Source organism: Silene latifolia, chromosome X (genome assembly GCF_048544455.1).
Source record: "Silene latifolia isolate original U9 population chromosome X, ASM4854445v1, whole genome shotgun sequence".
Lineage (NCBI taxonomy): Eukaryota > Viridiplantae > Streptophyta > Magnoliopsida > Caryophyllales > Caryophyllaceae > Silene > Silene latifolia.
Genome location: NC_133537.1, coordinates 344,050,857 through 344,195,035, shown reverse-complemented (window position 1 = coordinate 344,195,035; position 144,179 = coordinate 344,050,857). Strand labels below are relative to the sequence as shown.

Here is a 144,179-nt window from a genome sequence, read left to right as displayed (position 1 = left end):
GTGCCACAAACCAAAGATTCGCGAAACTCGGATTATCGTGAAAAATGTGTTAAAGCTCGTTATTTGAGGCTGAAATCGAACAGGTTGATTCCTGAAATAGAACAGGTTGATTCCTTAAATGAGCTCGGACGCATGATTTAAAAACAGGTAGAAAAAGAAACAGGTTCTGGTACGACCTTCCGAACGGCTGAAATTGAAGTGTATAATACACGGTTTTTCGGGATTCCGGGGTCCCAGAATAAAATTCTCCGGAAATCACGTAGAATGTTCCTCGGGTCTGATAAATCGGCCACGAAAAGTTTGAGCACCAACGGAAGACAGTTGGGGGTGCCGGTGTGCCACAAACCAGCATTCGCCGAAACTCGGATTATCGTGAAAAATGTGTTAATGCTCGTTATTTGAGGCTGAAATCGAACAGGTTGATTCCTGAAATGAGCTCTGACGCGTTATTGAAAAACAGGGAGAAAAAAAAACAGGTTCCGGTACGACCTTACGAACGGCTGAAATTGAAGTGTATAATACACGGTTTTTCCGGATTCCGAGGTCCCGGAACAAAATTCTCTGGAAATCACATAAGAAGTTTCTCGGGTCAGATAAAGCGGCCACGCAAAGTTTGTGCACCAACGGAAGACATTTGTGGGTGCCGGTGTGCCAAAAAACAGCATTCGCCGAAACTCGGATTATCGTGAAAAATGTGTTAAAGCTCGTTATTTGAGGCAGAAATCGAACAAGTTGATTCCTTAAATCGAACAGGTTGATTCCTAAAATGAGCTCTGACGCGTGATTGAAAAAAAAGGAGAGAAAGAAACAGGTTCCGGTACGACCTTCCGAACGGCTGAAATTGAAGTGTATAATACACGGTTTTTCGGAATTCTGGGGTCCCGGAATAAAATTCTCCGGAAATCACATAGAAAGTTCCTCGGGTCAGATGAAGCGGCCACGCAAAGTTTGAGCACCAACGGAATATCTTTGGGGGTGCCGCTGTGCCACAAACCAGCATTCGCCGAAACTCGGATTATCGTGAAAAATGTGTTAAAGCTCGTTATTTGAGGCTGAAATCGATCGGGTTGATTCCTGAAATCGTACAGGTTTATTCGTAAAATGAGCTTGGACGCGTGATTGAAAAATAGGGAGAAAAAGAAACAGGTTCCGGTACAACCTTCCGAACGGCTGAAATTGAAGTGTATAATACACGGTTTTTCGGTATTCCGGGCTCCCGGAATAAAATTCTCTGGGAATCACATAGAAATTTCCTCGGGTCAGATAAAGCGGCCACGCAATGTTTGAGCACCAACGGAAGACATTTGGGTGTGCCGGTGTGCCACAAACCAGCATTCGCCGAAACTCGGATTATCGTGAAAAATGTGTTAAAGCTCGTTATTTGAGGCTGAAATCGAACAAAGGTTGATTCTCGAAATCGAAACAGTTGATTCTGAAATCGAACAGGTTGATTCCTGAAATGAGCTCCGACGCGTGATTGAAAAACAGGGAAAAAAAAACAGGTTAGTCACGACCTTCCGAACGGCTGAAATTGAAGTGTATAATACACGGTTTTTCGGGATTCCGGGGTCCCGGAATAAAATTCTCCGGAAATCACATAGAAAGTTCCTCGGGTCAGATAAAGCGGCCACGCAAAGTTTGAGCACCAACGGAAGACATTTGGGGGTGCCGGTGTGCCACAAACCAGCATTCGCCGAAAATCGGATTATCGTGAAAATATGTTAAAGCTCGTTATTTGAGGCTGAAATCGAACAGGTTGATTCCTGAAATCGAACAGGTTGATTTCTGAAATGAGCTCGAACGCGTGATTGAAAAACAGGGAGAAAAAGAAACAGGTTCCGGTACGACCTTCCGAACGGCTGAAACTGAAGTGTATAATACACGGTTTTTCGGGATTCCGGGGTCCTGGAATAAAATTCTCCGGAAATCACATAGAAAGTTCCTCGGGTCAGATAAAGCGGCCACGCAAAGTTTGAGCACCAACGGAAGACATTTGGGGATGCCGGTGTGCCACAAACCCGCATTCGCCGAAACTCGGATTATCGTGAAAAATGTGTTAAAGCTCGTTATTTGAGGCTGAAATCGATCAGGTTGATTCCTTAAATCGTACAGGTTGAGCCTGTTCGATTTAAGGAACCAGGTTGATTCCTGAAATCGATCAGGTTGATTCCTGAAATGAGCTGTGACGCGTTATTGAAAAACAGGGAGAAAAAAAAACAAGTTACGGTACGACCTTCCGAACGGCTGAAATTGAAGTAATACACGGTTTTTCGGGATTCCGAGGTCCCGGAATAAAATTCTCCGGAAATCACATAGAAAGTTCCTCGGGTCAGATAAAGCGGCCACGCAAAGTTTGAGCACCAACGGAAGACATTTGGGAGTGCCGGTGTGCCACAAACCAGCATTCGCCGAAAATCGGATTATCGTGAAAATATGTTAAAGCTCGTTATTTGAGGCTGAAATCGAACAGATTGATTCCTGAAATCAAATAGGTTGATTCCTGAAATGAGCTCGAACGCGTGATTGAAAAACAGGGAGAAAAAGAAACAGGTTCCGTTACGACCTTCCGAACGGCTGAAATTGAAGTGTATAATACACGGTTTTTCGGGATTCCGGGGTCCCGGAATAAAATTCTCCGGAAATCACATAGAACGTTCCTCGGGTCAGATAAAGCGGCCACGCAAAGTTTGAGCACCAACGGAAGACATTTGGGGGTGCCGGTGTGCCAAAAAACAGCATTCGCCGAAACTCGGATTATCGTGAAAAATGTGTTAAAGCTCGTTATTTGAGGCAGAAATCGAACAGGTTGATTCCTTAAATCGAACAGGTTGATTCGTAAAATGAGCTTGGACGCGTGATTGAAAAATAGGGAGAAAAAGAAACAGGTTCCGGTACAACCTTCCGAACGGGTGAAATTGAAGTGTATAATACACGGTTTTTCGGGATTCCGGGGTCCCGGAATAAAATACACGGTTTTTCGGGATTCTGGGGGCCCGAAATAAAATTCTCCGGAAATCACTTAGAAAGTTCATCGGGACAGATGAAGCGGACACGCAAAGTTTGAGCACCAACGGAAGACATTTAGGGGTGCCGGTGTGCCACAAACCAGCATTCGCCGAAACTCGGATTATTGTGAAAAATGTGTTAAAGCTCGTTATTTGAAGCTGAAATCGAACAGGTTGATTCCTGAAATTGAACAGGTTGATTCCTGAAATGAACTCGGATGCATGATTGAAAAACAGGGAGAAAAAGAAACAGGTTCCGGTACGACCTTCCGAACGGCTGAAATTGAAGTGTATAATACACGGTTTTTCGGGATTCCGGGGTCCCGAAATAAAATTCTCCGGAAATCACATAGAAAGTTCATCGGGTCAGATGAAGCGGCAACGCAAAGTTTGAGCACCAACGGAAGATATTTAGGTGTGCCGGTGTGCCACAAACCAACATTCGCCGAAACTCGGATTATCGTGAAAAATGTGTTAAAGCTCGTTATTTGAAGCTGAAATCGAATAGGTTGATTCCTGAAATCGAACGGGTTGATTCCTGAAATGAGCTCGGACGCATGATTGAAAAACAGGGAGAAAAAGAAATAGGTTCCGGTACGACCTTCTGAACGGCTGAAATTGAAGTGTATACACGGTTTTTCGGGATTCCGGGGTCCCGAAATAAAGTTCTCCGGAAATCACATAGAAAGTTCATCGGGTCAGATGAAGCGGCCACGCCAAGTTTGAGCACCAACGGAAGACATTTAGGGGTGCCGGTGTGCCACAAACCAGAATTCGCCAAAACTCCGATTATCGTGAAAAATGTGTTAAAGCTCGTTATTTGAAGCTGAAATCGAATAGGTTGATTCCTGAAATCGAAAGGGATGATTCCTGAAATGAGCTCGGACGCATTACTGAAAAACAGGGAGAAAAAGAAATAGGTTCTGGTACGACCTTCCGAACGGCTGAAATTGAAGTGTATAATACACGGTTTTTCGGGATTCCGGGGTCCCGGAATAAAATTCTCCGAAAATCACATAGAAAGTTCCTCGGGTTAGATAAAGCGGCCACGCAAAGTTTGAGCACCAACGGAAGATATTTGGGTGTGCCGGTGTGCCACAAACCAGCATTCGCCGAAACTCGGATTATCGTGAAAAATGTGTTAAAGCTCGTTATTTGAGGCTGAAATCGAACAGGTTGATTCCTGAAATCGAACAGGTTGATTCCTGAAATGAACTCGGACGCGTGATTGAAAAACAGGGAGAAAAAGAAACAGGTTCCGGTACGACCTTCCGAACGGCTGAAATTGAAGTGTATAATACACGGTTTTTCGGGATTCCGGGGTCCCGGAATAAAATTATCCGGAAATCACATAGAAAGTCCATCGGGTCAGATAAAACGGCCACGCAAAGTTTGAGCACCAACGGAAGACATTTGGGGGTGCCGGTGTGCCACAAACCAGCATTCGCCGAAACTCGGATTATCGTGAAAAATGTAGTAAAGCTCGTTATTTGAGGCTGAAATCGAACAAGTTGATTCCTGAAATCGAACAGGTTGAGTCCTGAAATCGAACAGGTTGATTCCTGAAATTAGCTCGGACGCGTGATTGAAAAACAGGGTGAAAAAGAAACAGGTTCCGGTACGACCTTCCGAACGGCTGAAATTGAAGTGTATATATAATACACGGTTTTTCGGGATTCCGAGGTCCCGGAATAAAATTCTCCGGAAATCACATAAAAATTTCCTCGGGTCAGATAAAGCGGCCACGCAAAGTTTGAGCACCAACGGAAGACATTTGGGGTGCCGGTGTGCCACAAACCAGCATTCGCCGAAACTCGGATTATCGTGAAAAATGTGTTAAAGCTCGTTATTTGAGGCTGAAATCGAACAGGTTGATTCCTGAAATCGAACAGGTTGATTCGTGAAATTAGCTCGGACGCGTGATTGAAAAACAGGGAGAAAAAGAAACAGGTTCCGGTACGACCTTCCGAACGGCTGAAATTGAAGTGTATAATACACGGTTTTTCGGGATTCCGGTCCCGGAATAAAATTCTCCGGAAATCACATAGAAAGTTACTCGGGTCAGATAAAGCGGCCACGCAAAGTTTGAGCACCAACGGAAGACATTTGGGGGTGCCGGTGTGCCACCGACCAGCATTCGCCGAAACTCGGATTATCGTGAAAAATGTGTTAAAGCTCGTTATTTGAGGCTGAAATCGAACAGGATAATTCCAGAAATTGAACAGGTTGATTCCTTAAATGAGCTCGGACGCGTGATTGAAAAACAGGGAGAAAAAGGAACAGGTTCTGGTACGACCTTCCGAACGGCTGAAATTAAAGTGTATAATACACGGTTTTTCGGCATTCTGGGGTCCCGGAATAAAATTCTCCGGAAATCACATAGAAAGTTCCTCGGGTCAGATGAAGCGGCCACGCAAAGTTTGAGCACCAACGGAAGACATTTGGGGGTGCCACAAACCAGCATTCGCCGAAACTCGGATTATCGTGAAAAATGTGTTAAAGCTCGTTATTTGAGGCTGAAATCGATCGGGTTGATTCCTGAAATCGTATAGGTTGATTCGTAAAATGAGCTTGGACGCGTGATTGAAAAATAGGGAGAAAAAGAAACAGGTTCCGGTACAACCTTCCGAACGGCTGAAATTGAAGTGTATAATACACGGTTTTTCGGGATTCCGGGGTCGCGGAATAAAATTCTCCGGAAATCACATAGAAAGTTACTCGGGTCAGATAAAGCGGCCACGCAAAGTTTGAGCACCAACGGAAGACATTTGGGGGTGCCGGTGTGCCACCGACCAGCATTCGCCGAAACTCGGATTATCGTGAAAAATGTGTTAAAGCTCGTTATTTGAGGTGAAATCGAACAGATAATTCGAAATCGAACAGTTGATTCCTTAAATGAGCTCGGACGCGTGATTGAAAAACAGGAAGAAAAAGGAACAGGTTCAGTACGACCTTCCGAACAGTATTTGAAATTGAAGTGTATAATACACGGTTTTTCGGGATTCCGGGATCCCGGAATAAAATTCTCCGGAAATCACATAGAAAGTTACTCGGGTCAGACAAAGCGGCCACGCAAAGTTTGAGCACCAACGGAAGACATTTGGGGGTTTCGGTGTGCCACAAACCAGCATTCGCCGAAACTCGGATTATCGTGAAAAATGTGTTAAAGCTCGTTATTTGAGGCTGAAATCGAACAGGATAATTCCAGAAATCGAACAGGTTGATTCCTTAAATGAGCTCGGACGCGTGATTGAAAAACAGGGAGAAAAAGGAACAGGTTCTGGTACGACCTTCCGAACGGCTGAAATTGAAGTGTATAATACACGGTTTTTCGGGATTCCGGGGTCCCGGAATAAAATTCTCCGGAAATCACATTGAAAGTTGCTCTAGTAAGATAAAGCGGTCACGCAAAGTTTGAGCACCAACGGAAGACATTTGGGGGTGCCGCTGTGCCACAAACCAGCATTCGCCGAAACTCGGATTATCGTGAAAAATGTGTTAAAGCTCGTTATTTGAGGCTGAAATCAAACAGGTTGATTCCTGAAATAGAACAGGTTGATTCCTGAAATGAACTCGGATGCATGATTGAAAAACAGGGAGAAAAAGAAACAGGTTCCGGTACGACCTTCTGAACGACTGAAATTGAAGTGTATAATACACGGTTTTTCAGATTCTGGGGTCCCGGAACAAAATTCTCCGGAAATCGCATAGAAAGTTCCTCGGTCGGATGAAACGCCACGCAAAGTTTGAGCACCAACGGAAGACATTTGGGGGTGCCACCGTACCCAAACCAGCATTCGCCGAAACTCGGATTATCGTGAAAAATGTGTTAAAGCTCGTTATTTGAGGCTGAAATCGATCGGGTTGATTCCTGAAATCGTATAGGTTGATTCGTAAAATGAGCTTGGACGCGTGATTGAAAAATAGGGAGAAAAAGAAACAGGTTCAGACAACCTTCCGAACGGTGAACAAATTGAAGTGTATAATACACGGTTTCGGGATTCGAGGGGTCCCGGAATAAAATTCTCCGGAAATCACATAGAAAGTTCCTCGGGTCGGATAAAGCGGCCACGCAAAGTTTGAGCACCAACGGAAGACATTTGGGGGTGCCGGTGTGTCACAAACCAAAGATTCGCCGAAACTCGGATTATCGTGAAAAATGTGTTAAAGCTCGTTATTTGAGGTGAAATCGAACAGGTTGATTCCTGAAATCGAACAGGTTGATTCCCGAAATGAGCTCGACGCGCGTGATTGAAAAAAGAGAGAAAAAAACAGGTTCAGTCACGACCTTCCGAACTATTTGAAATTGAAGTGTAATACACGGTTTTCGGGATTTGGGGTCCGGAATAAAATTCTCCGGAAATCACGTAGAATGTTCCTCGGGTCAGATAAAGCGGCCACGCAAAGTTTGAGCACCAACGGAAGACATTTGGGGGTGCGGTGTGCCACAAACCAAGATTCGCCGAAACTCGGATTATCGTGAAAAATGTGTTAAAGCTCGTTATTTGAGGCTGAAATCGAATAGGTTGATTCTGAAATGAGCTCGACGCGTTATTGAAAAACAGGAGAAAAAAACAGGTTCGATTTACGACCTTCCGAACGGCTGAAATTGAAGTGTATAATACACGGTTTTTCGGGATTCCGGGGTCCCGGAATAAAATTCTCCGGAAATCACATTGAAAGTTGCTCTAGTAAAATAAAGCGGTCACGCAAAGTTTGAGCACCAACGGAAGACATTTGGGGGTTTTATTGTGCCACAAACCAAAGATTCGCGAAACTCGGATTATCGTGAAAAATGTGTTAAAGCTCGTTATTTGAGGCTGAAATCAAACAAGTTGATTCCTGAAATAGAACAGGTTGATTCCTTAAATGAGCTCGGACGCGTGATTGAAAAACAGGGAGAAAAAAAAACAGGTTCCGGTACGACCTTCCGAACGGCCGAAATTGAAGTGTATAATACACGGTTTTTCAAGATTCCGGGGTCCCGGAATAAAATTCTCTGGAAATCACATTGAAAGTTCCTCAGGTCAGATAAAGCGGCCACGCAAATTTTGAGCACCAACGGAAGACATTTGTGGGTGCCGTTGTGCCGTAAACCAGCATTCGCCGAAACTCGGATTATCGTGAAAAATGTGTTAAAGCTCGTTATTTGAGGCTGAAATCGAACAGGTTGATTCCTGAAATCGAACAGGTTGATTCCTGAAATGAACTCGGATGCATGATTGAAAAACAGGGAGAAAAAGAAACAGGTTCCGGTACGACCTTCCGAACGGCTGAAATTGAAGTGTATAATACACGGTTTTTCAGGATTCCGGGGGCCCGAAATAAAATTCTCCGGAAATCACATAGAAAGTTCATCGGGACAGATGAAGCGGACACGCAAAGTTTGAGCACCAACGGAAGACATTTAGGGGTGCCGGTGTGCCACAAACCAGCATTTGCCGAAACTCGGATTATTGTGAAAAATGTGTTAAAGCTCGTTATTTGAAGCTGAAATCGAACAGGTTGATTCCTGTAATCGAACAGGTTGATTCCTGAAATGAACTCGGATGCATGATTGAAAAACAGGGAGAAAAAGAAACAGGTTCCGGTACGACCTTCCGAACGGCTGAAATTAAAGTGTATAATACACGGTTTTTCGGGATTCCGGGGTCCCGAAATAAAATTCTCCGGAAATCACATAGAAAGTTCATCGGGTCAGATGAAGCGGCCACGCAAAGTTTGAGCACCAACGGAAGACATTTAGGGGTGCCGGTGTGCCACAAACCAACATTCGCCGAAACTCGGATTATCGTGAAAAATGTGTTAAAGCTCGTTATTTGAAGCTGAAATCGAATAGGTTGATTCCTGAAATCGAACGGGTTGATTCCTGAAATGAGCTCGGACGCATGATTGAAAAACAGGGAGAAAAAGAAATAGGTTCCGGTACGACCTTCCGAACGGCTGAAATTGAAGTGTATATAATACACGGTTTTTCGGGATTCCAGGGTCCCGAAATAAAATTCTCCAGAAATCACATAGAAAGTTCATCGGGTCAGATGAAGCGGCCACGCAGAGTTTGAGCACCAACAGAAGACATTTAGGGGTGTCGGTGTGCCACAAACCAGCATTCGCCGAAACTCGGATTATCGTGAAAAATGTGTTAAAGCTCGTTATTTGAAGCTGAAATCGAATAGGTTGATTCCTGAAATCGAACGGGTTGAGTCCTGAAATGAGCTCGGACGCATGATTGAAATACAGGGAGAAAAAGAAATAGGTTCCGGTACGACCTTCCGAACGGCTGAAATTGAAGTGTATAATACACGGTTTTTCGGGATTCCGGGGTCCCGGAATAAAATTCTCCGGAAATCACATAGAAAGTTCCTCGGGTTAGATAAAGCGGCCACGCAAAGTTTGAGCACCAACGGAAGATATTTGGGTGTGCCGGTGTGCCACAAACCAGCATTCGCCGAAACTCGGATTATCGTGAAAAATGTGTTAAAGCTCGTTATTTGAGGCTGAAATCGAACAGGTTGATTCCTGAAATTAGCTCGGACGCGTGATTGAAAAACAGGGAGAAAAATAAACAGGTTCCGGTACGACCTTCCGAACGGCTGAAATTGAAGTGTATAATACACGGTTTTTCGGGATTCCGGGGTCCCGGAATAAAATTCTCCGGAAATCACATAGAAAGTTCATCGGGTCAGATAAAGTGGCCACGCAAAGTTTGAGCACCAACGGAAGACATTTGGGGGTGCCGGTGTGCCACAAACCAGCATTCGCCGAAACTCGGATTATCGTGAAAAATGTAGTAAAGCTCGTTATTTGAGGCTCAAATCGAACAGGTTGATTCCTGAAATCGAACAGGTTGAGTCCTAAAATCGAACAGGGTTATTCCTGAAATTAGCTCGGACGCGTGATTGAAAAACAGAAAGAAAAAGAAACAGGTTCCGGTACGACCTTCCGAACGGCTGAAATTGAAGTGTATATATAATACACGGTTTTTCGGGATTCCGGGGTCCCGGAATAAAATTATCCGGAAATCACATAGAAAGTCCATCAGGTCAGATAAAGCGGCCACGCAAAGTTTGAGCACCAACGGAAGACATTTGGGGGTGCCGGTGTGCCACAAACCAGCATTCGCCGAAACTCGGATTATCGTGAAAAATGTGTTAAAGCTCGTTATTTGAGGCTGAAATCGAACAGGTTGATTCCTGAAATCGAACAGGTTGATTCCTGAAATGAGCTCGGACGCGTGATTGAAAAACGGGAGAAAAAAAACAGGTTAAGTACGACCTTCCGAACTATTTGAAATTGAAGTATATCATACACGGTTTTTCGGGATTCCGGGGTCCCGGAATAAAATTTTCCGAAAATCACATAGAAAGTTCCTCGGGTCAGATAAAGCGGCCACACGCAAAGTTTGAGCACCAACGGAAGATATTTGGGTGTGCCGGTGTGCCAAAAACCAGCATTCGCCGAAACTCGGATTATCGTGAAAAATGTGTTAAAGCTCGTTATTTGAGGCTGAAATCGAACAGGTTGATTCCTGAAATCGAACAGGTTGATTCCTGAAATGAGCTCGGACGCGTGATTGAAAAACAGGGAGAAAAAGAAACAGGTTCGATGACGACCTTCCGAACTAATTTGAAATTGAAGTGTATAATACACGGTTTTTCGGGATTCCGGGGTCCCGGAATAAAATTCTCCGGAAATCACATAGAAAGTTACTAGGGTCAGATAAAGCGGCCACGCAAAGTTTGAGCACCAACGGAAGACATTTGGGGGTGCCGGTGTGCCACCGACTAGCATTCGCCGAAACTCGGATTATCGTGAAAAATGTGTTAAAGCTCGTTATTTGAGGCTGAAATCGAACAGGATAATTCCAGAAATCGAACAGGTTGATTCCTTAAATGAGCTCGGACGCGTGATTGAAAAACAGGGAGAAAAAGGAACAGGTTCTGGTACGACCTTCCGAACGGCTGAAATTAAAGTGTATAATACACGGTGTTTCGGGATTCCGGGGTCCCTGAATAAAATTCTCCGGAAATCACATAGAAAGTTCCTCGGGTCAGATAAAGTGGCCACGCAAAGTTTGAGCACCAACGGAAGACATTTGGGGTGCGGTGTACCAAACCAAGATTCGCCGAAACTCGGAATATCGTGAAAAATATGTTAAAGCTCGTTATTTGAGGCTGAAATCGAACAGGTTGATTCCTGAAATGAGCTCGGACGCATGATTGAAAAAAAGGGAGAAAAAGAAACAGGTTCCGGTACGACCTTCCGAACGACTGAAATTGAAGTGTATAATACACGGTTTTTCGGGATTCCGGGGTCCCGGAATAAAATTCTCCGGAAATCACATAGAAAGTCCCTCGGGTCAGATAAAGCGGCGACGCAAAGTTTGAGCACCAACGGAAGACATTTGGGTGTGCCGGTGTGCCACAAACCAGCATTCGCCGAAACTCGGATTATCGTGAAAAATGTGTTAAAGCTCGTTATTTGAAGCTGAAATCGAACAGGTTGATTCCTGAAATCGAACAGGTTGATTCTTGAAATGAGCTCGGACGCGTGATTGAAAAACAGGGAGAAAAAGAAACAGGTTCCGGTACGACCTTCCGAACGGCTGAAATTGAAGTGTATAATACACGGTTTTTCGGGATTCCGGGTTCGCGAAATAAAATTCTCCGGAAATCACATAGAAAGTTACTCGGGTCAGATAAAGCGGCCACGCAAAGTTTGAGCACCAACGGAAGACATTTGGGGGTGCCGGTGTGCCACCGACCAGCATTCGCCGAAACTCGGATTATCGTGAAAAATGTGTTAAAGCTCGTTATTTGAGGCTGAAATCGAACAGGATAATTCCAGAAATCGAACAGGTTGATTCCTGAAATGAGCTCGGACGCGTGATTGAAAAACAGGGAGAAAAAGGAACAGGTTCCGGTACGACCTTCCGAACGGCTGAAATTAAAGTGTATAATACACGGTTTTTCGGGATTCCGGGGTCCCGGAATAAAATTCTCCGGAAATCACATAGAAAGTTCCTCGGGTCAGATAAAGCGGCCACGCAAAGTTTGAGCACCAACGGAAGATATTTGGGGGTGCCGGTGTGCCACAAACCAGCATTCGCCGAAACTCGGAATATCGTGAAAAATATGTTAAAGCTCGTTATTTGAGGCTGAAATCGAACAGGTTGATTCCTGAAATGAGCTCGGACGCATGATTGAAAAAAAGGGAGAAAAAGAAACAGGTTCCGGTACGACCTTCCGAACGACTGAAATTGAAGTGTATAAATACACGGTTTTTCGGGATTCCGGGGTCCCGGAATAAAATTCTCCGGAAATCACATAGAAAGTCCCTCGGGTCAGATAAAGCGGCCACGCAAAGTTTGAGCACCAACGGAAGACATTTGGGGGTGCCGGTGTGCCACAAACCAGCATTCGCCGAAACTCGGATTATCGTGAAAAATGTGTTAAAGCTCGTTATTTGAGGCTGAAATCGAACAGGTTGATTCCTGAAATCGAACAGGTTGATTCATATATTGAGCTCGGATGCGTGATTGAAAAACAGGTAGAAAAAGAAACAGGTTCTGGTACGACCTTCCGAACGGCTGAAATTGAAGTGTATAATACACGGTTTTTCAGGATTCCGAGGTCCCGGAATAAAATTCTCCGGAAATCACATAGATATTTCCATCAGGTCAGATAAAGCGGCCACGCAAAGTTTGAGCACCAACGGAAGACATTTGGGGGTGCCGGTGTGCCAAAAACCAGCATTCGCCGAAAATGGGATTATCGTGAAAATATGTTAAAGCTCGTTATTTGAGGCTGAAATCGAACAGGTTGATTCTTGAAATCGAACAGGTTGATTTCTGAAATGAGCTCGAACGCGTGATTGAAGAACAGGGAGAAAAAGAAACAGGTTCCGGTACGACCTTCCGAACGGCTGAAACTGAAGTGTAATACACGGTTTTTCGGGATTCAGGGGTCCCGGAATAAAATTCTCCGGAAATCACATAGAAAGTTCCTCGGGTCAGATAAAGCGGCCACGCAAAGTTTGAGCACCAACGGAAGACATTTGGGGGTGCCGGTGTGCCACAAACCAGCATTCGCCGAAACTCGGATTATCGTGAAAAATGTGTTAAAGCTCGTTATTTGAGGCTGAAATCGAACAGGTTGATTCCTGAAATCGAACTGGTTGATTCCTGAATTGAGCTCTGACGCGTGATTGAAAAACAGGGAGAAAAAAAAACAGGTTCCGGTACGACCTTCCGAACGGCTGAAATTGAAGTGTATAATACACGGTTTTCGGGTTTAGGGATCCCGGAATAAAATTCTCCGGAAATCACATAGAAAGTTCCTCGGGTCAGATAAAGCGGCCACGCAAAGTTTGAGCACCAACGGAAGACATTTGGGGGTGCCGGTGTGCCACAAACCAGCATTCGCCGAAACTCGGATTATCGTGAAAAATGTGTTAAAGCTCGTTATTTGAGGCTGAAATCGAACAGGTTGATTCCTTAAATCGAACAGGTTGATTCCTGAAATGAGCTCTGACGCGTGATTGAAAAACAGGGAGAAAAAAAACAATCACATAGAAAGTTCCTCGGGTCAGATAAAGCGGCCACGCAAAGTTTGAGCACCAACGGAAGACATTTGGGGGTGCCGGTGTGCCACAAACCAGCATTCGCCGAAACTCGGATTATCGTGAAAAAAGTGTTAAAACTCGTTATTTGAGGCTGAAATCGAACAGGTTGATTCCTGAAATAGAACATGTTGATACCTTAAATGAGCTCGGACGCATGATTTAAAAACAGGTAGAAATAGAAACAGGTTCTGGTACGACTTTCCGAACGGCTGAAATTGAAGTGTATAATACACGGTTTTTCGGGATTCCGGAGTCCCGGAATAAAATTCTCCGGAAATCACGTAAAATGTTCCTCGGGTCAGATAAAGCGGCCACGCAAAGTTTGAGCACCAACGGAAGACATTTGGGGGTGCCGGTGTGCCACAAAACAGCATTCGCCGAAACTCGGATTATCGTGAAAAATGTGTTAAAGCTCGTTATTTGAGGCAGAAATCGAACAGGTTGATTCCTTAAATCGAACAGGTTGATTCCTGAAATGAGCTCTGACGCGTGATTGAAAAACAGGGAGAGAAAGAAACAGGTTCCGGTACGACCTTCCGAACGGCTGAAATTGAAGTGTATAATACTCGGTTTTTCGGGATTCCGGGGTCCCGGAATAAAATTGTCCGGAAATCACATAGAAAGTTCCTCGGGTCAGATAAAGCGGCCACGCAAAGTTTGAGCACCAACAGAAGACATTTGGGGGTGCCGGTGTGCCAAAAAACAGCATTCGCCGAAACTCGGATTATCGTGAAAAATGTGTTAAAGCTCGTTATTTGAGGCAGAAATCGAACAGGTTGATTCCTTAAATCGAACAGGTTGATTCCTAAAATGAGCTCTGACGCGTGATTGAAAAACAGGGAGAGAAAGAAACAGGTTCCGGTACGACCTTCCGAACGGCTGAAATTGAAGTGTATAATACACGGTTTTTCGGCATTCTCGGGTCCCGGAATAAAATTATCCGGAAATCACATAGAAAGTTCCTCGGGTCAGATGAAGCGGCCACGCAAAGTTTGAGCACCAACGGAAGACATTTGGGGGTGCCACTGTGCAAGAAACCAGCATTCGCCGAAACTCGGATTATCGTGAAAAATGTGTTAAAGCTCGTTATTTGAGGCTGTAATCGATCGGGTTGATTCCTGAAATCGTACAGGTTGATTCATAAAATGAGCTTGGACGCGTGATTGAAAAATAGGGAGAAAAAGAAACAGGTTCCGGTACGACCTTCCGAACGGCTGAAATTGAAGTGTATAATACACGGTTTTTCGGGATTCCGGGGTCCCGGAATAAAATTCTCCGGAAATCACATAGAAAGTTCCTCGGGTCAGATGAAGCGGCCGTGCAAAGTTTGAGCACCAACGGAAGACATTTGGGGGTGCCGGTGTGCCATAAACCACCATTCGCCGAAACTCGGATTATCGTGAAAAATGTGTTAAAGCTCGTTATTTGAGGCTGAAATCGAACAGGTTGATTCCTGAAATGAGCTCGGACGCATGATTGAAAAACAGGGAGAAAAACAAACAGGTTCCGGTACGACCTTCCGAACGACCTAAATTGAAGTGTATAATACACGGTTTTTCGGGATTCCGGGGTCCCGGAATAAAATTCTCCGGAAATCACATAGAAAATCCTCGGGTCAGATGAAGCGGCCACGAAAAGTTTGAGCACCAACGGAAGACATTTGGGGGTGCCGGTGTGCCACAAACCAGCATTCGCCGAAACTCGGATTATCGTGAAAAATGTGTTAAAGCTCGTTATTTATTTGAAATCGAAATCAAAGTTGATTCTGAAATAGAACATGTTGATTCCTTAAATGAGCTCGGACGCATGATTTAAAAACAGGTAGAAAAAGAAACAAGTTCTGGTACGACCTTCCGAACGGCTGAAATTGAAGTGTATAATACACGGTTTTTCGGGATTCAGGGGTCCCGAAATAAAATTCTCCGAAATCACATAGAAAGTTCATCGGGTCGATGAAGCGGCCACGCAAAGTTTGAGCACCAACGGAAGACATTTTAGGGCGGCCGGTGTGCCACAAACCAAAGATTCGCCGAAACTCGGATTATCGTGAAAAATGTGTTAAAGCTCGTTATTTGAGGCTGAAATCGAACAGGTTGATTCTGAAATGAGCTACGATGCGTTATTGAAAAACAGGAGAAAAAAAAGGTTCGATACGACCTTCCGAACGGTGAAATTAAAGTGTATAAAACACGGTTTTTCGGGATTAGGGGTCCCTGAATAAAATTCTCCTGAAATCACATAGAAATTCCTCGGTGGATAAAGCGGCCACGCAAAGTTTGAGCACCAACGGAAGACATTTGGGGGTGCGGTGTGCCACAAACCAAAGATTCATTCGCCGAAAATCGGATTATCGTGAAAATATGTTAAAGCTCGTTATTTGAGGCTGAAATCGAACAGATTGATTCCTGAAATCGAACAGGTTGATTCCTGAAATGAGCTCGAACGCGTGATTGAAAAACAGGGAGAAAAAGAAACAGGTTCCGGTACGACCTTCCGAACGGCTGAAATTGAAGTGTATAATACACGGTTTTTGGGATTTGGGGTCCGGAATAAAATTCTCCGCAAATCACATAGAAAGTTCCTCGGGTCAGATAAAGCGGCCACGCAAAGTTTGAGCACCAACGGAAGACATTTGGGGGTGCCGGTGTGCCACAAACCAGCATTCGCCGAAACTCGGATTATCGTGAAAAATATGTTAAAACTCGTTATTTGAGACTGAAATCGAATAGGTTGATTCCTGAAATCGTACGGGTTGATTCTGAAATGAGCTTGGACGCGTGATTCAAAAACGGAGAAAAAAAACAGGTTCGGTGCGACGACCTTCCGAACGGCTGACATTGAAGTGTATAATACACGGTTTTTCGGGATTCCGGGGTCCCAGAATAAAATTCTCCGGAAATCACATTGAAAGTTCCTCGAGTAAGATAAAGCGGCCACGCAAAGTTTGAGCACCAACGGAAGACATTTGGGGTTGCCAGTGTGCCACAAACCAGCATTCGCCGAAACTCGGATTATCGTGAAAAATGTGTTAAAGCTCGTTATTTGAGGCTGAAATCGATCGGGTTGATTCCTGAAATCGTACAGGTTGATTCATAAAATGAGCTTGGACGCGTGATTGAAAAATAGGGAGAAAAAGAAACAGGTTCCGGTACGACCTTCCGAACGGCTGAAATTGAAGTGTATAATACACGGTTTTTCGGGATTCCGGGGTCCCGGAATAAAATTCTCCGGAAATCACATAGAAAGTTCCTCGGGTCAGATGAAGCGGCCGTGCAAAGTTTGAGCACCAACGGAAGACATTTGGGGGTGCCGGTGTGCCATAAACCACCATTCGCCGAAACTCGGATTATCGTGAAAAATGTGTTAAAGCTCGTTATTTGAGGTGAAATCGAACAAGGTTGATTCTGAAATGAGCTCGGACGCATGATTGAAAAACAGGAGAAAAACAAACAGGTTCGATGTAGACGACCTTCCGAACGATCGAAATTGAAGTGTATAATACACGGTTTTCGGGATTAGGGGTCCCGGAATAAAATTCTCCGAAATCACATAGAAAATCCTCGGGTCAGATGAAGCGGCCACGAAAAGTTTGAGCACCAACGGAAGACATTTGGGGGTGCCGGTGTGCCACAAACCAGCATTCGCCGAAACTCGGATTATCGTGAAAAATGTGTTAAAGCTCGTTATTTGAGGCTGAAATCGAACAGGTTGATTCCTGAAATAGAACATGTTGATTCCTTAAATGAGCTCGGACGCATGATTTAAAAACAGGTAGAAAAAGAAACAAGTTCTGGTACGACCTTCCGAACGGCTGAAATTGAAGTGTATAATACACGGTTTTTCGGGATTCCGGGGTCCCGAAATAAAATTCTCCGGAAATCACATAGAAAGTTCATCGGGTCAGATGAAGCGGCCACGCAAAGTTTGAGCACCAACGGAAGACATTTAGGGCGGCCGGTGTGCCACAAACCAGCATTCGCCGAAACTCGGATTATCGTGAAAAATGTGTTAAAGCTCGTTATTTGAGGCTGAAATCGAACAGGTTGATTCCTGAAATGAGCTCTGATGCGTTATTGAAAAACAGGGAGAAAAAAAAACAGGTTCCGGTACGACCTTCCGAACGGCTGAAATTAAAGTGTATAAAACACGGTTTTTCGGGATTCCGGGGTCCCTGAATAAAATTCTCCTGAAATCACATAGAAATTCCTCGGGTCAGATAAAGCGGCCACGCAAAGTTTGAGCACCAACGGAAGACATTTGGGGGTGCCGGTGTGCCACAAACCAGCATTCGCCGAAAATCGGATTATCGTGAAAATATGTTAAAGCTCGTTATTTGAGGCTGAAATCGAACAGATTGATTCCTGAAATCGAACAGGTTGATTCCTGAAATGAGCTCGAACGCGTGATTGAAAAACAGGGAGAAAAAGAAACAGGTTCCGGTACGACCTTCCGAACGGCTGAAATTGAAGTGTATAATACACGGTTTTTCGGGATTTCGGGGTCCCGGAATAAAATTCTCCGGAAATCACATAGAAAGTTCCTCGGGTCAGATAAAGCGGCCACGCAAAGTTTGAGCACCAACGGAAGACATTTGGGGGTGCCGGTGTGCCACAAACCAGCATTCGCCGAAACTCGGATTATCGTGAAAAATATGTTAAAACTCGTTATTTGAGACTGAAATCGAATAGGTTGATTCCTGAAATCGTACAGGTTGATTCCTGAAATGAGCTTGGACGCGTGATTCAAAAACAGGGAGAAAAAAAACAGGTTCCGGTACGACCTTCCGAACGGCTGACATTGAAGTGTATAATACACGGTTTTTCGGGATTCCGGGGTCCCAGAATAAAATTCTCCGGAAATCACATTGAAAGTTCCTCTAGTAATATAAAGCGGCCACGCAAAGTTTGAGCACCAACGGAAGACATTTGGGGGTGCCGCTGTGCCACAAACCAGCATTCGCCGAAACTCGGATTATCGTGAAAAATGTGTTAAAGCTCGTTATTTGAGGCTGAAATCGATCGGGTTGATTCCTGAAATCGTACAGGTTGATTCATAAAATGAGCTTGGACGCGTGATTGAAAAATAGGGAGAAAAAGAAACAGGTTCCGGTACAACCTTCCGAACGGCTGAAATTGAAGTGTATAATACACGGTTTTTCGGGATTCCGGGGTCCCGGAATAAAATTCTCCGGAAATCACATAGAAAGTTCCTCGGGTCAGATGAAGCGGCCGTGCAAAGTTTGAGCACCAACGGAAGACATTTGGGGGTGCCGGTGTGCCATAAACCACCATTCGCCGAAACTCGGATTATCGTGAAAAATGTGTTAAAGCTCGTTATTTGAGGCTGAAATCGAACAGGTTGATTCCTGAAATGAGCTCGGACGCATGATTGAAAAACAGGGAGAAAAACAAACAGGTTCCGGTACGACCTTCCGAACGACTGAAATTGAAGTGTATAATACACGGTTTTTCGGGATTCCGGGGTCCCGGAATAAAATTCTCCGGAAATCACATAGAAAATCCTCGGGTCAGATGAAGCGGCCACGAAAAGTTTGAGCACCAACGGAAGACATTTGGGGGTGCCGGTGTGCCACAAACCAGCATTCGCCGAAACTCATATTATCGTGAAAAATGTGTTAAAGCTCGTTATTTGAGGCTGAAATCGAACAGGTTGATTCCTGAAATAGAACATGTTGATTCCTTAAATGAGCTCGGACGCATGATTTAAAAACAGGTAGAAAAAGAAACAAGTTCTGGTACGACCTTCCGAACGGCTGAAATTGAAGTGTATAATACACGGTTTTTCGGGATTCCGGGGTCCCGAAATAAAATTCTCCGGAAATCACATAGAAAGTTCATCGGGTCAGATGAAGCGGCCACGCAAAGTTTGAGCACCAACGGAAGACATTTAGGGCGGCCGGTGTGCCACAAACCAGCATTCGCCGAAACTCGGATTATCGTGAAAAATGTGTTAAAGCTCGTTATTTGAGGTGAAATCGAACAGGTTGATTCCTGAAATGAGCTCGGACGCGTTATTGAAAACAGGGAGAGAAAAAAAAAGGTTCAGTACGACCTTCCGAACGAGTGAAATTAAAGTGTATAAAACACGGTTTTCGGGATTAAAGGGGTCCCTGAATAAAATTCTCCTGAAATCACATAGAAATTCCTCGGGTCAGATAAAGCGGCCACGCAAAGTTTGAGCACCAACGGAAGACATTTGGGGGTGCCGGTGTGCCACAAACCAGCATTCGCCGAAACTCGGATTATCGTGAAAAATGTGTTAAAGCTCGTTATTTGAGGCTGAAATCGAACAGATTGATTCCTGAAATCGAACAGGTTGATTCCTGAAATGAGCTCGGACGCGTGATTCAAAACAGGGAGAAAAAGAAACAGGTTCCGTTACGACCTTCCGAACGGCTGAAATTGAAGTGTATAATACACGGTTTTTCGGGATTTCGGGGTCCCGGAATAAAATTCTCCGGAAATCACGTAGAATAATCCTCGGGTCAGATAAAGCGGCCACGCAAAGTTTGAGCACCAACGGAAGACAGTTGGGGGTGCCGGTGTGCCACAAACCAGCATTCGCCGAAACTCGGATTATCGTGAAAAATGTGTTAAAGCTCGTTATTTGAGGCTGAAATCGAATAGGTTGATTCCTGAAATAGAACAGGTTGATTCCTTAAATGAGCTCGGACGCGTGATTGAAAAACAGGGAGAAAAAAAAAACAGGTTCCGGTACGACCTTCGAACGGCTGAAATTGAAGTGTATAATACACGGTTTTTCAAGATTTCGGGTTCCCGGAATAAAAAATTCCGGAAATCACATAGAAAGTTCCTCGGGTCAGATAAAGCGGCCACGCAAATTTTGAGCACCAACGGAAGACATTTGTGGGTGCCGTGGTGCCGTAAACCAGTATTCGCCGAAACTCGGATTATTGTTCCGGTACGACCTTCCGAACGGCTGAAATTGAAGTGTATAATACACGGTTTTTCGGGATTCCGGGGTCCCGAAATAAAATTCTACGGAAATCACATAGAAAGTTCATCGGGTCAGATGAAGCGGCCACGCAAAGTTTGAGCACCAACGGAAGACATTTAGGGGTGCCGGTGTGCCACAAACCAGCATTCGCCGAAACTCGGATTATTGTGAAAAATGTGTTAAAGCTCGTTATTTGATGCTGAAATCGAACAGGTTGATTCCTGAAATGAACTCGGATGCATGATTGAAAAACAGGGAGAAAAAGAAACAGGTTCCGGTACGACCTTCCGAACGGCTGAAATTGAAGTGTATAATACACGGTTTTCGGGATTAGGGGTCCCGAAATAAAATTCTCCGGACATCACATAGAAAGTTCATCGGGTCAGATGAAGCGGCCACGCAAAGTTTGAGCACCAACGGAAGACATTTAGGGGTGCCGGTGTGCCACAAACCAGCATTCGCCGAAACTCGGATTATCGTGAAAAATGTGTTAAAGCTCGTTATTTGAATCTGAAATCGAATAGGTTGATTCCTGAAATCGAACGGGTTGATTCCTGAAATGAGCTCGGACGCATGATTGAAAAACAGGGAGAAAAAGAAATAGGTTCGCATGACGACCTTCCGAACGGCTGAAATTGAAGTGTATAATACACGGTTTTTCGGGATTCCGGGGTCCCGAAATAAAATTCTTCGGAAATCACATAGAAAGTTCATCGGGTCAGATGAAGCGGCCACGCAAATTTTGAGCACCAACGGAAGACATTTAAGGGTGCCGGTGTGCCACAAACCGAAGATTCGCGAAACTCGGATTATCGTGAAAAATGTGTTAAAGCTCGTTATTTGAAACTGAAATCGAATAGGTTGATTCCTCAAATCGAACGGGTTGATTCCTGAAATGAGCTCGGACGGATGATTGAAAAACAGGGAGAAAAAGAAATAGGTTCCGGTACGACCTTCCGAACGGCTGAAATTGAAGTGTATAATACACGGTTTTTCGGGATTCCGGGGTCCCGAAATAAAATTCTCCGGACATCACATAGAAAGTTCATCGGGTCAGATGAAGCGGCCACGCAAAGTTTGAGCACCAACGGAAGACATTTAGGGGTGCCGGTGTGCCACAAACCAAAATTCGCCGAAACTCGGATTATCGTGAAAAATGTGTTAAAGCTCGTTATTTGGTGAAATCAAACGGGTTGATTCTGAAATAGAACAGGTTGATTCCTTAAATGAGCTCGGACGCGTGATTGAAAAACAGGGAGAAAAAAAAAACAGGTTCCGGTACGACCTTCGAACGGCTGAAATTGAAGTGTATAATACACGGTTTTTCAAGATTTCGGGTTCCCGGAATAAAATTTTCCGGAAATCACATAGAAAGTTCCTCGGGTCAGATAAAGCGGCCACGCAAATTTTGAGCACCAACGGAAGACATTTGTGGGTGCCGTGGTGCCGTAAACCAGTATTCGCCGAAACTCAGATTTTTGTTCCGGTACGACCTTCCGAACGGCTGAAATTGAAGTGTATAATACACGGTTTTTCGAGATTCCGGGGTCCCGAAATAAAATTCTACGGAAATCACATAGAAAGTTCATCGGGTCAGATGAAGCGGTCACGCAAAGTTTGAGCACCAACGGAAGACATTTAGGGGTGCCGGTGTGCCACAAACCAGCATTCGCCGAAACTCGGATTATTGTGAAAAATGTGTTAAAGCTCGTTATTTGAAGCTGAAATCGAACAGGTTGATTCCTGAAATCGAACAGGTTGATTTCTGAAATGAACTCGGATGCATGATTGAAAAACAGGGAGAAAAAGAAACAGGTTCCGGTACGACCTTCCGAACGGCTGAAATTGAAGTGTATAATACACGGTTTTTCGGGATTCCGGGGTCCCGAAATAAAATTCTCCGGACATCACATAGAAAGTTCATCGGGTCAGATGAAGCGGCCACGCAAAGTTTGAGCACCAACGGAAGACATTTAGGGGTGCCGGTGTGCCACAAACCAGCATTCGCCGAAACTCGGATTATCGTGAAAAATGTGTTAAAGCTCGTTATTTGAATCTGAACTCGAATAGGTTGATTCCTGAAATCGAACGGGTTGATTCCTGAAATGAGCTCGGACGCATGATTGAAAAACAGGGAGAAAAAGAAATAGGTTCCGGTACGACCTTCCGAACGGCTGAAATTGAAGTGTATAATACACGGTTTTTCGGGATTCCGGGGTCCCGAAATAAAATTCTTCGGAAATCACATAGAAAGTTCATCGGGTCAGATGAAGCGGCCACGCAAATTTTGAGCACCAACGGAAGACATTTAAGGGTGCCGGTGTGCCACAAACCAGCATTCGCCGAAACTCGGATTATCGTGAAAAATGTGTTAAAGCTCGTTATTTGAAACTGAAATCGAATAGGTTGATTCCTGAAATCGAACGGGTTGATTCCTGAAATGAGCTCGGACGGATGATTGAAAAACAGGGAGAAAAAGAAATAGGTTCCGGTACGACCTTCCGAACGGCTGAAATTGAAGTGTATAATACACGGTTTTTCGGGATTCCGGGGTCCTGAAATAAAATTCTCCGGACATCACATAGAAAGTTCATCGGGTCAGATGAAGCGGCCACGCAAAGTTTGAGCACCAACGGAAGACATTTAGGGGTGCCGGTGTGCCACAAACCAGCATTCGCCGAAACTCGGATTATCGTGAAAAATGTGTTAAAGCTCGTTATTTGAGGCTGAAATCGAACAGGTTGATTCCTGAAATCGAACAGGTTGATTCCTGAAATGAGCTCGGACGCGTGATTGAAAAACAGGGAGAAAAAAAACAGGTTCGGCACGACCTTCCGAACATTTGAAATTGAAGTGTATAATACACGGTTTTGGGATTCAGGGATCCGGAATAAAATTCTCGGAAATCACATAGAAAGTTCCTCGGGTGAGATAAAGCGGCCACGCAAAGTTTGAGCACCAACGGAAGACATTTGGGGGTGCCGGTGTGCCACAAACAAGCATTCGCCGAAACTCGGATTATCGTGAAAAATGTGTTAAAACTCGTTATTTGAGGCTGAAATCGAACAGGTTGATTCCTTAAATCGAACAGGTTGATTCCTGAAATGAGCTCTGACGCGTGATTGAAAAACAGGGAGAAAAAAAACAATCACATAGAAAGTTCCTCGGGTCAGATAAAGCGGCCACGTAAAGTTTGAGCACCAACGGAAGACATTTGGGGGTGCCGATGTGCCACAAACCAGCATTCGCCGAAACTCGGATTATCGTGAAAAATGTGTTAAAGCTCGTTATTTGAGGCTGAAATCGAACAGGTTGATTCCTGAAATAGAACATGTTGATTCCTTAAATGAGCTCGGACGCATGATTTAAAAACAGGTAGAAATAGAAACAGGTTCTGGTACGACCTTCCGAACGGCTGAAATTGAAGTGTATAATACACGGTTTTTAGGGATTCCGGGGTCCCGGAATAAAATTCTCCGGAAATCACGTAAAATGTTCCTCGGGTCAGATAAAGCGGCCACGCAAAGTTTGAGCACCAACGGAAGACATTTGGGGGTGCCGGTTTGCCACAAACCAGCATTCGCCGAAAATCGGATTATCGTGAAAAATGTGTTAAAGCTCGTTATTTGAGGCAGAAATCGAACAGGTTGATTCCTAAAATGAGCTCTGACGCGTGATTGAAAAACAGGGAGAGAAAGAAACAGGTTCCGGTACGACCTTCCGAACGGTGAAATTGAAGTGTATAATACTCGGTTTTCGGGATTCGGGGTCCGGAATAAAATTGTCCGGAAATCACATAGAAAGTTCCTCGGGTCAGATAAAGCGGCCACGCAAAGTTTGAGCACCAACGGAAGACATTTGGGTGTGCCGGTGTGCCAAAAATGAAGTCGCAGAAACTCGGATTATCGTGAAAAATGTGTTAAAGCTCGTTATTTGAGGCGAAATCGAACAGGTTGATTCCTGAAATCGAACAGGTTGATTCCTGAAATGAGCTCGACGCGTGATTGAAAAACAGGAGAGAAAGAAACAGGTTCGACGACCTTCCGAACGGTGAAATTGAAGTGTATAATACACGGTTTTTCGGCATTCTCGGGTCCCGGAATAAAATTATCCGGAAATCACATAGAAAGTTCCTCGGGTCAGATGAAGCGGCCACGCAAAGTTTGAGCACCAACGGAAGACATTTGGGGGTGCCACTGTGCAAGAAACCAGCATTCGCCGAAACTCGGATTATCGTGAAAAATGTGTTAAAGCTCGTTATTTGAGGCTGAAATCGATCGGGTTGATTCCTGAAATCGTACAGGTTGATTCATAAAATGAGCTTGGACGCGTGATTGAAAAACAGGGAGAAAAAGAAACAGGTTCAGATACGACCTTCCGAACATTTAAACCGAAGTGTATAATACACGGTTTTTCGGGATTCCGGGGTCCCGGAATAAAATTCTCCGGAAATCACATATAAAGTTCCTCGGGTCAGATGAAGCGGCCGTGCAAAGTTTGAGCACCAACGGAAGACATTTGGGGGTGCCGGTGTGCCATAAACCACCATTCGCCGAAACTCGGATTATCGTGAAAAATGTGTTAAAGCTCGTTATTTGAGGCTGAAATCGAACAGGTTGATTCTGAAATGAGCTCGGACGCGTGATTGAAAAACAGGGAGAAAAACAAAACAGGGTCCGGTACGACCTTCCGAACGACCGAAATTGAAGTGTATAATACACGGTTTTTTGGGATTCCGGGGTCCCGGAATAAAATTCTCCGGAAATCACATAGAAAATCCTCGGGTCAGATGAAGCGGCCACGAAAATTTTGAGCACCAACGGAAGACATTTGGGGGTGCCGGTGTGCCACAAACCAAAGATTCGCGAAACTCGGATTATCGTGAAAAATGTGTTAAAGCTCGTTATTTGGTCGAAATCGAACGGGTTGATTCACGAAATAGAACATGTTGATTCCTTAAATGAGCTCGGACGCATGATTTAAAAACAGGTAGAAAAAGAAACAAGTTCTGGTACGACCTTCCGAGCATTTGAAATTGAAGTGTATAATACACGGTTTTCGGGATTAGGGGTCCCGAAATAAAATTCTCGGAAATCACATAGAAAGTTCATCGGGTCGAGATGAAGCGGCCACGCAAAGTTTGAGCACCAACGGAAGACATTTAGGGGTGCCGGTGTGCCACAAACCAAAGATTTCGAAAATCGGATTATCGTGAAAATATGTTAAAGCTCGTTATTTGAGGCTGAAATCGAACAGATTGATTCTGAAATAGAACAGAGTTGATTCTGAAATGAGCTCGAACGCGTGATTGAAAAACAAGGAGAAAAAGAAACAGGTTCCGTTACGACCTTCCGAACAGTGAAATTGAAGTGTATAATACACGGTTTTCGGGATTTCGGGGTCCCGGAAAAAATTCTCCGGAAATCACATAGAAAGTTCCTCGGGTCGATAAAGCGGCCACGCAAAGTTTGAGCACCAACGGAAGACATTTGGGTGTGCGGTGTGCCAAAAAAAAGATTCGCGAAACTCGGATTATCGTGAAAAATGTGTTAAAGCTCGTTATTTGAGGCGTAAATCGAACAGGTTCATTCCTGAAATCGAACAGGTTGATTCCTAAAATGAGCTCTGACGCGTGATTGAAAAACAGGGAGAGAAAGAAACAGGTTCCGGTACGACCTTCCGAACGGCTGAAATTGAAGTGTATAATACACGGTTTTTCGGCATTCTCGGGTCCCGGAATAAAATTATCCGGAAATCACATAGAAAGTTCCTCGGGTCAGATGAAGCGGCCACGCAAAGTTTGAGCACCAACGGAAGACATTTGGGGGTGCCACTGTGCAAGAAACGCAAGATTCGCGAAACTCGGATTATCGTGAAAAATGTGTTAAAGCTCGTTATTTGAGGTGAAATCGATCGGGTTGATTCTGAAATCGTGCTGAGGTTGATTCATAAAATGAGCTTGGACGCGTGATTGAAAAATAGGGAGAAAAAAAACAGTTCGGTACAACCTTCCGAACGGCAATTTGAAATTGAAGTGTATAATACACGGTTTTTCGGGATTCCGGGGTCCCGGAATAAAATTCTCCGGAAATCACAAAGAAAGTTCCTCGGGTCAGATGAAGCGGCCGTGCAAAGTTTGAGCACCAACGGAAGACATTTGGGGGTGCCGGTGTGCCACAAACCAGCATTCGCCGAAACTCGGATTATCGTGAAAAATGTGTTAAAGCTCGTTATTTGAGGCTGAAATCGAACAGGTTGATTCCTGAAATGAGCTCTGACGCGTGATTGAAAAACAGGGAGAAAAAAAAACAGGTTCGTGACGACCTTCCGAACGGTGAAATTGAAGTGTATAATACACGGTTTTTCGGGATTCGGGGTCCCGGAATAAAATTCTCCGGAAATCACATAGAAAGTTCCTCGGGTCGGATAAAGCGGCCACGCAAAGTTTGAGCACCAACGGAAGACATTTGGGGTGCCGGTGTGCCACAAACCGCATTCATTCGAAAATCGGATTATCGTGAAAATATGTTAAAGCTCGTTATTTGAGGCTGAAATCAAACAGATTGATTCCTGAAATCGAACAGGTTGATTTCTGAAATGAGCTCGAACGCGTGATTGAAAAACAGGGAGAAAAAGAAACAGGTTCCGGTACGACCTTCCGAACGGCTGAAACTGAAGTGTATATAATACACGGTTTTTCGGGATTCCGGGGTCCCGGAATAAAATTCTCCGGAAATCACATATAAAGTTCCTCGGGTCAGATGAAGCGGCCGTGCAAAGTTTGAGCACCAACGGAAGACATTTGGGGGTGCCGGTGTGCCATAAACCACCATTCGCCGAAACTCGGATTATCGTGAAAAATGTGTTAAAACTCGTTATTTGAGGCTGAAATCGAACAGGTTGATTCCTGAAATGAGCTCGGACGCATGATTGAAAAACAGGGAGAAAAACAAACAGGTTCCGGTACGACCTTCCGAACGACTGAAATTGAAGTGTATAATACACGGTTTTTCGGGATTCCGGGGTCCCGGAATAAAATTCTCCGGAAATCACATAGAAAATCCTCGGGTCAGATGAAGCGGCCACGAAAATTTTGAGCACCAACGGAAGACATTTGGGGGTGCCGGTGTGCCACAAACCAGCATTCGCCGAAACTCGGATTATCGTGAAAAATGTGTTAAAACTCGCTATTTGAGGCTGAAATCGAACAGGTTGATTCCTGAAATAGAACATGTTGATTCCTTAAATGAGCTCGGACGCATGATTTAAAAACAGGTAGAAAAAGAAACAAGTTCTGGTACGACCTTCCGAACGGCTGAAATTGAAGTGTATAATACACGGTTTTTCGGGATTCCGGGGTCCCGGAATAAAATTCTCCGGAAATCACATAGAAAGTTCATCGGGTCAGATGAAGCGGCCACGCAAAGTTTGAGCACCAACGGAAGACATTTAGGGGTGCCGGTGTGCCACAAACCAGCATTCGCCGAAAATCGGATTATCGTGAAAATATGTTAAAGCTCGTTATTTGAGGCTGAAATCGAACAGATTGATTCCTGAAATAGAACAGGTTGATTCCTGAAATGAGCTCGAACGCGTGATTGAAAAACAGGAGAAAAAGAAACAGGTTCCGTTACGACCTTCCGAACGGCTGAAATTGAAGTGTATAATACACGGTTTTTCGGGATTTCGGGGTCCCGGAATAAAATTCTCCGGAAATCACATAGAAAGTTCCTCGGGTCAGATAAAGCGGCCACGCAAAGTTTGAGCACCAACAGAAGACATTTGGGTGTGCCGGTGTGCCAAAAAACAGCATTCGCCGAAACTCGGATTATCGTGAAAAATGTGTTAAAGCTCGTTATTTGAGGCAGAAATCGAACAGGTTGATTCCTTAAATCGAACAGGTTGATTCCTAAAATGAGCTCTGACGCGTGATTGAAAAACAGGAGAGAAAGAAACGGGTTCGGTCGACCTTAGAACTTTGAAATTGAAGTGTATAATACACGGTTTTTCGGCATTCTCGGGTCCCGGAATAAAATTATCCGGAAATCACATAGAAAGTTCCTCGGGTCAGATGAAGCGGCCACGCAAAGTTTGAGCACCAACGGAAGACATTTGGGGGTGCCACTGTGCAAGAAACCAGCATTCGCCGAAACTCGGATTATCGTGAAAAATGTGTTAAAGCTCGTTATTTGAGGCTGAAATCGATCGGGTTGATTCCTGAAATCGTACAGGTTGATTCATAAAATGAGCTTGGACGCGTGATTGAAAAATAGGGAGAAAAAGAAACAGGTTCCGGTACAACCTTCCGAACAATTTGAAATTGAAGTGTATAATACACGGTTTTCGGGATTAGGGGTCCCGGAATAAAATTCTCCGGAAATCACATAGAAAGTTCCTCGGGTCAGATGAAGCGGCCGTGCAAAGTTTGAGCACCAACGGAAGACATTTGGGGGTGCCGGTGTGCCACAAACCAGCATTCGCCGAAACTCGGATTATCGTGAAAAATGTGTTAAAGCTCGTTATTTGAGGCTGAAATCGAACAGGTTGATTCCTGAAATGAGCTCGGACGCGTGATTGAAAAACAGGGAGAAAAAAAACAGGTTCCAGCACGACCTTCCGAACTAACCTTTGAAATTGAAGTGTATAATACACGGTTTCGGGATCCTGGTCCGGAATAAAATTCTCCGGAAATCACATAGAAAGTTCCTCGGGTCAGATAAAGCGGCCACGCAAAGTTTGAGCACCAACGGAAGACATTTGGGGGTGCCGGTGTGCCACAAACCAGCATTCGCCGAAAATCGGATTATCGTGAAAATATGTTAAAGCTCGTTATTTGAGGCTGAAATCGAACAGATTGATTCCTGAAATCGAACAGGTTGATTTCTGAAATGAGCTCGAACGCGTGATTGAAAAACAGGGAGAAAAAGAAACAGGTTCCGGTACGACCTTCCGAACGGCTGAAACTGAAGTGTATATAATACACGGTTTTTCGGGATTCGGGTCCCGGAATAAAATTCTCGGAAATCACATATAAAGTTCCTCGGGTCGATGAAGCGGCCGTGCAAAGTTTGAGCACCAACGGAAGACATTTGGGGGTGCCGGTGTGCCATAAACCACCATTCGCCGAAACTCGGATTATCGTGAAAAATGTGTTAAAACTCGTTATTTGAGGCTGAAATCGAACAGGTTGATTCCTGAAATGAGCTCGGACGCATGATTGAAAAACAGGGAGAAAAACAAACAGGTTCCGGTACGACCTTCCGAACGATCGAAATTGAAGTGTATAATACACGGTTTTTGGATTAGGGGTCCCGGAATAAAATTCTCGGAAATCACATAGAAAATCCTCGGGTCGAGATGAAGCGGCCACGAAAAGTTTGAGCACCAACGGAAGACATTTGGGGGTGCCGGTGTGCCACAAACCAAAATTCGCCGAAACTCGGATTATCGTGAAAAATGTGTTAAAGCTCGTTATTTGAGGTGAAATCGAACAGGTTGATTCCGAAATAGAACAGGTTGATTCTGAAATGAGCTCGAACGCGTGATTGAAAAACAGGGAGAAAAAAGAAACAGGTTCCGTTACGACCTTCCGAACGGCTGAAATTGAAGTGTATAATACACGGTTTTTCGGGATTTCGGGGTCCCGGAATAAAATTCTCCGGAAATCACATAGAAAGTTCCTCGGGTCAAATAAAGCGGCCACGCAAAGTTTGAGCACCAACGGAAGACATTTGGGGTGCCGGTGTGCCACAAACCAGCATTCGCCGAAACTCGGATTATCGTGAAAAATGTGTTAAAACTCGTTATTTGAGACTGAAATCGAATAGGTTGATTCCTGAAATCGTACAGGTTGATTCCTGAAATGAGCTTGGACGCGTGATTCAAAAACAGGGAGAAAAAAAACAGGTTCCGGTACGACCTTCCGAACGGCTGACAATGAAGTGTATAATACACGGTTTTTCGGGATTCCGGGGTCCCAGAATAAAATTCTCCGGAAATCACGTTGAAAGTTCCTCTAGTAAGATAAAGCGGCCACGCAAAGTTTGAGCACCAACGGAAGACATTTGGGGGTGCCGCTGTGCCACAAACCAGCATTCGCCGAAACTCGGATTATCGTGAAAAATGTATTAAAGCTCGTTATTTGAGGCTGAAATCAAACAGGTTGATTCCTGAAATAGAACAGGTTGATTCCTTAAATGAGCTCGGACGCGTGATTGAAAAACAGGGAGAAAAAAAAACAGGTTCCGGTACGACCTTCCGAACGGCTGAAATTGAAGTGTATAATACACGGTTTTTCAAGATTTCGGGTTCCCGTAATAAAATTCTCCGGAAATCACATAGAAAGTTCCTCGGGTCAGATAAAGCGGCCACGCAAAGTTTGAGCACCAACGGAAGACATTTAGGGGTGCCGGTGTGCCACAAACTAGCATTCGCCGAAACTCGGATTATTGTGAAAAATGTGTTAAAGCTCGTTATTTGAAGCTGAAATCGAACAGGTTGATTCCTGAAATCGAACAGGTTGATTCCTGAAATGAACTCGGATGCATGATTGAAAAACAGGGAGAAAAAGAAACGAGGTTCGTCGACCTTCCGAACTAGGTGAAATTGAAGTGTATAATACACGGTTTCGGGATTCGGGGTCCCGAAATAAAATTCTCCGGACATCACATAGAAAGTTCATCGAGTCAGATGAAGCGGCCACGCAAAGTTTGAGCACCAACGGAAGACATTTAGGGGTGCCGGTGTGCCACAAACCAGCATTCGCCGAAACTCGGATTATCGTGAAAAATGTGTTAAAGCTCGTTATTTGAAGCTGAAATCGAATAGGTTGATTCCTGAAATCGAACGGGTTGATTCCTGAAACTAGCTCGGACGCATGATTGAAAAACGGGGAGAAAAAGAAATAGGTTCCGGTACGACCTTCCGAACGGCTGAAATTGAAGTGTATAATACACGGTTTTTCGGGATTCCGGGGTCCCAAAATAAAATTCTTCGGAAATCACATAGAAAGTTCATCGGGTCAGATGAAGCGGCCACGCAAATTTTGAGCACCAACGGAAGACATTTAGGGGTGCCGGTGTGCCACAAACCAGCATTCGCCGAAACTCGGATTATCGTGAAAAATGTGTTAAAGCTCGTTATTTGAAACTGAAATCGAATAGGTTGATTCCTGAAATCGAACGGGTTGATTCCTGAGATGAGCTCGGACGGATGATTGAAAAACAGGGAGAAAAAGAAATAGGTTTCGGTACGACCTTCCGAACGGCTGAAATTGAAGTGTATAATAATACACGGTTTTTCGGGATTCCGGGGTCACGGAATAAAATTCTCCGGAAATCACATAGAAAGTTCCTCGGGTCAGATAAAGCGGCCACGCAAAGTTTGAGCACCAACGGAAGATATTTGGGTGTGCCGGTGTGCCACAAACCAGCATTCGCCGAAACTCGGATTATCGTGAAAAATGTGTTAAAGCTCGTTATTTGAGGCTGAAATCGAACAGGTTGATTCCTGAAATCGAACAGGTTGATTCCTGAAATGAGCTCGGACGCGTGATTGAAAAACAGGGAGAAAAAGAAACAGGTTCCGAGTCGACCTTCCAACTTTGGAATTGAAGTGTATAATACACGGTTTTTCGAGATTCCAGGGTTCGGAATAAAATTCTTCGGAAATCACATAGAAAGTCCATCGGGTCAGATAAAGCGGCCACGCAAACTTTGAGCACCAACGGAAGACATTTGGGGGTGCCGGTGTGCCACAAACCAGCATTCGCCGAAACTCGGATTATCGTGAAAAATGTAGTAAAGCTCGTTATTTGAGGCTGAAATCGAACAGGTTGATTCCTGAAATCGAACAGGTTGATTCCTGAAATTAGCTCGTACGCGTGATTGAAAAACAGGGAGAAAAAGAAATAGGTTCCGGTACGACCTTCCGAACGGCTGAAATTGAAGTGTATATATATAATACACGGTTTTTCGGGATTCCGGGGTCCCGGAATAAAATTCTCCGAAAATCACATAGAAAGTCCATCGGGTCAGATAAAGCGGCCACGCAAAGTTTGAGCACCAACGGAAGACATTTGGGGGTGCCGGTGTGCCACAAACGAGCATTCGCCGAAACTCGGATTATCGTGAAAAATGTGTTAAAGCTCGTTATTTGAGGCTGAAATCGAACAGGTTGATTCCTGAAATCGAACAGGTTGATTCATAAAATGAGCTCGGACGCGTGATTGAAAAACAAGGAGAAAAAGAAACAGGTTCTGGTACGACCTTCCGAACGGCTGAAATTGAAGTATATATATAATACACGGTTTTTCGGAATTCCGGGGTCCCGGAATAAAATTCTCCGAAAATCACATAGAAAGTTCCTCGGGTCAAATAAAGCGGCCACGCAAAGTTTGAGCACCAACGGAAGATATTTGTGTGTGCCGGTGTGCCACAAACCAGCATTCGCCGAAACTCGGATTATCGTGAAAAATGTGTTAAAGCTCGTTATTTGAGGCTGAAATCGAACAGGTTGATTCCTGAAATCGAACAGGTTGATTCCTGAAATGAGCTCGGACGCGTGATTGTAAAACAGGGAGAAAAAGAAACAGGTTCCGGTACGACCTTCCGAACGGCTGAAATTGAAGTGTATAATACACGGTTTTTCGGGATTCCGGGGTCGCGGAATAAAATTCTCCGGAAATCACATAGAAAGTTACTCGGATCAGATAAAGCGGCCACGCAAAGTTTGAGCACCAACGGATCACATTTGGGGGTGCCGGTGTGCCACCGACCAGCATTCGCCGAAACTCGGATTATCGTGAAAAATGTGTTAAAGCTCGTTATTTAAGGCTGAAATCGAACATGATAATTCCAGAAATCGAACAGGTTGATTCCTTAAATGAGCTCGGACGCGTGATTGAAAAACAGGGAGAAAAAGGAACAGGTTCTGGTACGACCTTCCGAACGGCTGAAATTAAAGTGTATAATAATACACGGTTTTTCAGGATTCCGGGGTCCCTGAATAAAATTCTCCGGAAATCACATAGAAAGTTTCTCGGGTCAGATAAAGCGGCCACGCAAAGTTTGAGCACCAACGGAAGACATTTGGGGGTGCCGGTGTGCCACAAACCAGCATTCGCCGAAACTCGGATTATCGTGAAAAATGTGTTAAAACTCGTTATTTGAGGCTGAAATCGAACAGGTTGATTCCTGAAATCGTACAGGTTGATTCCTGAAATGAGCTTGGACACGTGAGTGAAAAACAGGGAGAAAAAGAAACAGGTTCCGGTACGACCTTCCGAACGGCTGACATTGAAGTGTATAATACACGGTTTTTCGGGATTCCGGGATCCCGGAATAAAATTCTCCGGAAATCACATTGAAAGTTCCTCTAGTAAGATAAAGCGGCCACGCAAAGTTTGAGCACCAACGGAAGACATTTGGGGGTGCTGGTGTGCCACAAACTAGCATTCGCCGAAACTCGGATTACCGTGAAAAATGTGTTAAAGCTCGTTATTTAAGACTGAAATCAAACAGGTTGATTCCTGAAATAGAACAGGTTGATTCCTTAAATAAGGTCGGACGCATGATTGAAAAACAGGTAGAAAAAGAAACAGGTTCTGGTACGACCTTCCGAACGGCTGAAATTGAAGTGTATAATACACGGTTTTTCGGGATTCTGGGGTCCCGGAATAAAATTCTCCGGAAATCACATAGAATTTTCCTCGGGTCAGATAAAGCGGCCACGCAAAGTTTGAGCACCAACGGAAGACATTTGGGGGTGCCGGTGTGCCACAAACCAGCATTCGCCGAAACTCGGATTATCGTGAAAAATGTGTTAAAGCTCGTTATTTGAGGCTGAAATCGAACAGGTTGATTCCTGAAATCGAACAGGTTAATTCCTGAAATTAGCTCTGACGCGTGATTGAAAAACAGGGAGAAAAAAAACAGGTTCCGGTACGACCTTCCGAACGGCTGAAATTGAAGTGTATAATACACGGTTTTTCAAGATTCCGGGGTCCCGGAATAAAATTCTCCGGAAATCACATAGAAAGTTCCTCGGGTCAGATAAAGCGGCCACGCAAAGTTTGAGCCCCAACGGAATACATTTGGGGGTGCCGGTGTGCCACAAACCAGCATTCGCCGATACTCGGATTATTGTGAAAAATGTGTTAAAGCTCGTTATTTGAAGCTGAAATCGAACAGGTTGATTCCTGAAATCGAACAGGTTGATTCCTGAAAAGAACTCGGATGCATGATTGAAAAACAGGGAGAAAAAGAAACAGGTTCCGGTACGACCTTCCGAACGGCTCAAATTGAAGTGTATAATACGCGGTTTTTCGGGATTCCGGGGTCCCGAAATAAAATTCTCCGGAAATCACATAGAAAGTTCATCGTGTCAGATGAAGCGGCCACGCAAAGTTTGAGCACCAACGGAAGACATTTAGGGGTGCCGGTGTTCCACAAACTAGCATTCGCCGAAACTCGGATTATCGTTAAAAATGTGTTAAAGCTCGTTATTTGAAGCTGAAATCGATAGGTTGATTCCTGAAATCGAACGGGTTGATTCCTGAAATGAATTCGGACGCATGATTGAAAAACAGGGAGAAAAAGAAATAGGTTCCGGTACGACCTTCCGAACGGCTGAAATTGAAGTGTAATAATACACGGTTTTTCGGGATTCCGGGGTCCCGGAATAAAATTCTCCGGAAATCACATAGAAAGTTCCTCGGGTCAGATAAAGCTCCCACACAAAGTTTGAGCACCAACGGAAGACATTTAGGGGTGCCATTTGTGCCACAAACCAAAGATTCAAAAACTCGGATTATCGTGAAAAATGTGTTAAAGCTCGTTATTTGAGGCTGAAATCGAACAGGTTGATTCCTTAAATCGTACAGGTTGATTCCTGAAATGAGCTTGGACGCGTGATTGAAAAATAGGGAGAAAAAGAAACAGGTTCCGGTACGACCTTCCGAACGGCTGAAACTGAAGTGTAAAATACACGGTTTTTCGGGATTCAGGGGTCCCGGAATAAAATTCTCCGGAAATCACATAGAAAGTTCCTCGGGTCAGATAAAGCGGCCACGCAATGTTTGAGCACCAACGGAAGAGATTTGGGGGTGCCGGTGTGCCACAAACCACCATTCGTCGAAACTCGAATTATCGTGAAAAATGTGTTAAAACTCGTTATTTGAGGCTGAAATCGAACAAGTTGATTCCTGAAATCGTACAGGTTGATTCGTGAAATGAGCTTGGACGCGTGATAGAAAAACAGGGAGAAAAAGAAACAGGTTCCGGTACGACCTTCCGAACGGCTGACATTGAAGTGTATAATACACGGTTTTTCGGGATTCCGGGGTCCCGGAGTAAAATTCTCCGGAAATCACATAGAAAGATCCTCGGGTCAGATAAAGCGGCCACGCAAAGTTTGAGCACCAACGGAAGACATTTGGGGGTGCCGGTGTGCCACAAACCAAAAAGATTCGTAAAAATCGGATTATCGTGAAAATATGTTAAAGCTCGTTATTTGAGGCACAAATCGAACAGGTTGATTCCTGAAATCGAACAGGTTGATTCCTGAAATGAGCTCGAACGCGTGATTGAAAAACAGGGAGAAAAAAAAACAGGTTCCGGTACGAGCTTCCGAACGGCTGAAATTGAAGTGTATAATACACGGTTTTTCGGGATTCCGAGGTCCCGGAATAAAATTCTCCGGAAATCACATAGAAAGTTTCTCAGGTCATATAAAGCTCCCACGCAAAGTTTGAGCACCAACGGAAGACATTTGGGGGTGCCGGTGTGCCACAAACCAGCATTCGCCGAAACTCGGATTATCGTGAAAAATGTGTTAAAACTCGTTATTTGAGGCTGAAATCGAACAGGTTGATTCCTGAAATCGTACAGATTAATTTCTGAAATGAGCTTGGACGCGTGATTGAAAAACAGGGAGAAAAAGAAACAGGTTCTGGTACGACCTTCCGAACGGCTGAAATTGAAGTGTATAATACACGGTTTTTCGGGATTCTGGGGTCCCGAAATAAAATTCTCCGGAAATCACATAGAAAGTTCATCGGGTCAGATGAAGCGGCCACGCAAAGTTTGAGCACCAACGGAAGACATTTAGGGGTGCCGGTGTGCCACAAACCAGCATTCGCCGAAACTCGGATTATCGTGAAAAATGTGTTAAAGCTCGTTATTTGAGGTGAAATCGAACAAGTTGATTCTGAAATCGAACAGGTTGATTCCTGAAATGAGCTCGACGCGTGATTGAAAAACAGGGAGAAAAAAAACGAGGTTCAGTGACGAGCTTCCGAACGGCTGAAATTGAAGTGTATACACAGTTTTTCGGGATTCTGAGGTCCCGGAATAAAATTCTCCGGAAATCACATAGAAAGTTTCTCGGGTCAGATAAAGCTCCCACGCAAAGTTTGAGCACCAACGGAAGACATTTGGGGGTGCCGGTGTGCCACAAACCAGCATTCGCCGAAACTCGGATTATTGTGAAAAATGTGTTAAAACTCGTTATTTGAAGCTGCAATCGAACAAAGGTTGATTCCTGAAATCGAAATGGGTTGATTCTGAAATGAACTCGGACGCATGATTGAAAAACGGGGAGAAAAAGAAACAGGTTCCGCACGACCTTCCGAACGGTGAAATTGAAGTGTATAAGACACGGTTTTTCGGGATTCTGGGGTCCCGAAATAAAATTCTCCGGAAATCACATAGAAAGTTCATCGGGTCAGATGAAGCGGCCACGCAAAGTTTGAGCACCAACGGAAGACATTTAGGGGTGCCGGTGTGCCACAAACCAGCATTCGCCGAAACTCGGATTATCGTGAAAAATGTGTTAAAGCTCGTTATTTGAGGCTGAAATCGAACAGGTTGATTCCTGAAATCGAACAGGTTGATTCCTGAAATGAGCTCTGACGCGTGATTGAAAAACAGGGAGAAAAAAAAACAGGTTCCGGTACGAGCTTCCGAACAGGTACATTTTTGAAATGAAGTGTATAATACACGATTTTCGGGATTCTCGAGGTCCGGAATAAAATTCTCCGGAAATCACATAGAAAGTTTCTCGGGTCAGATAAAGCTCCCACGCAAAGTTTGAGCACCAACGGAAGACATTTGGGGGTGCTGGTGTGCCACAAACCAAAGATTCCGAAACTCGGATTATCGTGAAAATGTGTTAAAACTCGTTATTTGAGGTTGAAATCGAACGGGTTGATTCCTGAAATCGTACAGTTAATTCCTGAAATGAGCTTGGACGCGTGATTGAAAAACAGGAAGAAAAATAAACAGGTTCGATCGACCTTCCGAACGGCTAACATTGAAGTGTAATACGGTTTTCGGGATTCGGGTTAGGAATAAAATTCTTCGGAAATCACGTTGAAAGTTCCTCCTGGTAAGATAAAGCGCCACGCAAAGTTTGAGCACCAACGGAAGACATTTGGGGGTGCCGGTGTGCCACAAACCAAAGATTCGCGAAACTCGGATTATTGTGAAAAATGTGTTAAAGCTCGTTATTTGAAGATGCAATCGAACAAAGGTTGATTCGAAATCGAACAGGTTGATTCTGAAATGAACTCGGACGCATGATTGAAAAACAGGAGAAAAAAAACAGGTTCCGGTACGACCTTCCGAACGGATGAAATTGAAGTGTATAAGACACGGTTTTCGGGATTAGGGTCCCGAAATAAAATTCTCCGCAAATCACATAGAAAGTTCATCAGTCGGATGAAGCGGCCACGCAAAGTTTGAGCACCAACGGAAGACATTTAGGGGTGCCGGTGTGCCACAAACCAAAGATTCGCGAAACTCGGATTATCGTGAAAAATGTGTTAAAGCTCGTTATTTGAGGTGAAATCGAACAGGTTGATTCCTGAAATCGAACAGGTTGATTCCTGAAATGAGCTCGACGCGTGATTGAAAAACAGGGAGAAAAAAAAAGGTTCCGTGCGAGCTTAGCGAACGGTGAAATTGAAGTGTATACACGGTTTTTCGGGATTCTGAGGTCCCGGAATAAAATTCTCCGGAAATCACATAGAAAGTTTCTCGGGTCAGATAAAGCTCCCACGCAAAGTTTGAGCACCAACGGAAGACATTTGGGGGTGCCGGTGTGCCACAAACCAGAATTCGCCGAAACTCGGATTATCGTGAAAATGTGTTAAAACTCGTTATTTGAGGCTGAAATCGAACAGGTTGATTCCTGAAATCGTACAGGTTAATTCCTGAAATGAGCTTGGACGCGTGATTGAAAAACAGGGAGAAAAACAAACAGGTTCCGGTACGACCTTCCGAACGGCTAACATTGAAGTGTAATACACGGTTTTTCGGGATTCCGGGGTTCCGGAATAAAATTCTTCGGAAATCACGTTGAATGTTCCTCTGGTAAGATAAAGCGGCCACGCAAAGTTTGAGCACCAACGGAAGACATTTGGGGGTGCGGGTGTGCCACAAACCAGCATTCGCCGAAACTCGGATTATTGTGAAAAATGTGTTAAAACTCGTTATTTGAAGATGCAATCGAACAGGTTGATTCCTGAAATCGAACAGGTTGATTCCTGAAATGAACTCGGACGCATGATTGAAAAACAGGGAGAAAAAGAAACAGGTTCCGGTACGACCTTCCGAACGGCTGAAATTGAAGTGTATAAGACACGGTTTTTCGGGATTCCGGGGTCCCGAAATAAAATTCTCCGCAAATCACATAGAAAGTTCATCAGGTCAGATGAAGCGGCCACGCAAAGTTTGAGCACCAACGGAAGACATTTAGGGGTGCCGGTGTGCCACAAACCAGCATTCGCCGAAACTCGGATTATCGTGAAAAATGTGTTAAAGCTCGTTATTTGAGGCTGAAATCGAACAGGTTGATTCCTGAAATCGAACAGGTTGATTCCTGAAATGAGCTCTGACGCGTGATTGAAAAACAGGGAGAAAAAAAAAACAGGTTCCGGTATGACCTTCCGAACGGCTGAAATTGAAGTGTATAACACACGGTTTTTCGGGATTCCGGGGTCCCGGAATAAAATTCTCCGGAAATCAAATAGAAAGTTCCTCGGGTGAGATAAAGCGGCCACGCAAAGTTTGAGCACCAACGGAAGACATATGGGAGTGCCGGTGTGCCACAAACCAGCATTCGCCGAAAATCGGATTATCGTGAAAATATGTTAAAGCTCGTTATTTGAGGCTGAAATCGAACAGGTTGATTCCTGAAATCGAACAGGTTGATTCCTGAAATGAGCTCGAACGCGTGATTGAAAAACAGGGAGAAAAAGAAACAGGTTCCGGTACGACCTTCCGAACGGCTGAAATTGAAGTGTATAATACACGGTTTTTCGGGATTCCAGGGTCCCGGAATAAAATTTTCCGGAAATCACATAGAAAGTTCCTCGGGTCAGATAAAGCGGCCACGCAAAGTTTGAGCACCAACGGAAGACATTTGGAGGTGCCAGTGTGCCACAAACCAGCATTCGCCGAAACTCAGATTATCGTGAAAAATGTGTTAAAACTCGTTATTTGAGGCTGGAATCGAACAGGTTGATTCCTGAAATCCAACAGGTTGATTCCTGAAATGAGCTCGGACGCGTGATTGAAAAACAGGGAGAAAAAGAAACAGGTTCCGGTACGACCTTCTGAACGGCTGAAATTGAAGTGTATGTATAATACACGGTTTTTCGGGATTCCGGGGTCCCGGAACAAAATTCTCCGGAAATCACATATAAAGTTCCTCGGGTCACATAAAGCAGCCACACAAAATTTGAGTAGCAACGTATGACATTTGGGAGTGCCGGTATGCCATAAACCAGCATTCGTCGAACCTCGGATAATCGTGAAAAATGAATTAATGCTCGTTTAATGATCTTTATTTGAGGCTGAATCGGATGGGTCAACTCCTGAAATGACCTCGGACGCGTGATTGAAAAACCAGGAGAAAAATAAACTGGGTCCTGTGCGACCTCCCGAACGGCTCAAATTGAAGTGTATAATACACGTTTTTTCGGATTCCAGGGTCCCGGAACAATATTCTCCGAAAATCACATAGAAAGTTTCTCGGGTCAGATAAAGTGGCAACGCAAAATTTGAGTAGCAACGGAAGACATTTGGGGGTGCCGGTATGCCATAAACCAGCATTTATCGAATCTCGGATAATCGTGAAAAATGGATTAATGCTCGTTTAATGCTCATTATTTGAGGCTGAATCGAATAGGTTAACTCCTGAAATGATCTCGGACGCGTGAGTGAAAAACCGGGAGAAATAGAAACTGGGTCCGGTACGACCTCCCGAACGGCTCAAATTGAAGTGCATAATACACGGTTTTTCGGGATTCCAGGGTCCCAGAACAAATTTCTCCGGAAATCACATAGAAAGTTCCTCGAATCAGATAAAGTGGCCACGCAAAATTTGAGTAGCAACGGAAGACATTTGGGGGTGCCGGTATGCCATAAACCAGCATTTATCGAATCTCGGATAATCGTGAAAAATGGATTAATGCTCGTTTAATGCTCGTTATTTGAGGCTGAATCGAATAGGTTAACTCCTGAAATGATCTCGGACGCGTGATTGAAAAACCGGGAGAAAAAGAAACTGGGTCCGGTACGACCTCCCGAACGGCTCAAATTGAAGTGCATATGTAACACCCCGTATTTTATTAAGTTGGATAAAATTCTTTTAATTGCTATTTTGAATTTAATTACATCATTTAACGATTTATATATATATGCTTAGCTAATTAATTAATTTCATCATAATTCGATACGTTAATTTTAATAATCATTAATAAGTTTATTTAAAGTTAGTTCGAGTTTATTGAAATTAGTTCGAGTTTATTTATTTAATAATTTCCGTTTCTTTACGAGTCCTTATGAAAGTTGTTTTAAGTGAACCCGAGATGGATTTTGGGAACAAAACCGTCCAATTAGCTATTTTGAGCTTATTTCACTAAATTAGCAATTTTTATTAATATCCGTTAGTTTTGTAAAAATCGCTAATAATTCCGATTCAAGCTGATATTGTATTATTTACGTTAACTAGCTGAGTTTATTTTATTTTCACTCATTAAATTTATTTATTATTGATTCTGTTTTATTACTGAAACTTTTACTTAAATCGGTTAAATTTAACTCGAGACGGTTTTAAAAACGAGCGAGATTACTTAACGATGAAGAAACGTACGTATAATAAATAGCAAGCAGGCAGGCTGCTCCCTCATTTTCTCACGTATCATCCTTCTTCTCCCTTCCTTTTTCTTCTTTTACGTCCTCTTTCAAATTTTTAATTTTAAAATTGATTCAGCTACTCCGTTTGTCATCCGTTATCAATGATTTTCGTTCCATAGTGCTGCTCTCATCATTCCTGTCAATCCGTTGTAAGTAAAATTCATTTTCGTCATGTATTTTTACAAACCCATTTATATTTTCAGCTTTATTTATTATAAGACGGTTGTATGTACTAAAATAGACGGTCTGGTAGAAGATTTGTTAGTCTGTTTTATAGTTGAGACGGTGTATAATTATATATAGGGATCCTTATGGAAGTTAATTAGTCAGTTGTATAGTTGAGACGGTGTATACTGATATGTGGAGATGATTGAGACGGTGTATACTGACCTCTAGGGATCATTTGGGATGCTAGCTAGTAAGTGGTATATTTAAGACGGTGTATGCTGACATGTATGGATTGTTTTGGGTGCTAATTGGTATCTTTGATAGTTGAGACGGTGTATACTGACATGTAGGGATTGTTTTGGGATGCTATTTGGGATCTTGTTTAGTTGTGGTATTGTGCAGTAAATTAGGACTGTTTTTGAGTCCGCTTTGCAGGTACTTTGGGACATTTTTGGGACTGTTTTGACTCGGTTTAGGACTGGTTTAGGATAGATTGAACTGTTTTGGTACCGTTTTGTGCAGCCTTGATTGTTTTGGGACAGATTGAAATGGAGGCCGTGTGGGCTGTTTTGGCCTCGGTTTTGGGAGCCGTGACAGGCTGAGTTGGGCTCAGTTTTGGGACGGATAAAATGGTGCTTTATGGGACTGTTTCTAGGGCGTAAAAGTTGTGACAATTTTCTTGGTATGCCGTCGAAGGGAGGGTCATAATGGTTTATGAACATAAGACATTAGCTAATGAATATGATTTACATGTTTTGATTTAAATTAATTTCCGTCTCATATTTTTTATATAACGATAATTCGTTAATATCGTCCCTTCACATAATTATTTTAGGTGACTCATATGTGGTTGAATATGAAGAGTAATTTTGGGTTTTAGAAGCTTTCTCAAGTTTATTGCTTGTCTCTTTGCTAGCTTAAGGTAACTATTCCGAGTTACTCGACGAATTAATGTCACATTAGTAGTTGATGTTGTGTTTGTTGTTTGATAAGTGTTTAGGTGATTGATAATTATCACATGTTAGGATAGTTTATAAATTGAAATTGTAATTAATAGGCTCAAAATGAATTTTATAGTGATAAGTGTAATGTTTTGATGATTGTCGAAAAACCGAGCCTTAGTCCCTTTGGTCGATGCGATGTCGATTAATTGAGTGATTGGTCACCGCAATTTAACCCGCACTGCCGCAGGTGGGGTTGCGGGTAAAAATTCGGTTGAATGAATTAGATAATCGGCCTTTTTCTTGTTTTAGGCCATTTATTATATCTCTATTTCACATGTGTAGTTAGTTGAATTTAAATAGCTTCTTATTTTGTAGTAATGGCCCTAGATTCCCCTAAAGCCTTTAATATTGTTAAAATTGCTAGAATTGGAAGTTAGTATTGAATTCTTATTGAGGATTCGTTGGATTGTATCTTTGTAAATAGACATTTATATAGCCTTTCACATGATAGAATGTTAGCATTTAGGTTGGTAAGTAGGACTTTTTGCCCTCTTAAGGTTAAGTGGGTGTCTTACTTGACTTGTGTGGTGAGTCTTGGGTGGTGTGGGCTAAAGTATTCAAGTGGGACTAGCGGGACTAGGTCCTAGGTGAGTATTTTGGCCTTCATCATAGATAGGTCTTTATAGTCTTTGACGAGTATATGTTCACTGCTTGATAGCCTTTGTGTTCCTGACTAGTGGATTTATATCCAAGTTGGGGCATGACCTCAGGTACTTATTTTGTTAGTATGGGGTCAGCTTAAGTACTAGCCAACCCTTCGGTGGTGTCCTTAGGGTACTCACTTCACTTTGTTTTAAAAAAAGTTGTGGGTCTTGGGTGCGGTGGTGTGTATCCGCATGTCTAGGTCTGCGCAGATTTTAGGCTAGGGTTGTGTTGTCTCTTGGCCATGTTTTCTTAATAGTAACCGCTGAGCCAAGATACCGGTTCGATTACCTTCCCTACCTCGTGGTATAGACTCGAGTTACAAAGTGACTATTGACGGTACTAAGAACTTATGCCTGTCTTTGATATATTGCCCTTTCTTGTTTGATGATTCTATGAATCATAGAAGGTGAGATGCAAGCCGGCTATGGTTGATAGAGTTTGGATTCCTGGATGTTATGTGATTCACATGATAGTGTAGTATGAGTCGGTCTAGTATTCACGTGCTAGGACTATGTGTTGTTATATTGTTGTACACATGATAAGCACGATTGTCTAGCATCTATATGCTAAGGCTATGTGTGATTCGTATTCATATTCTTATGTTTACATGTTATATTAATTATGACATTTCGTGGCTGGGAGAACTCGGAGTTACTCCCCACTGACTGTGGCTTTCGTATTTGTATAAAATGCGAATGACAGGTAGGTGATGCATATATGGGGTACATGGACGAGCTAGCGAGTAAAATAACCTTGGGACCTATACTGGTTTTATTTTATTGTGACCCTTAACCCCTTTTTATGTCACACACATTTTAGGGACATATGTCTCCCTTTCTCTTATTTGGTTGTATAACTTTGTTTCGCGACTTTAGCGATGTTGCATTCATGAGATTTATTTTGGACCTTGTATGTTTGACACCTTCCCATTTGGATATCTTTATAACAGGTTCAGGTTTTAAAAATTACAGGTTTTTACCCAAATGAACCTATTACAAACATATCCATGCAGTTTTATTCTAGAATTACGTGTTTATTTTTCCGCAATAAATGAGGGTGTCACAGTTGGTATCAGAGCATATTTGCTCCCGACGCACGTTTGTGCACCCCAATATAAATAACTTGACCTTAAAATAATAAACTTGAGAGATGGGTAGGATGGGTAGATTTAGGATCTTATGTTGTAGTCTCTTTGTGTTTGCTCTTTGTTAGGTACTAACATGTTTGTTGATTGTTATTTAATAATTGTTGTGTTCTTGGATAAATGACCGTGAGCTTATCTATAGCTAATGGAATTATTACCCTTATTATAAAAAAAAAAAATTTGAACTAAAGGTTTTGAAAATATTTTAATGTTTTTCACTGGTTTTAACGTCAATTAGTGTTAAAGCTTGTTATTGGAGACGTCTGATAATTAGTTTTATCATTTGTTGGTGTAAAAATGTATTTTTATGTCTTTGAATTGGAATATTGATGTTCTTGAGTGATCGCCAAGAGTATCTCCGTTCCATTGAAAGGACACTTATATTTTACGAAGATCAAGATTTAGTGCCTATTGCTGAGGATTGAAGATTTGTTCAACCTTTGAAGAATGCTTCTACTTCCTTGAAGATGTTTCTCGTTCTTTTTGTATCTCGCCTTATTCTTAATCTCTTGGTGCTTATCCTCCTTCTAAACTCCCTTTTGTTTTACTTTAAAAGCTACTCTTGTACTCCTAACCTGTTCCTTGTTCCTTGTTTATCCTCCCTTAACGCCATTTGATAGTACTCTTTCTTGTGAGTAATGTTGACCTGGGTTGGAAAATTCGACTTTTGAGGAGATTGTTTGTGTCTGACCCTTTCCTCGTTTTGAGAGGATTTGATGTTGGAAAGACTTAGGTAGTGTGATGAGACATACTTGATGATTCTTATACCTATAGATCCTTGATAAAGTGAGTACGTTGGATTGGTGGATTTTGTGTGTCAAGTGTGAGTTGCATTGGTTACTAAGGTTATGGAACATGGCATTGTTGTTTATGTTTGGGATACTAGTGCTTAGTACTTGACTTAAAAGGGATGGAACTAAATGGTGGGTTTGAGGATATAGGATTGACTAAGTAAGTCGAGTTGTGATTGGCTTCCATAATCACTTTGGACATGAGAGTTTGATAATGTGTATGACCATATGAGAAAAGCTAATGGTGGGATTATTAGTTGGTTTTAGTGAGTGATATTGATTACTACTTGAGGTATGGTATGAGAGTGAGAGTAAGCTACGTTATTGGGAAGTTTTAGCACTTGTTTTAATAACTAGAAAGGGGTATGGTTGACACCAATTGTTAGGTTAAAGAACATAGTTTCAATTTATGGTTTTATGAACTTTGAGGTGATAAAGTGTTGTTACAATTAAGACCTTGTTTCTTGGGAATTTGTTAACCCTATAGTTGTATAGACCTTGAGGTCGCATTGAGTACTTGAGATGATGGGATGATGTCGTAGCTGAGTGTAGCTGAGTGTAGTTCCGCTTTTGGGAATCCTTGATAAGTAAAAGGATAGAGAAACTTGAGATCCTATTGATTTTTCAGATTTTGGGGTTGGTATGTTACTACCTTGTTTTGAAATGAGAACCTTGTGGAATATTTGAGGAACCTTCTCTTGGAGTTTAGAGCTTGGTATTGGGATTCTTGATTGAAGGTTTATTTTTTTTAAGGAACCCATAGTTGACACTAGTTGGATACGAATATAGCTTTGTTGGAAGCCTTGACCTTAGGCTTGTGAAAGTTGTTTCTGGATGTTTTAGGATTTGGAGTGATGAGATCACACTTATAGTGGAGTACCTTGTTTTAGGGAATAGATTAGGATGAGGTAACATAAGCGATTGAGGAAACCCTTGGGAGTGATGTGGTTATGAGTTTTGTTGTTAGGAAGTTTTCGGAACCATTTTGAGTGATGTTGTTGTTTGAGATAAGAGTGTCTGGCGTTTCCTTGTTGTCTAATTTCCCTTCTTCCTTGATCATGAGCGTTACCGTTCATACCTCCTTTCCTCGCTTCATCTTGCTCCTCCTTTAAGTTTGACACTCGTATCTTGTGAAACTCTATCTTTGACATCCTTGTAATTTTGACTTCAATTTTTACCCTATGAAGGTCATTATAGCTCTCTTGTTGGTTAAGTTTGAGCTCTCTTAACATACTTTGTTTTTATGCTATCTAAGTTACTTTCCTTTTTGTACAACTTCTAAACTTTCAAGTTACCAGTTTCGATTCATTCTTAAAAGTTTATGTCACTTCTGCAAACCTAACCTATTTTTAAAGATTTGAAAATGAAAATTTGATTTAATTCCATATTTGTTCCTTGAGTATAGACTTCTTTATCATGATTTTAATCGCTAAACCCGAGATTTCTTTAAATTTTATCCAATTTCTGTTAACTTTGATTTATTTATGACTTCCTTGTCAAAGTTTAATGTTACATTTTCAGGGATTTGACTCCCATTTGGCTTTAAAAGTGAAACCTTTATTTTTATTTTGGCTTTTTGCAAAAGAAAATTTGAGTAGATTACCTTTCTCTTATTTTGATTTTAACGTTGATCGGATGTTAGAACTAGTTATTGGAAACATTTGATAACTTGTTCTACGCTTGTCGGCGAATAATTTTTATTTTAAATCTGTCTTTGACATGGAAAGTTAGCGCTCTTGTGTGCACGACAAGGGAAATTTCGTTCCATGAATGAGACTTATATTTTTGAAAACTCTTCATTGATGTTTTTGAAGGTATTTTGATTTTTGATTTATACAAATGATTTGCCTTTTGACCTTATCTTTGATTTGGAATGTGATGTTCTTGAATGCGCAACGAGAACACTTCCGTTCCTTTGATGAGAATCTGGTTCTGACAGAAAATTTTATTTGAAACTTTGAAAGAATTTTAATTCTTACTATTTTCAACCTTTTTATATTTTGGGTTACCAATTTCAAAAATTCCAGTTTTATTTTCATAACCTTCCATTTCTACTTTCAAGTTTCGAGGACGAAACTTTTTAAAAGATGGGGTGATTGTAACACCCCGTATTTTATTAAGTTGGATAAAATTCTTTTAATTGCTATTTTGAATTTAATTACATCATTTAACGATTTATAAATATATGCTTAGCTAATTAATTAATTTCATCATAATTCGATACGTTAATTTTAATAATCATTAATAAGTTTATTTAAAGTTAGTTCGAGTTTATTGAAATTAGTTCGAGTTTATTTATTTAATAATTTCCGTTTCTTTACGAGTCCTTATGAAAGTTGTTTTAAGTGAACCCGAGATGGATTTTGGGAACAAAACCGTCCAATTAGCTATTTTGAGCTTATTTCACTAAATTAGCAATTTTTATTAATATCCGTTAGTTTTGTAAAAATCGCTAATAATTCCGATTCAAGCTGATATTGTATTATTTACGTTAACTAGCTGAGTTTATTTTATTTTCACTCATTAAATTTATTTATTATTGATTCCGTTTTATTCTTTGAAACTTTTACTTAAATCGGTTAAATTTAACTCGAGACGGTTTTAAAAACGAGCGAGATTACTTAACGATGAAGAAACGTACGTATAATAAATAGCAAGGTGCAGTTCGCTCCCTCATTTTCTCACGTATCATCCTTCTTCTCCCTTCCTTTTTCTTCTTTTACGTCCTCTTTCAAATTTTTAATTTTAAAATTGATTCAGCTACTCCGTTTGTCATCCGTTATCAATGATTTTCGTTCCATAGTGCTGCTCTCATCATTCTGTCAATCCGTTGTAAGTAAAATTCATTTTCGTCATGTATTTTTACAAACCCATTTATATTTTCAGCTTTATTTATTATAAGACGGTTGTATGTACTAAAATAGACGATGCGGTAGAAGATTTGTTAGTCTGTTTTTATAGTTGAGACGGTGTATAATTATATATAGGGATCCTTATGGAAGTTAATTAGTCAGTTGTATAGTTGAGACGGTGTATACTGATATGTGGAGATGATTGAGACGGTGTATACTGACCTCTAGGGATCATTTGGGATGCTAGCTAGTAAGTGGTATATTTAAGACGGTGTATGCTGACATGTATGGATTGTTTTGGGTGCTAATTGGTATCTTTGATAGTTGAGACGGTGTATCGACATGTAGGGATTGTTTTGGGATGCTATTTGGGATCTTGTTTAGTTGTGGTATTGTGCAAGAAATTAGGACTGCTTTTTTGAGTCCGCTGCAGTGTACTTTGGGACATTTTTGGGACTGTTTTGACTCGGTTTAGGACTGGTTTAGGATAGATTGAACTCTGTTTTGGTACAGATTTTGTGCAGCCTTGATCTGTTTTGGGACGATTGAAATGGAGGCCGTGTGGGCTGTTTTGGCCTCGGTTTTGGGAGCCGTGACAGGCTGAGTTGGGCTCAGTTTTGGGACGGATAAAATGGTGCTTTATGGGACTGTTTCTAGGGCGTAAAAGTTGTGACAATTTTCTTGGTATGCCTGTCAGAAGGGAGGGTCATAATGGTTTATGAACATAAGACAGTAGCTAATGAATATGATTTACATGTTTTGATTTAAATTAATTTCCGTCTCATATTTTTTATATAACGATAATTCGTTAATATCGTCCCTTCACATAATTATTTTAGGTGACTCATATGTGGTTGAATATGAAGAGTAATTTTGGGTTTTAGAAGCTTTCTCAAGTTTATTGCTTGTCTCTTTGCTAGCTTAAGGTAACTATTCCGAGTTACTCGACGAATTAATGTCACATTAGTAGTTGATGTTGTGTTTGTTGTTTGATAAGTGTTTAGGTGATTGATAATTATCACATGTTAGGATAGTTTATAAATTGAAATTGTAATTAATAGGCTCAAAATGAATTTTATAGTGATAAGTGTAATGTTTTGATGATTGTGCCGAAAACTGAGCCTTAGTCCCTTTGACTGATGCGATGTCAGTTAATTGAGTGATTGGTCAGCCGCAATTTAACCCGCACTGCCGCAGGCTGGGGTTGCGGGTAAAAATTCGGTTGAATGAATTAGATAATCGGCCTTTTTCTTGTTTTAGGCCATTTATTATATCTCTATTTCACATGTGTAGTTAGTTGAATTTAAATAGCTTCTTATTTTGTAGTAATGGCCCTAGATTCCCCTAAAGCCTTTAATATTGTTAAAATTGCTAGAATTGGAAGTTAGTATTGAATTCTTATTGAGGATTCTGTTGGATTGTATGCTGTAAATAGACATTTATATAGCCTTTCACATGATAGAATGTTAGCATTTAGGTTGGTAAGTAGGACTTTTTGCCCTCTTAAGGTTAAGTGGGTGTCTTACTTGACTTGTGTGGTGAGTCTTGGGTGGTGTGGGCTAAAGTATTCAAGCTGGGACTAGCTGGGACTAGGTCCTAGGTGAGTATTTCGGCCTTCATCATAGATAGGTCTTTATAGTCTTTGACGAGTATATGTTCACTGCTTGATAGCCTTTGTGTTCCTGACTAGTGGATTTATATCCAAGTTGGGGCATGACCTCAGGTACTTATTTTGTTAGTATGGGGTCAGCTTAAGTACTAGCCAACCCTTCGGTGGTGTCCTTAGGGTACTCACTTCACTTTGTTTTAAAAAAAGTTGTGGGTCTTGGGTGCGGTGGTGTGTATCCGCATGTCTAGGTCTGCCCAGATTTTAGGCTAGGGTTGTGTTGTCTCTTGGCCATGTTTTCTTAATAGTAACCGCTGAGCCAAGATACCGGTTCGATTACCTTCCCTACCTCGTGGTATAGACTCGAGTTACAAAGTGACTATTGACGGTACTAAGAACTTATGCCTGTCTTTGATATATTGCCCTTTCTTGTTTGATGATTCTATGAATCATAGAAGGTGAGATGCAAGCCGGCTATGGTTGATAGAGTTTGGATTCCTGGATGTTATGTGATTCACATGATAGTGTAGTATGAGTCGGTCTAGTATTCACGTGCTAGGACTATGTGTTGTTATATTGTTGTACACATGATAAGCACGATTGTCTAGCATCTATATGCTAAGGCTATGTGTGATTCGTATTCATATTCTTATGTTTACATGTTATATTAATTATGACATTTCGTATTTGGGAGAACTCGGAGTTACTCCCCACCGATCGTGGCTTTCGTATTTGTATAAAATGCGAATGATGGTAGGTGATGCATATATGGGGTACATGGACGAGCTAGCGAGTAAAATAACCTTGGGACCTATCTTGGTTTTATTTTATTGTGACCCTTAACCCCTTTTTATGTCACACACATTTTAGGGACATATGTCTCCCTTTCTCTTATTTGGTTGTATAACTTTGTTTCGCGACTTTAGCGATGTTGCATTCATGAGATTTATTTTGGACCTTGTATGTTTGACACCTTCCCATTTGGATATCTTTATAACAGGTTCAGGTTTTAAAAATTACAGGTTTTTACCCAAATGAACCTATTACAAACATATCCATGCAGTTTTATTCTAGAATTACGTGTTTATTTTTCCGCAATAAATGAGGGTGTCACAGCATAATACACAGTTTTTCGGGATTCCAGGGTCCCAGAACAAAATTCTCCGGAAATCACATAGAAAGTTCCTCGAATCAGATAAAGTGGCCACGCAAAATTTGAGTAGCAACGGAAGACATTTGGGGGTGCCGGTATGCCATAAACCAGCATTTATCGAATCTCGGATAATCGTGAAAAATGGATTAATGCTCGTTATTTGAGGCTGAATCGAATAGGTTAACTCTTGAAATGATCTCGGACGCGTGATTGAAAAACCGGGAGAAAAAGAAACTGGGTCCGGTACGACCTCCCGAACGGCTCAAATTGAAGTCTATAATACACGGTTTTTCAGGATTCCAAAGTCCCAGAACAAAATTATCCGGAAATCACATAGAAAGTTCCTTGGGTCTGATAAAGCGGCCACGCAAAATTTGAGTAGCAACGGAAGACGTTTGGGAGTCGGTATGCCATAAACCATCATTCGTCGAACCTCGGATAATCGTGAAAAATGAATTAGTGCTCGTTATTTGAGGCTGAATCAAATAGGTTAACTCCTGAAACGACCTCGGACGTGTGATTGAAAAACCGGGAGAAAAAGAAACTGGTTACGGTACGACCTCCCGAACGGCTCAAATTGAAGTGTATAATACACGGTTTTTCGGGATTCCAGGGTCCCGGAATAAAATTCTTCGGAAATCACATATAAAGTTTCTCGGGTCAGATAAAGCGGCCACGCAAAATTTGGGTAGCAACGGAAGATATTTGGGGGTGCCGGTATGCCATAAACCAGCATTCGTCGAACCTCTGATAATCGTGAAAAATGGATTAATGCTCGTTTAATGATCGTTATTTGAGGCTGAATCGAATAGGTTAACTCCTGAAATGAGCTCGGACGCGTGATTGAAAAACCGGGAGAAAAAGAAATTGGGTCCGGTACGACCTCCTGAACGGCTCAAATTGAAGTGCATAATACACGGTTTTTCGGATTCCAGGGTCCCGGAACAAAATTCTCCGGAAATCACGTAGAAAGTTCCTCGGGTCAGATAAAGCGGCCACGCAAAATTTGAGTAGCAACGGAAGACGTTTGGGAGTGTCGATATGCCCCTAAAAAAATAGCCTAAATAGCAGGCCAGGCTTAATATTCGGGCTTGCTGTTCTGACCCAAAACCAAGCCCTATCAGGTTGCAACGGCTTTCGAGCCTAATTGGGGATTTTTGGCCCATAGTGATACAATTATACATTTGGTATTCTGCTTATTCAGTTCACGAAAGACAAAATCAGTACCTTGTCCAAACATTCAAATTGCTATGGGTGGATTGACTGGATTATGTTATTCAACATTTCAACCACAAATAAACAAGATTGTTTTACAACAAAATTACACACCCCCAACACTTTGAAGTATGATAGCATGAGAAATATAGAAAATAAACCAAGAAGTCCAAAATATGACGGTAAAATAAAAAAGACGGGGTGTTTATTGCAATGTTTGAGGTTGGCCCATACCCGGCCCTAAACTCGCAACGGGCTTAGTTTGGGATGGTCCATGGGCTTTTTGGGCCAAATATCATGTCGGAAGGTTGGTCAGCTGGACCATAAATCAAGAAAAATTTAACTAAAAGTTCAGAAAATTTACCAAAGCCAGATTACTAGCCAACATGTTAGCAGATTGGCCGGGAATCAAATAAATTTTCAAATATTATACACAATGATTTTCAGGTGTGTTCTGATACAATATTAAGGTAATAGGTAAGAAGTTCTACATGTCATGGAAAAGCCTTCTAACGTCCTCAACTTCGGCAGGGATGAGTGTTACAGGGCACCTTTTATACTGCAAGAAAAACAGCAGGCAAGTAAGAAACAAAGGATACCTACACGGGCAAGGGCGACACTACAACAGACAAACAGATACTCCCTCCCATTCAACACGTTCTTTACGTTTTTATTCTTTTGTGAGGAATATTTTCAAGAAATGTAGAGAATCCCTTGAATAAGAGGGAGTTATTCAGCTTGATATCAAGGGTCTCACCTGAGAAATGTACTTAAATATGCAACCATAACAGAAGACGTATCCTGAAACTGTTACAACAGAGGGATTTGCACGCTTCTCCGAGCACAACGGACAAACTGTTCTATCAGATGGCAATTGAATACCTTCCTTGGCCACCTGTATGAAGAGATTGTTAAGCACCCCGGTATTCAAACAAATGTATAATTATGAGGAAGTAGAGCTGGCAAAATTGGCCGGCCCGAGCCCAACCCGAGTTGACCCGATTATGTATGACCCGTACCGAATGTCATTGTTGCAAACTGGCCATTATCCCTAAAAATAAATCGATAATAACAAACCCGGAAATGACCCAAATCAACCCGATTTCTTGCAAACCCGAACTGACCCGAATCCGACCGAGGTGACCCGTTTGTCAGGTCTATGATGGAGGCACGAGATTTTTGCATCTTCAGTCTCATGTTTAAAAGGCAGGTGGAATCTATGGTACTCAAATTCAGTAAGAACTTAGAAATATCTGACACAAGAGGGAGCCCAAGTGTATAAAACTATAGAATTGTCAAGTGTCAAAAACGACATACCCATCCCCGAAAGTTGAGAGTCCAACATGGGCAGGTAATCTAGTAGTAAAATATTTTTGCAGCATAGGTCTAAATCAGTGGAGAAAAGTATACTCACTCTTGGGGCTGGAGGCGGAGGTGGTGGGGGGTAGATGGTTGGAGCTGACATTCTCTCCTCAGCAGACTGGTACCACCATTCCATCATCTAGAGCATGACATCAATGAGATAGAAATAAGATGTAGTCACTTTGTTCTCAAATAGCTTCGATGCAAATAGGAATAATCTAAGAGGCCCCAGTGGTAGAAGTTTGTGGGATTACACTAACCTTGAATATGAATACCGCGGCAATTAAACCAGTTTGCGCATAATCAAGCACTGCATACATAGAGGTGAGAAATGCTCCCTGTATTTTCTGGAATGCCACACACGAAAAAATATTAATAAGCAAGTCCAATGTGTGTATAGTTTACTACCCATAATAGATAACACATGAGTTTTTCATTTTATTTTTCAGGATCAACCAAATTATGAGTTCCTGACAAACAAAAACCATAAAATCTACAAAGTACAATGCAAACTAAGGAAACATTTAAGTAATGCCATTAGGGCAGCACAATCACCCAAGCAGACACCAACTCTCATGTTAACAAATTGGTGTGCCCATCTAAAAGTAGTATGGGACTATGGGGAGGTGCCAAATAGACACATGATTTCTCAGGCACAGGCTAAACTATTATTGTCCACATTAGCTACTTCTATAGAAAAACGTTCATCTCAACTTAAGTTTCATGTATCAACCTAAATTGTTAAAAAGAGGATAGAGCCATGGCCCCACATTCATCAAATTCCGCACACAAACGAAGCAAAAACTTGTAGAAAGAAGGATTATACCATTTCAGACACAAAGTTATGAATTTTTTTTTTTTTTTGCATTTTAATGAATAAAAAAACACATCTTGACCAGAGATAAATTATAGCAAAAAAACTGGTCTTTGGTCGTCATGCTGCATGTGCACTAGAATGTAGGGGAAAATTACCTTAAGCCAAGGAGGGCCCCGAAGCCTCTCACGTTCACGGCTCCTCATCCTCGATATTCTTGAAGAAGCATCCATCTACCTTGACATAATATTGATTGAGCTCAACATAAGAATAATTTCATTAACATCTGAAAAGAGAAGAAAAAAATGGACTCTATTTTCTAGGATAAAAACTTCAGCAAATATAATACCAGTTCCTGTCCAGTAGCACGACACACATGGATCCCTAAGGCCTGCAGTCCAAGCGAATAGAAGCCGGTTGCATCCAATAGATACAACAGTTGGTAAGCAAATGTTGCACCTACACAAAAATTCAGTTTACTCGGGTAAGTAGCCAAACACCATTGAAAACACAGTAAAAAGGAATTCAATATTGTAAGTATACACTATACATCCATGGTAATATGACGCTGTAGCATAATTGCAGTCAAATATTGCTATAACCACAAACTTTTGAGGAGACTTCTCACTTATCATCCATCTTTTGTTTGTATCGTTGAGACATCCGAAGGTATAGAGAATAAATAAAGAACAAAGTTAAATAGATGAAAGTAAATAGGCAAAACAACTTCGATGCACCTATTCATTAAGACACCAGCCCACATTGTTTAGACTTCATTAATCAATTTAGACTGAATTATAGAAATAATAAAGGGAGAAGGAAGGAACTTTGGAAGTGGTAGTAGAGACAAAGAAACAGGGTAAACAGAGAACGCTGTATATGTCAGGTATGTATTTCCAATTCCCGAACAATCCAGGCACAGACAAGTAAAATGAATCAAAATTAATATCCTTTAAAAAAAACATAAATATTCATATTTGACCCTTTCCTTCTCCTTGGTCTGAAAGAAAAAAAGGGCTTTACAACACGAAGAGCGAATGACAGCTTATTGATCACAGGGGAAGAAAACACAAGTGAAGACGAAATACCTTCATGCCCAGCGTGTATCAAAGGGTAACAAACACCTATAAGTTTCTTAGCTCCCCTTAAGATGCGTGCTCTTGATGATAGCTCAGCATCTGAAGCTCTACTTTGATCAACTGGACTCCCAGCTGTATCTAGGTAGTCAGTATCATCAAATCTTTCATCACTTGATCCCCATAAACTCGCATGCAGTGCAGACTCCCTCTCCTTATTATATATAGAATGCAACTTTGACTTAAAATATGGCAACACAACCTATAAAAATTCCATTTGGACAATAATCATATTCCAAACACAAAACATCGCTCAAATAGTCAAATTACACGTGAAGTTATGTTTTATATTTTACCCTCTTTATCCCAAAATATCGACCCCTTCTTTGGAATCATTTTCATGGAAGTATAGGGAAAACACCTAAATTCCCCCTATATGCTCAATAGAACCGCCATTCTCTCATTGGAACCCTTTCAGATTTTTAATCTTGAATTCGTGATTGAAGATAAAAAGAGAATACTAAGTATACAGTACAAAACCTTGTCTCATTATTTTAACCAAGTATACAAATTACAATGCTAAGAGAATACCGACTTCTATTTTAAACTAAGTATACAATGTGATTAAACATTTTAGGAAATACCAAAACTGAAAGGCAACTATACTTTCTTGAACTTGAGTATACACTATACAGTACAAAACCTTGTCTCGTTATTTTTCCGGCGGCGGCTACAATAAACTAGCACATGGTTACCGAATTCGCTCGGTGCCCTGCGAATCGCGAATTGCTAAAAGCGAATTCTATCATGTTGCTTACTAAAAATACATATAACACACATTCTATAGGAGCGAATCGCGAATTGGTAAGGACGTATTCATAGCGAATTCGGTAACCATGAACTAGCAGTCCATACAACAACAACAACAACAACATCAGAGCCTTAATCATAAAATGATTTGGAGTCGGCTGACATGAATCATCCTTTAGAACTGTCCATGGGTGAACGCACACCTCAAAATGCGAAAAAATAGAAAAGAAAAAGTGAAAAACAAAAGGGGAGTGAAACATAATACAAAAGTCAGGCAAACTTATAGGTTTTAAAATTGAAGTCCGGATGTCTTTTATAAAAACTTAGAATTTAAATCGAGAATAAAGATTTAAAACGATTTTTAAAACCGAAGTAGAACTAGCAGTCCCAAGTATGCCAAACTAGCCACCCTTCTCCCACCCTCTCGCCTGCCAAACACCACTAAACAGGCTCTTGTTGATCCTCTGTGGCGCGCTGCAATGACTGCTGAATATGATGCTCTTCAAAACAATAATACTTGGACACTGGTTCCTCACAACCCATCCTACAATGTCATTGGGTGTAAGTGGATTTATCGTATCAAATACAAACCCGATAATACCATTGACAAGTACAAAGCTCGCTTGGTTGCTAAAGGTTTCCTACAACGTGCCGGTGTTGATTACTCTGGTGTCTACGCCAACTCGACATTAATAATGCGTTTTTGCAAGGCAATCTTTCTGATGAAGTTTACATGTCGCAACCACCGGCTTCACTAGTCCCGAACACCCCACACACGTCTGAACTAAACAAATCAATTTACGGACTTAAACAGGCTCGAGTCCTCGAGCCTGGTACACGACACTAAAGCAACACCTATTTGGTCTTGGCTTCATAGCCTCACTCGCTGATCCTTCTCTCTTTCTATACACGACATCGTCGCACACCCTGTTTTTACTTGTCTATGTCGATGACATAATTGTCACTGGCTCAGAGTCTCAGACCCGCATCACGTCTCCTCATTTATCACCTCACTGGCATCCCGTTTTGCCCTCAAAGACCTGGGTACTTTATCTTATTTTTTAGGCATAGAAGTCACCCCCAACCCCCATGGTCTCCTTTTGACACAATCGAAATACATCCATGATTTATTGCACAACCACAATATGCTTGAGTCGAAACCCGCTAACACACCTTTAGCTGTTCACCCTCCCATACAAAACGATGGGAGTCCTGCTCTATCAAATGGTACTACTTACCGTGCTATTCTGGGCAGTCTGCAATACCTCTCGTTTACTCGTCCCGATATTGCGTTCTTAGTCAATCGACTTGCTGAGTTTATGCAACGCCCCACCGAGCTTCATTGGAGTGCTCTCAAACGCCTTCTTCGTTATTTGAATGGTACGGCTCATGCGTTCTTAGTCAATCGACTTGCTCAGTTTATGCAACGCCCCACCGAGCTTCATTGGAGTGCTCTCAAACGCCTTCTTCGTTATTTGAATGGTACGGCTCATGTTGGTCTTCAATTGTATCGTTCCTCGCCACCTCGACTTCACGCTTATTGTGATGCTGACTTGGCTGGGGACCGTGACTCATACGTCTCTACAACGGGTTACATTACTTACTTGGGACGTAATGCTATTTCTCGGGCCTCGAAAAAGCAACGAGCGATAGCTTGTTCTTCAACCGAGGCCGAGTTTCGAGCTGTCGTCACTACCTCTGCTGAATTAACTTGGCTTCGCTCGCTTCTCACTGAACTCCGAGTTCCATTTTCTGCTCCACCGGTTATCTACTGTGACAACCTAAGTGCTACTCACTATTCTGCTAATCCCGTCTTTCATTCTCGAATGAAACATTTGGCCCTTGCGTTTCATTTTGTTCGTGAACAAGTACATCAAGGTCAACTTCGTGTTCAACATATTTATTTCTGGCGCTGACCAGCTCGCTGATGCTCTCACTAAGTCACTTCCGTCACCACGTTTCACTTTACTGTTGTCCAAGATCGGTCTCTCTCTCTTGGGTCGTCCGTCTTGCGGGGGCATGTTAGAAATATTACCATATAAACTAGTTTTCCTTATTTCCTCGTATAATATTGCTTGTATATTAGTTTCCTTCTTTTGTTATTTACAAATCTTGTGTAATTACCTTAGTTTACAAAGTTTAGGTTTAGGGTAAATATTCTAGATACGTTTCTTGTACTTCAATGTAATTGTAGTATATAAGGACATATTGTATTGCTTGAATGATCATCAATAACAATTAACCTTTCTTAAACCTTACAATTACTTGTTAATTTGTTGAATGTAATTTATTTGATTTAACAATTAACCTTTCTTAAACCTTTCTCCTAATTTTGAGGGGATTTAATTTATTTCCTCTCTATAACTACATATACATACACCAATTAATATAACACATATTAATACAAAACATATGTTAGAATATAATTGTGAACTCAAAAAATCGGACCAAATGAATTATAAAGTGTAAAAAAATAACACTAAAAAATTAAGTAGATTACATATTTTAAAGTAGAAACAAATTCACAAAATATCAAAAATTATTTAGAACCACTATAAAATAAAACGGCCATAAAAAATATGGACATAAATAAATTTGAAAAGAGCAAAGTCCCAGCATCCGCATCTAACTCACCCAACGATGAGAAAGAGAAGGGCAGGAAACCATAACCCGCTGACACGCACAAATCACAGTACTTAGCACACTTACGCTCAGCAGCATCATCATCGACAATCCGACCCGGCACAAAATCAAACAACCCAGTCTCCTGACCCCATCAAATCGACACGACCCGATTAGCAGTGACCCGAAACCGACCCAGACCAGACCAGACCAGACCCGACCCGACCCGACCCGACCCGACCCGACCCGACCCGACCCGATTAAATACAATACCGACCCGATTAAATTGATGACCAGATAATTATTAAGCTTAATTTTGATCAAAACAAAAGTGATTTTGTGTTTAGATTGATTCGTTTGACTTGATAATAAAGTAATTAAACCAAATATTAGATTAAAAACTAAATTTAATGGTCAAAAATTGTAGTTATGCGATTAAGTAACCGGACCAGATAATGACCGACCCAACCCCGACCCGACACATCGCTTGACACGAAATGACCCGACTCGATAACGACCAGACCCGAAAGGGTATGCGACCCGACCTAACCTGAACCCGGCCCAAACCCGAATGCCACCTGTAGTTATTTTTAGTTTCAAAACACGAGTAACAAACATGGTGTAGGGGAATTGAAGAGGGTTGGACGACTCAATTCAAGTTCTTTTGTCTAACTCAACTCAAGTTCTTTTGTCTCCATCTTTTGTGACTCAACTGAAGTTCTTTTATCTAATAAGTCAACTCTAGTACTACTTTTATTTTTTTTGGTATAGTCTAGTACTACTTTTATCTAACAGCGCAAATCAAGTTCTTTTATCTGACTTAACTCAAGTTATTCTCATATGCAGGGTCATTTGGTAAGACTAGAGTCGGTAACTTTTTATAAAATCCTTTTTAAAAAAACGAAATTTCATAGCCCGCGTACCTTAAATCCACTGCCAAAAGGCCTACAACAACTAAAGTTCTTCAAAATACCAGTATCAGTGCACTACTACATCAAAAGCTCAGTGCCACAATAGAGAAGGATCGGGTCAACTAGATTATCCGGACCATGTCCCAATCTCTGGACGCTTTGTAGCAGCCTTCATTTTCGGCGATTTCTCTTTTTCAAAATTTTCAGGCTCCAATTGGGGAACCTCATCTACAGCTCCGCAATCGATCTTCCAAATTTCCACCTTTGTCTTGTGACAACTCTGTAGGAAGCTCTTCAGCATTAGGCTCCTTTGGGAGGGTTACAGCCACGGCATTCAGTAAAATCCAAGGCCAATTGCTTTGCGGCGTCTCTTTACAAATCTGCTGTTTCATAGAAAGCAAAATGTCCTCGTTGCTTTCCCCCCACACAAAATCTTCTTCATCTTCCAAAGTTTGCTTGGCATGAATCAAGCAATAGTTGAGCATTTGGATAGCAATATTTTGTCCAGCTTCCGTCATAAGGGATTCGTACGAAATAGAAAATGGAGGAACGACTCTCTTCCTTTTCTTTGCAGCAGCACTAGTGTTGCCATATTTTTTGCACAAGCTCTCTTCTTTGTCAATGCAGTAAAACACTTGCTCTTCGAAATACAAGAAGTGGGAGTTCCTCTTAAGTTGGTGAAACAGAAGGCAATTGGGGCATCATCTGGATTATCATTGATAATTTTTTCCAAATCTTTGGTTCTATAATAGAACCATGCCTGCATAGTTAACTTTACATCAATCTTCTCATCATAACCTATCAATCTGTTATTATCTCAACCAATCAAGTTGATTAAACCAAAAAAAAAAGAAATCAATTAGGAGTTACTAAGTATAGATGGAGAGAAGCTCTGAAACGCAGGGCTCGGGTTCCGAGCATCAAGAATCACAAGTTTCCAAATGACATTAGCCCAATTGATTTGCTCAATCTTATTTATATCACAACCAAAAAACATTTGTCTACCATATAAAGCTGAATTTTGGATAAGGAAGAAATTCAGTAAGAAGAAATAAGTCAACTTCTTAAGCGATTCTTTGTTTTCCTCAGTAACTGGTATCTTATTGAAAATTTTATCAAGAGTACTTTTCCTGAGTACCTCCTGGATGTTCTTAGGATCCATCGAAAACGAAGTCACGAAGTATTCTGGAAGCTCAGACCCAGACCCAACTGACTTCCCTTTATGCTTCACTTCATTGTTCGTTTCCAGCTTAATTCCTAAGCTTTTTTCTGCGTCTTCGCCCTCGGCTTTCATTCCCAGCAAAAATGCAATTTCGTGCTCACGGAGAACACGCCATTGATTGCCTATCAAAAAGGCATCTTTCTCGCTGTCATATGAATCCAGGATCTTTTTGAGAAGTACATGGTTAGTCTTTCTTCTAGTAGAACCAGCTTTCAGTATTTTATAGAAGATTGAATGTTGCATAAGGTCTGCAGTTTGAATGGGGGGCAATCCAGCCCATAGGAATTGTGTTATGTCAATATATCTGATTGGCTATACTCCATTTATAATTGGTTTTTGTTTTTTGTTTTTTGTTTACATGGACTGGTCTTTGTTGACAAAGACTGGTTTTGGTTCTGGCAACTTAAAGGATAACGATGCAGCTGGCAACTTAAAGGATAACGAGGCAACTAAAATACTTGTAAGGATAACGATGCAGCTGGCAACTTAAAGGATTGCCCCCCATTCAAACTGCAGAACTTATGCAACATTCAATCTTCTATAAAATACTGAAAGCTGGTTCTACTAGAAGAAAGACTAACCATGTGCTTCTCAAAAAGATCCTGGATTCATATGACAGCGAGAAAGATGCCTTTTGGATAGGCAATCAATGGCGTGTTCTCTGTGAGCACGAAATTGCATTTTTGCTGGGAATAAAAGCCGAGGGCGAAGACGTAGAAAAAAGCTTAGGAATTAAGCTGGAAACGAACAATGAAGTGAAGCATAAAGGGAAGTCAGTTGGGTCTGGGTCTGAGCTTCCAGAATACTTCGTGACTTCGTTGTCGATGGATCCTAAGAACATCCAGGAGGTACTCAGGAAAAGTACTCTTGATAAAATTTTCAATAAGATACCAGTTACTGAGGAAAACAAAGAATCGCTTAAGAAGTTGACTTATTTCTTCTTACTGAATTTCTTCCTTATCTAAAATTCAGCTTTATATGGTAGACAAATGTTTTTTGGTTGTGATATAAATAAGATTGAGCAAGTCAATTGGGCTAATGTCATTTGGAAACTTGTGATTCTTGATGCTCGGAACCCGAGCCCTGCGTTTCTGAGCTTCTCTCCATCTATACTTAGTAACTCCTAATTGATTTCTGTTTTTTTTGGTTTAATCAACTTGATTGGTTGAGATAATAAAAGATTGATAGGTTATGATGAGAAGATTGATGTAAAGTTAACTATGCAGGCATGGTTCTATTATAGAACCAAAGATTTGGAAAAAATTATCAATGATAATCCAGATGATGCCCCAATTGCCTTCTGTTTCACCAACTTAGGAGGAACTCCCACTTCTTGTATTTCGAAGAGCAAGTGTTCTTACTGCATTGACAAAGAAGAGAGCTTGTGCGAAAAATATGGCAACACTAGTGCTGCTGCAAAGAAAAGGAAGAGAGTCGTTCCTCCATTTTCTATTTCGTACGAATCCCTTGTGACGGAAGCTGGACAAAATATTGCTATCCAAATGCTCAACTATTGCTTGATTCATGCCAAGCAAACTTTGGAAGATGAAGAAGATTTTGTGTGTGGGGAAAGCAACGAGGACATTTTGCTTTCTATGAAACAGCAGATTTGTAAAGAGATGCCGCAAAAGCAATTGGCCTTGGATTTTACTGAATGCCCTGGCTGCAACCCTCCCAAAGGAGCCTAATGCTAAAGAGCTTCCTACAAAGCTGTCACAAGACAAAGGTGGAAATTTGGAAGATCGATTGTCGGCTGCTTCAAAGAGCCAAGAAACAGGAGTTTTAGATGAGGTTCCCCAATTGGAGCCTGAAAATTTTGAAAAAGAGAAATCGCCGAAAAAGAAGGCTGCTACAAAGCGTCCAGTTAACCTCAATAGATTGGGACATGGTCCGGATAATCTAGTTGCCAGGAGATTACGAGACCGCCAAAGGACCTGATCCTTCTCTGTTGTGGCACTGAGCCTTTGATGTAGTAGTGCACTGATACTGGTATTTTGAAGAACTTTAGTTGTTGTAGGCCTTTTGGCAGTCCATACTCACACTTTATTCAAAATTACCTATAAAGAGAAGCACAATGTCTAAGAATATATTCTTTGATCACAGAAAAATACATAGCGTTTGCGTCAATCATAGCAGTGCAATAAGTTTCCTATAACAGTTGCTTACAAAAACACCTTGTTGGCTTGTTGCACAACACAGCATATGTTGGTCACAAATCTGGCAACTAAATTAAGATGTAGAATAGCTTTGATCTCGCCTCTCACACCAAAATAAGACTATTTGCAACGAAGAAATGTTTTCTATATGGGAGCATACCAGAAAAACAACTGAAAGGACCCTTTGATTCTTTTCTAACCCTGAGAGCTGGATTCCTTCCGTGGAGTCAGAACGGGGATCATCTTTTTTCATTTTAATTTTTACTGCTCTTCTACGCAACCCGTATAAAGACTCCGCAAACGAAGCATCTGAAAACAAACAGTTCAAAACAAAAGATTATGTCAATGCCGCCCAAAAAAACCTTAGTAGTAGATTCCCTTAATGGATACTTCTACCTAACTAAATGAACATAAAAACTAAAGAGGACGTTCAGAGGAAAAACATCAGAAGAGAAATAAATACGACTCCCCCTCCAATTGTAAGAAATCATCATTGTGGCATTCTATACTATTATTTCCTATTCCAATTTGACATAAGTTGAGGACCTTAAAACATTTTTTTATCTTAGTAGTTAGTTTAAAGGCATGTTAGGATCGTTTTTTTTTTTTTGGTTCAGTGCTCCGACTTTTATCGGCCCACAACTCTCAATGTTATCTTTACGGAGTTGCGCACATATATAGAACAGCTGTCCACTGCCAAGACTCCAGACATTTACACCTAACACCTCTGCCCCTCCCATCCTACAATAAGCAAATTGCAAAGATAAATTTTTAACATTTTTAGCTACAACAATGAAAACACTGTTTATCGCGCTCCTTCATAATTGGAATTCCGTTGATGGTAAACCATTAAAAAAACACAATATTCAACTGAAATCAAATCACTGAAGAAAGCCTGACGTTTCGACAAGGGACACCCAATACCTGTGGTTCTGACGCTATGAGTTTCGAGAACTAACATCAACAAGGCAAAGAACTCATCCTCGTAGTCCAACACCTTATGTAAAATCGGCCTTCTGAGAGCCATCACCTGCATTATAGAATATGCTCGTGTTTTCAGTCGTGTACACGAAAGGCAAACATACTCAGAATATACAACCACATACTCGCCACTTAAAAGTTAAAGCAGAAACTTTCATGCTCCCATGCCATCCATTAAATCAAGTAATCCACCTTCGTAGTAACCAGCAGTGAATCAGTGATAACACATGGAATACAACAACAATAACAATTACGTCGAAAATTGCTCCACTGCCTTAAAACCAGCAACCTTAAGTCCTTAACTAATCACCAACTCACCACACTACTGCCAAACCATGAATACACACTACTTTCTCCATTCAACTCCACTCTACGACTTTCCTTTTTCACGTTTGCCAACGCGTGTTTTATGCGTTAAATATCATTAGCTACGTATGTGCAAAAGTTATAAAAGAAGGATATTTTTAATGTACTCGTAAAGACGAATCAAACAAGATCCCGCATAAATATATTTTCACGATAACTTCAAACAGTTACAGTCCTGAGACAACAATCAAGCTCCTCACAACTAAATCATTTCATTAAAATGTTCCACACTCGCGCAATCAAGTTTTACCTAATTCATCATAAATACGCCACATTCGATACACAATACGCTCTTAAAATGCATATGTTACATCAATTTTAAGTAAGCTCTTAATTTAACACTCAATTGAACTGTAAACAAAACCTAATTAAAAGAACAACTAACCACAAGATTGAATTCCGAAACAACGATCACAAACACTATTACTAAATCATTTCATTTATATATTCCACAATCGCGTAATCAAAGATTAACTAATTCATCATAAATACGCCACGACCGATACACAATACGCTCTTATAATACATATATCACATCGATTTCAAGCGTGCTAAACTCGAATCGATTCGCAATTAAACAGATAAACAAAACCTAATTGGAAAAATACCTAATTACAAAAATTGAATTACAAACATAATTACGAAAAACAATCAAATTAAGATTAAAACTGGAATTCAAAGGAGAGAGAAAGATGAATACACCGAGAGAGTAAGCGAGAGCGGAGCGTAAACTAGAAGGAAGCTGTTGAGCGGCGGCCATTTCGAAGAAGGTAGGGCGCGTACCTTGTCCTCCTACCTGGAACAACATCTTCTCTCTCTCTCTCTTCCTTTCTGTTTTCTCCGGCGAGTTGCTCAACCACGTCGTCTCTATTGCTGTTACTAACTTACTACTATGCTTGTTTTGACTTCGACTCGGTCGGGGTCGGTTTGGTTCGAGTTATATTGGATCGGGCTGATGTTGATTTGGCTATTTTGGACTAGAAAGTGATTATTTACGGGTTTTTTTGGACCTAGGCTTGACCAGTACCCCCTAATAAACCCGACTTAATGTGACCCGACCAGAATGTTTATTGTCGTACACTACTCATTATCCCGAAAAAAATTTGATAATAACAAAAGAGTTTTTTGTCAAAAACTACCTTATATTTAGGGGTATTTGTAAAAAAAACTACCTTATATTATTTTTCTTGTTTTAGACTACCTTTATTTTCTCATTTTTTGGTCAAAAACTACCTACGCTGAAAATATGGCGAGATTTGGCAGATTTAGTGATGTTAACCTATCTCACATGACTTTCTTAACATCAAACAACAATGATCATCCAAGCCAAAATTTAACTTCAGATAAGCAAAATTAATGAATTTCACATTTCAATAATAACTACAAACATCTACTAAAGTTCAGCGTAAGTACTTTATGACTTCCCAAAATCGGGCCTTAGTAAGATTAAAACATAAAAGAGTTATGTGAGAAATGTTAAAGCCGGAAAATAGACCAAATATGTCTAGATTCTTAGCGTAGGTAGTTATTGACCAAAAATAAAAAAAAAACAAAGGTAGTTGAAAACAAAAAAAATAATACAGTATAAGGTAGTATTTTTACAAATACACCTAAATATTAGGTAGTTTTTGACAAAAAAACCCATAACAAAATACGAAATGATTTAAAACGCCCAACCCAGTTGACTCGTTTGCTAGGTCTAGTTGTAACGTTCGTTTAGTAAGAAATAAGAATAATGAACCATTGTATTAAACGAAAAATCTGACCTGAACTGAATTTCACTTATAGAACTTGAATTAAACTAATAAAAACTTAAATTCGATAACTGGTGAAGAGTAAAATTCTATCATTCTTTTTTTTTTTTTACATTTAGACAACTTTGACCTCAATCCAACCTCGTCCAAGCATTTGAACACAAATATTATCCTACAACCAGTTGTATAGTGGCATTGTACAACCGCCCCCAAAGTTATTGAGCTCTTACACCTAGTTGTTGAGCTATTTTACTAAGTTATTGAGCTTAATAATTATTCTGTTAAGCTCAATAACTTTGTATCATAGCTCGATAATTTTGTTAGTAGAGCTCGATAACTTTATAACAAAGCTCAACTACTAAGTTGTACTAGTATATATAACCAGTTGTATAATACATTAACTGACATTTGAATAGCAAAAACTTTGAACAGTTCAGTCCTGCAAAGTTGTTTTTTTTTTTTTTTGGCAGCCGTAAATAATGAGTTGTAAGCAACTTCTAATTTAGATTCTAACAACCACGAGAATTTATCAATCCACATAAAAAGTGGCCAATATTTCTTACAAATTAGTGTGTATCCTAATCAAGGAGACAAATCTGAAGTCCAAACTAATTTCCACATCCAAGACTTGACTCGAGTCGAGAAACTGTAGTTCTTTTGAACAGATGATTTATCGTCAAGGGCACAGAGAAACCACCGTCTCTCAAACCCATGTTGTACTTTAATGTTTGTATTTTGGAACTACAAAAATAACAGCAGCATGACTCATAATTGACCTAAATGATCCGTTTGCAAGATCTACTCCTCATGCTACTGAAATGAATCATCGGTTCTCGGACGCTTCATGGGGGAAAGGGAAGACCTGTCGTCTTCTGGTTGCTGATCTAAACTACCAGAGCCCTCAGTTATTTTCTGCTTTCTTGAGTTGTGAATTTCTCCGGGCGCTTGGCCTGAGGTACTTGTACCTTCCCCTGCCAGTAAATGGTCGTCGGAGGCCTTTGACTTACCGTCGGGAGAGGTGGTAGCGTTGCCATCAGATTGTCCAGGTTTGATCTTTTCCTTCTCGGCTTTGTTTTGACTCTCGAGCATCTGTAAGAGGTACTTTCCCTGCTCTTCGATTTGTAGCTGCAGTTTTCGTTGTATCTGAACAGAAGTGAGAGAGATCAGATTAAAATGTGAAACCAACTTATGGTAAGGTACACCAAATTATCAGTTTCAAGTGAAGGACGGCCGAAAATTAATATACGAGTGTTGGGCATGGGTAAATATCCAAGTGAAGGACGGCCGAAAAGTAATATTAGTGTGAAGTTGCTTCTTTGGACCAAAAGTTTCGAGCTGTTCATGCAACTAAGCAATTTCCAAGACGTGCAAAAGAAATCAATCGTATTTAGAAAGAATTGGCACAAACCAATGCTATAAATCTGGCAAGAACAATCATATACAGCAAATCAACAATTTCCCAGACGTGCAAAAGACATTATTGGAGCATCTACATACCTCTAGCTGTTCATGCAACTGCTTCTGAACTTCCATTTGCATTCGCAGAGCCTCGGTTATCGTGATACTCCTATATCCATAACACAAAAGTATGTCTTACCGGTTAGACAAAAAAATTAGGAAAATTGAGGAAACCAAACAAAACTGTATCTAGTACTACCTTCAAGCACCATCCCAAACTTATCGTCTTCATTTGCCTTTTGTGGTCAACCCATGTTAACTTTGATCATTAATTACTCAAAACATATGTATTCGTTATATTTGATTAATCGAAATACAGAGTAACTATTTTCCGCTCTCATTTTTCAAAACTCAAATTGAAACAAGAGAAATGGGATTGATGAAGGGTGTGGATCAAGCTACTATTCCTTATAATCATTTGGGTTTACTACCCATTTCCATTTTGGAAAGTTTAAATTAATTCACTACATTTCTATTTTATTGTAAGAAATAACACACACAAATAATTTCTCATGTTAGTGTGGGTCCCATTCTTTTCTCACATTTTTTTCATCAATTCATCTCCTAAAATTTGGTCAAAAAACAAATGTAGTGAACCCAAGTGAATAAAGAGACTGAGGGAATGAGGGGGGTATAATCCAAGAGCACAAACATGCATAAGCTACCCGTCTCCCGCACACAAAAAGACTTAAAAATTGGTGCAAGTAAAATAAATTTTGGAGAACAATGGCTTACGTTTTCAAGTCTACCGGTGAGATCTGCTCAATACCACTGCTTTTATTCTCTGGATTACCTGCAGAACAACATCTAATCAATAAACAAAATCTTTCGCCAATTAGCAATGAACAGCTTTTTTGGACGGAGGGAATTAAAAGCCAACAGCTGAGTCATACAACCACCAATCTCATCCTATAATAGTCTCTTACTCAACGGAATACAGTCGTGTATCCTTTGAGCATGTTTATATTTGACTGTTTTGACAATATGTGGTCCAATGGGAGATAAGCAAGAGGTTTGCCGCATAAAACTTGATAACGTTTAAAAAGACATGAGTTTCATAAGGTAGAACAAAGGTGATTACACTCTTCTGACAAGCTCACAGAGGAGAGAAGGAGACATAAATTGGATGAGAGAAGCAACGGATAAGAGAGGGGAGAAACAACAATCATGAAACGATAAAAATAAATGAATTAAAAAACTACTAAAAGAAAATGTATGTATATAATTCAGAAGGTGACCTTCAGATGATTCTGGCCTGACCCTTGCAGTCCTATATTTCTGAAGTAGAAAAAAAAATGCTGTGAGCTCAAACGAAGATGTAAATGCATGTAGTGATGTACAGCGTCGTCACATAGGAGTAACATAAACTCTTACCTGCAGGTGGCTTTTCACATGGTAGATGGTCAGCCCTTCAACATTCATGAGCCTTAAGACACCTTTGGGAGTAGCTTCTGAAATAGAAACCGCCGGTCAACACAGTCAAATCAAACCATCAAGAGTCAAGACCCATCACTCACAGGAAACAAATTAAAAAAAAAAAACATTTTAGAGAGCGAAAACGCACTTTCACTACCACCAAGCTGATTGACAGCATCAACAAAGGCTTCATGAAGTTCTGGTGTCCAGCGCATGCGAGGTTTATTTGATTGAGCAGCAGACGCTGAATTGGAAGTAGCAGAAACTTCTCTAGAGGGTAAAGAAAGCTGCTGCTGAAGTGTTGGCTGTGGAGCTATTAAATCAGAGGACGATTGTGGTACCTGCAAGCGGGCACAAAAATAGAATTAAACTGAAAGCGTATGATAATTTCCTTTCTTACACAGCATCACCCTAGCTCCTTAAGGGCTTCCCCGAATGGCGGGATAAGGAGGACAGATGTACACAGCTTAGAGGCTGCTTCCTGATTATCCCATTACAAAAAAGAACATCAAGAATCGTATCAATTGAATGCTGCTTCACAACGAATTGAAGTTCACCAGTTTGGTGAGCCTATCTGCAATATTTCATCATAATTCAAAACAACTCAAAACCAAACAACAATGAGTCTTCGACTCCATTTGAAATGGAAGCACTCTTAAAAAGCTGTGCAACAATGAGTCTTCGACTCCGTTAGAAATGGAAGCACACTCTTAAAAGGCCATGCATATTATAAGAGTCTATGTCTTCCAAGGTTTCAAAACGAACCCAGTGAAACAATACAGTAGTTGACAAACAACCTTGGGCTGCATATGCGATTTTCCTCAAAACAATATGCGACGAGAAATACCTTTAGAGGCACGAAACCTACTAAACTTTACAACTACATATGAGCAAGAACCCACCTTTGGCTGCTGATCCCCGACATTGGAATCACCAAGAATCTCATTCCAGTTAGGCTCCAAATTGTTCACATACAGGTCATCTTCTGCAAGCTCTTTCCAAGTAATTCTCTTCACATGGTTTTCATTCGACATGAACTCTGTATTATTACCAACTTGACCATGAGGTAAGGGTAAGCTTTCAGGAAAATCAAGCAAATCCTGAAGTTGGCCAGTACTCCAAGAATTATCGTCATCATCTTCCTTATGGTAGTTGATAAACCCAGTCGGTTGAATATCTAAAGGGTCATTTTGAAAATGTGATATGCCTCCTGATGACTGAGTTATAAATGAAGAATTCTGTGGCTGCCTTTCACAAGGAGCGAATGAAGGGAACTGTAGATCACTTGGGAATCCTGACACGTAAGGAATATCATTGTGAGAGGACCCAATACAAGAAACAATAGGGTTAGCCTGCATATTATGGCACGGGACCGTTTCTCTTGATGAGGACACAGCAAATGGATCAGGTGAACCTGGAAAGTCTTCTAAGGGATTCGTCAAAGTGGCCAATGGCGATTTGAGTTCATTGAAACACTTTCCACTAGAAGTCGAAATAGGTAAGGTAGGGCAGTTCCCACCAGCGGTGTGCATTGGAAATGAAGAATGCATGTTCATCTCCATCCATAAAATAAATTATCAACCCTCAAGGTACACAGCTAGATTAAGAATCAATTGTATCCAAAATAGCAAACTATTTTTCCAATTTGTGCAAGATCTTCAAAATCAATCATCTGACTCTCACTTTATCTTAAAAAAATTAGAAGCACATCACTGAGTTGCAGAATCTGCAAACAAAAGCACCCGTTTAGAAACAACAAAGACTCCACAAATTGTCAGTTTAAGAAAATCTCGGAATCAACCATAGTCCATACTCCATACTCCATAGAGATCCATTATCGGTCGTTTTGCCACAGATGGTTGATACCACTTCAAAGCGAGGTCATATTAACCTTCAAAGATGATAAGTGGGGCAATAGACTCACAAGTCGATCCAGTGGCGCGGTTCAGATATAAAAGCATCAAGATAGAAATCAATGAAAATATCATCACACAGAAGTTACCTAATTACCACATGACAGACAATACGTCTCTCAAATTTAGAAACTCTACTGAATGAGCTGTAGACGGATAGTGTCCGTCTACTGAATGAGCTGTAGACGGATAGTGTCCGTCTAAAGTGAGAATTTGTGTTCGCATTATCATTCGCCCTATAATCTACCACACTAGGTCCCACAACAATCATTCCAAATTCATCTCTAATCAAGAAAACTTCGAAAACCCACTTATCCGCCACTACAAATCTCATAAAAACTCAATCAAAACCCTAATTACAAACACATTTAATCAATCCAACAGTAAAAAAAATACTCCCTCCGTCTCAATCACTTGTTCAAGTCTGATTAAAGCACACCCTCACCGAGAAAAAAAAAGGTAAACAAATGAACGAGACGGGTGGAGTAAATTCAAACAACACCCAACATAATTCAACATCCAAACATCATTAACAACCACACCATAGTAATAATAAACTAACTAACACTCAAATTTTCACCACAAATTACAGAATCTCAAATTCTCAAAATCTAAAAATACCCAATAACAAATTACTAAATATTTTAATAAAATAAAAGAAACCCATTAACAATAATCGAATCTTTTACCTGGGAATTAATGGAATTTTGCAAAGAATAAGAAAAGACCCTCCAAAAAGTTGAATTCTGTGATTTTTTGGGGAGAAAAATATGATTAATTTGAATGAAACGACATTAAATTATCGTACTATTCTGTAAAACCTATGACTTAAACAAAAATCTGAATTGTAGGGTGAAATTTAGAGAGAGAAAGTATATGAAAGATGTCAAAGAGGGAAGAAAAGATGTGGTGGCTTCAGCAATCATAGAGAGCCGCCCTTTGGGCTTTTGGTCGTTTTGTGCTTTTTTTTTTTTTTTTCTTTTTTACATTTTTTTTTTATGATTTCGAAATAAATGTGACTAATGTTGAAAATGGAATTAAAGTAATTTAGAGTTGTTTATGTGTATCCCGTCCATTGAATTTGGTCCATCCTGCTCGCCAAATAAGCGGATATAGACAGGGTATTTTGAGAAAAATATAAAGTCCTAGCTCACTAACCCGTACCAACCTGTTAACCCGCTTGTCCATGGCCCAAAAAATAAACGTAAGTCCGATCCATTTTCGGCCCAAACCTACATTTGATCACCTCTATAATTAATTAACGAGATAGGGTGTTTTCTAAATATATTGGTAATTGGATTAGGTTGGGTTGAGTTACGATAAGGAGAGAGTTTGTTGTCTTTGAAATAACAGTTTGCGAGCTGTGATGACTTTTGATTCTTTTTGGAAGTTTAAAGTACTCGCTTTTAGTAAGTTGGTTGTGGTCTTATCTCTTATGAATATAGTGTTTGATATCTGGTGTTTTAGGTTTGAGTTAAATCTCTTACGGAATATAAACCAACTTAAGAATAACTTTAGTTAGAAGAGTCTAATATAAAGACGATATACAAAATAATCACTAAGAGTAGATAAGAATTTATCAGATCAGCTAATTTAATACGGGATCATACTATCATGGTCCTTTATGTGTGGACTTAACTTCTGGTTCAGTTTAACACATAATTCATTGTTATTCTTACTTTTGATTCTTTATTTAAGTTTTATTTTGACAAATGAAAGCTTTAATTAGTAAAAACATACAAGGGTGAAACAAATATTTATGCAGTGAAGCAAAAGAATAAACGACGCAAGGGGTGTTTGTTAAATGACGTGTTGGAGGATTTTTAAAATATTCAAACCTTTAGACATATTTGACCGATCAATATACCAGTTTTTGATATAAAAAAAGCATATATAGAAGCGACATTATTGGGGGTTAATATATTGACATGTTTGACCCATCAATATACCAATCAATATGTTAGTATTATACAACACGCTTCATACCCAACTATATTGGTTAACATATTCTAGAAAATAAAATATTTATTCGTTTTACAAAGATATTAACAATTCATGCATTAATCTTAACCTGTCAATCATCAAACACTTTTAACAAATTATGATAATTAAAATATGTTAAACTTAGGTTGTATATAGATTCTTGATATTAATACAATACTCACATTATACTGAAAAAGAAAAAAAAAATATGCTAAACTTTCTAATAAAATTTGTCATAGTCATTTTCTAAAATCTGCGTAATCTCTTAGACAACACCAACCTATAATAACCCATATCCATACATACAATTAACTAAATAAAAAAATTGAATTAGTCCCACACTCAACACCCTCTTATATGAGTCAAAAATGTTCTTTATCACGAAAATTCAACTTATCATGCAAACTTATTTCTTTAATAGGTAACTTCTTTAATACAACTTGTGGTAAAATAAAAATAAAAAAAACTCTTGATTAACATAATTTTTCGGGCAAATAAACACCAAAGAAAAAGTAAGAGTATACATGTCACATACTCCATGCATTAAGGAAACACTAAGCATGTACACCTTCCACGTATTTAATTTTCTCTCAATTTTTAGAAAGTATTTATATTTATATATTTATATATAAATTGAAATTAAAAGAAGAACAAAAATCAAGAAAAAGTAGAGAAATTGATGGGGGAACCTCAAAGATCAGAAGAAGCCATGCAAACAATTGCATCCAAGGCACCAATTACAGCAATTAGGCCTATCAAAACTGATTTGGAGTCTAAACTTCCTAAGCCTTGTAATTATTTTCTCCTTTATTTTTTATTTTTTGCCATTTCATAATTTTATGTATATTTTTTTGTTAATTTTAGATGTCATTATGTCAATTTTAAGTGTGATGAGTTAGATCATCTCTTAGATAGTGGTCAGGGTTCAATTCATGACCCCTTGCGAATGAAAAACTAAACCTGGAATTGGTTTACCTATTTAAGTCTTCTTCAGTACTTGAAAAAGATTCCTACTGTCAATAGGGAATAATCCTGATCAACACAGAAAAAACGTTTAAATTGTGAACAAATTGAATGAATATTAGACTATATAAAATTTTATCGTTTAGGTGTTAAAGATTTTTTTAATCATATGTTATTAATAATTCTTTTATGAGCCGGGTTTTTGGTATATTAATTAGTATTATCTTACACTAATTTAGTAAGAGACGATCTCTGAAGATACTATTTAGAAGATTTGACGCTTAAGGAGTTTCGATTTTGGAATGGCAAAGGATGACCCATATAAGGGTTCATTACGTAAGGTTGATAGAGATATTACCATAACTGAAAGTTTGAAATATTTTTGTAACTAATTCGTTCTTTAATTGTGGAGTGATGATCATGAAAACTTCTATGACTTATAACGGTATTACTTCTTATATACAATAATCAGAAATGAATGCGTGTGTTCAATCCAATTTGAAATGCGAGTTACGTGCATGACTTGCGCGAGTGGTTTTTTTATGGTACACGTCTCTATGATATATGTGCAAACGCACTTTTAGGTTTCTCGTCTTTTAAACAAGTAGTCATATGTTTGATTTTTGACGGTTTTGACTCTTGGGAGTTTAAAATCTAATTTCGGACGAGTATAGTGAATCCATTAATCAAAGTTAAACAAATTTAACCAAATGGTGTTAGTCCAGTGGTAGCCGGGTTAAACCTTGAAGCTTGCAGAAATGCAGGAATTGAGAGGTCCCGGGTTCGACTACCACCTGGGGCGATGATCACTTGGCTACTGCAGCCCCCGAATGGGGTGACTTACATGGTCCATGTGGTGGTGCGGAATGCATGGGCCCGGGGGATTCACCCCCTCGTCATAAACAAAAAAAAAAAAACAAATGAATAACGCAGAGCAAGTAGTATCATCATAATTCGAAAGGTAAACAAATGACTAGGACGTAGGCAGTACTTAGAGGGTATTCCTTAGCATTGCTCATTAATTTCACCGGTTAGTTTTGTATGATTTGTTTTATACTCGTATATGGCAACAATTCTAGATCGTATTTCTAAGTTATTTAATTATTTGTTTTAAGTTTTAAAAGATTGATCTCACATTATTTACGTTATTAGACCGTTTCATATAAAATTTCATGGCTGGCGATGTATAGACTTAGCTCGAGCAGTGGCAGCACCAGATACGGATAATGTAAATGGGACATGGAGTCACAAACATAACAATATGTCCGTGCTCCAACAACATGTTGCCTTCTTCGATCAAAATGCTGACGGAATTATTTACCCTTATGAGACCTTCAAAGGTATCATCGTATACATAAACCGCGCTAAGTAATTGTTTCCTGATAGTAATATACGGAGTGGAAGAAATAGCGATTAATTAATAATATGCATGTTTGCAGGATTTCGCAACCTAGGTTTCAATGTTTTTGCTTCTTTCATCTTCATGATTCTTGTTCATGTGACCATGAGTTATCCTACATTGCCGGTAAATCTCACTTTGAATTATGTCGTGTTTCCTAAGATAACCGTGAATTATTGCTACTCGATATAAGTACTAGCATTGATACGATTTCAAAATTACTATCCATTGAATTGAAGATGGCACCCAAAACTTTAAATTTAATACACTAGAACCAAGTTCCTTGATGAATTTGAGTTGCCCCTTCCCCTTTCCTCGCCAGCTGCGTGGCGAGTAGCTGTTGACACACGTATATGCCTAACTATTAGAGTATAAAACCGATCTTGGGACCTCAACCAAAAGCTTAAAAGCTTAAGCTGATGGTTCAAGATCGGTTTTATACTCTAAAACATCTCAACCAGCTTAAGCTTAAGCTAATGGTTAGAAGTCCCAAGATCGGTTTTATACTCTAACACTAATAACCTAATTTGATGTAATTCACATTGCAGTCATGGTTTCCGTCACCTTTCTTCCCGATTTACATAGAAAACATACACAAGGCTAAGCATGGAAGCGATACAGCAACCTATGACACCGAGGGAAGGTAATTGTATATACATGTCTAGATCGAGAAATTCTTCCGTCCTCCCGGAGGACGTCCTACACTCCTCCCGACTCACACAGGAGGATATAGTATTTAATTCCCAATTAGATTCATAAGTGGGATTGCAGGTTTGTTCCAGCAAATATTGAGAACATATTTAGCAAGTACGGCCACACCAAGCCCGATAAGCTCTCGCTTAAAGAACTCTGGCAGATGACTCAGGCAAATAGAAATGTGTTCGATTTTTTCGGATGGTATTTATCTGTTCCTTGCTATTTGATCCTTTGGCATTTTCTCTTTTTTTGCTTTTTGCCGAGTTGGATACTTAAGACCGTCTCATACATATTTTTTTGACACGATTCATAGAATGTCGTCGTGAATTGGTATATCGAATGTCATAGACATGTGTGATTTTCAGGGCTGCAAGTAAGATCGAATGGGGAGTTCTTTACATGATTGCTAAAGACGATGAAGGGTTCTTGTCAAAAGAATCGGTTAGGCGTTGTTTCGATGGAAGCTTGTTCGAATACGTTGCCAAGGTGCACAAGGCAAGAAATGGTCCTAAGAAAATGGCATAGATATATACCTTGTCAAAGCTATCGGCCGGGTGCTTTTTTTTTTTTTTTTTTTTTTTTTTTTCTTTCTAAGCTAAGGTCTTAGATGAAATTAAGGTCTTTTAACGTCTTTTGTCAATTCACATCGAACTTTAGTTATGGTAACCATACCTAGAGCACAATATTAGCTTAACAATTTGACATTTGCAAAGTTGTAACTTTGTTGCAAAGGTTATATTTTAAAACACTGAAATCGAAAAATCAAAGAAAATATCAACGTTTGTTAGAATTCGTTTGTTGTTTATTTTGATGCTCGTGTGAAACATAAATTAGCTTAATGTTATAAAGTCGCCTTAAGTTTTAGACGGTTTCAAATGAGATTTTGTGATCAGATTAATGTTCGTCTATTACTATAAGGACGTACGTGCTAGAAAATATAGATTAATCGACGGACGACGAAAAAAGGGACAATTGCATATAATTCAAATTACCAAACTAAAATCGAACTGAAATCGACAACGTAACAACTGAAAATAAACGAAACACGCTTGCTAATACAAAGGAAAGAGCAAATTGATCAACAACGCCTGGTGCAAAAGCAGCGGCGACGGAAACCGACACAATCGCCACCAGAGTAGCCTTCAGTGCGGCAAACCATGGCACAATTATGGTCCCTCACACAGGTTCCCCTGAAATGGTGACTCTGTGTCTGGCATACTCTTGCTTCACCTTGTTGCACCATCTCTGTTACCATTATTATATCCAACAATAATCCGTTATATTATTATAATCAGAATCTCGTCTCAATCATTTATTTACCTTTAATTAAATATCACTGAAAAAAAAAATATAAAAGGTAAACGAATTGACGGAGACAAATGACTTATTGACATTAAATTCGGAAACATCATGACAGTAAAACGGGATACGATTAATATTTTTGTGAAAGTTTTGGCGATTAATATTTTTACCATATTTTATTAAAAATATTTTTGTGTGAAATGTTCATTGCATGGATTTTTAATGGTGTATCGTAAGGACACACGTAAGAAAAACTCGTTATCCTAACTAAGGACTAGGAAGTAGGAAGGCATGCAATCCATGCATGTGTTATGTGTATGAGCATGAGATTGAGAAAAGCTTATAAGCTACTCCCTTCGTCACAATCAATAGTTTATATTTACTTTATTTTCCTCTCATAAAATAAAGGGAATGTAAACTATTCACCGAGATAGAGGGAGTACAACGGTAGAAGCAGAGAAAACTAGCAACAATTTTACCATATGGTTATGTTAATGAAATGTTCATGTGAAACTTTCTTTACATTGATTTTTAATGCGTATCTTTAGGACACACATAATAAAAACCCGTTTATGTTAATAAAGAACTACAAATGCATGCATGCATGCATGCATGTGTATGAGCATGAGCATCATGAGATCGAGAAAGAAACTTACGAGAAGCAAAGCAGATTAGCAACAACATGAAAAAGACGATTGATTTTTTCTCCATTGTATATATAGTGATTATTTCTTAGTGAATGTATATAGATAAATATGATGATATGCTTATTAATTCACCTCTATTTATATTGGCAAGTGAAAGTAGTAGGAAATATATAAAAATTGTAATTTGAAATTTGAATATCAAGTTCCAAAGATTTAACTCAAATGATGACAAGGTGAGGCAGAATCTCAGTATGTACATACACGTTGAGAAAAGCTACTTCACCGACATGCATGTCTTACAACACGTACATACATACATACTCCATGGATTGGTTCGGGAAATTGTACCTTGAACCGATAAAAATATTAAAGTGATCCACTTTACATAAATCTACTTTGTCAAGTTAATTTTGAGATTGCAAGTTGAACTCCACTTTGCGAAACCTATATTATAATATTAAAAGTACAACAAATGGGTAGAAAGTGTTATGATTTGTGTAATTTGTGAACCTTAATAGTGAAATTATAGTATTATAGTAATAAAATTACAACCAAATAAGTAAATGTGCAATGTGAAGTTGAATGGACGGAAAAGGAATACATGCAATGAGGAATTGAATGGAGGGAGTATTTTAGAAGGCTATTTTTGGTTTGAAGCTTTAGACAGACTTGTTTCGTATGACCCAGACCTGACAGGGGCTAGGGGTGAGACCTATGAGGGTAGTCGACCATGGTGGGTGGCTTAGGGTGGACATAGGTGGTAGTATGTGGTGGTGGTGGCCGGAAATTCGAAAACAAGGGAGGAATTGTTTGTTGTTGTTGCTGCCGGTATTTGGTGTTGCTATGGAGGTGTTGTTGAGTCGAGGGGATTGAGGGACCACCCTGGAGTCACCGTGGACCAGTGGTGGCTGGGCTGAGCTGAGCTGGGGGATGTTAAAACCGTGGGTTGATGTGAGAGTGTTGTCGGGTTGGATTGTTGTGTCGTCGGTGTCTATTGTTGCGGTTGTTAGGGCAGGATTGGGTGGCCGTGTCTTATTGGTGGTGCTGGGTACGGTGAGGGCTAGATTTGTGGTGGCTGAGTTGGGTTGCGGTGGTGTTAAAGAGGAGTTTTATACGCGGTGTATGTTGATGTCGGGTTTTCGATAATAAGTGTGTTTGTGGTGGTTGTTGATAGGGCGTGGATTTGCAAGTTATAGGGGACAGCTTATGTTAACTTGTTTTTCAATAGTGGTTAGTGGTGGAGCCAGGGAGGGGATAGCAGGGGCGGTTGCCCCCGCAGACGTTTAAAAATTTCGAAATTTTTAGTTAAAATTTTCGAATTTTTTTGAGACCCTCTTATAATATTACCGTTTCGCCCCCGCTGACTTACATTCCTGGCTGCGCCACTGATATGGTTACACTTGACTGTAAAATGGTTACAAAATATCATCTTATTGCTTCAGACGCTTGTTTTGAGAGTGATCAAAGCTTGAAAACTCATGATTTATAATGACTTGATCCGAAAATGGTTAAATTTAAAAATGATCGGTTGAAATTGACTCAAAACGACATAAAAAATTGATTATAAATGAACATTTTATAGTAATGACCCAAACTTACACCTACTGAGCCGATATGAATAACTTGGATCAATTCGAAATGTCCCTATTACAAGTTTACAACACACGGGGCATGCATGACTCGAGCCAATTCGGATGTTAGACTCATTCGACAACTATATTTTCATTCTATGTTGACTTATTTAGATGTTAGTGCGTGGTATACGGTTTATATCTAAAATTGTTTTATACATAAATTGATATATATATACCCATTTATATTAAGGGCTTAGGCTTAGGGTATGAAATGCGAAAAATTAGCGTACGATGTTCATGTGGTCTGACCTAAAATAAAGCAACACCACCGACCATTTTTTCATGAAGTAAGAGCCGCTCTTGTTGCGATAATACTCTTAGAGTCGTAGTTAGTGAAACTGTGGCGTTATGCCTATATGCCCTATGATTCGGTAATAGTCGGTCCTAGTACACGGATTATTCTAATCTCACACATTACTCATACTCCCTCCAATCCTCTATTTTCTTCCTCTTTACTTTGAGTACAAGAATTAAGAAATGGAGTATTATATTGATAAAAAGTTGGGTGAGGTTTGGTGATAGGAGAAAGGGGTGAATAATTAAGAGTTAAATAATGAATTGTGGGCCACAAATATTAAAGTAAGGAATAAAATAGGATTAAAAGAGTTGAGTGGTGGGGTAATAGGAGAGATGTATGAATAAAATAAGAGTAAAAAGTTACCAAAAATAGAAAGGGGAAGAAAACCTGAATAACCGTTTTAGGAAATAGGGAAGAATATGGTGAATTGGAGGGAGTATTATTTAAGACGGATGTCGGTTTTAAAATTAAATCGAGTTGTATAGAGACTAGAGAGATATTACTCCGTATGATAATAAGATAAGTTGTTTAGATATTAGTAGAAACATAATAGTCTCTAGGGGTGCTCATCAAGTAGACTCAGTGGTGGAGTTAGGGGGTTGGTAGGGGCGGTCGTCCCTTGATGGTTGAATTTTTCGAAGTTTTTAATTAGGGAAGTGCTAGAGCGACACCGGCTGTTATTGAGTTTGAGTAACTCCCTAATTAAAAATTTAAAAAATAATTGATATGAAGCTAAGCATTTGATTTTACCGTCAAAATCACAAGGGTAAAAATGTCAAAAGATTTGAAATGAAATGGGGAAATCCTTTAATTCTCTAATCGATTTAGATTAACAAACCTCAATGCACATTAAACCATCACCCATAAACTCATGATGATGAAAGAAAATACATACGGAGTATATGATTATGGTGATTATTGGTGGTAAACAATGAACTAATGCTTCAAAGATTGTACCGTAAGTCCGTAATATTTTACATACCTAGCGGCTAACGATCGAGAGCGTGTTCGCTTAATTGGTTGAACAAAAACCAAAATATTGATAACAAAACAATTTATGTTCATCTACATGAATGACAAGATCATACCCTAGTTAATGAAGATTAATGAAAATTGCAAACCAGAAATTAAAGTAGAGATCTTTTGATTTATTTGTTGCCTTTGAATTCTCCAAAACTAAATAATGGATTTCCAATAATACCCTTTTTTAATGAAGTGATTTGAATCTGAAAAATTTGAGAAGAGACTGAAATTTGATGGTAAATTTACCAAAATGCCATGGGTGTTACTGAAAGGTAGTGACACGGGTGTCGCTATCTCATTTTCCTTTTAATTATATTTTTCGAATTTACCCTTTTTTTCGAGTGCGCCTTACATATTTACCCATTCGTTCCCCTAATTATTTTCGCCCAAATTTAAATCCTGACTCCGCCATTAAATACAATACGTTTCTACTACTCTTTATCATTTTTGTGGTGGTACCTAAACGGCTAAACCTATTTTTAATTTGTGACAAAACAAAATTGTCTTTCTGAAGTGGAGACCAACCGTGTTTAAAAATGTTAGTCTCTTACGGTAAATTTTTTAACTTTTATTAGCTTGTTATCGATTTAAGTCTGAACTCGGATTTCGTACGAAGGAGTTAATTTCGACGAATCAGGCATAGACATGGATCGCAACTCGCACCCATCAAAGTAAAGAGATAGGTCACTACTAGAGATGGCAACGGATCCTGGACCCTATCCAAATCCGCGGATCCGGACCCTGATGGATAGGATATGGATCCTAATTTTTCGGACCCCGTGGATATGGGTTGGATATGGATTCAGTTATTTGAAAATGGATCTGGATATGGATCTGGAAAATTTGGATCCGCCGGATATGGGTCGGATATGGATCTAACGTTGGTGTGGCGGATATGGATCTGGATCCTATCGGACCCTACCCAGATACGGTCCATTGCCATCCCTAGTCACTACTCACTTCATAAGTTTAAGAAGTTTTGATCTAATAATAACCAATTAATTTGGGTGTTAAGTCGTACATGTTAAAGTCATGACGTTGTGATTCACCTAATCTACCTATAGTCGCAAATTCATAAGTTCATTTGATGAATATAATTGCAAATCTATAAGTATTTGAATAGCTACTCGCCTATTGTAAATAGGGTCACTCGAAATGACAATTCGACGATTAAGGAAATGACAAAGATTCATCACACATTCAACAAGAATTAAAAAACTACCAAGGGAACGAACATTGTTGTGACCCTTGAGGCCTTGACAGTTAGAAAATTAAAGCAACAGATAACATGAGTTGTTGACAATAGTTATAAGGGGCCGGGGATACTACTAGCAAAGCTTAGTGCAGAAGCAACGACGGCGGAAACCGCGGCAACGTCCACCTGAGAAGCCTTCATTGCGGCAAACATAGGAACAGTTATGGTTGCGGCCACAGGGTCCTTTGAAGTAGTGGCTGAGTGACTGGCACATCCTTCCCTCTGCTGGCTTCACTCCCTCTGCATATACACATTACATTCACTCTTTAAATTTGTTATTTAAACTCTATGCATGGTTTAGTGGCGAAATCAGAATTCCTAGTTAGAGTTAATTATCCCTACATGGTGAGCCAAACACCTATCCTTTGTCTCATTTATTTATTTATCTTTTTAATTATCTATATATATGAAATAAGTTAGTTAAAGATAAACAAATCATATTTCGTATGTAGGGAATAATTAGAAAAACAACCGGGAATTTTAATTAAAAGATTCATATTTGACTATTTGTCGTTGCTAATTTGGTCCATGTACAATGCATGCATGATTGTGAGTGTAATATTACCTTATAACGGTTTTAAATAAGAATTTAAATACGTGGTTTTAAATAAGAATTTGAATACAGAGTATGTATGATACGTAAACGTGTTAAAAGAAGGATGCATGGGGACTTACGGGAGGCAAAGAGAACGAGGAACAAAATGCAAAGCCCAAAGAATTTCTTGTCCATGGTTAAGCCTAGCACTTCTCCCAAACGCTTTGATATTCCAAACTCACAAATAAAATACTTGAGAAAAAACTATATTGGTTGTGTAGTGTACGTATACATGTCCGCTCTTTATAAAGAGTTCGAGGATACATGATACTTTATTTTTTAAAAAAAAAAATCTGTATAATACCGTGTTGGTTTCATTCATATATTTATATTTGATTAGAATATATCTCATGAATAATCAAAAAGATAAATAACTGACTGAGTCGAAGGACGCATGTGTGTCTAGAGTGGTTATCCCATGTAAAGTGTTAGTGTGCTACAATTAATTACTCATTATATAAAAACTTGAAAGAGACAGTTTTCTATTAAGTTATTAAGAGATACGAAATGAAAATTGAGATTTTGATTAACTTCATTTTAGGTAAGAAAAGTTGACATGCAACTTTATTTCGAACAATTGTTTTTTAACCAAAAGAATAGAACTTTAGTAAAGTTATGTCACATGCACACCACACCTCTTCATAATGGACGTATGGTGTGCAATCTTTGCATACTGCATAATTCATACTCCCTCCATTCAACTCCACACTACACATATAGCCTTTTCATCCATTCAACTCCACACTACACCTTTCCTAAAAAGGAAATGAAAAAGACAATTTTATCCTAATTCCAACAACTTATTTACATCAAATGTCATTGTTGGCCCACTCTATTCCACCATAAAACCCCACATTTATATTTTTTTAACATTTTTAACCCCACCAATCTTTTCCCTATGTACTTTTAAACGTTTTTTTAATCCGTTTCTTAATACCCGTGCAAAAAGCATAAGTGTAGTGTGGAGTTGAATGGAGGGAGTAATGGATTAATGGCATAGTGCAGTAATAATGTGTACAGTATAGCCAAGCCACTTTGTTTCAACTTTCAAGTAGGTCATGTGATCTTACAAACTACTCAATTGTCCCGTCATTTATTGTCATTTATATTTTGAGGTGTATTACTCAATTGTTGTACTTTTTATTTTAAGAATGAATTTAATAAGCAATTTAATTATTCTACTTAATTTGGTCCACTTGTTATTTACAAGATGTTAGTGGGCAGTCAAGAGAGAACATTGATAAGAAATTATAGTTTAAAACACAAGGTAATATAATAATATTTTTCCGCTTTATATACATTGGTTTGTTCATACATTATACTACGATTACATTACGATAAAAAATAATGAGAGGAGTGATAATTTTGTTTTAAAGCTAATAATGTATATATGTATCGAATAATTAATGTCAAATATTTTTGCATCGGTTTTTAAAAATAATACTTCGTATATAACTTTTCTGAACTGAATTTATAGGATCTGAACTGAACTTATAGGATCTGAACTGAACTGAACTTATAGAATATGAATATATGATTTGAACTGAACTGAACTTATAGGATCTGAAGTGAACTTAAATTAAGTGACTTTAAGTTCAAAAGAATATGACCTTAAAGTTGTAATCTTGTACTACCAAAGGATTGGTAATTTATTTTCACAAATTCTCACCTCAAACGGTCATAACTCAAAATGGAAAAAAATAACCCAATTGGTGAACACTGGACAGTAAAGGTAAATAAAAAGTAATTATTTAAATATAGTGATAAAAATTTATAAATAAAATACTCCCTCCTATTTACTACGTTATTCCACATTTGTTTTTGGGTAGAATTTAGTGGAATGATGATATGTGGATGTAAATGAAAGTAAGAGAGATAATGTGGGGTTATAAGTTTATGACTTATGAGTTATTAGGATATTAGCAATAGAGGTTCATTAAGAGGTTTGTAGAATGACATGTCCATCATTTTAGAGGTTTGTCAACAAACCTTCTATTGTTGGTGATGAGTGTTGAGGTTCATGGATGAGAGGGTTACAAATTAGTAACCAGGTTTGTGGAGAGAGAATGTGAGAAGAGAAAAAGTATAGTGGGTCATGATATAAACCTTGAAGAGGTTTATTTGTTGTTGCTATGAGATTTGTAGGTAAATTAGTTTCTATATTAGCTTATGTGACTGGAACAAACCTCTTAGAAGTTTGTCTATTGTTAATGTCCTTATAACAACAAATAATAGACAAATAAGGAAAGTAAAAGATTTTAGTGAATTTGTCGTTTTAGGAAATATGATAAATCTTAGAGGATAGGTAGGAGTAATCACTTTAATAATAACAATAGGTCTTGGTATAGACAGGTGGGGCGAACAGACGGGTAAAGACCTCTAATAAAATGGGTAGGGGGACAAGGTGGGACACCCCATGTGCTTCCCACTTTATAACAAATGGGTATTTTGTGAGGAGAAATGATATCCCTCTATACGTATAGACGGATAGTGCCCGTCTATAATAGAATTTGTGTAATAATAAAGGGTGGTAATTCAAATTTTTATTACTTTTTATTTTTATTATTTATTTTTTGTATGGTTGGGAACAAAGTTGGTGACCACTGGACAGTAAAGGTTATAGTGCACGTGATCACGAGCCAGTAGACGCAAATGACAAAACCTGTGGTTTGATTCTGAATTCTGATGTTTATCGTTTAGTTTAGTGATGCAGTCAGTCACGCGTGGCACACTGTCACTTCCACTTGGGATCATAAATTTCACAAATTATACTTTCTAGAATAAAACAGTCTTATACTGCAATTGAGAATTGGGCCTAATTTTGATACTGTACACTTAATTAGGCTGGTTGTCTCATCTATTGAAATTAGAATTTGGGCCAAACCCTGTAGAACCTAAACCCGGACCCATTACATACCTACCCCAATATTGCTATGGCGTTTTTCGGGTTTAATAGACGGGACGATTCATTAACAAATCTCCCTCAAACACAAAAGTAAAATTCTTCCTTGAAATTGCAAGCATTGGCCTATGCTAATAACTCAAAATATAGGACACAGACCGTAAATACAAGACTTTTGAAAACCTATTTTTCGAGCCGAAAAATAGGAGACTATAATGAATTAATGGTTCTCTGACAAACTGTTAGAGGATATTACGGTATAAAAGGAACTCATATGTCAATCTTGGGATTAATCATCTGCGTTATTTCGTTACAAAACCTCAAAATTCAAATAAAACAAACTTCCCAAAACACCTAATAATGCGAAGCATACTAGGTGTCATCGGTAACATTACATGAAATTAAATACACTAATTCTCACGACCAGTTTAAATAATGATACAAAGGGACGGTGCTTGCGAAATACATAAAGGAAGCTTGGTTTAATGTTCCATAGAGCTTATACATACTTGTACAAAGATACAGACATACAGTCTAACAATCATGTATAACATGAAGCTTTAATTAACTAAGTACGAATTCTCCGCTTGCATGAACTTGTTTAACAGTCTTGTCATACTCGTCCTCATCATCCTCCTCCTCTTCTGCTCCTTCTGCACCCTCATTATCGCCTTCTTCATTCTCGCCGTCCCATCCTGGTACGGGTCTTGACACTGGAGGTGGATTCCTGGCTTCATTGACAATCTTCATGATTTCTTCGGCCGTTTGCAAGTTAGCAAAGGCGGTTGGGTTGTCTCGTTGGTAGTACATGGCTTGTGCTGGTTCTGTCAGCACCTTCGGGAGGTTCTTTAAGAACCATGGGTGGTTTTTTATTTCCCTTAGGCTTATTCTCTACAAAAACGGAGATTTTGAAATGAAAACATCGTCATCAAATACTCATAGTTGCTATTACTCTCTTCGTTTCAGTCAATAGTTTACGTTTGCTATATTTTGCAGCAAACGTAAACTATTCATTGGGGCAAAGGGAGTCGTGTTTTTTGGTCGACCTTCAGACAAACTAAATACACGGAAAACTAAAAAACGAGTAGTAAAGCGGATTCATCAAATCTCCGATGATAAACATACTGCAGAACGTATATTCATCAAATCTACATAGATACCGGGACCATAAGTACATATGGAGATATATAGAGACATACTCTTGAAGGGCTGGTAGTAAAAATCCGAGAGAGCAAATCTTTGCAATCTTTTGATATGTGAACATATTCCGGAATTTTGTATTGAACAGCCATAATTCTCTGCACATACAGTAGATCATCGATCAGTTCAGTAACAGAGTTAAATGCACAAGTGAAATCGTCAATTGGCAAGCTAATATACGAGTGATTGTTAAGAAGTAGAGCGATTAATTACAGTAATAGTCTTTCTGAAGTTCTTCGGATCCTTAGGGTCTTCAAAGGGATATGCTCCGACCAACATCACGTAAAGGGTCACTCCACAAGACCATACATCTGCCAACTGAATATCATGAACTAGATTAGCAACCGTTGTATCTGAATTACTAAGACAGATATAAGTACGTGACTGTCACTCGGTTATTATGTTAAGGTTCCCTTGTTTTCGGTATAAAATAAAGTGAACAACTTTTTTTGTCAAATGAGCCACAAGGGCAGTCATTACAGAAAAGGAGAAATTCGAACCTGGACCCATTGACCGGGATACCTCCGTCTAAATCACTAGGCTAAGACCTTTTCGGGAATTCTAACTTATTAGTAATGCATACCAGCAAAAGAAGCTAAACCTAACCATATCCTGCTTTAAGCAAACCTAAGGTTGAGCAAATGGCACATACACTTCCACATACATACACCTTTCCATTAAATAATATTGTCCAAAACAATAATCAAACTCCACTTAAGTGCCTTCCTGTAAATGATATGCTTTTGCAAATCATACTAACATAAACTTTTTTTAGTGGAAAACTGTTCAAATTGTCATCATCTTCTCACTTTTAGGTGAGACACTCGTCTTCAGAATCCGACAAACCGAAAGAGAATACCCATAGATAAGTTCACTTGGTTTAGGTTTATTTTGCCGGCCACCCTTTAGTAATTAGCACACCGGCCTGGGTTGTGTCCACTATCGCCTCTATCGACTACCCTAACTTTTTTACTAAAAGAGTTCGATTATTGCAACCTTTAAGAGGTTTGACAATCTAATGGGAATAATACAATTTGTTACCCTGCAATCCTGGGGGTTTGTGCCTTGATTCTGTTAGTCGCCGCTTCGAAAGACTGCGCGCCCGTATCTGTTATTGGGCTAGGTCTGTTTTGGGCTTTATTAGGTCATTCTGTATTAGGTCTTAGAGAGTATTATATAAAAAATGCACGTCCGTATCTGTTATTGGGCTAGGTCTGTTTTAGGCTTTATTAGGTCATTCTGTATTAGGCCTTAGAGTATTATATAAAAAATGCACCAACCTCTGGATAACACAATAACAGGGGCGGATATTTGTAAGAAGTGAGCTTGAAGAAACTACATATTCTTAATCATTTATCAATATACATGCACCAATTAAGCTTAAACTTGCATCGACGTGCGATAATTAATGATCCTAATAAATTTATAACATGGACTAATCAGCTTAGAAGTAGCTTAACTAGAAATTAACAACATGTGCTCACATGGGAAATTGGGAAGTACTCCTATTAGACAAGGTAAGGCATTCATCAACCAACCATTTATCGAGTGTACCACGGAGTACTATTTATCGACTGTACTTCCTTTGTCCCGATCAATAGTTATCTACTGCTATTTAAGACCGGAACATGAGTACATGAACTTATCAATAGACACCCTAAAGTCATGAGCTTTATGTCATGTCTAATATGTATACTAGTAGTATCTTAGAAAGAGATTTTTCCTCACATATATACAAATTTTTTTGACTAATGTTACCAAGTGTAAGGTCTTTATCATTGGTACCCACCAAAAAAAGCTCTATCATGTACTCTGACATCTAAAATGAGGGCTTTTCCAAGGTGGGTAAAACAAACACTTGAGTCAAAGAAAATGATCGGTCGACACCAAATGAGACTCAGTTACGATACTACCCTTTCACATTATTTGCGTCTAAGACAACAAAACATGGTATATTAAAAACAGTGACGGCATCTCATTTTCCTAGAATCATAAAAACGTGATACGTAGTAGATTATAAATACTCACCTTGCCATCATATTCTCGTCTCGAAAGAACTTCCGGGGCAATGTAAGCCGGAGTACCCACCGTCGATTTAGGCCTTGAATGGAGAAGTGAGGACTACATGTTCAAAGATTTACAATAAACAAATCATTAGTCTCCCTTAAAATAACTATCTTTGCCTTATAGGTGGATGAAATATCAGTTTATCATTCCCTAAGCATTCTGCTTTTGCCCATTTAATTATTTAAGACGGATTTATCTGTCCGTCTTAAACAAGATTTGTGCTCATAAAATATGAACATTAGAGTCAAACAAGCACATGCTTCATCAACATTCACATGACAGTATGACACCCCATAAATGTTGCTAAAATTAAAGTACATGGAAAACTTAAATTTGCAAATTGACAAACCTTGGAATAACCAAAATCACAAATCTTTAAACGAGGTGCAGGGCTTCCATCCAACAATGTGTTCTCTAATTTTAAATCTCTATGACATATTTGCTGCAATTACAAATATACAACAATATAGTATCAGTAATGAGACGGTCTCATACTGTAACGCTATTAATTACTTAGCTCTACTCATACATTAACAAAATAATTTAAAGTTTTTTTAGAGGGTGCAGCATTTTACCATGTTGTGACAGTAATTAACACCTGAGATGAGCTGCTGGAAGAAATATCTAGCCTGAAAACATTAAAATAAAAGCAGTATGAAACCCGACTTAAGTTTACGTATCAAATTGTCTAGCTACGCCACTGTGATCACTAATCTCGTCACCATTATATATATGTGACAATTGACATTCTTAAAACGATCATAAATATAGGTTTTGCTTAATCATTAACTATTTCGTGTACTTTATTTCCGATTAACCTTATCAGTTGACCTAAGTGCTCGTAGAATAAATAACAAAGATATTAATGTCAACTTGTCCTTGCTTTTGAGCTTAAATTTCTAAATTAAACTACCCTTCCCTCACACCACTTGACCCGACTAAAAGGTAGACTTGTTATACGGGTCAGGCAAGTTGAGTTATACCGATTGGATTAGGGTCAGAATACGATCTAATGCCGTTTTTCACAATTTTTCAAACTATCCTTGTCAAGAGTATTTCCAAATTCGTTATGTCGCATTCCAAGAGCACTACGGTCTATTCATACGTTCAACTTGATCAAAAATCTAATAAAATCGGTTCAAAATGGAAAGTGGTTAGAAATAAATAAAAGAAGGAAATGGCAATAACACTATTTTAAGTTCCTAAATATCTTAGATGCTAGCTAGGGTATTATAATAGGGTGCTGATTTTCGCAGTACACATTTTGCTCATCTCAGTACACTATTGACAATTATAACCCTCTCATTTCCCCTTCCTCCCATTTTCCCTCTTTAATTTCTCTATAACCTATTCTCTCTAATTTCACTTACTCATAATCCTCTAATTTCATCCATCTATTGTTAATGAACAAAACAATAGGGTGGATCGCCGGGCGACTAACTACCGACTGTCGATTGTGGGGATATATGTTAAAAGTTAATGTTATGTTAATCATGTACGGATAAATAATTATTTTGATAAACATAAATAATTATTTTTATGTACTACAATGAATTAAGAAAAAAAGGGAAAACAGACATCATTGTTACGTACTACTGTGAATCTTAAACATGAAACAATCAAAGTTGGTTTTCAAATGGCGACTGAGAAGGAGGTTAGCCAATCATATTCCTTCATTCAATGTTAGGTTTTTGCTAACAGCACACTTTTTTTTGATTGTTTCGGTCTACTTCCTGTAACTGTGTTGGTAACTAGTACAAGATTACTCGTCGGCCAATCGTTGTCGTTCGATCTGCGCCGAGGAATCGAATTGGAGAATCATATGCCTAATCGTCACTCGAATAATCATTCATATCGAAGAATTTTAAGGAGGATAAAGAAGGTTAAATGTTTTAACAATAGAGAGAAGGTAGAGAGAATTAGGGTTGAAATTTTGTAGTCAAGGGTAGACAAATGGAAAGTTTAGTGTAAAAAGTACTATGATGAGTAAAAATGGTACTGCGGAAATAAATTGCGTTATAATATTATCAACTTATTACCCACAAAACCAATCGTTGGTTGGCGACTTGGCGCAGTGGTAGCATGGGGCTGCTTGGTAGGGAGGTCTGCGGATTGATCCCCCACAACTGCGATTGGGAGGGGTTTAAATACCGTAATCCTTGGACACGCCCCGAAATCCGGATTAGTCGGTCCAATGTGGTTCGGATTACCGGATGGTTTAAACCAAAAAACTTATTACTCACAAAGTCAAATTTGATGTTAGTTGCCGACTTGTCGAGATTTAAACCCAAGTCATAAAATATCATCTCTTGTGACTTTACTCGATGAACTAGCTGACATTAACCTTTAATGTAAACACAAACTAGTTTTAAACCCGTGCAAAATTGCACGGATATGTATTTGGGTCGGTACTAATGTTTTTGGATGTATTTTTTTTTTTTTTTTTTTGCATTTCTATTGTACTTATTCGGAATGTATAAAATTATTTTTTAGTATTATTTCATAGAATTTGTTCTAAGACGGAATTTGCCGCATGTTTGTATAGCCGGAATTCTGAAGAAATAAATGCATTGCACACTAACGGGTCCCACCATAACATGAATTTCAGAAAAAAAAAACTGAATTAATGACGTGGCACGCCCTGGATTGAGTATTGTCTTCTGAATTAATAAAGATAAGATTCTTATTTACTCCGTATTTGGTTTACGGGTTATGACGGCATTTACAACTGATTTAAATAATATTACCGTGCAAAGTAATTAAAAGGATTATGCCATATCACCTCACAAGTAAATTTAAAAAAAAAAAAAAAAAAAAAAAAGAGAAAAAGAAAAAGAAAAACCTCATCTTCGCTAAAACGACCGGCGGTGCAAATACGTTCAAAAAGCTCACCACCAGCTGCATATTCCATCACAATACCCAAATGGGTCGGCGTCAAAACCACCTATTATTTTTTAATTATAAAAATAAAACATAATTAGCTTGATACGGAGTATTAAACAATTTACGAGATTGTTTTAACTTAACCAGACGTCTTGTCTCAAGAATGAGACTAATTACCTCCTTAAATCGAATAATATTAGGGTGACGTAGCGACCGATGATTAATGATCTCCCTAGCCACATTCTCATCAATCTAAACATAAAACCACAAGTACATACATCGTAAATTTAATATAATAATGAAAACTGCATCGAGAATTAATTGAAATTAAAAGAAAAGAAAATAATAAAAGTAAATAAAAGAAAAGCGATACGAACCCGGTGACCACGTTCGATATACTTGATCGCAACGAGTTCATTAGTAGGTTTAAGACGCATAAGTCTTGCAACTCCAAAATTTCCTGCTCCTAATTGTTTCACTTCCTCGTATTTTTCCATATTTTCAAAGTTTCTATTTTTGATTTTTGATTTTTTTTTTTTTTTGTGAAATTTGAGAATATAATTAATTTGGTAATTAGTTGAATTTTATACGTAGTTTTAAGATTGGGTTATGATTTATTGAGTTTTGTGAATTGTGATGCTATAAATAGAGTAGAGAAGGGGAGAGGTACAATAAAGGGAGCACGTGGAGAGAAATGGGAATTCTTAATGAGTGAATGGGTGATCGATGGGTCTTCATGCAATCGTGCCCATGAGCCTTATAGACGCATAAGACAAGCTACGGGTCGGATCATATCGAATTTGAGTTTTATCGTTCATGGTGCTCATTCATGGACATGATTTACTTAATCATGGACATAAATGACTGTTTTACCCCTCCCATTTTATCATCCATGTTTCTCTATTTTCCTCTTATTTAATTTCTACCACCCAATCACAACCTTTGCTGCCACCACCAAACCACCCGCTCAGACCACCGTCTCCCACCATCTCCCACCCCACCATCAACATCTGACGCAGTCGCCGACCAGACCGTCCGGCCGGACCTGATCTGTCGTTTCCCACCTGCCCAGATTAGCCCCCCCACACCAACCTCATCCCTCTCACGCGCCGCCACAGCCACCGACAGGCCCGACGACCACCAACACGCCTCCTTGCACACCCCAACCATCCCTTCCTCATAAACCCTAATTTTCATGATCCCTAATTTAATCAACCCTAATTTAATTTAACCTACTTAGTTTAGTTCCAAACAGTTAGTTTGTAATCAATAAAGCTATGAATCATTATTTGAACAAGAGTTAAGATCTATAATCAATCATTTTTTTGTGAATTTGATTAGCTTTGAGAAGAATAGTGAAGGAGATTTTTTTTTTCTTTTTTAGGAAAAAGGACAAAGTATGGAAAAGTTATGGCAAAATGTCCATGAATGAGTAAAACTCGTACATGAATGAGCAACTACGTAAAATTGTACTTATCCAATATTAAAAGACTAAGAGAAATGGGAATTCTCAATTCATGAATAATACAACCAGTTATATATGTTGTACGGTGTATAATTTGAGCTTTGTGATAAAGTATTCGAGCTTTATGTTAAAGAATATGAGCTTTATTAGAAAATATTGAACTCATCCATTTACACCTTAAAAACATGACTTTGAATTAGCTCCGAAAAAATACATATAAGCTCAGAAAAAATACATATAAGCTCGGATTCTTATATCTTGGTTCTACAATGTTTATGGTACAAGTGGATGTATAATCCTATTTGTGGGGAATTCTTAGTTGATATTTTCTCCGTTTCGGTCATTTGTTACCTTTGATTTAGTACAAAGACTAAGAAAAGGGGATAAGTAAACCTTAATGAATGTGTATGATCAAATTGAAAATGGATCATCTCCATTTCTTTCTCTCCATTTCCTCTCTTAAACTCATTTAATAATATTTTTCCAACCAAACCCCATTATCCCTTTATTTTTACCCATAAATTTTGAGCCGTTCAATGATACCAGAATACGATCTGGACTACCGAAAGGAAATGACCTCTCCATTTCTTTTTAGGAAATGGAGAGAATTCAGAGAAACTCTCCTCGATCAAATTACCCATAAAAACCCTTCATAATGTAGAAAGAAAACAAATGAATGAGACAGATGGAGTATATTTTTTTAGGTTTGAAGATCGTTTTGGACGGATTGCAATAGTTTTATTTGGTATTGATCAGGAATATCCTCTACGGCAGTTAGGTCAATCTCCTTTGAGGTGTTGAAGACAACTTAATGGATAGAACTCTCGTAAGTTTGACTTTTTTATTTGCAAGAGACAGAAATCGAACTACTATAGTTGGAATCATCGCTTCGATCATGTCATTAAACAATACGATTTTACTCGAGTGTTGAGGAACCGTGTTTATATATGCAGTTTAGTGGGAGTACGGTTGCTTTCCTAATTTTATATGTGGATGACATATAGCTCATCGGGAATGATATACCGATGCTCACTTCTGTTAAGGACTGGCTAGGGAATCATTTCCTTATAATCTAAGAGATAAAAGCTTTTACCCTCATATATGTAACTTTGGCAGCTAAATGCAATAGTTGGGGACATGTATATGATGACTAATGTTTTTTTTTTTTTTTTTTTTGAAAGAAAAAAGCATTTCATTAATACGTCATACGACATTTACAAATATATGAATAATCGAAAACCAATCTAATAGAAATCAAAGAAAACTATTTTTCTTATAAATTAGGGATCTCAAAACATGATCTGACAATTCGGTTCGTTCTATTATCGCTATCTTCATGTAACTTTTGAGGGGATCCTTTGTTTAATTGAGTTAAAATTTATCTCTAATTGGTTCTAAAAATCGTTCACAAATCACTTGCTCCATTTGAAAGAACACGCTACGAATCATCAACGAACTATTCTTGACTAATATTTTAATTTAATGGCTAGAATTAAATCATAAATACATCATGTCTCAAATAGGACCTTTCAAAAGAGATTATATTAAAATGTTATTAAGTTGGGTTTAGGCCATTGGATTATTGACGTAGTAGGGAATAGGGGGATCTTATATAATTCTCAACTGTTTTTTTGGTGCAAATATAATTCTTAATTACTAGTTGACAATGTCGGCAATTAAGATCTCCTACACCGCCGAAGCATAAGGATGCCTGCCCGCCCTATCCCGCATTTTCACTTTCCCAACCAACTCACACATTATCAAGGATTTAAGCCCTGTTCTTTTGGACTTAAAGTCACTCTCTATAAGTTAAGCTTAGAAAATTAAGTTAAGTTCAGAAAAGTTCAGCAAAATTAAGTTAAGTTAAGTTCGGCAAAATTAAGTTCAGAAAAGTTCAAAAGAAAATTAAGTTCAAAGAAAATTAAGTTTGAGAAAAGTTAAGGAAAATTAAGTTCGGAAAAGTTAAGCAGAATAATAAGTTTCATAATATTGGCGAGTTTTAAAAAATAGATACAATTTTCGTTCAAATCGGTTGTATAAACAATCCGAGATTAATTATTATTCTACAGTAACTCTCCTATAGGACCGTCCTATAGCATAGGACGGACCCAATAAGAGATTTGACCCAAAAATTCTCATCTAAAATAAGGTGAAAACCTAATAACTCCTCATTTGTCATAACTAAACCACCAGCACCATAAGTCCATGCCTCCTTTTCCTCGAGCCCGTTGCATGTCACCGTCACCAGCACCTCTACAACCACCGCCACCTCTGCAATCGCTGCTAACACCACCTCTGCTAACACAGATCCGACCATCTTTGAGGCGCGAGTGATTACAACAAACACACTAGACTCCCGCCCAATCATCCCTCCTTCCACCAATCAATAAGCACAATAAAGAGGCGCCGGTAATTACAACGACATCGCCAACTATCAGGTTTGGAATAACATCGTAGATGTAGCAGATTTAAGATGAAAATTCAGATTTATATTTTGACAAATGGTGATTTTAACCCGAAACTATGTTTTTAAATGTATAGAACTTCTTAGTTTTTAAGCTAGACTTATGGCTCTCAAATTAAAACTCTTATATTCATCATCTATATGAGATTTTTATTCTCAACCAATGTTTTTATTTTACTGGCTACAAGACTTGGTATAATAGTAGTTTTAACTTCAAAACTTGCAATTTTAATTTGAGAACTAAGTCTTGTGTGGTTTTAATTTTAACTTCAAAACTTGAATTTTAATTTGAAAATTAAGTCTTATTGTTTGGTTATAATTTTAACTTCAAAACTTGCAATTTTAATTTGAAAACCAAGTCTTTATTGCATGTTTTTAAGTTTACAATTCTGCTTTGATTTTTGAAGTGTGATTTTTAGTTTAATGAATAACAATTTTACTTTACTAACTGGGTGTTTTAAGAATTTGACTCATTTGTGTAAAGTAGGATTTTTGCTGGGTAGTTTGACAACCTATTGTCTAAAATTAAAAACTCATAATTTTCAGATGAATATATGCGGTGGAAGGGCTACGCCTAGAAGGATCGTCATGGCCGTGATAAAAGATTTGCGACGAGGGATTTTTGGCATTGATTATGTTGTTTACTGTTTAGAGGGATAGAAAATAAGAAACTGGCGAGCATAACTGCAACTAGGGGTGTTAATGAGCTGAGACAGCTCGCGAGCTACTCGAGATCGGCTCGGTCAAAGCTCGGTCAAAGCTCGGCTCGTACGAGCTCGGCTCGGGCTCGGACTCGGCTCGAGAGCTTAACGAGTCAAGCCGAGCAAAGGCTGGCTCGACTCGAAAAGCTCGAAAAATTTCGAATTTGTTTGATTACATAAGATATTACTGATACTTTATAAAAATATTTTATCATAATTATATTTTTGTATCACACATATCAAATGTCACGCTGATTTGCCAAATATTTTTACTTATAACCCTTGAGCCTTGTTATTGAAAATATCGAAAGAAAAAAATAAAAAAATAAACAGTTTTATATAGGCTCGATTTGGGCTCGAGTTTGGCTGAGCTCTCGCGTTAAAATTTCATGAAGCTTTATAACGAGCACATTTTTTTCAAGCTCGGGTAAGCTCGAGATCGGCTCGAGCTCGAGTTTTAGTTCTTGAGCACAAGCCGAGCAAGGCCAAGCTCGGGCTCGGCTCGGCTCGTTAGCACCCCTAACTGCAACATTGATTTTTCTTTCTACGCAAGAGTGATAGCTTTTTGGTCTTTGTTTGGGCTTGTATTTAATGGACTGGTCTCATGCTAAGAGACCGTCCTATCTAACAATTTGTGATTATTCTATATAATTTTTTCGAAAAAAAAACATTTATTTAAAGCCGAATTCTTACCTATCCCCCGAAGGTATGTTAGAGCATTTTAATTACCGACATTCGTCATTGAGAATGAAAGTTGAAATGTCATTTGGTCAATTGAAAAAAAGGTGGAAGGTGTACAAGGTGCGAAATAACATAGTCAAGAACATTCGGCGAGGCAATGGATTTGACGGGGTGAGCTCAAATAAAGATGAAGAAAGTGACGAGGAAGATGATAATACGGAACTAGATGATTAGAAAGAAAAAAAAAGTAATGTGATTTACTTTTTATTTTTATGTATTAGGTAATGTGTACGAAAATATTAACTTATATAAATAAAGTATTTTATAATCTTTATTTGTGTTTTTAGTTATATTTCTTTATTATTATTATTATTAAATATTATTATTATTATTTTTGAAGGGAATTATTATTATTATTATTATTAGTAGTAGTAGTAGTAGTAGTAGTAGTAGTAGTAGTAGTAGTATTAAGTGAAATTAAATTAAGTTAATTTAAGTAAGATTATTTTAATTTAGAAAAGTTAAGCTATTATAAGTTAAGTACAACAAAGTTCAGCAAAATTCAGCAAAATTAAGTTCAGCAAAATTAAGTTCAGAAAAGTTCAGCAAAATTAAGTTCAGAAAAATTAAGTTAAGTTCAGCAAAAATAAGTTAAGTTCAGAAAAATTAAGTTAAGTTCAGCAACTTTAAGTCCAAAAGAACAGGGCCTTAGTATTGTTGTTCTTCTTCTTGTTGTTTCAAATCAAATAGAACAATGGATAGCTCATTCCAAATTGTCTTAGGTTATCGCAGTGGTGAACCTACACAGTTTTAAAATTTTGAATTTCAAAAGGGAGAAAAATCTAATTAACTCTACTAAATCTTAAATTTCATTTGTCATACTAACTGAAAAGTTAACTGATACCTTAAAAAAGTAGCTTAAAAGGTAACTGAAAACTAAAAGCTGATAATTTAATTGATTATGTAGAAAATGTATGGCAAACTAATCGAAAGGCAACTGTTTTTTTGGTAAAATGATATGAAAGGACACATAATATGTAACACGCGCGCGCTTCTTACCTGGCCAAGGTAATTAGGGAATGTTAGCGTCTCGGTTTCCCGTGGCGGTGAAATCGGAATTACAATTAAGAAACTTTATTAAATAAATAACAAGTTTAGTTATTACAAACATAAGCTGATGAATAAAATACAACTCATGATCACTATACTCATCTAACCAACTATACTCGTCTCGTAACTCATCAAGCTCGTCTCGTCTCCCGCGTGCTATCCAAACAACATGTACTCAACATACTCCCCGTATGATCGGAAATATCATATGGATCGACACAGGCCACCCCGGAAATAGGTGACAATTACACAGACAAACAAATGTCAGTTTCAAAAAACAAATAAAGTGTGACACGACTCAAGTGTATGAACATGCAACATGACTACTAGTAGGAATGACACAATATCAACCAACCACCACTACCACGGTACCACACTGGTACCGGCACACGCCCAGACATACCAACAACCACAAACAGGTACCGGGACACGCCCAGACGTATCGGGTCCGGGAGCCAACCGGATCCCTTGCCAGACGCCGTGTCTCAACCACACGAGCCCCTCCATGACTCAAGCCATTAATGTGCACATTCCTCTTGTAGTGGGAAGCTCCAAGAGGCGACTCAAGCGTAAGACGATCTCCCAACCGTCTTACGTCTCCTCAACAACAACACATCCTCCATATACATAATAATAACCAATACATTAAATACAACCCAACATATTGACGAGTCATAATTATATACATACTTATGCCTCCCCTTAATTATTTTTGATACGGTTTTCGTGCTAATTTGTATTAATTACATGTCTTTTATATTAGAACGATGATACTTCCGCTATTTGATGTTTAATGCAGGAATGATGCATTTGAGGAGCAAAGGAATGAAATGGGCATCGCGAAGTGGGCATGAAGGAATACACGAAGCATGACACGGGAATTCATAAGAATGAAAGAAGTGAAGTTAAGAAGACAACACGAGGAAAATAGCTGAAGATGGGTGGTTCCTCGATCAACTTAGCAGAGGCTCGATCGAGGATGTTGTGTACTCGATCGAGTGGCCATAGGCTCGATCGAGGATCCTATTATTTCCAGAATTTTCCGCAATTTTCTTAAGTCGATTATGTTTTACTATAAATACCTAAATCGTACCTTAAGTTTATTTACGTCTTATTTTACCTAGTTTCGTATAGCACTTCTAAAATTCTCAAATACTCTTAGTTTAGTTTTATTGCCCTTGATTCGGATCTATATCTTTGTTCTTCATCATTACGGTATTAATCTTTCTTCAATAATTATTATTCAATCGTTATTCATCTTTTATTATTGTTAATCATGTTTTCCTGAGTCCATTTTTAAAATAATGGTCAAAAATAAAATATTTATCGTTTTGGGTCGGTTTTGAAAATATTTGTCAAAATGGTGTCCACGTAGGCTCGGGATTTCTAGCCCTGAAACACGCCACTACTAATGGCGTGTTTTGTGAAGGAAACACGCCATTAGTAGTGGCGTGTCTTTACAACAATTTTTTCCCTCATCTAACTGAACTTTAAAAAAAAAAAAAAAAAAAAAAAAAATTACATAAGACACGCCATAGGGGATGGCGTGTTTCCCCTCCGAAACCCGCCATTCCCAATGGCGTGTTTGTTTTAGTCCATTTTTTAATGAAGTTTTTTTCCCTACTCATTATAAACACGCCATTGGTAGTGGCGTGTTTTAGGTCCAGAAATCCCGAGCCTACGTGGACACCATTTTGACAAATATTTTCAAAACCGACCCAAAACGACAAATATTTTATTTTTGACCATTATTTCAAAAATGGAGTCTGTTTTCCTTTATCATTATTGTTGTTCTTCCCATTAGCATGAGTAGCTAAGCCTAAATCTAGGGAGAATGGGGATCTAGGTTGTTAAAAGGGGAATTTATTGATGAATTGAGGTCTTTTGCCAAATTAGCCATTTACTCCAAATTATTTACCAAAATAACCAATAGGACATTATATTTTCCAAAATAACCATATTAAATTGTTGACCAAATCAAGCCACATAATTAACAAAAAAAATCATAAAAAACCCAACCTTTTTGTAAACCAACCGGTTTACTAGGGTAATCAGGATACAAAAAAAAACCCTTTAAGGCTTCCCTTATAATTTTGCCGTTTTTTAATTAATTGTGTTCAACTCCATCACCTTGTCTTCAATTACACAAATTCTTGTTTGTGACGGCACATATCCGTCACTCTTGAGTGACGGATACCATTTTACCTCACAAAGTACCCACTTTTTCTCTCTCTGCAACACTATTCATGTGGTCCCCTTTCTCCACTAACCCATTTTGTTACCATTTTATCTCACAAAATATCCGCCACAAATGGTAACCCGTCATAAGAGAGACCAATTGCTTCAATTATCTTCTGCCTATTTCAAAATTTAGTTATCTTCTCCCTTGTTTCAAAATCCAAATCCTTTTTTTTTTTGGATTTTGAATGGTGGATAAAATATTGCAATTTTTATTAAAATTTGGTTCAAGTTTATTATTGTTAATTTTCAATTATCAAGTCTTCATATATTAATTGGATGATTGGATTTTGAAGAAAGATGCTATGTGTTGTACAAGTACAACAACAAAAAGAAAAATGGATACATGAGCTTTTGAGCCTTAACTAGTTTTGGAGCCCGTGAAAATCACGGGATCATTAATAATTTATTGTTTTATGTATTTAATATGTGCATATATAGTTTATATGGAGTACTCCCTCCATCTCGAATGTCGATTATTTGTTCAACTTTAATTTAAACCGCTCACGAAAAAAAGAAAAGGGTAACAAATGAATTTGACGGTTTAATAATATTACAAAAAAATAATATTTTGAGTTACATTAAACCTTGTAAAGTTTACAACAAAACTCTAATTTAAACCGCTCACGAAAAAGAGAAAAGGGTAAACAAACTTAAAAACTTTATTTAAACCGCTCAGGAAATAGATAGAGAAAAAAAGTTTTTTTTTTTTTTTTTTTTTTTTGTGTGGGCATCCAACCGTTATATCTAATCATATTTCCTCAACTTGACTTCGTTGCTAGTCTTAAAATCAAATTATAATATGAATATTTCTTTTGATAAGGTGATCAACAATTTACAGTGTTAAAATTCACCTTGATCAATATCTTATTATTGTTAAAATAAAACCAAATTTAAATTCCCAATTTATAATATAACAAAAAGTTAAAATCAAGTAAAAATGAGCAATGACTTCCCGATCTACAAAGTAAAAATCATGTTAAAATTCACTTTACTATTTTGCTTCAATTGAGGTCTTGTTTTAGTATATTTTTTTTTTGTATACCGTGTAACCCATTCTTCAAAGGAGAATGATCTATTTTCCTATTCATATTTATTTTCGATACTTATGTGAAATCTTATTACTACTGGTATTTTAATTTACTTTATTTGGCTTTTTACAGACAAAGACCAACTAATATTGTTCCAATAAAATTAAATGTCATCTAATATGAAATAAGAAAGTCGGCATTTTCCCCTTAGACTCCAACACACTCTAGTTTGCTTTATCGAGTATATTGTAAAACCATCTTTTTCATTATTGCACGGAAAGACGTAATATTCATAGCTAATATACAATATTGAATAAAAGAACTAAACTTGTATCCGACTCAGCAAGCTAAGTGTGACGGATCATTCATAAATATATACAGATCGCTTACATGTTTTTCGGTCCAAAAGAATACAATAACTTTTTGTATGAGACGGTTTTGTTGTGTCAAACACATAACTCGTTTATTAGCAATAAATGAATAACTTTATTTACAAAATGGACCGTCTTACGTGTGACATCATCTTATTCTATAATTTGTGAAAAGAATAAGAAAATACAATCACTAAAAGTCTAATACATGTACCCAAAAATCACTAAAAGACCGTGAAAAAGAAAATTGAAGAATAAAATGATACTTTCCCTAACAAAATAAAAGAATAAAATGGTACTCGTACTATCTAACAATGTGGTATTGATCAACAAATCACTTGCTTGATCTCCATCCGCCTTTGCATTCCTATAATTATAAACCTATTAAGAAAATAACAATAACAACAACATTAACAACAAACTAAGAAGATTAATTATACAGAACAATACGAACACTAAGAAGCATCAAATAAAAATAAAGTTCTATAGAGTAATATGTAAATGAGAGGTGCTGATTGTTGAGACCCATGAGAGATTGAGTATGAAAATAAAAATGAATCAATGTTGCTATTTATAACCGGCAAACAAACAACTAAATTATTGTTATTAGGTCAAGTGAGGAGAGGAAAGGGTGAGGGGAAAACAAACAGTTTAAAGAATTTATAAAAGTAATGACTCATTTATTGTAGAGTATTCATGTATTTTAAATATTATAATTATTATAACAATTAAATTGTAGAGATAAATTGCACATTACAAGTGCATAATTGCTTAGTCTCTTTGCCTTTCACATGCTTCATTTTCAAGTGCTATAAAGTTTAATTGATTGTAATCAACGTAAAAGATAAGAAATGACTTAGGGCTTTGATTTGTGTTCAGATGATGACGTGGACTTTTAAGAGTGCAAGGTGGCATTTTGTAATTCAATGTGGCATTGTCTACGTGGCTTTTAATTGCCATTTCAGCTTAGCCTTTTAATAAGGTTTTATAGATGTATGTCATATCATTGACCTTTGAAAAATGATATACATGCATACAACTTCTCGTCAACTATTGGCATAGGTCTTCGTTAAGAAATTTTGAAATTGGTTTTTGGTTTATTAAACCAAACCAAATCAGTGTTAAAAAATATGTTTGAATCAATCATAATTATTTATATTGGTTCATAATTTTTATTTGGCAACTTTGTTAATTGAATAGCCATTTTTGTAAATAAAATTGTTATTTGGTTATTTTGGTAAATAGTTTGGAACAAATGGCTAGTTTGGCAAAAGACCCAATGAATTGATAGATAAAATTGCTTATTCGTTGTTGTTCAGTTTATTGTTCTTCATCTAGTTAGTTAATTACTGGCCAGGGTTAATTGAGTAGTATAGCGAATTGAGACTTTCACCGACTGGGTTAGAATCAATATAGGTTGCGATAACTGAATAGAGATAATTTAATGACAGCGCATGCATGTTAAATTAGATCTAAAGGGATATTGAATCGACCGATCATATAACCTTAAGCAACACAATTAGCCCTATCAATGAATTAAATCATACCCCGTATAACTACCTAGTAAACCTACTCCCTAGACCTTTTACTATTATTGAATTCGTCTTATTTACTTTTATTGCAATTAGTCATTAGAAATCAAACAAACGAAACCCCTTGAAATTGTTACTTTAAGACAAATCTAAATATTAGCAAATAGATTATTATCGCCTCCCTCTGAATTCGATACATGACTTACCACTAGCTATTTTGTTAGTACTAAGTTAGGATTTATTTTGATTAAGGCCAAACGACTGAAAATAACCTTCTCACATATCATAATCAATCTCTCAACAATGAAATTAACCACTAAACATGTTATAATGCAAATGCCCTAATTATGTGAGACTAATTACAACATCAACATAAACAATACCACATTATTAAAACCGAGTAGAATTAATCTACTCCTCAACCTACTCGGATCCGGGCCGAAACCGTCTCAAAGAACCGTCTCATCCTATAGAAATCACATAATAACTATCACAATGCATCTTATAGTAGTTTATACTACATACAAATTCCCTTATTATTACCCCTTAATTACCCCTATTACACATACTAATTACTAATTAATTACCCATAACGAATTCCCCCAAAAGTTAGGCTTTAAAAGACTAGAAAAGGGTAGATCTTAATTACTTACTAGGTGAAGGAGATGAAGAGGAAGGTGAGAAATGTTCTAATCCAAGCTTCAATTCCAAGTAGTAGGTATTTGTGAGGGTTTAGCGAGAAGGGAGAGAGTTTGGAGAGATAAGGGGAAAGATAGAAATGATTTTAGGGTCAGGGAAGAAAGGGTTTAAATCCCGTGTTCTGAAACAGCGTCACTCGAACGAGTGCCGAATCCACTCGGTCAAGTGGACTCACTCGGTCGAGTATATTCTTCACTCGACCGAGTGATCTCTTATAGGGTCTAATGACTCTCTCACGCATACCAAGGTCCAAGTACGGATCCCACAATGACCGGGTATTACATAATAAGTTCTCTATATTTAATATTATAAGTTGAATGAATAAAAAAACAGGTAACTTATTTCTCACATGCTACTCTTATTTTGGTAAATAATTTATCTATCAAATACTTAAAAAAAATTAAGATAAATGAATTTTTTTTCAAAAACTTATTTTTTTGAAACAAAGCCTAAAATGAGATTTTTCATGATCTCCCGACTAGGGATGTCAATGGGGCGGGCTGGATGCGGGGGAGGGGTAACCCGCACCCGCATCCGCGAAATATAATTCGTACCCACACCCATCCTGCGACCCGCGGCAGGTTGCGCGGGGACACGGTTACCCGGCCACCAAATTACCTATCTTCTCACAAAAACAATTTTGAAAAACATAAATCTTGAATTTAAAACATATTAGTCTCGTACTCTCGTACATCTTATACAAATAAATTTCCACAAAATGGTCTAACATTTAATTAACTAGTACATATGTTTTTCAAACCCCGAAATAGTTTGAAGATTAGTGTTTTATTTTTTTTGGGGGTGGAGGTGGGGGTGGGGGTGGGGGTGGGGGTGGTTTAGGTTGTTGGGTATTTGGGTGGGTAAGAACTAAGAAGTGGATGGAATTTGTGTAGGTTTATGAAAAAAATGGTTTAAACTTTTTATCTAAGTTACAAATTTTACTTTTATATATTACAATTTTGTCTAAGTTTATGTGTAAGGCGGGTATAAGCGGAGCGGGGACATGCGAGGCGGGGCGGTGTGGGGTGGGGTGGGTATGGAGCGGGTCTCACGTGATTCCCACACCCGCCCCACGACCCGCGACGAATGACACTTTTGAAACTCATCCCCGCCCCACGACCCGTCAAATCATTACCTGCACCCGCCCTAAGTGGGCCGGGTGTGGGGCGAGACCTGCCAAAACCCGGCCCACTAACATCCTTACTCCCGACCTTCCTCATATCTAATTAATTATTTCTTGATGTTCTTTCTGCCAATCTTTACTTGTTTTTTACCCTATTGTTAGTAGTTGATCCCAAATTCCTTTTTTAATTTTATAGTCTCCATTATAGCTATTAGTTCAAAATAAATATTAGCAATTAGACATTGTAATACAAGGTACATATATACTCCAAAATCATGAGGAATAGAAAAAATATGTAATTGGTTCAAAATAAATATTAGCTTTCCACATTAGAATAAAAATTATTGTTAACTCTACAATAAGAAAAAAGCAAATTATTTAGATCAAAAAAGAAAATATATCACAAGTGTCCAACTATATCGCATTTGTCTTAAATGTAATGAATAAATAAAGTTTTAGACTCAAACTCTATTTTAAATCGTGCCAGCCAGACAGCCATGGTGTTGTAAATGGGTAAAATAATATCAGAATTATTTGAGAAAGTTATAGAATAGACGAGCATATGACATTTAAATGGAACGTAACTATTTTAAGATCTCCCAAAGTTGAAGCGGTTATGGTTTTTAAAATTTTTACTTGCGACAAGTAGGGGCATGTAATTTTTTTATTCAATACGGGTATGAAAAGACCTACATTCGTCATTTGACTCATGTCTTATCCCCCACTTGGCATCCTTATTTTTAGACGTCGTTTTTGGTTTTTATTATGCGAGATTTGGTAGGGTATTTTAGTTGGTGTAGACTATGGGAGTAAGATTCATTATCTTTTAGGAATTTCACACTAAATGTATTTCATCCTTTTCGCAATGATCTTTCGTATTGCTTCTACTCAATCGTTAATGCAGAAGTTTGACCACTATTATACAACTTTTAGGTAAGAATATTATACAACTTTTAGGGTTTGATAAGTATCCGTATATACCTAATTCAATCAATAAATTCAGCTCTTTTGCACTCCTTTCTTTCCATTTCCTATAAATATTGTTTAAATTTCTCTTTTTGGTTACATTTGTTGTCCATCCAAGTTATGTTATGCACGATACAATAAGCGTTTGTAAGGTACCTCTCAGGCTGGACTCAACCTAGAGTCCCTACCCCAAATCAGTCTAGTACGCAATCCGACATAGTTCAAGAATTTGCATTTTTACTGCAACAATAGACTGATGAGAAATTGAGAATCCTCATTTCGTATGATAAAGAATGATTGTGTCAGCTAATTACAGAATTTACAGATCGTATAAGCAAGGAAACACAAATTGGCGAAAACATAAATGCATTTGCACTTCATTTAAGGAATAATAGAGAAAAAATATAAATCTAAAAGAGATAAAGTACTGTCACTACTACAGATATAGGGTATAACAACGGTTAAAGACTGTTGTTATATAAAAAAACGGACGTTGTTAAAGCATCCGTTGTTAAACGTTTTAACAACGGTTGGTTTTTTTAAGAAACCCATTGTGAAAACTATTATCAACGGTTAAAAACCGTTGTCGTTACGAATCATTCGTTGTGGAAAGTATGAATATTTTTTGGTGGGAAAGTTATAACAACGGTTACAATAGAAAAAACCGTTGTTATAACTAAAAACAACGGTTTTTTTTAAATAACCGTTGTTATTGTTTTTAAAAATAAAAAATAAAATACAAAGCATTACTGCCAAAATCCCTCCTGCATCAATTTATTACTAGATGCATTATTACTGCCAAAATTCCTGCATGAAATGACACAATATATGGAATGCGAAGGGTTATAAGATTTGAAGTAGGGATATATGGTACAACTTCCTAAACAAAAATATAATTCCTATTAATTTAAGCATCAAACCCTAAACATATTAATTAAAAAACAACTCAAACGACACATATACTAATTATAAATTCATTCCACTATCTCAATAACCAATCTATTATATCACTATCTCCACCCTAAATTCCAAACCCTAAATCTTTAAAACCTAATAAACTCCAAACTTCCTTCAATAATGAATGATACCATTCGTTTAACATGCATTATGACCGAGTAAAACAAAGTTTCATACGCCGCTTACAGGAAATCGAGAGGAAGTACATGCTCTTCCTTGAGGAAGCTCGGATCTGGCTTGGTGCAGGATATAGAGCCGCAGTGAAACACGGCTTGGTGCAGGAGTTAAAGCCGAAGATAATGCAGCTATATGAAGATATTGCATCTGCGGAACGAAACTTCCAAATAGCAAAGGAGTGGGGGAGGATGATTCTCATAGAAGAGAATGCATCCCTATATGAACATCTAAGAAATGTATTTTTAGCAACGCATTAAGTTTATGTATATATATCAATTAATTAAGTTTATGTATGTTAAATGTGGATTTGTTTTACTATCCTCTTCATCATCTTCTTTGTTTTATTTTATTTATTTTGTTTTACTAATAAACGCAGAAAAACTAAGCGAATAATTAGAGAAAGAACAATGACGGAGAAAAACACAGCAAATAAAATAATTAAAGAAAGAACAATAATGACGGAGATGACAAAACCTAAAACCATAAAGCGATAGATATATACCTGATAATTAGAGAAAGAAAGAGACGATGACAACAACAGTGACGGAGATGATAAAGCGACGATGAGAAAGAGACGATGAGAAAGAGTGTGGTTGTGTGTTTGTGTTTGTGGCTGTATGTAGCTGATCTGTGTTTGTGTGGTATATATTGTGGTATTTGGAAAGTATTGACAACGATTATTACACATAAACCCGTTGTCATTAGATAATATATTAACAACGGTTCCTTTGACAACCGTTGTTAAAAAGTATTAACAACGGGTTCTAATATAACCGTAGTAATTACTTTTCACTAATTTTTAGCCAAATTATTAACAACGGTTATAATGTATTACAAAGTAAACTGTTGTTATTAGTTTTTATATTAACAACGGTTATGTAAGTTTACCCGTTGTTAAAACTAATAACAACGGGTGACAATATACAACCGTTGTAATTAAGTTTAGTAAAATTGCGCGGAAAAACAATAATTCATTCAACAACGTCTTTTCGTAATTTTCGTGAATAAGCGTTGTTAAAGGGCCGTTGTGGTTGCCTAGTTTTGTAGTAGTGTGTGTAAATAGAGGAGAGAGATGAAACTTGCAAAAAAGAAAGAAATGAAGTCTAGTAAAAAGATAAAAGAATGTTTAAAGGAAGAAGATGAAATCCGACAAAGGAGAAAAGCGTGGGCCCACGCTAGAAATAACCCGCAACAAGTTAACAAAATACTGAGGGGACGTTTAGTATGGGGGTGTTAAGAAAGGGAAAGGGAATCAAATGCTTCTATTCCCTTTGTTATTGTTTGTTTGGACCTTTTAATCACTTGTTTACTCCTTTCTTTCCCCAAAAGGGTATCCCCATACCCTTTCCCCCTTCATTCGTCTCACCACCAACCTCCTCCTCACCATTATGACCTAAAACCACCTTGTTGAACCACCCACTACCCACATCGCCGATGAACAAGCCTACCACCGACACCGTGGCCGGCGTTGACGAGCCTCCAACCAAATAAATTAGCCTTATTCCACTTGAAGATATTTGATGGAGAATTTTTATGATAGATAAGATTATTCTACTTGTATGTGTCTTATTCTTTTAGTTATAAGGGGGATAAAAAGTTAAGATTTAGACAATATGGTTAGTATAGCTTTAAACTTAAAAAGACTTATTCGTATATAGTATATCATAATAAATGAGATAATAAAAATTAATTTAATTTTGACATACATTTTACTTTTATCAGTTATCACCATCACCAACCGACGACCACTAGTCCACCCTTGTCACTCCAGCAACCTTAACCCAGCCAATAACCACAACAAAAATACGACAACAGCGCACCACGCATCTTCACCACTACAATATGTTGAACAATTTTTTAGCCGTCGGACATCGTATATCTTCTTATATCTCCTTTGGCCCTTCCTCCAAACCCATAACCTGAATGAATATCAAATTAATTGAATCTCATAAACCCTCAAACCCAAATCTCCTTCCTCGACTCACCTTTTAAACCCCAATTCCTAATTTCCCAACTCAATTCATACATCTCTTCCTTAAACCATCCTCGATTCACATTTAAACCCTAATTTCTAAATCAAAACCCTCAATCGATTCACTTAATTTCATTCCTCTCTGTCTTTGATATTTAACATAGCAAAACCTTAATTTTTTGATTCGAATTCGTCGAAGTTAACAAGTTTTTGTCGTCTCCAAATCTCACACTCTTTAACGTGGAATCTTACGCCTCAAAGGTATATGTATGCTTGTTAATTGTAGTAAGTTTCGATTTTGTTTTTAATTTGGTCTTTTATCACTTTTACTATGATCGCCTTCTTACCCGGTGCCGTCAAAGGATGGTTAGACACTTATTGTGAAGGCGTCAAAATAAAGCCCGTTGTTACAAACCAACTCGACCTCCATCCTGCAAGTTGCACTCACCATTCCTTTGTTGTAATTGTCGAAACTACGTAAAGCCCGTTGTTACAAATCAACTCGACCTCCATCCTGCAAGTTGCACTCACCATGCCTTTGTTGTAATTGTCGAAACTACCCATAAAATACGTTGGGCTAAAAGGAAGGATATCCGTGCCAAACAAGATATAAAGATTGGCCTCCTTTGGCTACTCGGTGAGTTTCCTCCCTCGTTGACAATGCGCAACTTAATAATAGCTCTAAATGATTCGAAATGGAATGGAATGATTGTAGCAACCAATGGAACCTTTCCGTTTAAAGTGTGCTCCGATTATCTACAAATTGGTTTTGGAGCGTTTGATGAGGGACAGAATTTGGGGATTATTCTCGACTATCTAGAGAACACATGACCAGTTCTAGGTAGTTTTTATCCTAGTCCATGCTACAATCCGGGTCGGAACCGAGTTTACGTCAGGGATCAAGAAAAACAAAGAGTTGCATGTCCCGAATGTAGAAGACCTTTGACTTTGCGACATGCTGTTTATGTGTTAGGAACCGTACTAGCTTATGTTGATGCGTGTATTCTGTGTCATTAGAGTCTTGGGTATCAGATGTATATATGTTGAAACTTACGTGTCAGCAACCTAAAATTTTTTGAGTTTCTTAAGTATTGTCTTAGAGGTCTCTTATTAGAGTTTCTATTATTATCTCTACAATAGTAAATATTATTTATTTTTCTCGCATAAATAATAAACGGTATGTGTGTATGTATTTATCTTCTAACTTCATTGAAAGAAATATTGTAATCATATGTAAATAAATTACTATATGTAAAAATTAAAGCCTTATAATAATAAACCTAACTATAGATTTGACAAAATACTAATAAATCGTGGCAAAATTATAATAACACGTGGTAAATGTAAGTATATTGTGACAATATATAATAATAAAACGTAACAAAATTATACTCCTTTCCATCCAAACCAAAGGTAACACTTACCTTATTTAGAGCATCGAAACGAAACTACCCATTCCTTTTTAGTAAAAAAACATTACTAAAAACTCCTCACATACCCTTATTATTTACATACAATGCTATTGTGTTTGTGGCCCTTTTTTATTTAAAGTGCAAGTGGACTTATTATATTTCTAATACTACCTTTAGCTTTTCCATTTTTTCTTAAAACAAGTCCCCTCCAATGTTACCTTTGGTTTGGATGAAGGGAGTAGTAATTACCTTTAAATTTACATACAATCTCATTGAAAACGGCGATATCCGTCACAAGCTTGTGACGGATACCGTTTTCTCTCAAAAAATACCCATGAAAGGTGAGTGAGGAAGTACATGAGGGGTGCCCTACCTTGTCCCCTCTCCTTTTTTGTGAAATGTCTTTAGCTTGTGACGGAATTAGTCTGTCAAAAGCAAGACGCTTTGTTAAACTTATAGTCTAATAATAAATCAAATCATGTCATGATGTATATTATGTTTTGGATAAATAATTTCCTCTATTTGTAAACCTAAAGTTTAATTAAACTATATCATTATTAATGAGTATGGAAAATTACTATCAATATTTACCATTTTATGCCTCTATCTTCTGCAGTACCAAGAAAAAGAAAGTAAAAAAGCGACAAATTAACATTTAATACTGCATATACACATGCAAATATAAATAGAAGCAAAGTTATAATGAAAAGGAGTAAAAAGAACACAAACTGCCGCAACTCGCAATATTCAATTATTTGTCTGCGGTGATCACTACCATAAACAAGATTTAGGTCTGGCTTGTAGCACAGATTGGATAAAAATTAAAACGGGTCATTTTTCTGTAAATAATTCTCAACAGTCTCCAAATTCTTTTTTCCATCAATCGCCCAAAGTCAACAACTTTAAACGGGAAGGTTCCATTCATTTTAGACTTGTAATGCTATTATCAAGTCACACATAGTTAATGCCGGAGAAAAATTATCAACTAGCCAACGGTACAGATGTTAATTCGTAAGTTTTGTTTGTCATGAATGACGTTCTTTTTAACCCAAAGGAATTTTTGGACAGATTCGACAATCGAAACAAATGAATGATGAGTGCAGTTACCGGGATATGACAGAGGTCTAATTGATTTGTAACTGCGGGATTTATTTTTAATCCGTTAAAATCACCGTTTTCCGTGATTTTTTGATACTCAGACTATAATTGACAAGGTAGACGCGGTAAAAGAATACTATAAAGCATGAAATATCAAAGAATTAACAATTTAAAAGACCAAATTCAAAACAAAATAAAACTTTATCGCATTGAATTACTGTCAATTTTCATTTCTACCACCTGCTTTAATTCATAGAGCTATATCTCCATCTAATTCATCATCTTTCTAAATAATAGATCTAGTGCATAGATAATATATAGAAAAAAAATGACAGAGTTTGAATCCAAGGTGGGCAGAAGATTTCAGGGGGTCGGGATGGGGTTACAATCTGGGTATCTAACTCCCTTCCAAATCACCCAACCAAACATTATAATGGATTGAAACCATCCAAATCCATTTCAAAAGATCTAACCAAACATCCCTAAGAATAAGAGAGTTGAAATGTTTCCCTCAAAAGAGATTTCATTAACATATCAACTCTTCATGAAACTATAATTTTAATCAAACTCTAAACTATAATCTTTTAATTAAAATAAAATAAAATCGGTATAAAAAAAGTACAAAATGCTAAATCTTTCACTTGTTGCTATTATCTCGGACAATTTTTTTTTTACAAGTACTTCGATTCTTCGAATAAGGTTGCTAAGTGATTTATATCCCTAAACTCTAATTTTGTCCTTACTAATCCTTTGAGTTTCAAGTCGGATTATGATTAAACCCAATTAAATTAAAGTATTGGTATTAATTTTTCACATATAGACTTTACTCTTTCACCTGCACTATTTTTATTAACACCTATTTCAACATTTTATATATAAACTAATCCAATTGCTTCAAAAAAAAAGTTGAACAATGGATCTTAATTCACAAATTAGTATAGTAACTTACTTAATAGACAGATTTTACATTGGAAAAGAAAAAATTCGGAACTTCAGTCAATTAATCAATAAATAAATCAATTAACAAATAGAACCGATTAATAGGCGACACAATTACTTGAACCAACGCCGTTATCAACATATGAGCAATAATCATGTGAGCAACAATCATGATAATCTTTGTGAAAAATACAACATTTAATCAAGTTTTTTGTTTATGAATTCATTGTTGGTTGTGTTTTTGCTCCATGTTATAAGTTATGTGAAAAAGTAAAATACATATGCGATATTATCAAAAATTTTATAATTCAACTTAAACAAACAAAATCTTTCTTTAAAAGTCAATGTATATAAAGGAGAACTTACCTCTAAATAATTTGTTTATAACCTCATTTCTTAACCATTCATGATTTGCGGAGTTTAAGATAGTTTCTTTTATCACAGAATAGAGCGCGACTGTTACTTTTAATGATAAAACACTATTATGGTCAGCTCAAAGTCTCAAACATCAAATTTTTGAATCGGAATTTGTGAAACACGGGACACTAAAGTAGAATTAACTAAAACGTCAGAGCAACGAACAAGAAATATTTCCTTTTCAGGAAAATAATGAGCGCGGCCATCTACAAAATTGTTGCTCCTGTGTAAACACATGCACTCTCTCATCAGTCCGGAAACGAATATGGAGGTGGTCGTAGTCGTAGAGCCCCTAATCCGATCTACTGTTCTCTACGAATAGAAAGAAAGAAAAAATAGACTTCGAGGCAGCTAGGCCATAAAATGATTTATACACCTCCATTAGAGTGCGGTCTGCTAAATATGCCCTAATCCATCAGAGCTTTCCACTTGTTGGAATATTTAAGGAAAGCTAGGGCCGGGTTATCCTTAGGCGGAGCACGCACCCTGGTCGATCTTCTGACAACTGCATCTTCCTCGGCAATTTGGTTGGCCATATCTTTGGACCTCTTCTGTAACTCCTTGCTGCAATACAGCAAAACTGAGTGAGTATTGTGGGAGTTAATGTGAAACCCTCTCGGTGGAGGATCTATCTCCGTATGACATTAACCCGCTTGAGCCTAATATTAGTTAAAAACTCAGGAAGTCAATGAAACATCCGGTATTGCGCATGGCCTCGCTTGTGAGGCCATGACTAGTTAGGTATATCTTTATTTACAGCTGCCAAAAAAAAAAAAAAAAAAAAAGACTATCTCCGTTCAAATCTGTATTCCGCTTTGGGTTTCAGTGGGTATTTTCGCTCATATCATCAAGACATTAGAAAGACAGAATGGGACAATTAAATAGGAAGAGTTCCAACAAATAAGGGACAATTTTCAGGAGTGCTAAATAGGAAGAGTTCTATGATCGATAAGATCGACCAGGGTGCGTGCTCCGCCCTGAGAATTCAATGATACTGAAAAGTATCATCATGTTTACAATGTTGGCGAAGCATTTAATGGAAGTGAAGGGCAATGTCAATGTCTTAGGCGTCTTAGCCCTGAGAAATGAGAATTGAGATCGACAAATTAACGTAAACAAAGGGTGTACCTTATTTTAATATAGTGCTTATCAAGCTGCCTTTTAAGAGATCTCTCCCTCTCCCCCTTCGGATTCAAAGAACCCATCAGCGCATCTAGCTGTGGAAAACAAAGAAACTCAATTATAGAACTTGAAACAAAATCCCGAGGTAAAACAATCCATGAGCACTCCCAGCGTTATTATCTGCTAAAAGTTCATCATAACATTCGGCATTTAAACAAGCCCCAACACTAATTTAGTAGTAGAAGGCAGTGTTTGCTAGTTGCGAGAACACACCAACAATTGAGTTCTCCACAAAAACAAGTGTCTCATGTAAAAAGTAAAATTACCTAACAGAAATTAACGATTAAGGGTCACTTGTAGAAGTCAAGGATCACTCACGGTAATATTCAGGTTACAAATTAATAGGATCTTCGACAATGGTTAAATATTGACCAACAAAAACAAGGATTACTAACTAAGATGATCATTGGTCGAATTAAACGGTCATTAATAAAAGAAATTTTTGTTTTTCAATAATAAGGAAAAAAAAGTGCATGGAGAAAAACTATGCAACTTATACCATTAAATCCGTAATGGGAAAGTCTTACATTTCATACTATTTGCTCAAATATTTTGAGAGACATTGAAGAGAGAAGTTAATGAAACAGCGAGGGTAGATTTGAAACCAATTAACATAAATGGGTACATCAAAATGGGTGTTCGCTGGAAACATTTGATTCCAAAGGAGGTACACACATCTACTGAAGAGAAATTTAAAACCAAGAGTACCTCTTCCTTGGTGCTATAAAAGCCCCACTGCTTAGTGTCAGAACTCTCAATGAATATTCGCCCGTCACGTCTAAAAAACCAATATCTGTTATAGTCTCTATCTTTACCCAATGAATTTGTACGAATAACTCGTTTCTCCAATTCCTTCTCGAGAAACTCTCTCTGCAAGACAAAAAAAAAGACGTGTTATTCACATCCATATTTTGGCATTATGATATCAAAAATAAAAACCATTAACAGCAACGAGAAACTATGGAAACCCACTCTTTGATCTTTGCTTTTTTCCAGATCATCCAAAAGCTTCTTTGTTTCCTCAAGCAGTTCACTGCTTTTTGGGTCACTCTCACTATAAAATGTCGAATTAACTGTCAGTAATCACAATGTCAATATATGTATTAAAATTTGATAGTGAAAGAAGAACGCAGCACAAACCCGTTTTCTTGTGAATGATTGGAATCGGGTAAGAGTTTCTCACTATGTCCATTCTCCAATCTTTCTCCGTTGCTGGAGATGTCCTCAGGAGGACCTGAACTATCTTCCAGCACTGTGCCATTGGTTCCAGTGACAGCTTTGAGACGTGCCTTTGCCTCTCTCTTCTTCCTACCTTCTTCTAAAGCTTCACCTCTCTTTTCAGCACCAAGTGCATGCCGTTGTTCAAGATTCTCGTCTAACTTTTCCCTCACAAGATCAGTGGCAACAGTATGGTCAACCATTTCCTTCAAGATTCTCAGTTTAACAGGAGGGTCTAATAGACCATAATGCCCCCGCTTGATGGTTGCTACATGAGTTGTTAGTTCTGGAATGTCAATCATTTCTATAAAGTCACACAAATAATTCGTCCATGTAATTACGGTAATCTGAAAAAAAATGGAAATTGCATAAGTGAGATGTAAGAAAGCTCACTGTCAGCTAATGTAACTAATAAAGGAAAATGAAAGAAATCAACGGAATTGAGAACATAAAAGACTAAAAACAAGATTCAAAAAACGAAAGATCTTTGACCTTTGCCTTATGCTTCTTTTTCTCACAAATAATATAATATTCCCCCTCATCTTTTATAAGCACTCGAAGAAGAGCCGCATGGGTTTCCACAATAAGAGCAATATTGCTGTCTTTGTGACACAATGCCTTTTCCAAATCTTCAAGAGAGTATGGCCACAAGTACAGAAATCGACCGAAAGATGAACAAAAATCCCAAACCATTAAAAGGTCTCCATAACAATCCATTTGAATGGTGAAATCTCTAGAGGGGGACGGTCGATCCGTGAACACTGGATCATCAGGACCAGGCTGCACTAACAGGTCATCAATTGGATATGTGATAGACTTGGCCCCTGCATAAACAACCATAAGAAAAGAAAACAACGCTGAAACAAATCATCTATATTTCATATAGTTCACAGCACCAATTTCTGAAATAAGATGAAAAGGACATAGACATACAGCACAGAGGAAACGGACTATATACAAAAATCCTTAAAGAAGTTCAGTACCCCACAAAAGAAACATACACTAGTTACCGATGCTTACCATTCTCCCCAGAGCCATCACTGATTGGACCATCAGATTCCCCTCTTTCCAATTTACTTTTTTTGATTTTACCATTACTTACATCTTGAGTTCCCTAAAAAGAGTTCAAAATCAAGGAAACCCCCAAAACGGGTCAATATTAAGTAAAGGCAACAGCAATCGAAGACAAAGGATAACCAAATCATTACTACTCTGTAGTCTGTACCTCATTCTTCTTCCTCTTTTTGTTGCTGACTACACATCCATCGAGGAAGAACTTGTCCTTTAAATTTTCAGGAAGATCAGTTGGAATTCCATACTTCGTTGCTAAACTATTATGAATTACCCAGGGAATACTCCGATAGGTTGATTCCCTGATAAAAGATTTTAGAACCTCTCTACCAAATGGAAGTTTTTTACGAATGAGATCATCTTCACATAAGATTGTGCTTCCATTCGTTTTAGCATTGTCATCAAGCCATGCCACCTCATACCGGTTATTGCCTTCCTCCTCATCCAAAACTTTAACAATCTTACAAGGATGTACAGCACCATTCTTTTTACTCTGCAGTTCCACACCCTCAACAAGGTTTTCTTGCAGATCGGATTTGATTTTAGGAATCAACTCGCTCAATGGTAGCATGCCTGTATGAGAAAAATAGAATTTAGAAAGCATGACAGCATAAAGTTTCTCCAAAACAAGTGTTTAGTATATAAACCACAGCTTAGATTGCCTTAATAGTCAGAAGTCTCAGAACTACTGGAGAGCCCATCAAATTTAAAGATCTAATACAGTACAACATAGTGTTAATATTAACCAACCTAAGTTTAGCTCAAAATTTTGATCATTATAGTAGGCCCTCCGTTTCCAATGAGAAAAAGTGACCAAGGCCTAAGGCAAATAGAAACGGGGAAGACAACAGAGAAGCAAAAATAAGCCCATCAAATAAAACTGTGTAGAACAATAATTTAACAGACCCTGCCCCAAGAAAATATAAGCACTAAAATGACCCTAATTTCTTCATCATATATGACATGATGCAAATGTGCTGACAAGTCAACTTTAAGATGAATTTTATTATAATATACATACTAATCTGATGGTATACTATGCTTACCAGTGCAAATTGCAAACTAAATAATGACACTTCAGAGTTCAGACAAACATCAGAAAAATACACAGCAACTCTTTAATCATCTCCCTTTAACAATATATCTGCGGTTCTATTCAGGCAAATGTGCGATAAAAAGAACAAAATCAATCTAGCACTTTGCTTTCTTGCAAAAAAAAATATAGCACTTTGCTGTTCATATTGTCAATCCAATTAGAGATCTTTCCCAAGTGCAGATACCAAGATGGAGATCACTGAAATGTAATTATGTATTATCCATACTTGTTAATCTTAGTACTGAAGAGTGAAGGAGAAAGGCAATATATGGCTAAATCAACTTTGTTATTGATGTATTAGACTATTTATAATTCTAGCAAAGTAGTACTCCCTCCATTCAAGGAAATTTCATACATTTGTTCAATATATGTGAAACATAAGGAATTGCCTTGAACAGAGGGTGTAATAGGCTAATAGCTAACTGTTTTCAGTTGCAAACAAATGTCCAGACAATGCAAAATTTGCAGCAGTGTACATGATGACCCCTGAACTAAGCGCAGCTTGTAAATAAGTTTAATGAACATCTTAACCGCTCTAGTTCTTCAGCTTCTTTCATCTCAAGTTTGTTCAACAATGGTTTTGGGGTTTTGGAGGACAAGACTATGGAACTCAGTCACAAATCAGAAAGCACTGATCTCTAAACAAAATCAGCTCGTAAGAAACAATTAAATAAAACATGTCAGACTAGAAGGCCGAAAACCCGAGACTCCAATTTCAAATACGACAGTATGAAAAGGTGCTCCAGAAGACACTTTTTAATACACCAGTAAATTTACAAAATGACTCCAGTCGGCAAAAAAAAAAAAAAAAAAAAAAAAACATGCACTCTGTTTTCCAAAGCATGTTTTGGTTAAAAGGAGAGGATAATTTATGAGCTATCCTGCTTACAAATGAATTGCACAAGTGCAAGGCGCTACTAAGACAAAAGCTTCAACGTTCACACTTCACAAATCAAAACAATTCTAACTAAACTAGCCAATTTCATGATGAGGATAACAAATGGCAGAGAAGTTGGGGGCTAGATTAAGAAGTGGCAGGATAAAACTGAAACTCTGAAAGTAAATCGACAGGTTGAGAATAATTTGAACTATATAGCTGGTACTTGTAGTCAGTAACCTTTAAACGCATAGAGACTACAAATTCAAGGGTATAAGAAGCTAGAGTAGTTTTATGTTTTAAAATGCTACTCACTAACAGATCAATATGCTACCTGAAGGTTCACGCCAAAGTGAAAATTTCAGCTTAATAATCATGTGAAATGATTGATATCTATGTAGAGGAAAGAGGCTCATTCCTTGCTCACAGATCCTCCAGTTTCGGAGACACTCTCTAGGATCTTGTCATTTAAAAAATTAACCAGGTTCTGAGACATTCAGAGAGAAGAAAGTTTGAGGGAGGAAAGAGAGAAATAGATAGGGTATGAAAAAAGATGAAGTTGCCTTCAAACAAAGAGCAGAAAGGATATAATAAGAAATACACACTTTTTATGACCACTCAAAAACTTGAAAATGACCGTGATTGAAAATCATATGACAATGTTTTTCATGGTTGGGATTCTGTAGCAGCTCCATTTTCTTAATGAGGAAACTGTCTATTATGGCTCGATCACTTGGTACTATCCATGCCAGTACGCCACTATGACACTATGCCATCCTAAGCTATGATTATCTAAAAGGTTTGTATATAAGAATAAAAACATGTGCACAAGGAGAAGCAAAATCGCTGTATATACTGAACATCTAAATTAGCAGACTATAGAATTAGTACATGGATAGCACAAAAAAGAGTTCTCAGGAGCTCTTACTATATTGAATTATTCGTAAGATAGGGGCGATCAGCTCCTCAGGAAGGTTTTGAACTTTCTCTGACGCACGTTGCTCGGAGACTAAAGCCTCTTCATATGTCAAATTGCCCTTCAGAGTTACTTTACATGTCCATACTCTTTGACGATACAAATTAATGCGCTTCAAGTACGCTCTGATTAAAATTAAGGAATCCAAAATGGGAGGAGAAAACATGCAAAAGAAAAGAACTACAGACAAACTATTAATTTAGTTAATATACAAAGTCAAGGATACTGATAATCGCGGAAAATCTCCTTTGTGAACCTGATCTGAAACACAAGCTCACGAGGCTCCAAATCATTTGGAGGTTCCAACAATGAGAATGGCTTCCGTTTCAGCAATGGCATATTCAACGTGCTCAGAAAACCAACAATTTACAACTGAGCCCTTTGGAGATCCACCGATTAGAAATACTCAATGCAGGTTAATGGGAACCCTGGGACACCTTCAGAACAACGAAATTCGACAAAATTAGACTCTAATTCTACCAATACTAGAGGCAAACTGCGCGTTTCCGGCTCACACAACACCAACACAAAGCAAACCTAGGATCTAGATCAAATTAAAAAACAATGTATATGTACATGCAGTACAGAAACCCTAGATGAACCTCCAATACCTAGTTACCTACACTACCCCAAGAAAATCAACCCATAACCAGCACAAATCAAGCATTACCCATCAACAAATTACAATCACCCGCGAAAACCGACAAAACCCATCAACAATTTCATCCCCGAAAAAACACAAACCCTAAAAAAAAAAGACATATACCCAACAACAATCACCAGCCGAAAATCACAAAAACACAACACAATCACAAAATTAATCACAACTTTGAATCAAACTAACTAAACTATCATCTGGGTTCATCTCAAAAACACAAAACACAACGCAAGATTCAATCTTTATGCAAAGAAATTGAAAAAACAATACAAATGTCATATATTAACAGATTCCCGCCATAAAAAGATGAGTATAAAGTGCATTAAAAGGAGAAAAACATGGAAATAATAAGAAATAAGAAGGTAGAGAAGAGACATACAGAATGTAGGAGAGTTAAGGAGCAATGTAGAGAGGAAAAATGTGAAGGAAATAGAGAGAGAAAGAGTGAAAGAGAAGAAGGGAAGGGAGAGACTAGAGAGGGAGCAATTGTAGGGAGTTGTTTGTTTGGCGGTCAAGTATATTAAGTTGTACTAGTGTCTTTTTTTTTTTTTTTTTTTTTGTGAAATAAATATGTTTGGTGTTTTTCCATCATTCTTGGAAGAATAAAATATTGTATTTTATTATTTTTTAGATGTTGAAAATAGTGATTAGAAATGGTATTGTTCATGGGTAAATTTTTATTTTAGTTTTGTTGTTTGGTGGAGTGTTATTAAGGTTATAGGTTAAGTAATTTGAAATAGCTAAATATCTAATTTTAGGAGTTTGTGGTAAAGTGGACTTGATAAACAGTAATCAGGTTTAGTGTTGGGCGGGGCATTGCGAGTTCGAGCTAGTAACGACCATGTTGATCTGTATTCGTAGTTAGTGTCATCGAGATTGTACAGCACCAAAGATAAAAGGCAGTCAATCTTAAGTCGGAGTGGGGAAGGAGACAGAGGCCACGAGAAGGCGGCTGTTATGGAGCTTGTTAGGGATTGTGGTTAGAATGCGGTAAGAAACGTTCGGCTAGATTAAAGGCAAATAAGGTATGGTTCAGGTAAGTATTGACATGTCAACCACAGATCACGAAAATTATAAAATTTGACATCAATGGTCAAATGTCAATCATTAGAAGTACTATTTGAATTTTGCCAAATTTTTAATAACCTAAATTTTTGATGGACAATATTAAAACTATACACCCTTCTTTGTTTTAAATCGGTATTGTTGTTTTGACAACCTCAAAAAAACTAGTGATCATTAACTTTTAAATTAAAATACATTTTTGACCTTGAAATAGATACTTTCTCTTCTCTATTCATATCCAAATACACCATTTCCTTTCTACACGTTTGTCAATATATAATTTGTATCGTAAATATCTTCAATTTTACATTATAAAAGTTTCGTATTCTTACTGTACTTACAAAGCCGAATCAAATAAGATCACACATGATTATCTCCCCGCTTATGAATTGCAAGTAATACTGAAGATTCTCTTGTTTCATAAATAGTGTCAAAACAAGTGTTTAGGGTAAAATGAATTGGGCTTGGGACTTAGGATTGATTAGGGATAAGGAGTCCTGTAGAAAAAAAGGAGGCAGGCTCAAGAATGACTTTTGAGCCAAACCGGATCATTTTAAAAGGGAATTGCTTTCGAGCCAGGAAAAGGCTGATTTGGCAACGCCGGGAGCATAGTAAGTTGACTCCCCAGCAATCTTAAAGCTTTGATTGAGAAGCTTATCTTTCTCAAAAGGAGGGTATTTGTCTCTTCTTCACTCACGCAATATTGCTTGATCGGGCATTCGCCCATTATCTCCGAAGACCTATTTGAGGTCAAGGTTTCCATCATCAGATCAGACATATGAAAATGTCTCGTTTTGTCTGCTCGGTACTTTCTTAAACCACATTTTATCCTTTTACGTGTTGGTCATAGTTTTCCGCTGTTGCGGCTGGTGCTCGTTTGCTCGTGCGTGAACCAACCCAGCAAAGAAGGAAATGATGCCCTCTTGGGGCCGGGAATGGTGTATTTGGATATGTGAATGGAGGGAGTATATGATAGCTGATTTAATGAAACAAGGGTTAATAACCATTATGTTTATGCATCAATAAAACAATGTGGCAAAACTTAAAATTACCATTAAATTGCTAAAAAAAAACTACATTTATTGCTAAAAATCTATCTTCTAAAAATAACTATTTACAATCTTTTTCAAAACTCTAACAAATTCTACTCTCAAGTTGGTGAAATCTTGAAATATTGAAAGGGTTTACTATCTTGTACAATGAAATAATCATCCCTAGTTGACATACTAGACATACTGTGATTATCATCAACAGAAATTAATGAATTAGTAGAACTTTGTCTGCTAGTACAAACTAATTTCTCTTGTATTTGTTCTTGTTGTTGTTGTATAACTAATACAGAAAATTGAAAATCCCAAGTAGTAAGCATTGCACCAATTGCACCAAGTTCAGGCCATTGACTCCAATCCATAAGCCCAGTTATTGCTAACATTTTTGGGTCATGATACCGGCCCACTAACACTAAATCAACATGTTCTTCAATTGATCTAATTATTTGTATTGTTCCAACACCATCCTCTACAATTGTTTGCTTAAATATCACATTACTTTTATTTCTAGTACTTGCTAGAAAATCATTGATGATGTACTCATCAACCTCTTCATTATAGGTTTCTTCGACATCGTATGACAATGATTTAATCCGCATGACGGTTAGGTTAATACTCGAATCCTCTACCATACGTCTGCTGTATGCCAGGGTTTCATGGTCGTCATTGCCACCTAGGAATAGAACAACAATAGAATAGAACGTTGACATATTGAAACTTTTCTTGTCGATTAATACTCCTACGGAACAAGGAGCTTTCCTCATGACTCGACGATTAACATTCCGAATACTGGATCCTGCTGTTAACGTCTTGTCAAACCCGTGATTTTGGTGAAATGGGAGGATTATAACATTTATCCCTTTATCAAATGCAAGAGAACATATATCATCATGCATGCTTGAGTATGGAGAAGTTGAAGTGAAATGTTGTGTCCTCAAATTATCATTTTTTTCCTTCTCAAGCCTTTTGAAAGCACTAACTATATGACTCGAGTTAGTGTCAAGAGGATCATATGGTGCAAGTATAGCTTGCTTACTACCAACAAGTTCAAAAAGTTGAAGAACTAACACTTGTAAAGGAGTTTCTTTTCTAGGTTTTGCAACTTGAAGAAGTTGTATCATAGGTGCAACATTGTCTTCTTTATATATGCAAACTAATATCCTTATAACTCCAAGATAACCTGAATTTCCAATTGTTTGCCTTCTTGTAGACATATATTTTGATGATGGATCATATAAATACTTCACAATTGGTATTGATACTCCCGTTACTACTAGCATTATCAAGATTGCTAGACTGAATACCTCCTCCGTCAATAACTGCAATCATCGAAAATTTATTAGCTATTTCGCATGAACTATGCTGGTAAAGTCACTGAACGTGTTACTAAGAAAAAAAATGAAAAAAATTAACTAAAAGTCTTTTAAGATTGAATGTCTAAGGGACAACTGCCTCTGTTGGCCTCTCCTCGTTCCACCACTGATTCTTAATGACCAGGGTTTGAAACCCTTATGTTATGATCACTTATTAAGAGCATAACGACAATATTGTCCCACTGCTTTAACAGCTCCCGCAAACTGGGTGGTAGGGGATCAAATGTATGCAGTCTTATCCTTGTATTAGCAATGCAAAAGACAGTTTTCAAATAACCCAAGATGAAAATTACATCGAGAACTGCAAAAAACATACAAAAGAAAAATAAAGAACAATTTGATATGATTTCTTACCTTAGAATCCTTGAACATCCCATATGCAGAAAGCTCAACAACTCCTTTACAACATAACACAAGAGCAACTGAAATAGCTGTATTAAGAGAAATCTTCCCAATCACCATGCTTGACAATAAAGTACCCAAAAACTTTCCAAGATAACCCATGAAAATAATTGATCCAAAATAAAGAGATGATGTTTTTGTTAAACTGTGAAAATTTGTTCTTAATCCACTCACAGTACAAAAAATAGGTAATAATAAACCTGTACTAATAGTATCAAACTTGTCTATCAATGTCATCCCTAGCGGCGGTCCATCGGGTAATGCTAACCCGAATATAAATGCTGCTAAACCCGAACTCTGCCCAATTACATCTCCAGTAAGAGCGACAACTAATACTAAAGTTAATATTATAAAAAAATTCCCTTCATTCATTGGTTTACCCTTAGGAGTTTGTTTTGCTATATATATAACTAATGGTCTAAGGATAAAAAAAATAGTTGAATAATATGCTATTATACATAAAATTATAGTAATTGCTTCTTCACCATTTTTATTTTGTATGGATTTTGAAATTGTACTCATAAATCCTGCTATTAACCATCCACATAGGTCACAAACTATAGAAATTGATGATACTAATTTTCCTAAATCGGAATTAATCATTTTTAATTCTATAAGAACCGCAGTCATTACTATAAATGGTGAATTTGAGTTTAATGATACAAGAATTGGAATTCCTAAAATGGGATTTTTGTCAAAAAATTTACTATTAATTTTTGTTAATATGTGTAGGGTTAAAAAACTAGCACTTATGCCAGAAATAAAACTTGTAAGACCTATTATTATGACTTTTTTATCCACATTTTTAATCATTGTGGTATTTGCATTTACTCCTAAACCAAAAAGGTGAATTATTACACCAAAATACCCAAATGTTTTGAGAATTACTGTTCCTCCTGGGGGAAATAATTTATCATATACTACTGGATTTCGAGTTAAAAATGATGGACCAATAAGAATGCCAGCCTGCATTTCAAAAATATTAAAAATTTAAAATTAGTCAAAATATTCAATGAGATAAAATTTAATTCATAAATTTGTAAAATAAAGTTCAAGTGGTCATTAGGTTTTCATGTAAAATCATATTGTTTTGTTGTCAAATAACAAAATACTAATTTCGATTAATTCAGAATGGAGAAAATTGTTTACATAATCCCGTAGGTAATATAGTCTAAGTCCTAAAATTTTCAATGCATAGATATAGAAACTAAGATGACCTCTCATATAATTAAAAAATCATATTGGTTTTATTTTTAAAAAAAAAACGTGTTTTATAAATTGTTAAATTTCATATTTTTTTACGTGTGTATAATAAGTATATAAATTATTTTATGTTCTGAAGAAAACATGCATGATACTCCGTAATTATTACAAACAAAATGCATATGAAAAAGGATAATATCGAGAATCAGTATCACCCAGCCCAACACCTAACAGACCCGAAATATATCCATATCTTATTTTTATCAATTAATGAAATGAATTAGGAACTTACAAGTATTTGAGCAGTGAGCAAATTTTGTTGAAGAAGTCTCAAAAGTGCATGAGTTGCTCTTGTAATAAGGAAAATAAGAATAAAATAGATCAATATCATTGATGTGTTTTGAGAAGGGTCATGTTTATTAGAGATAACAGAGCTATCTAAATCTTTATATTGGCATACTAAAGGTGTATCTCCCACTAATCCTCTATTCCAAATTGAATTTTCTGCATTCATATTTTACTTAATAATAGTAATATTAATGATTAATGATTTTGGCTTCATCAAGAATTTTCGCAATTAAAATTGGTAATTTTTCTGCTTAAATATATGTTTTTCGAGTAGAAATTAAAATAAAAATTAAACAAAAGTTAATTGAGAAAGTATCGAAGAAAATTTGAATTTTCTTCAATGAAAAGAGTTTTTATGGTGTAGCGATGAAGTAGGCAAAACTAGAATATTATCACTCAAATATGTAAGCATATACTTATTTATATGGTTGAGAAGCAAGATATTATTTTTAGCTAAATCTTTTAAGGTTGAGAAAATACAGGCAAATATATATGTGAGGTTATGTGCCACTAAAAGTTATAGTCGTCGACAGTCGACACTGCATGGCGAAAGAGTTAACGTGTTATATGGATCGAGTTCAAATTATGACCGAATCACAATATGAATTCAGTCATCGTACAAACTTAAGCCTCTTCCAACCGAAACAAAATAAATACATTAAACGGTATTTTCTGTTACGCTCCTAAGGAATACATTACAATGAAACGAAAAAAATGCATATGTAAACTATCTTGGACATCATATTGTGATTCTTATATGAGACGGTGTTATATGTATAACAAACCTAAACCCACTTAATCACTTATGAAACGATTTCATATACGAAGTAAGTTTTGATGCTCCAAATGAACCTGCACTTCATCTAAGGTAGCTTTCCTACAGATTTTCGACATAATGCAACAGTGTGATCGTAGAAACTTATACACGAGTATATGACAAGCAAATGAATCACTAAATACTAGCTCTATACCGCAAAAGGTAAGATCTATGTATATATTCACTAACTGGAATATTATACAACTCGACCACTCAGACATAACGCGATCACCTGCAGGCTGTAGCACCAAATTCTGCAAATGGGTAATAAATCATGAATGAGTCGGTCAACATGAATAAATAGCCCTATCAACATTCAGCTCTTGTTCGTCTGAAGGAAGCTGAGGAGCCATGGATATCGGGTTAGCGCAATCTCGGGGTTGGGGATGGGGCGCCTCGCTCATGCTCGATCCATCACATATCTTAGAGGTATCTGTAACAAAACTGAAATCCTGACTGTTGATCATTCCTGAAGTCTGATTCATTGTGCAATCTTGGGGTTGGGGATGGGCCACGCTCATGCTCGATCCATCACATATCTTAGAGGTGTCTGTAACAAAATTAAAATCCCGACCATTGATCATTTCTGAAGTCCGATTCATGCTCGATTCACCACATATCGTAGAGGTATCTGTAACCAAATCGGAATCCTGACCATTGGGCATTCCTGATGTCTGATTCATTGCACCGGTGTCGTTCAATAACCCATGACCCTCTGAAGTGGATGGTTCACTGGAAGATTTGACTTCTACAGACTGATTTCTTTGGTGAACTTTCGGTAATGACTTGACGCAAAAACCGATGGCTGCAATTCTTGATTGGGAAATCAAGCAGTGAAGCCAGACTAGTTGATCAGTAATGAAAGCTTCAGTCTTCAACTTGTCAGCATGATAAAGTGTCTCAATGCGGATAGAATCCGCCTTTTCAGCAGATGTATCACCCGCGTCAAATCTGAAACCAATTTAAAATGCTTAATGTTGCAGATACTAAATGAAACAAAATATATCCACTCGAAGAAAAAGAAGACATTCTTTCAAAATGACGGATTTACCCGGAGTTTGCCCACTCGCCGACCCAACCAAATCCGTGATGGGACCTAAAAACAAGTTAGCAACCATGTTGGAAAAAAAGAATCAATTAGAAGACTGAAGCCTTTGTTATGGAGAAAAAGAAAAACTAATCTAAAGATGAGCTCACTTGACGGTATTGCTAGCAATCGGAACAAGCCACTGCAGTGTTTTCTCCATTTCAGCTTTAATCTCCGCCATAGTGAGCTGTAAATCGGAAGTGTCAACATTAAAACACTGGACAAACAAAACTCATGATAGGAGTCTAGGTTGTAAAAGCATTTCAGCTTTAAGCAATTCTTACTCATGACGGTTATTTCATGTCCAAATTCCCCATTTTCCGTAACACAATAAGTCTCACTTTAGCTACTGTATTCATTATAGGATTGGACAGATCTTTAACTGAACATGAATGTTTGTGAAGGGCTTCAAAATCACGAATAAAAGCCACTCCGCCCATTCCGAGATCATTTGATTTTGAAAAAAGTAAGGGAAGGCTCAGGATCGGAGGCAAAAACTACTGTACAGAGATAAGACAGTGGATAGTAGCAGGTTCGTAAATACCTCTTCTTTGACATGAAATGATTGCAGCTTGGAGCGCAAAGATGATTTTATACTTGGTGGCAGGCTTTGGTACAATGATTCCCTAGCATTCGCAGGCATGGAACTCGATCTAGCCACCTGTGAGCATAAGAAAATAAGTTTGTTCAGCAATAGTTTACATAGTATGTGTTGCCATTGGAAGAGGGAACAAAAGTTGGCAGAATCTCCACATTAAACAGGTGCATTTTTTTAGAAGTGTTCATTTTGGAAAAAAAAGGGTTAGTGTACTGAATCAACCAAAGAATAAAAGGGAGAAAATGGACGTTTTGTATATCCAAGGATTCAAACAAAGAAATGAAGTGCTATGCAATGTGAAATTACATGAGAGGAAGAACGGAGGACAAGCATTGTTCAGAAAAAGTGGAACTTAATGGGGTGAATAATAATCTGAAAAGAGGTAACATATTTACTCACAATTCCATCTATTTGCAGAATAATGTTCGCATAATGCAAAGCAAGGCCGGCAGGTCCCAGCCTTTGGTTATTGCTTAGAGTGTGTTCATCCGGTCCATTAGCATCTTCGAGTTGCCCTAGAATATATCATCACATAAATTTTAGAGAACATTGAAGTACCATATATATTATCGGCACTTGTTGAAAAGAAAGACCACAACTATGTAAGCATAGGGAGAATGGTGTGTGCAACTGTGCAAAACTATTTTGTATTTGTACCAATCCGCAAGAAACCTGTAAAATGTGGTCTCACTACCTCATGGACTATTACGGATTTACGACATCAAAATATCACATAGCCTGAGAGACTAGTAGCAATTAGCAAATGCTCCCGGGTGCGCCTAGTAAACACCCCTTGGGCTCTTTTTTTCTGTTCCTTGATTAATTATTAGGCGTTCAACTTGAACTTGAGACAAATAGCGATGCGCCCAATGATTATGAAAATAGAGCTTTGCTGATTGTGAAACATACTAGAAATTTTTAACCTTTAAAAGATGTCTCAAATGTCGGTGGGTGTTGGGTTTTCTTCACAGTTCAAAAACAACACTTTGAGAGGCTGGACTGCTGCAGAGCAGCTAGAAGTTTCTGAAGTTCTTAATCTATGATAGTCAATGATACTCATAGTTCTAATTCCTAAAACTGTTAATTCTATATCAGATAAAGCCTGATCACGCCTTATCCATTTTTCAAAAATGTATACGTCTTCCCCCATGCTTTGAGGGGTGATGATTAATAAATGTACTTCATGCCTTCAAAGAATGGGAGAAGATGGTCAGACAAATTAGAACGAAGAGGAAACATTACAAACTGAAACTTAAACAAATGGATAAGAATTTGAAGAGTATAAAGTTAGTAACATGATTACCATCACTTCCGAAGTTCTGGTGTATCTCCATGTATAAAAACAGGACAACATCGACGAGTTTCTCCATTATCTGAAAGAAACAATAAACTACTAATAGTCAATTTCCTAATTGCTTGAACAGGCACTTTTAGATTTAAAGGTTTCGCATAAGTTGAAGGGAAAAGCCACTACAATCAAAAACACAAAAAGAACCAGGTCGACAAAGTTAGCGTAATACTTTGGACTGATATGAAGTTAGTAGCAGACAAAATACCTCTTCCAAACTTCTGCTCCAAAGTGATCTTTTTTTAAGCTTCATGACTAGTTTCTTCTGCTTTTTAAGTTCTTCCCGTAAAACCGCATTGCTGCCAGCTATGCAGAAAAGAGAAGTTTTATTATGGAAATATAGAGTTCTGCAGTTAACAATGCAAAACTTAATTACAATAACAATACCCCAATCCTTATGACGGAGTAGGGTCCGACGCATATAGCGTTATCCCTGCATTGAAACACAACGAGTATGTTTTCGAATGCCCGTAACGAAAACTGTGCTTGCAATGGCATCGACTGAATTGTAATTCACGATATAAGAAACCCTAAGACAACTTAGTGCCATTTTGCTTTATTCTATTGTATTCCAAAGGAGAAAAAAAATCCATTTCTAGTGAAACCAAAGATATAACATTCTTTGGGTCTAGAGTATAATAGAGTAAACCAAAATGGCTCACTAAATTAAACTACACAAGCTTCTTATAATGCAAAGTAGCTGTGATTGGCGCACTCTAGAGGCAATTTTCTCCATGAATAATCTGGAATGAACCTTTCTGTGATTCCTAACATAGAGGTGAGATTGAGCGCATCCTAAAACCTTACCACGCCGTAGGTGAGGCCTTTGAGGAAGAGGGATATTGTGGTTAAATGTATTTCAAAGTTAACGAATAGTGAGTCTCTCAGTTGACTATAAACGTAAACAAATCCAAATTCAATATTACATAGAAAATGAATCCACCAAGTGCTTGACTAAAATTCATATTTCACGAGATAATTTAAGCTAGTTAAGAAACGAAGAGGAGTGCCACTTACAGTCTACACTACATTTGCTTTGGTAATCTTGCTCAAATCTATGGAAGGCATGTAACTCATGGTAAAGTTCCTGCAGAAGAAACAAAATATCGGGATCTAGACAGAGTAGTTTATTACTACAAAAATAAGGAAAGAAGGGAGAAAGAAGAATCTTTTTTTCCTACAAAGCGCAAAAGGTTATAAGAGACCTTAAGAAAAAAGACAAGGGTTATGGCACTCACTGCTGTATGCTGAACCAAAATAGTTAACTGTTGTGTCACTGACTCCGCATCCTCCTTCAGCTGCTTATGAGGGCTACCTTCCCTGCTTTGTCTGAACAAAAGTATAACACATGAGAAAACAAGTTGAAAAGAACATCTCAAAATGATGATTTAAACTTTATGCTAGTTGTATTACTTTAAAAAGTAACGGTCTAAGTTATGCCACTGAGGATCTTTACAGCGATTTCCAAATCGTATGACTTCTCCTGAAAATAAACTTAATTCTTCCCTGTCAAAGAAAGTGAAGATTGTAAGCACACAAAGTAAACATCCACGTAATGACGGAATTTAATTCTTTGAATGCTTCCATCCAGGTTTTATGTAATATTTATTTAGGCTACTTTTTATGAAATTTCAAAAATACTCATTCATTTACTCTACCCTCGCGTAGGAGTAGGAGAAAAGGAAAATGGGTATTAATGTACCCATTTTTTTATATTTTGTCGTGTTTCTAAAATTTTACATTGGAATGCTTTCAAATAATCAGAGGAAGTATTTTGCAAAGAGTAAAAGATTCTGAATTCAACCTCTTATCACAAGCAACAATCCTTAAAAGCTCATCCAAATCATTTGTTACTAGTTTTTGAACAGCTTCAGAAGGGAGAACCACTTCTTTCAAGTGGCTTATGCGTGACTCTGACAAGGAATTCATAAGGCAAACCCCCTTCATAATGGTATTCGCAACTTCAAAAGCCAAAATTGATATTTTAGTTCCTTTCGATAGAACACCAGATGCAAATCCACTTCTTGAGTTTAAATCAGTCATGCTACTCCCAAGCACATCCAAAACCTCCACTGCCTTCTCAAACCCCATGGTACCTGCCCTTCCCAGGCGTACGCTCACTTCAGAAACCTGCAACATAGAAGAATCTTAATAAAAATTTATTTTTTAAAAAAACAGACCTATTAACCAATGGGAACCATAAAAAGTAAAATGAAAATACACACAGAATCACCTAGAATTGAAGAGTTTTGACCATACACTACTGCGGAAGATCACCCCTTTCAAGGCCACAATAGTTAGAGAATCAGCAAAATCAAGAATAAACCTAACTCCATTAGTTGCCTACTAATCCGCGGCGAACTTACCTCAGCAAGTCAGCATCCAAAGTGAATGAAGATGAGGAAAAGGAGGAAATCTGTTTTGCTCAAAAAAAACCTGAGCAAATGCACATGTTCTAGAGATGGTATTTTACATTGAACTATTGAAGCACCAAGTTCACAAGGAGGCAGGTACAAGTAGGATGTATGTCAGATTAACATTATTGAAATGTGGAGAACTCGCACGTGTAGAACAAGTAAATTCCAATGCAAGAGACACAGGAAGAATATAAAAAGAAGTAGAAGACATTGGAAGGGTGGATGTAATATAACCATCTGCTTATTGCTACAATAATCTGAATTCTTCCAGAAGCAAAATTTCTTAGTCGCGGCAAGTTGAGTTACAACTTGAATGGCAACTCCTTCCTTCTGATGTAACAAACATCCTCTCTATGGTAAGTTTACATACAAAACAACTCTACAGTGAGAATGCACGTTTGCCCACATTTTTGTCCAGCATGTTAGATTGCTATATCAGATTTTCATCGTTTTGCTGATTAGACAGATACAAATATGATAGCAAATAAGCTTCGTGCACATGGGCTTAGTTGCCAGCCAACCCACAGAAGCAAGACAAACGGGGAAAAGGAACAAGTTAATCAGAGTGGACTGCTCCGTGATGGTCTGATAACAATGCATCAAGGGCCCACCCAAAAAAAAGGTACATATAGGAATCGCCAGTCCGATGTAAGCAACCTTACCCAATCACACTTGATTGATGAAGAAAATTACACCGAGAATTGCATCAAATAATTGCTACTTCACAAATAAACGAAGTACGGCTAGTTCAGTGAGCAATATTGCTTCTTCCCATCATACCCACTTACCCATAATGCCATAACCAAAGAGCACTGAGTCTTAGGCTCCTTTTGAAATACAACAAGAGAGCCATAATCCTAAAGGGTTTGGGGTTTGCTAACATGAATCATCATTTTGGGGTCGCCTTACATGAATTATCATTTGGCACCTTTGGAAATATTTGAAGAATAACTAATGAAACAGACAAAGATAGCAGACACATGGCATAACAAGCAAGTAACTCTCAATTTAAAAACTTATAATGCTAATAGAGCAAAAAGAATTTCAATGAGCAAGCATCAAACCTTTGCAACTGCAGCTTGACTAGACCTCACTGATCTTGACTTGTGTGATAACACTTTTGGAACACGAGGAATTCCATCATAGAAATCATCAAGATCACTTTGTTTTCTGTCATTGGAGCCTACACAATTTGAGAAATGCTCCTCCACTTGTCGGTCACTAGCATCATAGGAATGATTTTCAATGCTTCCAGGCTTTGATACTAAACCCGAGTCTGTTTGTCGAGATGTCAAACTACCCTCGCTTGTCAGAGGCGGGCTAAACTCTATATTTATCTTTTCGCCATTAAAACTCTTCGAACATAGAAGTCCCATTATTATAATTAACACAAGCGTACGCAAAACTCGCTTATGTCCTTGTAAATTCCTACCCCTCAGTTCTCTAGTAGTATACTCTCCTAAGTAGATAAGATTCTCATTATTCAGTATCGCATCAACGATTCAAACCAGTAAGACACTGCACAAAAGACACCACAGTAAAGCTCAGACTTCAGCCTATCAGTTAAGCATCTATAAGATGAAAAGTACATACTTCCTCCGTCTAAATCAATAGTTTACCTTTGATTAGAATACTCCTCGCAATTAATATAAAGGCAAACAAATGACTAAGACACAATGAGTAATATGATTACAGGAACAGCTTCATTTTCCACCTATAATAAATGACATGCAATACTTATTTAACCATGATTTAAAATTAGATACTCCTCCATTCAACTCCACACTACCATTATCTATTTTGTACACTATTCATAACTAAGCATTCAATTTCAATTTTCTCCCAATATATAAGTGAAAATATATTCATGTGGGATCTTGTTTTATTTGTCTTACGAGTACATTCAAAATATCTAATTTTTATATTTTTTTACAAATTCGTAGCTAACGATCATATATTTAGCGCGTAAAAGTCGCGTTGGCAAACGTGAAAAAAGAAAGTGGTAGTGTGAAGTTGAAGGGAGGGAATATGATTAAAACCCCAAATGATTGAGGTTTAATAACAGCAAATGATTATGTTTTAAAGACAACATATCAACATCCAGTAAACTATTGCATGAGACGGTCTCACACTGTGTGACGGTCCAATTAGGTAAAAAAGACAATACATTTATTAAATAGCATAAAGATTAGATCTTGCACAAAATTAAATCATATAACTAACAATCAATCATGTTGAAACACTAATCTTCAGCAAAATTATGAACTAATCAAAACCCACATGCTAAAATTTACCTAGATTTACAAAAAGATTGAAAATTTACCTCAAAATGCATAAAATAAGAGAACCCAGAAGATCAAATACACAGAAAAGTACAGTATATGAAAAGGGGATTGAATTTGATTGAATTTTATGCAGAAGGTGAGAACACAGAAAGAAGGTTGTTCACATCGATCTTAAGTTGAAAGTGGGATAGTAGGCGCCAAAAGAGTAAAGTAATGGAAGAATAAGAGTAATTTGTAAATTATTAAGACATAATTAAGGCATAATTTCAACAAGATTTGCAGAATGCATGCTTTTCCACCAACAATTTGTGTATTTTTTTCAAAATTTGTCTGCTGAAAAGAGTATCAGGATTTGACTGGAGTTGTTTGGTCTAAATGGTCTAATTATTTTACTTTTTAATAATGTGTTGCACACCCTACTTTTGTCATATTAGAAAAATATTTATGTTGAGACAATGAAATGTGAATGCAAATACTAACAAATTTTTTAGTCTTGGAAACTTTTTTCTAGAAAAAAAGAGAAATATAAATATATCGTAATTGTTAAATTCAACACGGTTTTACTTAATCCTACATATTTTATCAATTTTTTCCACCATTACCCTCCCTCTTGAAAAAATATAAAAAAACTCTCTTAAAACTTAATTAAAATTATCCCAAAATTTTATATTATGAATTTTAATAGATAATTAAACAGATAATCACTTCATTTTGTTAATTAAATTACATAATATTGATTGAATGTTTGTAAATTGGATTTATTAAACTTTGTAGGTCAAATATAATTGATGAATTCCTTCCCCGATTGAATTATCAACTTTGTATCTGAATCTAGGTTTGCTCATCGGTGGGGGCCAGGGTGGTGCGCCAGCGGGGCGGAGACGGCAACGTCGAGTTAGAGTTGGGCGCCGGCAAGGAGGTGGGTGGGAAATGCGTTGTAGCGGTAGGTGAAGGGTTGTTGCCTTGTTGGTAGGCAGCGACATGTGGTGAAGGTCGATAGGCAAGGGAGGGGATGTGGGAGCGGTGGTCCGGTAGGGTGAGGGAAGGTGCAGGCAGTCTAGTGGTGAGTGTAGGGTGGCTGGTGGGGTTGGCGGTTGCCGGTTGGCATGGAGGTTTATTTTTTTTTATTTTTTTTTCTGGTGTTGGGTTACTGCGTATGAAAGAGTAGAGAGAGGGAAAGAGGTGTGAGAACTGGGAAGGGTAGAATTATCCGGTTTGGAAAATGCAAAAAAAACCGGTGAACCGAATTAAAATGGGTCGGTCCCGGTATCGAAAAATCACGGTTTTTAAAACTGGGTAAGCGACCCGGTTTGCAAAACAGCCAAAAGAGAAAGTTGTCCTTCCGAAATAATGGGAGAGGCATTCTCCTTATTGACATCGCCGCCAGGATAACCTCGACCAAAAAAGTATACAAAAAACCTCTGTTGGATTACTGTTTCTTCATCCAACTTGAATGCTACCAAACTGGCAAATAATAGTGTGTGAATTAGTGAATTCGGAGTAATACTTTAATCTATAAGAAATTTGTTAAAAGTATTCATCTGCTGGTGGAACTCAACTCTTCCTCGGTTAGAACTCCAGGCGTCAGCTCAGCATCCTGCAAAACCCGGCCATTTCATCAATTTTTTTCTGTTCCACCTAATGATTATGAGTTTTTTCCTAGAAGTATACTTACTGTGTTAATCACAAAAATCTATTACTTTGGTTTCATGTTATGTTATGATGGAATAAAGCAAAATGACTTCTAAAACTTGCACTTCTATCCATTGTCAAGTAATAGTCATCTGTCATTTGATACAATCATACAATCCTCAAATCAATCTATGTGGCTAACTGGCTAAAATAGGGGTAAGGCTGTGCATAACCGGTTTCCCTTGATAATGTTGCTGTATTATTATCACAAAGACACACCACTTCGCAGTGCCCTAGACAAATACCTCCCTTGTACAGCTAGCAAAACGATCTACTAGTGTCATACTGTCATGTAAAATAAATTCACAAATGGATAACAGCCAAACAATCCCGTAGACACACACACACACACAAAAAAAAAAAAAAAAAAAAAAAAAAAAAAAAAAAGTAGGAAGTTTGGGTAAATAATTTAAAAGGAATCACACCTTCAGCGTCGTTCCTTCTTTGTGTGCTTTCTTTGCAACGGCCGCAGCGTGAATGGGTTGGTTTAGGGTGCTACCGAACCAAACGTAAGTGGCGGAAGGAAATGGAATTGACTTAAGAGGCTAAGGAGAAGAGGAAACAGAAAAGACTGCTAAACAACAAACGAAATTGAAAGAATTTTATGAAACCTGTCTTCTGATAGTGTTTAGAACAATTACAAAAAAAAAAAAAAAAAAAAAAAGGCAGCTGACACTGACACATGTTGAGACGGAAACTTCCGATAACACAACTAAGAGACATTTGTTCTGTAGTTTCTCTGACCAAATTGCTAACTGAGGGTAACAAACAACAAAAAAGGTGTTACATGACATTATTATTACCATCGGAAACAACATCAAGCTGATTGAGGACCAGTCTTCAACTCCTCAGTAGTTTCATTAACGTCTTTCAGCGTTGCTTGTTCGCTGCAGGATACAGGTAATTCAATAAGAACGGTATACCAAACGAGACAATGTAGTGTAAGCAAACAATTCAAGAATCGAGTATAAGAAGGCACCATAAACAGAACCCAAATGACGAGCATACAGAAACAATGGCAGATTCACCTTGGAGGACCTGATTGAGGAACAGTCTTCAACTCCTCAGTAGTTTCATTAGCGTCTTTCAGCGTTGCTTGCTCGCTGCAGGATACAGGTAATTCAATAAGAATGGTATACCAAAGTAACCAAACGAGACAAGGTAGTGTAAGCAAACAATTCAAGAATCAAGTATAAAAAGGCAACATAAACAGAACCCAAATAGTGAGCATACAGAAACAATGGCAGATTCACCTTGGAGAACCTGATTGAGGAACAATTTTCAACTCCTCAGTAGTTTCATTAGTGTCTGTCAGCGTTGCTTGCTCGCTGCAGGATACAGGTAATTCAATAAGAACGGTATACCAAACGAGACAAGGTAGGGTAAGCAAACAATTCAAGAATCGAGTATAAAAAGGCAACATAAATCGAAACAGAACCCAAATTGTGAGCATACAGAAACAATGGTGGCAGATTCATCTTGGAGGACCTTAGGTCCTCAAAACACCAAAAAGTCAGTTGTTATCACTGCATTTGAAATATCAAACTTAATTTTTTTTTAATACTCTTTAAAATATACGATGGGGTCCAGAAACAAATTTTACGAGCCCACCACTATTTCCCGACAAGTAGTAAAAAAAGACTTACACAGCGGGTGTTCGAGCTTAATACCATAACTATCTTTCACCAAGGCAGGCTAGATACTCAATCTGCCACATATTCCCTTCTTACACGAGATTTCCCAAGAGTTAAGCTTAAGACTCTCACATGGCCTTTTTGGTGTAAATCGTGGGGGAAATTTAGCTATGAAATTGAAGGTTCATGAAGCTTGTGAAAAATTATTTTTTTTATTGCCTCCATGAAATGCTAAAGATACTATGTTTCTGCCTGCCTTGATTGTAACCAAACTATGCCACCGAATACTTCTGACTTTGACTTGATGCAACCAATAACATAACCCCGACTACCCTCCAACAGCAGAGTGACATTGAGAAATGAGGTGGAACTGCAATATTAAGGGGCCTCTTGGAGTTTAATCAAAGGAAATAGAGTCATGGACCACTATGGGCAATATGAGTTTCTAGTTGGGCAAATTTTTTCTTTAGCGCATTGCCTCCCCCCAACCCCCAAACATAACTTTTAATACAACTAGCCATCAACTTTATACCCTGATTTGCCTCATGACTGCCCCACCCCTAAATTTGTCATTCCCCAATCAACAGCTTGGCTACTCAACCACACCTTAGTAACAGAACCCTGCACCCTGAACCAGATAGAAACGATGCTCCGTAATACCATAGAAACGAGAAGCAGCGCGGTGAGGTGATATTTAATTCAATGAGAAAATAATTAGGCGCCTACAACAGTAAACTAATCATTTCTAAGGTTATGTGTTATGATCGAATAAAATAAAATGGTTCCACTGTCATCTAACAAAGGACATCTCCACGCAATTTTCATTTTTGGTCACTTGAAAACGCTACAACATAAATAGATACTGAAAAACAATACCAGAATTCGAACACCCTAACAGTTTAGAGAACAGCAACAGCTGTATAAACTCTCCGGTCATAGGCGGCAAATCGGCAATCTCTCACCTTAACACGGGTTCCAAGTCTCACCTTTCATCGGTTGCAATAAACTCTATAGTTGCAATGAGATACTAATTTTATTATTAAATGGTTAGATGTAAACTTCTACAATCCCAATAATGATTAATTCCCTTGCATCCAAATTCATCTTTTAATTCGATCAATCGTGTTTAAAGCCTTCACTTCATTCCCACCCAATAAACACATCTAAGCACCAAATGACTGAATTACGCCCATTTATTTTCTAAACATTGTAACTCATCCATCTCCACTAAATTTATACTCTGTACTTGTAATCATGAAATTTCATTTCTGAAGCTCCCACATCACTGCACTAAATTATACACTTTCTACTACTTCTGAATAATGTTGTTTTGGCCAATTTCAGTTCTAAAGCTTCCCAATCATCCAATCCAATAAAACACACACAGAGACATGGACATACAACAAGAACAACAATTACTGTAAGTGGACAATCGCGATAAAAAGAAGCTACACACACATACATACTCCCTCCTATTCAGAATAACTGTCCCATTTGCCATATTTGGACATGTTTTTTTACTTTCCTACCCTTGGCTCTTTTCTTTATTTACCAACCCAACCACCGCTAAATCATCATATTCAATACTTTTCATTATTTAACTCCTATATTCTTACCCTAATACAACACTTTTCATTATTTTCACTCCACTCCTTAATTTCCGTACCATTGTCCAAATGAGACAGTTATTCCGAACAGGAGGGAGTACATAGAAAGCAGAAACACACATTATTATTCTAAAATGTTACTAAAAAAATGAAAATCCTGACCTAGAAGCATCGACAGCAACAACTGTCCCATTTGTCATTTCGTCTATTCACATGACTGTCCCATTTGCCATATTTGGACATGTTTTTTTGACTTTCCTACCCTTGGCTCTTTTCTTTATTTACCACCAATAAACCATCATATTCAATACTTTTCATTATTTTAACTCCTATATTCTTACCCCTATACAACACTTTTAACTCCTATATTCTTACCCCTAAACCATCATATTCAATACTTTTCCATTCCTTAATTTTCGTGCCATTGTCCAAATAGGACAGTAAGTTATTCCGAATAGGAGGGAGTACATAGAAAGCAGAAACACACATTATTATTCAAAAATGTTACTAAAAAAAATGAAAATCCTGACCTAGAAGCATCTTCATCCACAAGATCGAGAGCAGTGGTGTGTTGAGTGCGAGTAATGCCCTTCTCAAGCATGAAAGTCTTAGTAATCAAATTACACATCAAATAAACAAACTGAACACTATCCCTACCAACAACAATAGGATAAGCAATCTTCTTATAATGATCCACAGAAGTAGTGGAATCAACAAGCGCAACAACAGGAACCCCAACCCGATAAGCCTCATCAACAACAGAAGACTCTTTATCCAAATCAACAACAACAACACAATCAGGCAAATTAATAGGAGGAAAACAAAGCTTCCTAGCTCTCCTAAACAACCTAGGACTATACGGGTTAGTAAGAAACCCGGTGTGGCGCCATGACTGAGCTTGGGGACTAAAGAAAGATCCGAATCCGGTTAAACGGGTCATATGGTCGAAGATGTGGTCGTAGAGAGGGTTGGTGTTGACGAAAAGGAAACGGGCGGGTTTGGTTGAGTGAACACGGGTACGGATAAGGTTACCGATGAAATTAAGGGCGGAACGGAGGGAAATTAGGGTTTTTTCGGAATCGATAATGGGAAGAGAGTTGCGAGTGCCATGGACGTAGGGTTTTAGGTGGTGGGAGATTATGCGGCGGCCGACATGGCTGTTTGTTGTTAGAAGCTTCTGGATTACTGCTGAGTGAATCCCCATTTTCGTTGATAATGATGACGATTGTGTTGATGGTGGTTATGAGATCCGAAAATCCCCCTTTTTTTCGGTGATGCTAAGGGTTGGGTAAAATGAAGGAAAACAATAGGAGAGTAACAGGATTTTACATGTTTGAAAATTGAAATGAGGATAATTATTCAGCTTCTAGTAAATTCACTAATTCAGGGGCGAAGACAAGATTTTATGTTTGGGGTAGCGAATATCGTCTTGAGTCGAATTAAAAAAGGTAAAAAATCGAAATGACGTATTATGCAATGTAACCTATAATAACTCAAATTTCAAATTAATAATCAACAATCAAATAAACGTGTAATGGTTTGAAATTTTTTTCCTATGTTCAGCTTGTCATAATTTTATTCTTCGAAAACTATTTGATTCTTCTTTGTAATTTAACCATTTTTATATATGTAATGACTTAAATTTTTATACTCAACAACTTATCTTTGTTTTATTTCTGATAAATTATTTTCATTTGGGCATTATGCAGAGTCGACCACAAATTTTTATTATTAAGGCAAAAAATAAAATCTCTAGTACTTACACAATATGAATATGCACGATTTAAAAATTCGCAAAAGAATAATAAATTAATATAAGGAAAATTTTTACTTATTGAACAAAAATATTAATAAGAGAGCTTATTGAATTTAATGAGACCATTGAAAAAATAAATAAACCACAAAAAAAAAGGAAGGTGAGGATTGAACCCCCATGTATTGATTGAAAGAAATTAACTCCTACCACTAGACTAAGTCTATTTTCTTGTTCTTATTTAGCATTTAGTTGTATTTTTTTTTTTTTTTTTTGACAGAAGGTGAATAACTTACATTATTGCAATCAGTACATAGTAAGCTACTCGACTAGGTAGCACCAGACACTTGACAACTAAATCTAGCACTACAAAGCCATACATCGAGATTACATAACATTTATTTAAAATTAAAACTACGACATTAAGATAAGCAAGATAAACGATGGTAGAATGACAAAAGGCGGCAGCTTGGTCACGAACGTTGATATCATCTTCATTAACATGGAAGATCACCAACTACCGTCGATACATACGAACTCCGGAATAACAATAACCAGGTGTACTTACGCTCTTGCGAAAAGAACGTAGAAAGAAAAGATGAAAAGCAAGACAAAGCATGCCTTCAGCGGAGATAAAACTCCTACACCTTAGAGATCGCACCCATTGTTCATATAACAAACAGACCAAGAAAATCAACATGCAATGTGTAACACGAACCTCCAGAGACACAAGCACCTCAACATCAACATCGTTTAAGGGACTTAGCTTACCACTAAATAGACGACTAATCCTTTTAAAGAAGGGGGTTATTAGTAAATAAAAACAAGACAGGAAAAAAAGAATAACCACCATTCAAAAGTCGGGAAGACCACCGCCTCCGATCCCAACCAAAGTCACCGCCCAAAACCCAAAAAACCCCCTACCCCACACACCTCAAACAGAGAGGAAAAGACCCTAGAAAACACGACCTCACTCAAACCAAGAAGCAACATGACTCGACAAATCATCCACGACCGTCACGGCACAACCAACAAACACCAGTCCACCGAGACACCAAATTCCAAACGACCCCCCCCCCCCCCAGGACCATCGGCAGCCATGCAACACAACTTACCAAAACAACTCAAAGGACTGACATTAAAGACCCGGTAATGGGACAGATCTGGTGGGGGAGGGGGCGAGGGGGAGGGGAAACACCAGATCGTCCCAAAACCACCACCAATACCAGAACATCGCCACCCAGATGAGCTATGCTCATCGACCTGACACATCAAAAACGACAACCAACAACCTTTAAGACACCGGAACATACCAGGGGTGGGGAAAGGGGCGAGGGAGAGGGGAACACCCCTGGAACACATGCGCTGCTTCGATGACAGGACAGGGGAACGCGGAACGGAACGACTTCGGGACAACCACACGAACCGCAATCCAATCCCACCGGACGATCAAGACGAAAAAGCGATCCAAAGAAAGAGAGGAGCGAGATCAGACCAAAAGAGACCGCAACTAAGAGGAGGTGTGTTTGATCACCGGAGATGGGTCAATGAATGACCCCATCTCCGGCGATGGGTAGGGGAGAAAGGGAAGAGGTGACTGGTAGGGAGGGGCGGCGGATAAGACGAAGGGATTTAGGGTTTCTTTTTAGAGAGAGGTGGGAGGATTTCTTTTAGAGAGAGGGTTGGTACATGAAGAGTAGTAGCATTTAGTTGTAGTTGTTCCTTCATTAGTTTCATTTGGGGTAGCCAATAATCGACTTTTTTACTGAATTTTTTTTGCTTGGGGTAGCGGCCGCTACCCTTTGCAACCAGGTGGCTTTGCCCCTGCTAATAATATTAATAATTTACATTTGGTATTGGGTGTGTAATTTGAAGACTGGTGAAGACTCATCTTCCATTTTATTAATCCAAGATTGTAACTTTGTCTCTTATTATAATTCTTCTTCTAGTTTATTTTGTTGCGCGTCAATGTTACTTGTCCAACACAAAGAAGGTTATAAGTATCTAAGTGTTACATGTATTGATGGTAACATGTAACATTAGGTGGAAATGAATGTGGATTCATGTTTGTTTCACAATTACATGAAAACATATGAATTATTATTAATTCATTTGTTGCGATAACGTGAAGTGACATTATGGTATTAAGTTATAACGTCACTTTCACATGTTATATAAATGATGCAATTCCTTTGAAAAATATATCTCACAAAATGTAATCTAACAAAGTGACTACAAAGTCGGGGTTTGAGGGTGAGGTGGAGTACAAGTGTACAACGGGTGTTTTTATACAATAATTTAGGAGGTTACTCTATGAGTGATATTAGATTATTAGTGGCTTTGACTAATATTACTGGAGGTTAGAGGTTGTTATCTTATATTATTGTGGATTTCGAATTGGTATTAATTTGGGACGGTTACGTTGTACTGGTACTATATTATTATAGTGGAGTATAGTCTATTTGGCTAGTGGGTTTTACTTCCGGTTTGTAAGGTTTTGCCATGGGTTTGACCCTAAAATATTGTCTCATCTTATTATTGCTTACAGTTATTTATTTTTACGGTTTACTTGTCGATTGGTTGCTTTCATTGCGCGTGGGAGATTGACGCTTATTTCCCAACATATTTACCTTTCAATTATTTACATATTCAAGTTACTCAAGATTACCAATAATCTACCATGGTCATGACAAAGTTTTAAGTTGAGTCTTGAAATTTTAACACTCAACTTAAGACTTTGGGTGAGTTTTGACTCCACTTTAAATGGAAATTAATCAATGAGTGAATCCCATGTGTAATTTTTTTTTGTGAAAAAAAAGAGTAAAAAGAAAAAGTAGAGTTTGAGTTGAGTCTGACCGATAATATATAGGTTGTGTTTGGCAAGACATTTCAGGTAGCTGATTTGGTCAAAGTAGCTAATTTGACCAAAATTTCAGATACCTTATTTTTTTGTAAGCGTTTGGCAAGTAGTTTATTTA

The 144,179-nt window shown here is 38.3% G+C and overlaps 9 protein-coding genes across 13 annotated transcripts; 1 reads left to right on the top strand and 8 right to left on the bottom strand.

The window, feature by feature from the left end:
- Nucleotides 1–52,743: 52,743 nt before the first annotated feature.
- On the bottom strand, nt 52,744–65,662 carry LOC141619727 (peroxisome biogenesis protein 12-like). The gene is made up of 10 exons (XM_074436747.1): nt 65,405–65,662; nt 64,282–64,387; nt 63,518–63,666; nt 55,649–55,898; nt 54,910–55,019; nt 54,719–54,793; nt 54,007–54,093; nt 53,799–53,885; nt 53,142–53,279; nt 52,744–52,943 (listed from the first exon to the last, which is right to left on the bottom strand). Exons 1-10 carry the CDS (start codon nt 65,510–65,512, stop codon nt 52,872–52,874), a joined length of 1,182 nt encoding a protein of 393 aa, XP_074292848.1. The 5' UTR covers nt 65,513–65,662; the 3' UTR covers nt 52,744–52,871.
- A 1,297-nt stretch (nt 65,663–66,959) lies between these two features.
- On the bottom strand, nt 66,960–72,277 carry LOC141619726 (protein PHR1-LIKE 1-like). Its single transcript, XM_074436746.1, has 8 exons — nt 71,935–72,277; nt 70,235–71,058; nt 69,481–69,673; nt 69,291–69,367; nt 69,155–69,194; nt 68,652–68,709; nt 67,956–68,025; nt 66,960–67,601 (listed from the first exon to the last, which is right to left on the bottom strand). Exons 2-8 carry the CDS (start codon nt 70,892–70,894, stop codon nt 67,269–67,271), a joined length of 1,431 nt encoding a protein of 476 aa, XP_074292847.1. The 5' UTR covers nt 70,895–71,058; nt 71,935–72,277; the 3' UTR covers nt 66,960–67,268.
- Nucleotides 72,278–73,874: 1,597 nt separating this feature from the next.
- LOC141622734 (putative peroxygenase 3) lies at nt 73,875–77,070 on the top strand. The gene is made up of 6 exons (XM_074438732.1): nt 73,875–74,019; nt 75,382–75,531; nt 75,631–75,716; nt 76,139–76,233; nt 76,362–76,487; nt 76,652–77,070. Exons 1-6 carry the CDS (start codon nt 73,908–73,910, stop codon nt 76,809–76,811), a joined length of 729 nt encoding a protein of 242 aa, XP_074294833.1. The 5' UTR covers nt 73,875–73,907; the 3' UTR covers nt 76,812–77,070.
- Nucleotides 77,071–82,324: 5,254 nt separating this feature from the next.
- Nucleotides 82,325–83,275, bottom strand: LOC141622733 (defensin-like protein 1). Its single transcript, XM_074438731.1, has 2 exons — nt 83,121–83,275; nt 82,325–82,685 (listed from the first exon to the last, which is right to left on the bottom strand). The coding sequence occupies exons 1-2, from the start codon at nt 83,173–83,175 to the stop codon at nt 82,519–82,521; spliced, it is 222 nt and encodes a 73-aa protein (XP_074294832.1). The 5' UTR covers nt 83,176–83,275; the 3' UTR covers nt 82,325–82,518.
- A 3,067-nt stretch (nt 83,276–86,342) lies between these two features.
- LOC141619723 (serine/threonine-protein kinase SAPK7-like) lies at nt 86,343–92,708 on the bottom strand. Its single transcript, XM_074436744.1, has 9 exons — nt 92,470–92,708; nt 92,270–92,344; nt 92,052–92,153; nt 89,785–89,838; nt 89,559–89,651; nt 89,171–89,263; nt 87,356–87,460; nt 87,142–87,240; nt 86,343–86,833 (listed from the first exon to the last, which is right to left on the bottom strand). Exons 1-9 carry the CDS (start codon nt 92,587–92,589, stop codon nt 86,507–86,509), a joined length of 1,068 nt encoding a protein of 355 aa, XP_074292845.1. The 5' UTR covers nt 92,590–92,708; the 3' UTR covers nt 86,343–86,506.
- Nucleotides 92,709–113,518: 20,810 nt separating this feature from the next.
- Nucleotides 113,519–121,020, bottom strand: LOC141619721 (uncharacterized). The gene is made up of 11 exons (XM_074436742.1): nt 120,903–121,020; nt 120,092–120,302; nt 119,818–119,990; nt 117,071–117,489; nt 116,866–116,959; nt 116,338–116,669; nt 115,768–116,192; nt 115,600–115,681; nt 115,336–115,497; nt 114,574–114,662; nt 113,519–114,009 (listed from the first exon to the last, which is right to left on the bottom strand). The coding sequence occupies exons 2-11, from the start codon at nt 120,202–120,204 to the stop codon at nt 113,853–113,855; spliced, it is 2,046 nt and encodes a 681-aa protein (XP_074292843.1). The 5' UTR covers nt 120,205–120,302; nt 120,903–121,020; the 3' UTR covers nt 113,519–113,852.
- A 1,718-nt stretch (nt 121,021–122,738) lies between these two features.
- LOC141621089 (cation/H(+) antiporter 14-like) lies at nt 122,739–126,129 on the bottom strand. Its single transcript, XM_074437800.1, has 5 exons — nt 125,908–126,129; nt 125,301–125,378; nt 124,613–124,709; nt 124,365–124,441; nt 122,739–123,956 (listed from the first exon to the last, which is right to left on the bottom strand). Exons 1-5 carry the CDS (start codon nt 126,127–126,129, stop codon nt 122,739–122,741), a joined length of 1,692 nt encoding a protein of 563 aa, XP_074293901.1.
- A 692-nt stretch (nt 126,130–126,821) lies between these two features.
- LOC141619720 (protein PSK SIMULATOR 1-like) lies at nt 126,822–134,979 on the bottom strand. Of its 2 annotated transcripts, XM_074436741.1 has the most exons (14): nt 134,554–134,979; nt 133,295–133,748; nt 131,618–131,943; nt 131,227–131,319; nt 131,052–131,142; nt 130,831–130,900; nt 130,022–130,119; nt 129,769–129,838; nt 128,865–128,980; nt 128,412–128,528; nt 127,978–128,054; nt 127,832–127,876; nt 127,385–127,731; nt 126,822–127,302 (listed from the first exon to the last, which is right to left on the bottom strand). In XM_074436741.1, the coding sequence occupies exons 2-14, from the start codon at nt 133,604–133,606 to the stop codon at nt 127,298–127,300; spliced, it is 1,767 nt and encodes a 588-aa protein (XP_074292842.1). In that variant the 5' UTR covers nt 133,607–133,748; nt 134,554–134,979; the 3' UTR covers nt 126,822–127,297. The 2 variants fall into 2 exon arrangements, with proteins under 2 accessions (XP_074292842.1, XP_074292841.1); XM_074436740.1 differs by having other exon boundaries at nt 126,822–127,731; nt 134,554–134,972.
- An 872-nt stretch (nt 134,980–135,851) lies between these two features.
- On the bottom strand, nt 135,852–140,726 carry LOC141619718 (small ribosomal subunit protein uS2m-like). Of its 4 annotated transcripts, none has more exons than XR_012531791.1 (6): nt 139,979–140,726; nt 137,461–137,535; nt 137,216–137,310; nt 137,011–137,094; nt 136,633–136,702; nt 135,852–136,112 (listed from the first exon to the last, which is right to left on the bottom strand). XR_012531791.1 is itself a non-coding variant. In XM_074436739.1 (5 exons), exons 1-4 carry the CDS (start codon nt 140,650–140,652, stop codon nt 137,025–137,027), a joined length of 894 nt encoding a protein of 297 aa, XP_074292840.1. In that variant the 5' UTR covers nt 140,653–140,726; the 3' UTR covers nt 135,852–136,112; nt 137,011–137,024. The 4 variants fall into 4 exon arrangements, 2 of the variants coding, with proteins under 2 accessions (XP_074292840.1, XP_074292839.1); XR_012531790.1 differs by having other exon boundaries at nt 137,236–137,310; XM_074436739.1 differs by lacking the exon at nt 136,633–136,702 and having other exon boundaries at nt 137,236–137,310.
- Nucleotides 140,727–144,179: the final 3,453 nt, after the last annotated feature.

Coding starts and splice junctions, on each gene's coding strand:
- LOC141622734 (XM_074438732.1), top strand. CDS start 73,908: ATGGGGGAACCTCAAAGATCAGAAGAAGCCATGCAAACAATTGCATCC. Junction 75,532..75,630: donor CCCTTATGAGACCTTCAAAG/GTATCATCGTAT, acceptor GCATGTTTGCAG/GATTTCGCAACCTAGGTTTC. Junction 76,234..76,361: donor ACCTATGACACCGAGGGAAG/GTAATTGTATAT, acceptor GTGGGATTGCAG/GTTTGTTCCAGCAAATATTG.
- LOC141619720 (XM_074436740.1), bottom strand. CDS start 133,606: ATGGGACTTCTATGTTCGAAGAGTTTTAATGGCGAAAAGATAAATATA. Junction 130,901..131,051: donor TTTTGGTTCAGCATACAGCA/GTGAGTGCCATA, acceptor TTTCTTCTGCAG/GAACTTTACCATGAGTTACA. Junction 128,055..128,411: donor CATTTCATGTCAAAGAAGAG/GTATTTACGAAC, acceptor TCCGATTTACAG/CTCACTATGGCGGAGATTAA.
- LOC141619727 (XM_074436747.1), bottom strand. CDS start 65,512: ATGTTGTTCCAGGTAGGAGGACAAGGTACGCGCCCTACCTTCTTCGAA. Junction 54,094..54,718: donor GGGGCCCTCCTTGGCTTAAG/GTAATTTTCCCC, acceptor GTGGCATTCCAG/AAAATACAGGGAGCATTTCT. Junction 53,886..54,006: donor CCGCGGTATTCATATTCAAG/GTTAGTGTAATC, acceptor GTCATGCTCTAG/ATGATGGAATGGTGGTACCA.
- LOC141619726 (XM_074436746.1), bottom strand. CDS start 70,894: ATGGAGATGAACATGCATTCTTCATTTCCAATGCACACCGCTGGTGGG. Junction 69,674..70,234: donor TCGGGGATCAGCAGCCAAAG/GTGGGTTCTTGC, acceptor GCCCGCTTGCAG/GTACCACAATCGTCCTCTGA. Junction 68,710..69,154: donor CAGGCCAGAATCATCTGAAG/GTCACCTTCTGA, acceptor GTTGTTCTGCAG/GTAATCCAGAGAATAAAAGC.
- LOC141619721 (XM_074436742.1), bottom strand. CDS start 120,204: ATGCCATTGCTGAAACGGAAGCCATTCTCATTGTTGGAACCTCCAAAT. Junction 116,960..117,070: donor AAAAGAGGAAGAAGAATGAG/GTACAGACTACA, acceptor AACTCTTTTTAG/GGAACTCAAGATGTAAGTAA. Junction 115,682..115,767: donor AATCATTCACAAGAAAACGG/GTTTGTGCTGCG, acceptor GACATTTTATAG/TGAGAGTGACCCAAAAAGCA.
- LOC141619723 (XM_074436744.1), bottom strand. CDS start 92,589: ATGGAAAAATACGAGGAAGTGAAACAATTAGGAGCAGGAAATTTTGGA. Junction 89,839..92,051: donor GTCGTTTTAGCGAAGATGAG/GTTTTTCTTTTT, acceptor TAATGTTTTCAG/GCTAGATATTTCTTCCAGCA. Junction 89,652..89,784: donor TTAATTACTGTCACAACATG/GTAAAATGCTGC, acceptor TTGTAATTGCAG/CAAATATGTCATAGAGATTT.
- LOC141619718 (XM_074436739.1), bottom strand. CDS start 140,652: ATGGGGATTCACTCAGCAGTAATCCAGAAGCTTCTAACAACAAACAGC. Junction 137,536..139,978: donor GTGGATGAAGATGCTTCTAG/GTCAGGATTTTC, acceptor TGTATCCTGCAG/CGAGCAAGCAACGCTGACAG. Junction 137,311..137,460: donor CCTCAATCAGGTTCTCCAAG/GTGAATCTGCCA, acceptor TGTATCCTGCAG/CGAGCAAGCAACGCTGAAAG.
- LOC141621089 (XM_074437800.1), bottom strand. CDS start 126,129: ATGAATGCAGAAAATTCAATTTGGAATAGAGGATTAGTGGGAGATACA. Junction 124,710..125,300: donor TATTTCCCCCAGGAGGAACA/GTAATTCTCAAA, acceptor GTAATTGGGCAG/AGTTCGGGTTTAGCAGCATT. Junction 124,442..124,612: donor GTTTGATACTATTAGTACAG/GTTTATTATTAC, acceptor CTCTTAATACAG/CTATTTCAGTTGCTCTTGTG.
- LOC141622733 (XM_074438731.1), bottom strand. CDS start 83,175: ATGGACAAGAAATTCTTTGGGCTTTGCATTTTGTTCCTCGTTCTCTTT. Junction 82,686..83,120: donor CCTCGTTCTCTTTGCCTCCC/GTAAGTCCCCAT, acceptor GTGTATATGCAG/AGGGAGTGAAGCCAGCAGAG.